At 42.3% G+C, this 144,179-nt stretch overlaps 2 protein-coding genes across 2 annotated transcripts; both read left to right on the top strand.

Annotated features, from left to right (window-relative positions):
- Positions 1 to 53,175: 53,175 nt before the first annotated feature.
- On the top strand, positions 53,176 to 119,440 carry FIGNL2 (fidgetin like 2; the record flags this gene model as incomplete). The annotated part of the gene is made up of 2 exons (XM_081318980.1): positions 53,176 to 53,330; positions 117,267 to 119,440. The coding sequence occupies exon 2, from the start codon at positions 117,278 to 117,280 to the stop codon at positions 119,438 to 119,440; it is 2,163 nt and encodes a 720-aa protein (XP_081175106.1). The 5' UTR covers positions 53,176 to 53,330; positions 117,267 to 117,277.
- A 20,368-nt stretch (positions 119,441 to 139,808) lies between these two features.
- Positions 139,809 to 141,291, top strand: TMDD1 (transmembrane and death domain 1). The gene has a single exon (XM_081319993.1). It carries the CDS (start codon positions 140,282 to 140,284, stop codon positions 141,155 to 141,157), a length of 876 nt encoding a protein of 291 aa, XP_081176119.1. The 5' UTR covers positions 139,809 to 140,281; the 3' UTR covers positions 141,158 to 141,291.
- Positions 141,292 to 144,179: the final 2,888 nt, after the last annotated feature.

Genomic DNA, 144,179 nt, shown 5'->3' with positions numbered 1-144,179 from the left:
ATATTTCGCATGTTCTTCATTCTATGCCTCTGTTTTGTATTAGCTTTTTTGGCAGCTGCTCTGCACACTCCTGGCTCATAGTCAATTGATCGCCCACTAGGACTCCAAGGTCCCTCTCACAGTTACTGTTTTTAAGCCAGGTCTCATCTAATCTGTACTTGTACCTTTGATATTTCCTGCCTAAATGTAAGACTTTGCTTTTCTCCACATTGAAACTCATTTTGTTGGATAAGGCCCATTGTTCAAGTTTGTCAAGATCTTTTTGGATCCTGAGTCTGTCTTCTGGGGTGTTGGCTACTCCTGCCAGTTTGGTGTCATCTGCAAACTTGATGAGTTCCCCTTCAATTCCCTCATCTAAGTCATTGATGAAGATATTGAAGAATACTGGGCCTAAGATGGAACTTTCTGGTACCCTACTGCTTACATATCTCCATGTAGATGTAGTGCAATTGAGGATTACTCGTTGAGTATGGTTTGCCAGCCAGCTACAGATCCATTTGGTGGTAATGTTGTCTATTCCACCTTTTCCTAACTTACCAAGGAGTAGGTTGTGGTCCACTTTATCAAAGGCATTGCTGAAAACTAAGTATACTATGTCCATGGCATTTTGCTGTTCTACTACTTTAGTCACTTTATCAAAGAATGAAATCATATTGGTTTGGCATGATCTGTTTTTAACAAACCCGTTATAACTTTGTTTGCTTCTAGTTGTTCACAGATCTGTTTTTTTGATTGTCTTTTCTAGGATCTTCCCAAGTATTGATGTTAAACTGATTGGTCTGTAGTTTCCTGGGTCCATTCTTTTTTCCTTTTTTGACAATGGGAACCACATCAGCCCTTTTCCAGTCCTCAGGTATTTGCCCAGTGCTCCAGGATTTTTGAAAGATATGGTGCAGTGATTCTGAGATAACATCTGCCAGCTCCTTCACAACTCTGGGGTATAGTCTGTTGGGTCCTGGCGATTTATATTCCTCAAGGTCAGATAGGTGTTCTCTTACCATTTTCCTGCTTATTTTAATTTTTGTTTCTAATTTGTCTTTTGCAGTGGTTTTTTTTTTGGTATGTTGGGCTATAGTTTCTTTTTGTGTGAAGACTGATGCAAAGAATGAGTTAAACAGCTCTGTTTTCTCCCTTTTACCTGTTATTTCCTTGCCATCTTCTCTCTTTGTGGACCTACAGTTTCCTTGACTTTTTTCTTGTTGTTAATTTGTTGGAAGAAACTTTTTTTATTACCTTTGATTTCTGCTGCAAGTCTTTGTTCGTTCTGAGCCTTTGCTTTCCTGACTTCATCTATTGCTTTATCTACATCGGACTGATTGTCCATTTTGGTTTACTTCCCTTCCTCTTCTCCTTAATGATGTTGTCTAAGAATTATAGTTTAAAATGGCTGACAGACACTGACTGGGAAAAGTTGTTTAAGAAGGAATATGATACAAAACAGCTTTATTTTTCTTTAGGAAAGCAGAACTTACAGGCTTATGCTCCTTTTGATAGTCTAAAGCCGAGATATGACACTCTAATGCAGACATGTCAAACACAAGGCCCGGGGGCCGGATCCGGCCCGCGAAGTGGTTTCATGTGGCCCGCGAAGCCATCCTGGAAACTGAGGGAACGGCCCCCACTGCCTTGGCCCTGGCCCAGAGACCCTCCTCCTGCCAGAGACCCTCAGATCTGTCCTGCTCCTGCCCAGCCCCCATAGGCACCCTTGATGCGAACGATGTAGATGTATGGCCCACCCAGTAGGCCATACACACTCTAGCCACGCCCACCCAGTAGGCCACGCCCACCCTGGCCATACCCACCAGGCCCCTTGAGGGCAACCACAATGCTGATGCGGCCCTCAATGAAATTGAGTTTGACACCCCTGCTCTAATGGATTTATTTAAACAATTACCGTATTTAAATATCTTTGCCTCCTGGAAGAATTCTAGAGTGAAATCTACAAGTAACCTGTTATTAAATCTTTCCATTTACCGTACTCTTTTAGCTGCAGTTACTTTTTCATACAAAACAATCTCTCATTCACAAAAGTGAATGATAATAGAAAACTGATGAGCAAAAACAATCCTTTCTTTTTCAGTCACACAAATATGAAGCCAACTTAATTGTCTTATCCCATAGAGCTATTCTATGCAGCCAACATACCTTCTTCAAAATAGACCATGCAAATTTCTGCATGGCTACTTAAAGATGATGATGAAGAAGAGCTGATGGGTGACAGCTGACAAAGCAGTTAAATGCAGTCCTGTGGACGAGGTCTAGGTGTTGGCTACAGTAAGGCAGGTAATTTAATTCCCTACCTCAGTCTCAGCTGCTTACCTGGCTTGCTCTCCCTCAGAATCCTGTCTTTTCTTGAAGAAAAAGGAGTCAAATGCAACAAACAATCATATAAATGTCAACAAATTACAGTGAGTCAAGTAATAATATGTTTTAGTTGTGCATTTAAGTTAGGCTTTTAAACAATATCTTATAGCAAACAGCATGCAGCTACCACAGCTTGCCATGTATGAGTCATCTCTGTTGCTTTCCAACAGAATAGTGATGAGAACTCTGAATCCTAAATGACTTCCCATCAGATTGTGGAAGTCTCAGATAAGACCCCTTCTGGGTTTTTTTTAAAAAACTGTCCCTAAGGAAAGGAAGGAGGGAAGGAAGATGGCACCTGGAGCCACTTCTACAGCAACAAGGTGCAACCTATGATTTTTGTTCCTACCCAACCCAGTTTTTTTTCCATTCTGCTCCTGGATGTCTAATTGCAAAATGTAATTCTGGGTCTTAAATCCCCCTCCTTATAAAAATTCTAAATTGAGTCCCATGGAAATATTGTGAGAAAGAGAAAGATCAAGAGCCTAGCAGAATCTAATTCATGAATCACCTACACCTTGACAATCTATACTGATTACAGGGAGATTCAAACACATACACTGAACAAGTGTTCTTGTTATATTATTCAGTTATGTTTTGCATCCTTTCCTTGCTTGGTCTCTGTTGCGAGTTCTTTGGAGGCAGGAAACGAGATGAGAGGTTTCAAACAGGAACATTGCTTTATTGAGGCAAACAGGAACAGAACAGAATCAGGGGCTTCTGCACAGCTACTTATATGGTTGGCCACTAGGCGGCAGCCAATAGGTTTAAAGGAACCCATTCCTGCCCCAAATCATCCAATGATCTTCTTGGAGACTGCATGTCTGGCTAGTCAGCAACCGTTACACAGACACCTCAATTGAGCAACCTTAAGCAGCATTCAAAAGACACCTGAAAGCAGTTCAAGTAAAATCCCAATACATTACAGTCTCACCTTTCTAATCATATAATCTTGGGGTGCAAGGTATTATTTTCATTTTCATTTTTTTAATTTTTTCTGGATCCTCCTTCAGAGATATTTATCTGGAAAAAATGGATATATTAAGCATTTTAAATGAAAGTTGGGGTGGGGTCATTATTCTTATTCCTTTTTACTTTTTAAATTTTCTGACTGAAACTTATAAATGTTAATTGTCCACAGTGCTTACTTGAACTATGGGCATCACACCCCTAAAAATCTTTTCCTATTTTTTAAAAAAAGGAATAATACATTTCCTTTTGGTTTCTCAGATGCCCCGCCTGGTTTTTCTAGTGGAAAGAGAGATAAAGGGACCCCCCACCATCACCTTTTCTCCCCTTACATATGACAGACTCCAGAATAACATCATCCTTCCATACCAGAAGACGCTACTGAGAAGAGGGCGTCATCCCATCACTAGAAAAGAAAATGGCCTGAGATAGATCCAGCTGTCTGTCCTGTTATTTATGCAAGGGAATAGGGATACACACACGAGAGAGAGAGAGAGAGAGAGAGAGAGAGAGAGAGAGAGAGAGAGAGAGAGAGAGAGAGAGAGAGAGAGAGAGAGAGAGAGAGAGAGAGAGAGAGAGAGAGAGAGAGAGAGAGAGAGAGATGGATCAACTGCCATATTTTGGATGCTGGCTTATTGGTTACTGTTTTAACATTTCCAATAACCAAAATTCCCTTACTCTTAGCTGTTGCTTACTGGAATTTGCTGTGTTCTTCTGTTTATTCCTTGTGCTACTGCTTCAATTTAATGTGACCCATGAATCAGAATCTCCCCAGCCCAGCTTTGCTTTTTGTTACAACTTTTCCCTCCTCCCCTACCCAAACTGCATCAGGGCTTTGCGCTCCCACATCACTTGCTAATGATCTCCACTGAGCCTGTGACAGGATCCCCTGGGGGGCTGCAAGAGAAGGAGGTTCTCAATCTGGCAGCAATTACAGGAGGGAAAGTTAACTCCCTCCCCAGTTGCTTCAAACATCAATGTGTCAAAACAAAGAACTGAAACATTTCAAACGCCAAATTCAAATGTCACCAGCAATAAGGAGCTACACTTTCAAGCACCACCACCAGCAGCAAAAATCCTGGCTGTGGGCTCTTTCATCCCCTACCAGCACCTCGGTTCAAATTTGGCTTCCAGAAGGTCTGTGAGCATTTTTTTTTCCAAAGGATGTGGTCAGGCAAACAAGAGTTGGTTCAGTCAAATGGAAATAAAGGAGGTGACTGCCTCTTCATTCATGAATTCATGTGGTGTCCTCTTCCTTGGAACCCTAAAGAATTTCCAGGACCTTCTTAGGAAAGAAATGGGGAAATAGAAGCTCCTAATATCTTGTGCTAGATAACAGACGGCAATCAACTGCAAATAACGTCTGAAATCCACTTTCAAGATGAAAGCCTGGCTACAAATCATTTCAATATATTAAATCCACCAGAGGCCACTGGTGGTTTTGAAAGGTCTGATGTCTTGATCTGATTTGGTGGGGGAAGGGGGCATATAGGAGATAGTTTTGGGGATGTTGTGATTCAGGGTCAGCCTGTGGGTTCGGCAGTTGGGTCGGACGATTCAGAGGAGGAGGAGGGGGGTGTTGGAGAGCCTGCAGAGGACAGCCCTGAGGCTTCGCAGAGCCCTCAGCCAGGCCCCTCTCATCTGGTCACTACGCAGACCCAGCTGTGTGAGCCTGACAGCATGGATGAAGATGACCCACAGCTGGCCCTGTTCAAGGACGCCCGACGCAGGAGGCAGTCAATCAGGAGTAAACAGAGGAAGGCAATGGGGCACCTCGGAAGGAGGCAGAGAGAAGCCACGCCTTGAACTGTTTAAAAGGGGAATGTGTGGGAGGGCTGGTTTGCTGAAGGCAACCGTTTGAATAGCTCCTGTTTCATGGTTCGTGTTTTGGTTTTCCTCTGTTTGCTCTGTTTTGTGTCAATAAATTTGGCAGGCTTAGTTCCAGCCTCTTGCCTTTTTGTAAAGGGGTTGTCCCTGCCTTTTCTGCAGGGCCGGTAGTAGGCTGGTACAGAACAGCGGAAAGTCATGGGCATGGCACCCAAGTCTGCAGTTTATCAGCAAACTTTAGATTAGACTTGGAGCAGGCAGACAGGATGGATTGACTAGTATTCTACATGTGAGGCAGTTATGATATCATAAAAGGGACTAATCAAATGTAGATTATTAACGTGACATCACAGGGTTGGTTCTTCTAAGGATTCTTCTTCTCTAGCTTGGCCTATTTCTGTAGATGTTCCATCAATTCCTATAGCTTGCCATCTTGAGATTGCCCACTGTGCCAACTGAACCATCTTCTAATCCTACAGGTTTTGTAAATAAGGAGTATCTTCTAAGCTACCTTGGAGGTGGCATATCTTTGGTACAGCATTTCAGCTACTCCTTCCATCTTTGTTTGATCATCTTTCAGTTACTATCTGTCCATTGGCATCCTTAGCATATCAATTCACGGCTGGAACCTCCTTCGGAGTCTGGGATTCTTTTGAAAGCCTTTCCTTGTTTTTCTACATCTGTTTCCATCACCAGTGTTTTTATACATGTCGTTGTAATACTGCTTCTTGTCTCTTTCAAGAGATCTATGAAATTATTATTCCTTCCTGAGTTTTGCTGCTATAACAGTTTTTCTACCTCCTTGTGCCACTAATATAGTCAATACACACACACACACACACACACCCATAATCAGGTACTTGTATGATTACTCCAGGGACCACTGCAAAGAAGTAGCAACCTCTAAGGAGTGTTCCACACACTCTTAAGTAAGTGTGGTATATTTGTTGAGGGGAAGAAAAAAGAAACAAATCTCAAACACCTCATACATTTTCAAAAAAAAATCAACTCCTTCTGCCTTAAATGAAACAGCCGATTTATGTTGAGGCATTTTATTAAAAATCCAAATATAAATCTGCCAGAACAAAAATCTGCCCACAAAGTGGCAATAAAAGGACCAGATTTATATCAGTCTGTGTATCTAAAACCTGGTGCTGGTCTAATGTTTTAGACTACAAGTTCTATAATCCATTGCCATTAATCATGGCAACTAGGGCTTATTGGAGCTGAAATAAAATATATTTGAAGAGCATTAAAGGTCTGCTATATTTTGGTTATCAGTTGATGGTCTTGACTTAGTTCCAAAAGTGAATTATCTTTGTTTTACTCTTAATTGCATAAAGGAGGGCCTGACAGCCTTTCCATATCACTCTGTCCCGAAAGTGGGGTAATCCTCTCTGAAATCTTCTTGGTAAATTTTGGTAAAGCATGCTGTTTGTCCTTCTCTAAAGTGTTTTGGCCAAACTGAAACACCAAATAATACATATGCTAGTTAGAAGGGCTTGTTATATGCATTGTTATTAAGGAAATTCATTATCCAAAAGGAGGGAAATATTTCCATAAAATTCATCCATGCTAATTAATATGTCTAGGTCATGTTTGGAAATACTAAACTCAACTTTATTTCCAAAGTTCAGTTTGCTATAGCTGAAACAGACATGTAAAGCATCATATGAATGACACCCGTTCTTGTTTTCCATAGTCCTGTACAGAATCAGGAAGATAATCTTTATTGTCATTTTTTTTATGGTGGGCATAACGGCATACATTAAAATGAAATTTAGTTGAACTTGATAGAAATATGCAAGAACCATTAACTAGGCCAGGGGTAAGCAACCTCGGCTCTTTTATGACTCATGGACTTCAACTCCCAGAATTCCTGAGCCAGCTATGCTGGCTCAGGAATTCTGGGAGTTGAAGTCCATGAGTCATAAAAGAGCCGAGGTTGCCTACCCCTGAACTAGGCTAAAAGAGTTGAAATATTTTTAAATCCTGAGAAATGAGATAGTATCCAGAAGCAGCTCAGCTAGACATCTCCTGATTCAGGGAGGAGGATGAGGTAGACCTGCAAGACTTTTGTCATTCCTGCTAGGTAAACCAGACCATGAAATCATCCACAGGAAAGCTACAACTATCTTGGTTATAAACGGAATCTTACAAATCTGACTTACTCCCTAAAGTCTAGCCTATTGCCACTAAGATTATCTTCCTTACTCTCTAAAGAGTCAGTGAGCCAATCTAAAGCCTTTATTCTGCCTTTTTTTTCCATTTTCCTTAAACCAGTCTTGGACTGAGTAGCCTTTTTAACAGCTCACAATTAGCTTCCCTTTGCTACCTGGAAATCACACATCCACATGATATGTTTGATAGAGAGGAAGACTACAATGGATAAGGCTATGGTGAAAAATGGGAGTGGTTCCATCATGTGTGTGGGTAGGAGACTCTTTTCCAGTTTGGGGCCATGGAGCTGTAGCTTATCTTTCTTTTGAAACTCGTCAAAGTTCTTGGAAGTGTATTTATTTATTTATTTATTTATTTAATTGGATTTGTATACCGCCCTTTCCCGAAGGACTCAGGGCGGTTTACAGGGAATTAAAACAAGAAATACAAAAATTAAAAACAATTAAAAAGATTATAATAGTCCCTGAGAGAATAAAACCCCCAATTAAAATTAAAATTAAAATTAATTAATTAAAATTATGCGCTTCCCTCTTAAAACAGGAGATGACTATTCCACTGATTTTTGAAATTTCAGGGGTGAATTTTGGAGGGGCCTCAGTAAAAATGGATTTAGAAGTTTTATGCAGTTTTGAGGCCACAACCTGTTTATTCTTGTCCCTTAATAGCTTTTCAAAAAAACAACAACCAAAGAGTTGATCCATGCAGAATTTGGTACTTAAGAGTGGCCCGATAAGGTAACAAATGTGCACAAGTGTTTGGAAGGTAGGTGAACGTATTACTCATGAAAGCAACTGGAGCAGTTTTTCAATCTTAGCAATTCCAACATATATGGACTTCAACCTGTATGACCCATTGTGACTTCCCTATAGCCCTGAATTGTGCAAAATGTGAATTGTGTACTTAGCAAAGTATTTCAAATTGTATGTTTTGCATACTTTATTATTGGTGTGATCAAACAAGTCAGGCCAGGCATCTCTCAAGAGGTAACCAATTGAATGCATTCTTGTAGCTAGTCCCGCCCACTTTACCAGGATATTTCCTTCCTTTTTTTAAAAAAAATGTTTCAAATCAGTGTGTTGATCTGAGCAACTGCCTGGACTAATCACTGCAGTTTTCTTGACAAGGGCTTTCACAAGCGGTTTGCCCTTGCTTCCTTCTCAGGGCTAAAGGAGAGAGACTGGCCAAGAATCACCCAGCTGGCTTTGCCTACAGTAGGACTCAAACTGATATTCTCTGGGTTTCTAGCCTGATGCCTTAACCAGTATACCAAACTGGCTCTCTTTCCTTCTTAAATACTACTCTTAAAAAGCACTACTATTTAAAGGCTAGTACATTACTAGTAGTACTAACTAGTACATTATCAGACTAAAGTACCTACTCCTATTGATAATTTTTCCTTTACTTTTTTTATATTCATAATGAGGCCCAGAACTGTAATGTCTTTGACTTGTGCCAAAGGACATAGGACTAATGGAGGGGAAACTATTGTTAATACATAAGGGAACACTTATCCTATACTGGTTTGAGTAATACTTTTCTTTCTCTGCATGGCACGTACAGGTAGCCAATCAGTGGTCAGTAGCATTAGATTTTCCTGAGACAATAATAGAAAGTGTAAGATTGCTTTAAAACCTGGAAAACAGCTTTGCTACTTCTGTGAGGAAAGGCACCATTTTGGGTTGATGTGTTACATGTTGGGAGGAGGGGGTGGAAATAAAAGATTCAAGTGACGGGGCAAGAAGATGAAGAGTGATGGTAGAAGTGCCTTGTACTTGAGGAACACAGCTAACATGTACCATGCTGAGGATTTCAAGAGGATTTAATGGAATTAACAATAATTGTAGTTGTTTATAAGTTATAACTTACTTAAAACACTGATTGTGTTGGTGAAATATTATGTTTTTTTTTCTTGTGGAAGATGTATAAATTAATGCTAAACCCATCTTCCTTCCTTCTGTATCAGTCTTTCTGTGTTTCATTCTGGTAATGTGCTGGTAATGACCTATAAAGCCCTAAATGGCTTGGGTCCGGACTATCTAAGGGAACACCTGCTGTCGGCATCATCTTCCCATCGTCCTGTGCACCCCCACAGGGAGGGCCTTCTCAGGGTACCGCCGGTTAATGAATGCCGGCGGGTTATTCCCAGGGGAAGGGCGTTCTCTGTGGGTGCGCCTGCCCTATGGAACCAACTACCCACAGAACTTAGGACTGCCCCCGACCTTCACTCATTTCGCCGGGACCTGAAAACTTGGCTCTTCGATCTGTTTGGTCCAGACTGTGGGGTTGTTAATTTAACTGGGTTTTAGATTTACTCTTGGGGCTTGAATTTAATTTAATTGTTTTATTTGTTTTTAATTTTTTGTATTCATGGTTTTAACTGCCCTGTAAACCGCCCTGAGTCCTACGGGAATAGGGCGGTATACAAATCCAATAAAATAAATAAAATAAATAAATTCTAGTTCATCCATAAGTCATAATTATATCTGAGATTAACATTAATGTATGCTTTTTAAAAAATGATTTTACAGACAATATTTAGTAAAGCAGAAGATTAGTGGCTATCTGCAGACTCTCCGTTTAGACATCTGGCAACCATAAACTATCCTCCATTTGGCAGCTAACTGAATGAAGAGAAAAGAAAGAAAGGTTATTAGAAAAAGAAGGGAATGTCAAGGAGACAAGCAGATGTTATTACCCACTTTGGGCCTCTCCTATAGATTAGCACCGATAGAATGGAGCTGTTTTTATAGTAAAAGCGTTCTTCATCTTGTAATAAAAACTCCTGATATTAGCAGTATGGTACATACCACTCATAAATACATTGGTGTTGGTAGGGGACGTAGCAGGTGGCAGTACTTAGCTGACCTTAGCTAATCTTAACCTGAAGATGGTCAATCTCTGGTTAGTACTTACCAGGAAAGCCTAAAGCTAATTGCTGTAGTTGAAGAAAAAACGATCTGGAGGAAAATCATGGCAAACGTTTTTGTATTGCTGCCAGGACTATGAGGAATTGCCCATGTAGTTACCAGTATGGTAGATACCCCTCATAAATACATTAGTCTTGGTAGGAGTGAGTTCAATTCCAAGGAGATTTTAATAGTTCAGAGGACTTATATCTCTCTCTTAACTGCGAAATATACTGAATGCTGAGAAACATATACTTTACAATGCATGTATTTAGAGCATTCCCTGATTGGGCCAAAGTATTCTCATCTCCAACAGGACTTCTTTATTCTTTATTCTTATAATATTGTCCTTATCCTTAAAATATTCCAGAGGTCTCTCAAGACCTGGTTCTGTCATCAGGTCTGGGGAGCCCATGGGGCTACTGAAATCCTGAGATGGCTTCACTACAGTGGTTGATATTCTCTCTTGTGCCATGTGTTTTTAAATTTTTTAAAATAATATTTTTATTGTTTTAATTACTGACTGTAAACTGCCCAGAGTCATTTTTTGTGAGATGGGTAGGCATATACATTTGATCAACAAACAAACAAATACCCTTTATGCTTCTGATTTGAAGAATACTTAAAAAACTAGTTTCTGAATATTCTGGAGTTTGGGAAGCAGAATTTAAGAACAGTTGTATTAACTTCGAACTTGTTTGAAGTTCTATATGTATCTATGATTCCTGGTTGGAATCATTTTGGTTTCTGTCTGCCTTTGCTACTAGAGCATTTTTCTTTATCCTCAAAAAATAAAATAAAATCCAGTACCACACAATGTGTACCAGCTTCATAGGTAATTCTAGAAGCTCAACTAGACAGAAATCAGCTAGGGATTGTCAAGAATTTTTCTCACTCTGATCTCTGAGCATTCTGCCCTAGTTGGCCTTGGCAAGCTTCAGAATAAATTAGTTGGGAAATATATGATCCCCATAACTTACACCAAGTGGTATGTGTAGCAACAAACAATAGGGTCACATTTTACTTTCAGAACAACCAGGTTAGAATGAGAAATAGATACTAGATATGTATCTCTCAAAGGGCCTTCATTTCTGGAGAAACTAACAATAATAGAAGGGGCTAAGTGAGGCTAATGGTGCAAAGAAGTCCATGATCTGAAAACTTTCTTTTTCCTTGCCCCATCAACTGAGCTGTTGCTACATTTTATGACATAAAGCCAGGGCTTTTTTTCTCATAGAACGCTCAGAACGGAGTTCCGGCACCTTTTTTGGATGGAACCTTGTAGGGTAGGTAGGCAAGGCGGGTTGTATGATGTGTGAGTTCCGGCACCTTTTTCTTTTACAAAAAAAGCACTGCATAAAGCAGATTTTACTTGGAGTGTAGATGCAAAGAGCAAGTATACTGATAGGAAGGCGACAGTCCATAAGGTAGCCATTTCCAAATACCCCAAACAAATGGATACAGAGGGTGGCCATGCAGGGCAGAAGCTAATACAATCCCATGGGCAAATATCTACTATCCTTTGAACACTTGCATTTTGAAACAACTGGAATTCTCCAAGAGTCTTCAAAGATAGCCAAATGAGGATCATACTACAGTTAAGACTAATCTAGATAATTATGAAAGGCCTCCTCTTAGGTGCAGGGCAGAGTTAAGTGTTTGGATAGCATTTCCTTTTATAGGCTGTGTTAAGTCTTGGGCTCTTGTGAAGCACGAGACGAGAGAGTGAAAACAGTAACGTTGCTTTATTGAGCTTGCAGGAACAGAACTGAAAAGGGAGGCTTCTGCACAGCTACTTACACGGTTGGCCACTAGGTTGCAGCCAATAGATTTAAAGTAACCCATTTCCCGCACAAATCATCCAATGGTCTTTCTGAAGACACAGAGTCTGGCTGAGTCCTTTAGCTGTTACACGGGCAACCGTTAGCAGCAATTAACAGACACGTGAACAGTGCAAGCAAGAAACCCCAATACATTACAGGCTGCACAGATCCATTCGTTACAGGCAGACAGCAGAAGACCGGTGCCTCTCTTCACTACTAGAAAGGTAGTTAAAAGATTCCTTTGCTTAAGTCATTGCTCAAGATCTAGATAAGAAAGGAAGAAAATGTGGGAATAGATAAAAGAGGAATAGAAGGGAAATTCCTACTACTCAGATTAAATCCTTTTGTACTCTGAGGTCCTAAAACCAGCCTTCCTCAATCTGACAAACTCCAGACATGAACCCCTTTCATCCCCACAACATGACCTGTGATATTATGTGAAATGAAGCCCAACATATCAAAAGGATACCAATGGGGGAAATTTGCTCCAAAACAGAATAAGATAAAATAGGTCTTTGTTCTATAATTCTGGCAAATATTTTTCTGTGCGTATTGAGCTCTGGCTGCTACATTATCTGGTGTGAACATGTCCTGCCTGCTGCTGATTAAAGGGTAAGTGATAATTTCCCCAGTTCACACTCATTTGTATATGATGAATAGCACTTCAGTAGAATTACTCATAGGTTGCTATTAATAGACAATAATGCTTTACTGCCTTCTGCTGCATGATTACTACTTGTTTTAAGTGCCAAAGGAAACTTGGAACTTGGTATGATTTGGCACTATGGGCTTTTGGGCTGCAGGGTTTTTTTTTCTACTCATATGTTTAGCCACTTGGCTAAAGCAAGGCTATAGAATTTACAGCCTTCTGTGTAAAACTGAACTACAACTTTCAGTTGCCCCCCAGCCAAGCACTGTCCAACTGAGGGATTAAATAAGGGATAATTTACCTCATCCTAAAATCAACTGATTCTACAGCAGGGGTTTGGCCACCAGCATTTTACAACAGCCTGCTCTCAAACCAATTCTTTTTAAAGCAAAAACTAAGCCTAACCATTTTATTAAAATAATGAAAAAATGTGGAGAAAGAGGATTTACAATTCTGATTCTGTACTGTCTTGGCACACCAACATACTCTCCTGGCTCCTGGAGTCAAAGCTCAGTAAAATAAACAATATTAAAGAGAAGCGTGGTTCTTGGTCACACACAGCTGGCTTGACCCTGGTCTACAATGTGGTCTGAGTATTACACTATTTTCCACTGAAAACCTTATAGTAGCAGACTGATTTCGAGACAGTCTGCCTCTGTGATCAAGCACGCGGCCCAATCTGTCCAGGATTTTCCTGTTTTTGTGTTCTAGTTTAGGCATCTGGATGGTTTACAAAAAAGGTTAATAGTTAGAAAGGTGTTTCTATTAAAACACCATTCCTAAGTATCTTTGAAAAACTCAGTAATTCACTCAGGCAGTGTATCCAGCATTTGGGCATGCATGCTCACATACAAATCAAAGTGAGGTCCATATGGACAGAAAGAAGCGGTCATTTCTTTAGCCAAGGGTCCTATTTTGTTGCCTTAGTCCTGTGGTGGCGAACCTATGGCACGCGTGGGTTTTATAAAACCTTTTTGCTTTAGGCCTCCGCTGCCGTGTGCAAAAAAAAAATGTTCACTCAATCAATCAATTTCAACTTCTCGTGGGGAAAAAAAGGTCTTGCAAAGTTGGAATTGATTGATTTGAACTTTTAAGTTCCACCCAGTCTCCCGTTACTACCGCAACCATGCCCACCTAATGGGCCATGCCCACCCAATGGGCCACACCCGCCCAATGGGCCACACCCACCTGGCACCCGATGATACATAAGTGGGTTTTGGGTTGCAGTTTGGGCACTTGGTCTCTAAAAGGTTTGCCATCACTGCCCTACTCCCTGGCCTGGCAGAAGGGAAGTGGGACTGGGTGGACATTGGTGAACACCACTTTCTCAGGAAGCAGCCTTTGGAGTGTCTGGCTTTTTGACCTTTGTTCTGGTATGACTGCTTGAAAAATATAGTAAGCTTACTAAAGCTGTTTCCACCACTTGGCAATGAGAATGTCAGAAAAAAACCAAGATTCTGGAACTTTGTATTCAGGAATTCACTCAGAAAACAAGGACATTTTCCTTCCTTCCTTCCTTCCTTCCTTCCTTCCTTCCTTCCTTCCTTCCTTCCTTCCTTCCTTCCTTCCTTCCTTCCTTCCCTCCCTCCCTCCCTCCCTCCCTCCCTCCCTCCCTCCCTCCCTTAAAAAGACTGGGAGAGAAAAAAAAGTTCTCCTAATCACATTATATTTCTTGAATGAGGACTTAAAATCTAGGGAAACGGAGCCACTTTAAAACTATAAAGGTAAAGGTAAAGGTTCCCCCACAGATGCGTGCTAGTCGTTTCCGACTCTAGGGGCTGGTGCTCATCTCAGTTTCAAAGCCGAAGACCCAGCGCTTGTCCGAGGACGTCTCCGTGGTCATGTGGCCGGCATGACTAGACGCCAAAGGCGCACGGAGCGCTGTTACCTTCCCACCGTAGTGTTCCCTATTTTTCTACTTGCATTTTTACGTGCTTTTGAACTGCTAGGTTGGCAGAAGCTGGGACGAGTAACAGGCGCTCACTTTGTTACGTGGCACTCGGGATTCGACCCGCCAAACTGCCAACCATCTGATTGACGAACTCAGCGTCCTAACCCACTGAGCCACCGCATCCCTTTTAAAACTATAGGGAGACAGAATTGTCTGTTCATGAAATGGCTTCAGTGATAAATGGGACCAGCTAGAAAAATGCAGTTGTGGAGGAGAATGTAAGGCTGTTTTCTGAACCACCATTATTCCCCTCAACTCCCTAATCTGTTCTAGTTCCCCTTATGCTTTCTTTCATCCTACCTTATGTGAGAAGGTCTGCAAATAAAGCAATAAGGCTATAGTCACCCACCATGTTTCTTTTTATGAGTGCATTTGGGTGCCATGCGGGTCCCAGAAGCTTTATTAGCAATGAAGATAAATTCAGGAAGCTGAGATATCAGCTAATGTTTTAAATTGAAAGTTTACCAAAAAGTAAAATAAAATAAAATAAGGTGGGGCAGGTAGCCTTGTAGATAATAGAAGAAAATCTATGCCAATAAATCTGTCAGTCTTGACATAGATTCAATACATTCTTCACTACTGTATTCCATCTGAATCTCTGACTACCATCATTATTTTCATTTACAGGTCGTCTTCATATCCTGTTTATATCATTTAATATATTTAATTTGTATAGAAAAGTGCTGTATAGAAAGAGAATAAAATTGGGTTTCTTCAGAAATTTTGGACTATAGCTTCCACTAACTATCTTTGCCCATACCAGTAGATAAAGATTGATGGGAACTTGAGTTCAAAACATCTGGAACTCACCAGGCTGCCGATGTCTACATATAATCTATATTCACCCATAATAGAAAGCCCTATTGCTTTTCATTGGCAAACACAGTAAAAAAGATCACATCATAGCTTGTCAGAGACAGAAACAGAGAATCTGAATTCATTTTACAGCAACATCTAAGTCCAGAATTACATTTTTTCCCCATCTTATTCCCTCTTATGCTCCTGTTTTTCTTCTAGATGTGGACGGTCTTTTGGATTTCTCAAAAGTAGATGGATGACTTGGTTACATTAAATTCAATCATCCATCGCCAAGAAATGGAGGCTTTGGTAGTGAGCATAAGATTAATGAATAGGTGCTGGCTAAAATCTTGTGAACCGGGATGATTGATGGCTAGATTCTGAAGTTGCACCAGCCTCCTTGTCATTAAAGCTCAATTTCTGCAGCAAATTAATAATGCCTATTAAAATGGATTGATTGTTCTTGTCAGAGACTTTTCTCCCTTGCTCCCCTCTGCTCCCTTATCAATGGCCCATTAGGTGAACTTCCCAACACATTTGTGTCAGGGCCAAAGAGTCTGCTTCTCTTTCTGGTCTCGGAAGATCTGTGGTTCAAGGGATTGATAACAACCTTGCTCATCAATAGGTCCCCATGTGAAAGGGTCTATGGGATTTGCAATAATCGACTATCAATAGTTCCTTCCTTATTCCTTTTGGCAATGAACTCTGTGGTAAATTAGTACTGCTCTGCTAAAATTCAAAGGGCTGTGTTAATTTACAATCTACAGGCTTTAAAAATGAATTAATCTAACATTTGCACTTTTATGTTTATTTATTTATTTTATTTATTTAATTAAATTTTTATACCGCCCTATTCCCGAAGGACTCAGGGCGGTTTACAGGGCAGCATAAAATACAATATAAAAATAGTATAAAATTAAAATAGATTAAATTACTTAAGCCCAACAATTAAAACAATATTAAAAGCTAAAACCCCTTCAGTCCGGGCCTGATAGATCAAAAAACCAGGTTTTCAGGTCCCGGCGAAATGAACGCAGATCGGGGGCGGTCTGAAGTTCCACCGGTAAATCATTCCAAAGGGCAGGCGCGCCCACAGAGAATGCCCTCCCCCTGGGGATCACCCGCCGGCACTCCTTAACCGCCGGCACCCTGAGAAGGCCCTCCCTGTGGGAGCGCACAGGACAATGGGAAGTTGATGCCGGCAGCAGGTGTTCCCTTAGATAATCCGGACCCAAGCCATTTAGAGCTTTATAGGTCATTACCAGCACCTTGAATCTCACCCGGAGGGCAACCGGAAGCCAATGCAGCTCACGGAGAAGAGGTGTTATGTGTATGTAAGTGCACACCCACACTCAGAAGAAAGAACTGCTGCTCATTTGTATAATTTTAGCTTAATCTAGCTTGGGTCTGGGTTGAAAATCATGGTTGTGGCCTGGCTTTTTTTTAATTAATAAAACATCCATAGCAGAAGGTGTGAATGAAAGAAACCTTTCAAGTAAAACAGTTTAGGACAGCTGGATTTACCCTCTGCCTGCTAGGAAGCGCTTGCCGATTTTTATGAGAGGAACAAAGATGAAGAGGCAGCATCTGGGATCCAAAATCTTCCCCTCATATCTGTGCTTGTAAAAATGATTAGATTAGACAGAGACTACGACCCCGGTTATTAAAAGCAAATACTGTTCTAAAATAGATGTGAAACTAAAGTCCCTTTTGAGTTTGTTCTTAACTAATTCTGGCAATTAGTTTTCTCCTTCTGTTACGTATTCAAGATGGACAGTGATTAATATTTATATGTTACTTATATGTAAGGGTGTAGGTTTATACATATGTTGTAAATAATATGCTTAAATGTGCATTACGTATGTGTACACTTTGAGAGCAAGCAACTGAATTTCATTTTTTCATTGTGCCATTGTGCTCACAGTAAAAAAAATGACAAAGTTTATATCTATCTATCTATCTATCTATCTATCTATCTATCTATCTATCTATCTATCTATCTATCTATCTATCTATCTATCTATCTATCTATCTATCTTTTAACAATTGGCAGCTCAAAACAACCCCAAAGAAGAATGCAATGCTATCCCCTTTGTGCTCATAGGTATAATATGTCTGTACAAGAATATTAGATTCTTCTTATGACACGATGGTAGATTGGATCTGAGTGTACAGTGCTGAGTTTGTCCAATACATGTTCACAGGATGGCCTTGGGCAAGTCACTCTCTTTTGATCAGTGTTCCCACTTTACTCACATTCATTCTCTTTGGTTTCCTTGTTTTTTCCTTTTGTTCATTGGCACTTTTCCCCCCCTTCCTTTACTATATTGTGTTGAAGTTGAGATTTTTGGGATGCTCTGAACAGGAATTTGCCTGAAGTGGTATAAAGAGGATTGGGATTTCTCCACTTCAAAATGAATGGCTAAACTGCACACTCAAATTGCCTGCATGCATTTGCCCAAATATTAATTGGAGTCACACATTGCATCAATGATTGTGTGTTTTCTTTGGGTGTTGGCTTAGAATTCTGTGAGTATTCAGCTACTCTAATATAGCTTACTGAATTTTGTGAATTCAGCCAACAATAATAAGAAGAAGAAGCAAGAAGAAGATCATCTAGTCTAACCCCATGCTCAGGCAGGAAACCCTATACCAGGGGTGTCAAACTCAATTTCATTGAGGGCCGCATCAGCACTGTGGTTGCCCTCAGGGGGCTGGGGGGGGGTATGGCCAGGGTGGGCGTGGCCTACTGGGTGGGCGTAGCCAGCTCTACATCGTTCGCATCAAGGGTGCCTATGGGGGCCTGGGCAGGAGTGGGACAGATCTGAGGGTCTCTGGCAGAAGGAGGGTCTCTGGGCCAGGGCCAAGGCAGTGGGGGCCGTTCCCATACTGTTTCCAGGATGGCTTTGCGGGCCACATGAAACCACTTTGCGGGCCATATCCGGCCTTGTGTTTGACATGTCTGCCCTATACCATTTCAGACAAATGGCTGTCCAGTCTCTTCTTAAAAGCTTCCAGTGTTGGAGCATTCACCACTTCTGGTTGTTCCATTGGTTAATTGTTCTAACTGTCAGGAAGTTTATCTTTAGTTCTAGGTTTTAGTTTCCATCCGTTGCTTCTTGTCCTGCTTTCAGGTGCTTTGGAGAATAGTTTGACTCCCTCTTCTATGTGGCAGCCCCTGAGATATTGGAACACTGCTATCATGTCACCCCTCACTCTTCTCTTCATTAAACTACACATACCCAATTCCAGCAACCATTCCCTATATGTTTTAGCCTCCAGTCCCCCAATCATCTTTGTTGCTCTTCTCTGTACTCTTTCTAGAGTCTCAACATCTTTTTTACATCGTGGTGATCAAAACTGTTGTGGTGTATTCAACAAATAATAATTAAACCATTAACTTTAGATTAATATGTATAACAACCATTTTCTTAAGTGCATATTTTACTGAAATATTTTTTGATATGATATTTTTTTTTGAAATAGGATAATGAGCCCCTCTATTATTTTTAAAATGAGATTCCTGCTTTTTACAGGAGGATTGATCAAGAAAAAATAGCTTGTGCATTTACTTTATTTCCCCCCTTTAAAGTTTATAAAGGGGAGTTTGGGCTAATGTTCTATTGTCTGCGTTTCTGACATTTTCCCCAGAAAAAGAATATGAAAAATTTCAGATATTTAATTAACATTCCAAATGATCAGATATGCCAGTTTTCAGAATAAAAGAACAAGTGTTTCCTGTTTGGTGATAAGACATATGAGAGTTTGCGTCTGTAACTCTGTAAGACAGAACAGACTATTTCATCTTATTTATCGCTATCCCATTATTCTAAGCCTTAAGATGAGATGGTGCATTCTACATACAACCCTCACTCCTGGTTAATAGCTCTTTATAGATTTTGTATACTTAATGAATTTATATAATTCTCGTGTATGTTGGGAAGACGTAGTTTCTTTGGTCTACTCTAACTAAATCTGTAGGCAAACAATTTCACTGAACAATCCCACTGTGATTAGAGAAATAAAATGGATTATTATTATGTACACAACAATGTGGAATCACAGAAGCCAGCTCTGTAGGTGATGCTGGCCTTCATACATATAGAGTTCTTCCCAGGATCTGAAGTAAACCTATTATCATTATCACCATCATCATCATCATCATCATCATCATCATCATCATCATCCCATATCCTTGGTGGAGCAGTGGGCTAATGCCTCCTTAAGTAACACCAGCTGCCTGCAATTAGTGCAGGTTCGCATCCCACCAGGCTCAAGGTTGACTCAGCCTTCCATCCTTCCAAGGTAGGTAAAATGAGGACCCAGATTGTTGGGGGCAATAAGCTGACTTTGTAATAATGCTGCTTGGGGGTGTGTGAAAGCCCTAATAAGCAGGCATATACACAGAATGAAGGCTACTGCTAAGCTTGTAAGCCGCCCTGAGTCTTCGGAGAAGGGCGGGATATAAATGGAATTAAAATAAATAATAAAAATAAACAAGTCAAAGTAGTGAACATGCCTAATTGACTAATCAATACCTAATTGGTTGATTAACTAGGTAAGATCAGTTAGTTGATCTTATAATTGTATCATCCTTTGGAAAAAGAAGTGAAACTGTTACTTTGCCGCTGCTGCTGCTACCTCTAATCCTTACAGGCCATGATCCGGATCTCACAGCCTCCTGCTGGGTTACTGGGTCCACATCAAAATCTGTGTGTGGCCAGTGCCACTTTCTCTTGCTCCTGTTTAAGATTAGGAGAGGAATAAATGTCCTTCTGGGGCCATAACTGAGCATCTGGTACTGCATGATCATAGCCTCCAACAGCTGACATAACAGGTAAAGAAATTTATTCTACAGCCAACTGGGCATCTGTCTTTTTTACTGGGGAATGCTGGTGACAGGAGTGTTTCTTATTGGCCTCAGCAGGTGGGCAAAAGGAGGGGGGGTGCCTCAAATGCATCAGATAACCTTTAAAAGTCTTGTCCCTTCAAGAAGAATTCACATTAGCTTGTGCTTATAACAAAGGCTTTCCTCCTAAAACTTTAATCTGTTGAAACGTTTTTCAGCTAATCTTAAATAGTCCAGGTAGCTAGCTATCCATGCATAAACTGTTTCAAAGATTGCTAGTTAGTTCATTCATCATCTGTGTTTGACAAGAAACCTAGGGGTACATTTTTTTAAAGGTTGCAAATCAATTTTAAAAGTACCACTCCAGTTGTTTCACTTGATTCTTTTTATGTGCCTGGATAAAGATTTTAGGATTTTAGGATTTTAGGACTCAGAACTGACATTATGTTGTGCTGGTTAAAAGGTAGTTTGTAATAGAACTAATTAAGGGTTGATTAATCAATTGGTTGCTAGAATGTTTCTAAGAAAATCAGAAGGAAAGGCAACATAAGGAAAGGAAAGGAACATTTGGCCATTAGAAATTCAATAACAGATGAATATTTCAAAATAACTAGTTATGAGGATGTTAAATCTGATAACAAGAATATTCCAAGATAAAGACCTTCTTTGATCTGTTTTTAAATAATACTCACTGCTTCACACTCCAGTGATGATACGTTGCCAAGAGAATTTTATAGCACGTGCCAGAGTTCTTTTTCAGAGCCAAAAAGATTGACACTCCAGTTTCTAAACTTCATTTACAAAGCTTATCTGAAATCATTTTTGCTCTCTCTCTGTCTCTTTATGTTCTATGTTTGTTCTCTCTCTCTCTCTCTCTCTCTCTCACACACACACACACACACACATACACACGCATGCACAGAGAGAGAGAGAGAGAGAGAAAAGAAATGTAGACCATCAACTTTTTGGAGGAAGAATATATCAACATGAATTAATAGAATCACGTAAGGGAATACAAGAACAAGCATGGTTTTAGGGTTTGCTTCATTTGTATATTAGGGCACCACACAGGTTATGCCTTTGAATCATTTTCAGTCAGGAAATGAAAGCCTTGCACTTGGAGCCAATTTTGCTGTGAGGAGGAGCCTTGGTGGAGCAGTAGGCTAATGCCTCCTTAAGTAACACCAGCTGCCTGCAATTAGTGCAGGTTCGCATCCCACCAGGCTCAAGGTTGACTCAGCCTTCCATCCTTCTGAGGTAGGTAAAATGAGGACCCAGACTGTTGGGGGCAATAAGCTGACTTTGTAATAATGCCGCTTGGGGTGTGTGTGAAAGCCCCAACAAGCAGGCATATACACAGAATGAAGGCTATTGCTAAGCACATTGATTTGTGCTTTAAATTGTAAGCCGCCCTGAGTCTTCGGAGAAGGGCGGGATATAAATGGGATTAAAATAAAATAAAAATAAAATTTCATTCTTGAATGGAACAGCTCTCACTGAGAGCCGTTCTTTAAGAAGATGAAACCTGGTAGGATTTCTTGTAGTGCACAACCTCTACCTCTCTAATGAACTGGAGCTTACTGTAAATTTGCTTTACTGCACTGTTACTTAATGGTTCTTCATCCCTCTGGTAAGAGCTGGGCAATTGCAAAACTGACGTCCAAGGTTAGCATCACATACTGACAAAAATGCAAAGAACCTGTGTTAGGAGCTTATATGTCCCAAACTAGCCAGAGTTGCAAGTGGATAATAAGAACAGAACCAGGAAGAGTCCATTCACATCATGATCATGAGGTTACCATTTCCCAGTCCAATCTACCCCATTGGTTTGAATGGATAAATGGGATGAGGGAGAACCATGGAGGATACTTTAGCCTCTAGGGAAAAAATAGCACAAAAATGTAATAAATAAACACAATTCTTGGCTTCCCTATTAGCCATATAGGTAGGCTACTACAGTACATCTTTATCTTCCTCTTTAGCTGTGTAAAAATGTGGAGACAATGTACATAAAGTACTTAGAACCACCTGGTGTGCTAGCTGAATGGTAATTAGGCATCCTCTAGATGACTTGGGCAGCACATGAATCTAAATAAATAAATAAATAAAAACAAAGATTAAAAATACAAATAAAACAACACACTGTTGGAATTTGAACATGCACAGAGAATGCTGCCAGTCCTAAGGGCACAACTGGATTTTCTGGTAGTGCTGCCATGCACATTTCCTGGGCCCTGGCAGTCAGGATACTTTCATGCATAGGTGTAGCACTCTTGAAAAATGCACTGGAGCTATGTTCAAAAATAGCCTGACAGATCACAGGTGCCAAACGTCTCTGTACAAGCAGTCTATCTTTCAGGTAGCACGGCACTCTGTTCCAAGTGTCCACCTAGGTTTGCTGAGTCCCACTCTGCTCCACATGAAAGTGATTGTTGTTTGTTTACCTACCAGCAATTGATACTTGGGTGGGGTGTAGGGGGAGGGAAATGAAGTCTGACAAAACCACCAATTACTTTCTTTAACTTTCCCCATGTTCAAACAATAAGGGCAGCACCACTCACTAACCTCACCAGTTTAAAAAGGGACCCGATAATTGGGGCAGCCAATGTAATGCCAGCATATTTTTCTCTTGGCTCAAAATCAGGTGGATGGCACTTTAATATAGCCAGGCTAAGGGCTCAGGTCAGAGGAGTTAAAATTGGGAAAAAAGGAATCTTTGGATGTCTTCCATAATTGCAGAGGCTTGCTTCAGTACTGATATTAGCACATGTTTGGATGGCTCCAGTGAGGAAATATAAGAGAAGCAGTGTACCTTCATAAGAAACATGTATGCTCACTTGGTCCATTATGAGACAAACAGGGTTAGGATTATGTATCAATAAGTAAATTGTAACTACTGTCTTCTACCTAAACCAGGGGTCGGCAACCTCGGCTCTTTTATGACTCGTGGACTTCAACTCCCAGAATTCCTGAGCCAGCATAGCTGGCTCAGGAATTCTGGGAGTTGAAGTCCACGAGTCATAAAAGAGCCGAGGTTGCTGACCCCTGACCTAAACAAAGGATTCCACAACATTCAATTCAAGTATATTCCATCACAATCTGTAAGGGTAAAGGACATTATTATGCATAGTGTAGGTCTACCCCCAGATTGCAATGCTAACAGTCACTCTATTGACAACCCAATAGTTGCAATCCTCTCCCAAGAATATATTCTTTCTTTCCTCCTTTTAAATTTTGTATTGAAAAGACTTTGACCTTCAGCCCAGCTTCCCTTGTGACTTGTAAAAAGGGGCAGCATTGATAGTAAATGTGAGTCTAATCTAGATTTCCTGAAGAAGTAAATGGTTTTTCCCCCCTACACCTGTTCTCTCCTTCCTTCAAGGGTATGGCAGTCTCCTCTCCATGACAGATAGGAACATATGACATAGCATCTGTTCTGGACTCCATGGGCAATCTCCCTAACAATGCCACTTGGATGAATGTTGAATTACTTTATACCAACGTCCCCTACAAGTATGGACTTCAGGCCATCAAGACCACAATCACTTGATGCCAAGATGGCACGCCTTGCCACCAGTGACTTCCTACTTGTGTAAATACTACTCCACTTTTAGCAATAACACATACCTGCAAATCAGTGGAACAAGCATGAGTATATGCATGGCTCCATAATATATCAATATCTTCATGGCTGTCTTAGAATGATACTTCCCCAGTTTTTTTTTTCTGAAGCCCCTTTTTTCGTGAGATTCGTTTATGGCATTTTTATCATCTTGAAAAAAATGACTCATCAAATGTTGTCAGGACATCAACTATTTGCAAAGTAATTTTTTGCAAAAAAAACAACAACCCTCATGAGATATCTACTATTGTCATCTGAAAGAAAATCATCCACTTTTTTTCCCTATTGCCAAGGGTGTACAGTTTACAATCATCCATGCTCTACTTAGTAACTATTCCCCTTCCTTGTACAGATAGTCCTCGACTTACAATTGAGCCCCAAATTTCTGATGCTATGTGAGACAGTTGTTAAGTGAGTTTCGCCCCATTTTACTTGCCACAGTTGTTAAGTGAACCACTGCAATTGTCAAATTAGTAACACAGTTCTTTAGTGATTCTGACTTCCCCATTGACTTGGCTTACCAGAAGGACACACAAGGTGATCACATGACTCTGGGACACTTCACCTGTATAAATATGAACCAGTTGCCAAGCATTTGAATTTTGATCAGGTGACCATGGGGATGCTGCAACTGTTGTAAGTGTGAAAAACGGTCACAAGTCACTTTTTTCAGTGCCCTTGTAACTTTGGTCACTAAATGAAAGGTTGTAAGCTGAGGACTACCTGTAGTCCGTTACTGAATGATAGATGTACAAAATGAGAGTGTCTGTATAAATATTCCTACCAGCTGAGGTATACTTTTTCTGTGTTAACTAAATCCTGATTGTTCAGTTCCTTCAAGAACTACCCAGTTTTCTGAAGAGGCTCAGTTAATGCAAGCTCTAGGAAATTTACTGCAAATATGTGCCAGTCCACTTTCTACTCACTCTCAGTATCAGTAATTGCCTATTGTAGATGTTTAGAGGAGGACTGAAACATGTTCTTAGTTGGACAGTTGGACAGCCTTCAAAGTGAAGATGCCCTGAATATTGGAGCTATACAGACACTTACTTTGTGTCTCAGCACGTGTACCTTTGCTGCCCCTTGGGTCAAACATTGACCTAAGCTTTGACTTGGTTAATATTTACTTCTCTGGTCAATCAATATTGATGTTCTCTTTGACAGATGTCAATACTTGTTTAGTGTTTGTCTATTTTCCCCTGTTGCTAATTTTCTTGAAAGGTTTAATTTCTTCTCTTAAAAGTTGAATTAGCAGAAGACTTCCTTCTTTTTTATTATTTATTTATTTATTTATTTATTTATTTATTTATTTATTTATTTATTTATTTATTTATTTATTTATTTATTTATTAGGCAGGGTCACCTTCTGTTTCTTAAGATTAAGTGGATGCGAATCATTTTGTAGATGAGGGTATATCTTTAAAAGTTTGTTTCTATTCTCTGCTTTCTCTACTTCTCTGTTCTGCCTGTTCTCCTTAAATGTATTTGCCTCTGTAATGTCCCACTGACTTTTAACAAAGCAGTATCTTAAAAACATAACACACTGTAGCAAGTAAAAGAGTATTACTATCTTCTTCAACAGTTTATGGAAAATTAGCAAATGGGAAGCTTGGTATAACCAGTCTACTGGATTTTCTTTTTTAAGACATGGTATGGCAATTGGAACTATATATTGTATTCTGAAACTGAGCATCACAGATTTTTGTAGAGGCGTTTTGATACTGGCAATTATATTTTTCTACCATAAGGATGTTTTGCTCCAATGTGCATAATTTTACATCCTGTTTACTTGTACAGTAGCAAATATACCATTGGATTAGCCTTTTAAACTATACATTTTTAGAAAGCCTTACAGTTCATGTGAGTATGTGTGTGTGCGTTTTAAAACAGTTCCCTTTTAACTGAGCTCAACTCTAGTGAATACACGACCTACTTATGAAGCTTCCTTGGCAGCAGTAGAGATTTGCCTGGTATTCTTGTAGGGTAATTGGATGATATTCCAGTCTAGCCTCTCATTCATGTCCTAACAACTGAACCAATCCTGCTGACATAGCTTTTCAGGCCCAACCAAGTTCATCCCATGTTGCTACCTGCTGGGAAGCCAGTACATTTCAGATGTCACATGTTTCAAAAATGAAAGATGTAGATCTGTTAAAGTTTCTGGAGGTTTTTTTCCCCGAAAGGCATCCTTTATTATAATCTGTTCAGGTGGGGTAAAAGCCAAAACTAGCCAGATGGACAACATTGCACATGTTTTCCAAGGAGGCAGAGCTAGCCATCCTGTTATTCTGTTATCTTGCCAATTCTGACTCACTCTCTTCGTGGATGTCACCATGAGTGGATAAAGGTGGTCAAATCAGACCTATTTAAAAAAGGGACAAAACTAAATAATTAAGCAGAAGTGAAAGAATCTCTGTCCCCCCACTGTACTTTCTTGAGGATTCAGGGGCAGAAAGAACCTGGTCTTTCATATGTCGCCATGCAGAGTAGCAAAGTTCAATGCAACTGGACAGAGTTTTCACGGGCTATCAGACACTTTGACTTGTCTAGCTTCAACTTAACTTTGTTACACCTCACCCAGTCTGCTATGGAGACCAAGAAGAGGCCTATACTATAGAGGCCAAGACACATAAAGAAGTTGGCAAAAAAATAAATAGACGTGTCATCTGCACAAAATGGACAATTAGTTCTACATTCCCTAAAGATGCAGATCCAAGTAGATATTAAAGAGTGTGAGGAAAAGAACATGGCTCCAAAACTGAGATGAAGTCATAATTCCCTAAAACTGCCATCTGAGGCCGGCCCTTGGTATAGCAACAAAACCACAGTAAAGCCAGTGTCAGGAGATCTAGGAATACTTTGATCAATGTTAGAAGCTGCCAAGTGTAGGAGTTTGAGCAGGGACATGCTTCCTTTTTCATACTTCCTCAATAGACCATTCATCTGGCAAGCAGAGTGATCTCCCCAATATACCTGAGCTGAAACCAGTCAAAAAGAACTGGTTAATTCCAATCTTCAAAAGATACCTTGTTGCTCAAGCACCACTTGTTCAACCACTTTGGCCAAGAATGGTAAAGTAGAGACCGAGTATAATTGTCAAAGAAAAAAAGGTCTACAGATTTTGTTTTTTTAACAGGGGCACTTGTTTCCTTCAAGATAGAATTATCAACCTTTACATGATGGAGGCATTAACAGTAAAAGAATATGTCTTCTCAGTACTTTTGTCTAGCTAGTATTAGCCAAAAAGAAGTTGGCTCAGATGAACAATGGATAGCCCAAACTCATCCAAGCATCAGCTCCACATCTTTGCTCAATGACATCCTCCATACTATCTTCACTTATGGTGTCTTCAAAATACATACTTTATTCATGTGTACATATGCTCTTTGCAACAATCTGAATTGGAAGAAACTTTCCATCAGATGCTTCTCCATTTTTTAAAAGATACAGTAATTTATTTATTAAATTTATATTTATTTGCTGAATTTATTTGTTGCCCATCTCACTATCCAAAGCAATTCTTCGTGGCTTGCTGTTCAGAGAAGGTCACCTCAGAACTGAAGACTCACAGTAGAAATCAAAGCTTCCACCGCAGATTCTTAAATATTTTTAAGCTACTGTAACTGGTCTGCATGATTCCTTAAATCTTCATGTTCATTTGCTATTTTCCTATGGTTTAATTTAGAAGTCTATACAATATAGGGACATGGTGCACATATATGCTGGAAAATCTACAATGTTCAATTGTTTATTCAGAATTCCCAACTGCATTTCATGCATATATAATCATTTGTTAATTTTAGAATTGCCCATAAAGATTAGAGTTTCATCCATTTTTGTCATTATTTTGTTTAGCTCTTCAAAATTCTCTCCCTGGAAATTCTAACCTGGGCACAATTATACAAGTTTAGTAAATTAATATATTATTATTATATACACAAATCTGTGAAATCACATCTGCTAGTTTTTTTTGGATTGTTATAATAATTCACTTTTCATTCCTTCCTTGGCTTTTACATTTTATACTGAAGTAGATCTTCAAAATTCCAATAATAGAAACTTTTTGGAGGAATATTTAATTCTCTTGAATGTCTTTTATCTACCTTTCTATTCATTTCTTAATTGGAATTAAGTTTTCTGTTTTGAATTTATATTTGACTTTGGATATTGGACTTTCTTGGTATTTGAAACCATTCTGGTTCCTATTTCCAAACAATTCAATAGTGTTTCAGTCTTACCCTTAGAAGATTAAGGTTAGGATTAACCTTAGATGATATTCTGTCAACTTGGAAAAATCCCAGATTACTTTCTCTCTAGTCGGTTGCATGATTCCAGATCAGAATCACTCACAGATGACTTACCAGTCAATTTTATGCCATCACACTACTTATTTTTAAAAATTCATTTAATTTCAAAAATGTTCAAGAGAAGGTGGCATACAGCAAATCAAAACATCAGCCTCTCTCTTCATGTTTTGTTCCCAAGGATGCTTCTGATCCTTATATACAATTGGCTTTCTTAGAAAATAGTGCTTGGTTGTAGCCAAGGACTTTGTTTGGAAATGTACAGGGTCAAACAAAATGTGAAATGATAAGAGGGCCACCTTGCACGGCAGAGGGAAAGGCTGGGTCTGCAGTAATGATATGTGACCCATAACTGAAACTCTTTTTCCTTGAGAGAGTTCCCTGATTTCATTTCAACCCAAAGAAAATATTTTTTCTGGATCACCTTCATAAAGTACGTAGAGAGGAGGCAAGTCTTCTGCAAGTATACAAGGCTCTCGACTGAAAACTGCGGCACCATTGTGGTCAAATACAACATTGCTGAGTTGAGTTAAACTTAGTTTCTTTGAGCTCCATAAGAATCGCAATGTAATTTCCTCGTTCGATCATATCCTGTGCATATCGGTGAAGAACAGGCTGCAAAGTCCCCAATATATCGCAATATGTGATTTGATTTATGAGTCATTGAATCAATGTCAACTCTTAGATTTTCTTCAGACAATCTACCCCTAACTTTGTCCTTTGGGTCTTCTAACAATGCACCCATGGCTACTGTAACAATCCATTCATCTTCTGCTGGTCCTCGTCTTCTTCTTTCCTTCCACTTTCCCCAGCATTAGGGCTTTCTCTGGAGAGCTGTGTCTTTATATAATGTGTCTCCAGTAGGATAATTTGAGCCTGGTCATTTGTGTCTCGAGTGAGAACTCTATCCCCAAATGTGCTGAGATATAATAAAATGTATCCCCGCATATCACATTTCCTACATTGCAAGAAGGATACATAATGCTTTAAGTCAATATAGAAAGCAATTTCTAAATACTTAAAATTAAAATTCCATTAATAGGATCTAATCTATTCCTGGTCAAGCACATATGCGCACCCATGGACACTATATCCATCCAGATATGCCACCAGCCTCTTCTCCCTCTACAGCATGTTCAATTAATCTCTGTCAGGGGTTAATCAAAAGAAGAGGGAACATGGGTGAATATAGATATGTTGGCAATTAATCTAACTCAGCTTAATGGGGAGGGGGTGGGTGCAGCGAGACCCAGAAGGCACGCTTGGATGGTAAAAGGAGACTGCTTTTATTATGGGGAGAAAAGGCGATTATACAATACAATAAAAGAAACATCCCACTAGAATCTCTGCTTAAAGCCTTCTGAAATTAGGTTATCTTGAAGGGGTGAGTGTGGAGTAGGGAGAAACAAAAAGCGCATTGCATGTATTTCTGTATGCCTGCAGATATTTGAAAATCACAAAACATTTAGCCTTTCATTAGCTTTAATGTCTTCCTTTCATGGCTAATATAGAAATTAAATCCTACAGAACAGCAATTATTTTCATCTTTTCTGCCTTCAAACATAAGAATATTTGAAACATAAATTATTTTTATCTTTTCTGCCTTTAAACACAAGAATATTTGAAGCATAAATTATTTTTATCTTTTCTGCCTACAAACATAAGAATATTTGAAACATAAAAACTGTTGTGTTCCATTTGACCCCAAAAAAGCTTTAAAAATCTTGCACTAATTGCTGTAGTTTACACATTTGTTTTGCCTATATAATTTCCTTACGTATTGCCTAGAATAGATAATTCACATTTATTTATTATATTCACTGTACTTAGAGACGTTTTTGCAAAGAGCTTCTTTGCTCTTGACCAATAGAAATTTTATTTTACTGGTCCATCAGTCCTAATTACTTTAGTAGCAATCAAAGTATGCAAATGGTTGAGGAAAATATAGAAATATAGACCTTAAGGAGAATCACAATACTGTAAGTTGATCCACTTTTGTAGGCCTGTATCTTACCTCACAAAGATGTGGTGTTGGTCGGTTTATTTCTACCGCAAACACTTCTCAATGAAGCTATTTGCTCATTGAAACAAACACCCAATGTTTATTCTGCTAATGTTATCAGTAAGTTCTGGAACAAAGCAGAGACAAGAACTTCCAGAATGTTGATTTGTAACTGACTGAGGCAAGTCAGAGGACATTACTGTCCTTTCGTCAGTTATATGATCTTATAAAGTTATTCCCACATATTGCTACAGAACTGCCCGTATTCAGGCCCAGCTGAGCTTTTGGGCTAAGTAGTGAAAAACAGGCGGGGTTTTTTCTTGTTCGTAAGACACAACACGGGTGTTGCACATTGTCTCCAAATGTGTTCCAAGTAGCTGTGCCAAATGGGCTCTTTGGTCAAGGTCAGGGGTGCAACCAGAACTTTGTTCATAACATCATGGCTGCCCTCTCAGTTTTTTTGACCACACAATGTAGACATCCCTGGTCAAAGAAGGGCAGGGATGGGGCAGGGGAAAATGGGCTCACTTCAGCTTCAGCTTTTACAGTTGTCCTAATGACTTTCCAGTTTTCAATCTCAGAATATTTTGTTTAAATAAATTATCTTTTATACCGTATATTGTTTTTATCAAATTACTCTTTTGGGTGGTTGCTTCCAGGATTTTGAACTACCACTTGTGGTGTGTTTGTGTATGTCCTTTTCTCTCCTTCCTTGGTCCTTCTACTGACATGCAAAATGCTTTTATTTAAAAAGTCGGTGTTTTTAATTTGCTTTAATTTATTTAAAATCTTTTGATGCTATTCTTGGCCATTACAAGCATGATGGCTAAATTATTCATCCTTATATATTATATCAATTACTAGCAAGTTTTATTGCCCGTAAGAGTATTCTGTTATTACTTTTGCCAGACACATTCTTATATTCTTTATTATTTCACATTCTGTATTTACTGTAAATCTGGGGGTTATGTGGTTATTACTTGAATAATGAAATTTGAAAATTGTAATGGTGCGTAAGTCAATGCCTTGCAGCAAAATGTGAGTCTTTTTTTTTGCAGTGCTTTGACCAGAGATCAAAGGACCTTACACAAAGTTTGCTAAACTGTAAAGTCCTCATGATTCACAGCTGCAGATCCAGATGTCATCTCAACTTCTTTTCATGTTTTACAGTAATCTCTTTCTGCCTTAATTTCAAGCTATGCTGATATTTCAACTGCCTAATATATAATCAGCCCAGGTTTGAATCTCAGATAAAGGGTATGACTGACTGCTGAGAACATAATAAGTTCGAAATGATCATCTCAGCCTCCCCAATTCTTTATTAGCAATTTGAATAATTTACACACACACACACACACACACACACACACACACACACACACACATATATAAACAAGTGTAAAGTAATACTAATAGTATCATAGAACAAATACCATAGGATGGTGTTCCAAAAGCAACTGGATACAGCAGAAGAGGAAGAGAGAGAAAGACAGTTGTGACTTTGAAGAGTGAGAGTTAATATGGGACACAAAATCTGATCTTGGATGGGAGACGTTATGCTTCAGGCCAGGGTGTGGTAACAAAACTTAGCTTACCAGATGCTTAGCCTCCTTGTTCTGCAGCTGATTTAACTTAGCATAAGACTTGAGAGAAAAATTGGCTAAATAGGAATCTTTGCTGTAGAATATAAAACTTGAACCCTTAATTCCAACAGTGGATTTACCACAGATAGTCCTTGACTAATAACTATTTAGCAACTGTTCGAAGTTACCATGGCACTGAAAACGGTGACTTACAACTGGTCCTCACACTTATGTCCATTGCAGCATTTCAGTGGTCACATGATCAAAATCCAGGCACTTGACAACCAGCATGCATTTACAACGGTTGCAGCAGCATCCCAGGGTCATGTGATCATCATTTGTACTCTTCCCATCCAACCTCTGACCAGCAAAGTAATGGGGAAAGTCAGATTCAGTTAAATCACATGATTCACTAAACAACTGCAGTGATTTGCTTAACAAAGGAGCCTTGGTGGAGCAGTGGGCTAATGCCTCCTTAAGTAACACCAGCTGCCTGCAATTATTGCAGGTTCGCATCCCACCAGGCTCAAGGCTGACTCAGCCTTCCATCCTTCCGAGGTAGGTAAAATGAGGACCCAGATTGTTGGGGGTAATAAGCTGACTTTGTAATAATGCCGCTTGGGGGGGGGGAAAGCCCTAATAAGCAGGCATATACATAGAATGAAGGCTATTGCTAAGCACATTTGATTAGTGCTTAGATTGTAAGCCGCCCTGAGTCTTCGGAGAAGGGCGGGATATAAATGGGATTAAAATAAAATAAAAATAAAAAACTATGGCAAAAAAGGTAATAATATTGGATGTAACTCATTCAACAGACACCTTGCTTAGCAATGGGAATTCTGGGGCCACATGTGGGGTTGTAAATTGACACTGCCTATATGCAGTGCAAAGGTAGCCTTAACAGCATTTGTCAGGACTGTAGGTATTAAAAGAGGGAAGATGATAGTTGCGGCATCACAATCCAAACCCCATTCCTTTGGTACTTTGCATAGACAATGCTACAAAGATCATCTTCCCCGTTTTGACTTTCAGAGTGGACTCCACTGGCAGAGCTAGTTGATAGAAGCTTTAGGTGTCCAAGAAGCCTTATTTTATATCTTTATTCCATATTTCTGCTACTGAAAGTTTGGGCACCTCAGCTTCACGCCATCATTTCTCAGTTCCTTTTCAGACAAGCAGGCTCCCCCTCTCACCACAGCCAGCCAGATTTAGCTGAAATTGCCAAGAAAACGTAGGAACTGAGGGCAGAAGAGATGTCTGGATGATGCAACCTCTCACTCCCCCCCCTCTTTTTGTGTATGCATGTGTCAGTTCCAGATCTCTTTGGCTCAAGAATGGAAGTAGAAGGACACTTCCAGTTCAAAGCCTACAGATATGTATAGTTTGGAGATGTGAACAGGTGGAGGAGTGGAAGTGTAAGTATTTTCTTATATTAAATGTTTCTCCTCCTTTCCCTCTCATGATTTTCAATACAGATGTGGCGGTAGTGAGGAGGAGGAGTGATTACCTGACCAGACAGCAAAGAGAATTTACAGTAGTAGCATAATTTTCACACGTTTTCAATGTGATGGCCTGCCTTTGTAAAACCATTGCTTCCAGTATCATATTGTGGCCTAACAATATCATTACATGCATACACACAGAAGCGTAGGGGAGGCAGCTGACCAGTGATGGTAATCGTGGATAATTTAAAATAGAAAAGCTGTGCGTAGGTACTGTTGTGTAGTGAGTTCTTTGGAAGCAGGAGGCGAGACGAGAGGTTGAAAACAGGAACATTGCTTTATTCAGGCAAACAGGAACAGAATGGAATCAGAGGCTTCTGCGCAGCTACTTATGCGGTTGGCCACTAGGCGGCGGCCAATAGGTTTAAAGGAACCCATTCCCGCCCCAAATCATCCAATGATCTTCTTGGAGACAAGGAGTCTGGCTCATCAGCGACCGTTACACAGACACACCAATTGAGCAACCTTAAGCAGCATTCAAAAGACACATGAAAGCAATTAAAAGTGAAATCCCAATACATTACAGGTACCGTACATCTAAGCATTCTCTGCCCTTTCCTTGGCTTGAAGCAGATCCTCCCACTTAAAGATGTTTTTATGCATTCAGGAGGCCAAGCAAATGTCTCCCCTTGCAGGCACTTATCTTGGACCCTGGAAAGAAAACTGGAGAAGATCATCTGGAAGGCAAAAGCAGGAGATGCTTGCCTGGGGTGAGGCAATTTATAAATCAAATCCTGCCTTCCACTTGCAGTTTTCCATTCCAAATTCTACCTTCTGAATTTCCTCCCTGCCCCCAAATGGTAGTAGAGTTTTTCTTAGTATGTTTGTGTAATATGCTCTTAATCTACAATCTGCTTCCTTGGTCAATCTCTGTAATGTATCCCACCCTACTGCACCACCAACATTTTGCCATTTTTAAAAAAATTCTGCTTTATTGTGACATCTCTTTGTTTAAAAAAAATAACACTTAGAATGATTTCATTCTGCATTCACCTTCACCAAAAGATTTTACATAGGTTGAGAAACCTCTGGAAGCATCTTTTGCCTTTTAAGACAGACAAAGACAATATCAGAAGACGCTCAACAGGTTGAGACAGGCATCAGAGACAGTTCTTTTTGTTCAAGCATTGGTGAATCTCTTGATCGGATTGGGGCCAAAGTAGAGAAAGAATGGGTTAGCTATAACACAGCCACCCTCTCTCTGACCCAAATTATTCTGCTTTTAAATATGGAGAGGGAGACTTGCAGATTTATATTTCTTGCCACAAATGCAAAACATTTTTATAGATATTATCTTCTCTGACATAAATGATCTCCCTGGAGCAGGAGGGACTGTCTGCTTCTGAAATTCCAGCAAATGTTATCACTTGGCATTGATGATCACCAGTTCTGAATTTAGCTGTTATTAAGGTTAAGGGGACGCGGTGGCTCAGTGGGTTAAGACGCTGAGCTTGTCGATCAGAAGGTCGGCAGTTTGGCGGGTCAAATCCCGAGTGCCGCGTAACAGAGTGAGCGCCTGTTACTCGTCCCAGCTTCTGCCAACCTAGCAGTTCGAAAGCATGTAAAAATGCAAGTAGAAAAATAGGGACCACTCCGGTGGGAAGGTAACAGCGTTCCGTGCGCCTTTGGCATCCAGTCATGCCGGCCACATGACCACGGAGACGTCCTCGGATAAGCGCTGGCTCTTCGGCTTTGAAACGGAGATGAGCACCGGCCCCTAGAGTCGGAAACGACTAGCACGCATGTGCGGGGGAACCTTTACCTTTACCTTTAAGGTTATTGGAAAATCCCACCTCTTTCCCAGTTTGCAGAAGACTTTCCCCCCTCTTTTCTTGCTGCTTTCCAGGAAGGCTGCAATAATCTTGGTTTCTCCCCCCCCTCTCTCTCTCACACACACACAGGGGGGGGAGTTTGCCAAAGAAGTAAGATTTAGCTCCAATCTCTGAGTTTCTGACTTGGACTTTTAATATTTTAATTGAGTGAATTGGTCCAGAGTAGTCTATTGAACTCTACCTGACCCTTTAAATAACAGGTCAAGGATTTAGCTTTTGTGGCTTTGACCCCTTCCCTTATCTGCTAAGGCTGCTCCTCTCTCAATTAGCTGCCTGCCCTGCGCTTGGCAAAAGTTTGAATCTCTTTGCAGGCGCCTGAATGGCTTCCCATCACATGCCACGTGGGCTGCATACAACTGTGACCCTGCCACACCAATAATTTACAGGGCCTGAGTGGTTTGCTGCTGATGCTTCCTAGGCTCTGGTGATGGAAGCACCCGTTTCTAGTCTTACCAACTTTCTAGCTTTGCTGCAGTAATGAGCATTGGAAGAAATAGATGAGGCCAAACATTTTCACTTATTCTGAGCCAATCATGCTTGGTGTGCAACCACCAGGTTCCATGCTCTTACTCAACAGGTTTGTTTAGAATGATTTATTTCATTTATAGCCCATCAACAAATCAAAACAAACTACTTGGTTTGCCCACCCATTTTATTCTTAAAACTTTTTGCCAGGGTAGATTAGTCTAAGAGATAGAAGAGATTAAAAACTGGTCTAAATGATCAAGTTCCTGAAAAGTTGTGGACTTGATGTTGGGTAATTGGTTGAAGTACACTTAGCTGGTTATGAATTCACCAGGGTCCTCTTAAAACTAGTTTTCCATTGTGGCATTTTTTTTGCAACACATCCATCACCTAACACGCAGTAAAAAAATGGCTTTCAACTGTGTGATTCAATAGAGTCCATAGCATTTTATCCAGCTCTGGTTCTCCACCTCAGTTTATAAAACCAGTGACCTTTGGACTAAAAGTAAATATTTTGCTGGAGAATTCATGGGATAGATATCATCACAATGTCTGTAAATAGTGTCTGTTGCAGTTTTAAGTTTGCAAGTGAAGATACGGGGCAGAGAAAATTCCAAGACGATCCAGTTTGGAGCTAGCCTTTGAGCTGAATTGCTTCATCACCCAATTGTTAATGTTAACTCTTAACAAAGAGCAATGCACATCCTCTGCACATGCTCAATCCTTCATAAATATCATTCATTACTTCAATCCATCAATAATACATTTCAAAAATATTTCCAGCAGAGAGGTCCAAGTTATTTAAACCAGATAGAGCAGGGGTTCCCAACCGGGGGTTGCTTGCACCCACTGGGAGTGCGAGACGATATTTCAGGGGGTGCAAAAAGTTGGATTTTCAAAATTATAGTGTACATGCATAACTTGTTGCCACTATTTAAAACTTTTGTAAGGGGTGCGAGAATATATCAGGAGTGCAGGGTATAGAAAAGGTTGGGAGCTGCTGAGATAGAGTTTCAATATCACCATCACAGCCATTGTTCTGATTTTTTTAAATCACCTCTATAGACACCCCTATTATGAAATAAGGTCTAGAATAGTAGAGTTTTATATAGAAAATACATTGATTTAACTTTGTTCATCTGTGAAGTTTAGTTGGTAGCACTGGCAAAGTTGTCATTTTCAGCACTGAGCATCATAAAGAGCGACAGAGAGCATAAGCTCATGATACAGTCTGCAAATCTGTTGTAAGGTTTTTTTGGTGGCTCTTTAAATGGAAGTTCATAAATGGGAAAAAGTAGTATCAAAGCTGTTGTTTCAGGCATTCAGATACTTAAGAAATATTTAGCTGTAGTATGAGAATCCTCTTGATTAGGAAAATAAAATAAAAAATGCACAGGTATGGAATGCAGTACTATATTCCAGAAGAATCATTAGTACCTGTTTCAAGATGGGCCATAGGCTCTTCCACACAGCTGTAGGAATGAACATTTATCCAGTCCCTAAATTGTCAGAGAGTAAACCGAATTACCCCAACGTACTGCCTAATAATGATGAGAGTAGCAATTGGTGCATTGTGCAGCTTTGAGGTGGGATAATTTGAGATCAACCATAGGTAAATTCTTTTGGTTGTGCTTCCCTTCCCAACCAATATCATCTGCTAGTGGGAAAAACAGTTCTCAGTTACAGTCCTTAATGCAGGGGTCTTCAAACCTGGCCCTTTTATGACTTGTGGACTTCAACTTCCAAAATACTTCAGCCAGTGTGCCTGGCTGGGGAGTTCTGGGCGTTGAAGTCCATCCATCTTAAAGTTCCCAAGGTTGAAAAACATTGTTCTATAGCAGGGGTCTTTGAATCTGGCCCTTTTATGACTTGTGGACTTCAACTCCCAGAATTCCTCAGCCAGGCACACTGGCTGAGGAATTCTGGGAGTGGGAGTCCACAAGTCATAAAAGGGCCAAGTTTGAAGGCCCCTGCTCTATAGTATACTGATGCCCTTTCATTCTGGCCAGGGATTCTGGAAGAGCACTCCACTTAGGTTCAAAAATAGCCCGGCTAATAGGTTTGTGGAATGGAGTACTTGAGATCTATCATCTGTATGTTGCTTGTTTTATAACTTATCAGATGAGGTTTTATGCTATTTCTGTCAATGAGGGATCCTGTGTACTTTTTAGGGAGAATGCCATATTGTCACATTTATTTGGGATCCATAACAATCCCATGAATATTTCTGAGTGCTAGCAGCCATCAGGACAGAACTAAACCTGTTGGGGGATGAATCACAGATAAAGCTTGCTCATTATCTCTCACTCCCTCTTGCTTCAGGATCATTAGTGGCATAAATGGAAAGACATTGGAGAGATTAGGGGATCAGCCAATAGAAAGCTGTAACAAGCTCACAGGGGAGGGCTGGCAGAAATATTGGTGGCAGAAGTGAAAGATATTGGGAAGAGCAGGGAAATGCATGCAAGCCAGTGGCTGATTAATTTAAACAGTCTGCTATTATGTCTTCCATTTTTCAACATAGGGTTTCCTGCCTAAGCAGGGGGTTGGACTAGATGACCTCCAAGGTCCCTTCCAACATCATCATCATCATCATCATCATCATCATCATCATCATCATTATTATTATTATTATTATTATTATTATTATTATTATTATTATTATTATTTTGAAGGATTGAAAATGACTCAAAAGAGAGAATTGCCTTCTTGCCGCTGCTAAACAGGTTCTGTTGCAATTTTTGGACATTATTTCAAAAACCTGCCAATCTTTTTGATCCAAAATAAGGATAAAAGAAGAAAACATCTCTTAACCACTCCCCTCAGCATAATCTTTTCTGTACTGGATTTCTCTTTCCTTTTTGTGCATTTTACAATCCTGCAGTGTTACTTAGTCTCCATGCAATGTTCATTTCAAAAGGTAACTCAGCCAGAGGCATGAAAACTACCTTGACCTTTTAATATATCACATCTACAGTTTATAGATCCATTCTTTATTTAAAATAAAAAAGAAGCCAAACAAGCAGTGTAATATCATAAGAGTCAGGGACTATTTGACTTAAGCAATTATTACTACCTTTTTGGTTAACATCTGGAAAAAGTCCTAAGTAAGAAAATAATAATAAAAAGTGGAGAGGGGATACATAAATGTTCTTCTTAGCTGTGGCTTCTATGACAAGCTGTAATAATAAATGCTGTGTGCTGATATCCATGACATCTGGGCACCTCTGTTCATCTAGCGAGACTTTCCATCAAGGCAACAAAAGACCTACTGTGCTGCAAAATAAGCCCCCGTAAGTCTGCTGCAGCAGGAGGATGGGGTGTGTTTGTGTGTGTGTGTGGGGGAGATCTTTCTCTCCTTTGCCTTGGGCTTTCCAGTCATGCTGCAACACTTCCAATTTTGTCTCCATCACATTTCTCATTAGCGGCAGCTGGCCTGTCCATTCAAGTGGTCAGTGAATTTACAGGGATTGTCAGTTCAGCCTTTTACAGGGTATAGGAGAGAAGGGGACAAATGCCAGGATTTGTAAGCTCCATAAACCTCGCCTGTTCCAGTTTTATCTCTGTGTCAAGCCAGTGAGGAGAGCAGCTTTTGGTCACCCAGGGCCTATTAAATTAGCACCGGGCCCTGCATTCCACAGTATAAATATATGCCATTGTAATGCTCAGGAATGCAAGTGTGTTGGAGTCTAAAATTAAAGAGCCAAGAATAACGCTTCTCGAGTTACCAGAAACAAGACTCCATTGTGTCCCCCTTGGGCTCTGCTGGCCTGATACAGGAGCATTGCCTGTTTGAGTTTAGAGACCACTCCAGCTTAGAAACGGGATTCACATCTTTAATTGAAACCCTCTTGACTCCATAGTTGTGCCGCTGCAAGAAAACTGAGTTGCCATTTTGGGGAACTTGCTCTCAAGTCTGCCATTTCTTAAGGTGCATTCATGAATGGCCATGGAAAGGGTGGACGGATGGATGGATGGATGGTTAAATATATAAGGTATTGGTTGTGTTTCTTTTATCTCATGTATCTTATAAGAACCTCAATCTTCCAAGCTTCACATCCAAATAATGAAGACCGCTTAAGAGTCTTTGGCATGTTCTGAAAGTGATGGGCTAATCTATTGTCTTTTGGTCTTTTTCCCCATCCTGATAAATTATCTCTGGTAGAGGTGGGTGCATTTCTTCAGTGTACAAAACTAGCTGGACTCCATGCTATTTCTGTATCTCATGTTGAAATGGCTCTCCTCCTGTGGCAGGTAGCCTGATAAAATTATGTGATAAGTAGAGATCGGTGGCCACTGTGAATAGCAACCAAAAGAGACCAGCTCCAAGGATGAGAAAGGGATGGGTCCATAACAATTCCTCACTGGTCCATACTGTTAGGCTCTGTTGCCCTTGACCTATGCTGTCAAATGACTGTGTCAGTGGACGTGTAACTTTGCAGCTCAGCCCAGTTGCTTCCTGCCTGAGCCCATCCACTGCTTGAAGGATGGCGTAAAGGTAAAAAAATCCTTAATCTATAAATTCTGTTCCTTGACTTTCCATTTTCAACCTATTTGTACTTGTATTTCACCCCAACCCCCATTTTAGCTTTATAAGGACAATAATTCAGAGGACAGGGTGACTGACACAATAGGTTACTGATTCTTCAGTTGCAAATGGTTGAAGATTAAATACCCACTTATAAACAACATGGCACTTGACCCTGCAAGCATCCTTAACTATAAGTGTGTGTGTGTGTGTATCCATGTGTGCACTATGTGGATCACTAATTGTCAAATCCACTCACTTAATAATTGCTTAGGTTAACGAATTAGCTTAAGCAGAATGCTTTTATAGGGGTCAAGGACCACTTCCTTAATTAACACACACTGCCCATTAATGAAGAAAGATTTTTTGTTTGCTTCTCCATAATTTTCTCTGTTAGTTCAGTTTGGGAAAAGGCAGACCGTATGTATTCCTAACTTTCCCCCATGTTGACTATTCAGGACCCACATAAATCCTTATTTACCGTAGTTGCCCATGGGTGTTTCTGCAGCTATCTGGGGAACCATCCTGATTGTCTGGATTTTTGCTGCCCAGAATTATATTCCTAACACTTTGTTAGAAATCCAAAGAGTTTAGTCCTAGAAGCTGCTAGGGGTTCAAGTGCTGCATCCTGAAGATTTATGGCATGCATTCCCAGCACTTTGATAGTCCTAGCTTGTTTCTTTGCACCTCAAGACACCAGGGAACATTGTGGCAGCTTTACTAATGGTGTAAATCAAATGCCATTTGGCTGCAATTCAGTGGAAATGGCTTCTGGACTTGACTCATGCAGGACTTTTTAATACAGGTAGTCCTCAACTTACAACCACAATTGAGCCCCAAATTTTATGTTGCTAAGTGAGAAATTTGTTAAGTGAGTTTTGCCCCATTTTACGACTTTTCTTTGTTAAATGAATCACTGCAGTTGTTAAATTAGTAACATGGCTGTTAAGTGAATCTGGCTTCCCCATTTGCTGGTCAGAAGGTCACAAAAGGGGATCATGCAATCCCGGGACATAAATAAATACGGGTCAGTTGACAGGCATCTGAATTTTGATCACGTGACTTTGGGGATGCTGCAACGGTCATAAGTATGAAAAACAGTCATAACTTACTTTTTTCAGTACCGTTGTAACTTCGAACGGTCACTCAACGAATCGTTGTAAGTTGAGGACTACCTGTAATGGCCCTTAAGGGGTGTGTGTGACAGACATATATGCCCACAGATATATTCATACACATTATAAATATGCACTGTACCGTTAGCAATGTTTTACCAAACTCTGCTTTTGAGCCTTTGGTGAATTCTTTAGGTATTGGAGACAAAATACGTAGGTTTCTGAAGCATACACTAAATGAACCATTTGAAATGCATGAAATCAGATAAAGAGAGCCCACTTCTGCGTGTTTCTTTCTTCTGGCAATTCCATTTTAAGGTGCGCAATGGGACTTCTATTCATAAAGTCATAAAGGCAAGTTGGTCGTGTGCAATGCAAAAAGGTTCTTGGGTTCTACCAACTTCTTCTTTTTTGTCTGTTTTCCCTAAGGTTGCTACATCTTGGGGGGGGGGGTGCATCTGTTCTTCCAGGGCTTCTGGCTTCAGCTTTATTCTGCTTTTATCAGTGTACTGAGAGGTTTATTTCCCTCCTCTCCCCCCACCCCTCCTTATCTGAAAGGCAGCGCATCCTCCCCCATGAGCTACATGCATTTTAAGCACAACCAGATGTCTGAGGTGAGGCCAATGAACCCCACCACTTTCTTGCCTGCTCTTTAAGAAGATTCTTCTGGGAGAGTTACGGTCTCAAAATTTTCTTCTCTTAGGGTTTTTTTTTTGGGGGGGGGAGGGAGGGAGGGAGGTGGAGGTGTTTAAAATCAGAAACTTTATTCATTCCAGAAGGCAATGAAGCCGATGTGTATATATTGCCCTGACAGGAACAGAATTGGTTCAGGATGTTTAAAACGGCTGTGGGAAAAGTGATGGGTTTGGGCAAATGCAATAGATACATTTTTAAACTTGAAAAGCTCAAAAGCAACATACATTTGTTTTATGTATATATTAAAGAGTTGTTCACAGTATACAAAACTAAATCAAATCAAAATAAAAAGTAAGAAAAAGAAAAGGAGTGAAAAGAGAAGAAAACACATAGTCGTGCCTTCTGTCCTTCTTTCTATCAAATCATTATTTTATTCTTTCCCCCCGTCATCTTTGGTCATTTTAAATGCCCAAATCTGGACATCATTAATTCAGAATTACATGCTTTGGTAACCCAAGGGATTTATTCACGACCCTTTGCTTTGCCTCCCCTATTTCAAACTCAACACTGTTTTTATTAATGGAAATTCCTTATAATGCAAGGACTACTGAACTATGAAAGCTAGCATATATTAGTGGAAAGAAATCACATTTGTAAAATCACCCAGTATATAGGGTTATTTTTAATCACTATTACATATTTATATCTTTTTTTCATGTTTTATATTATTCCCTCATTGGATTCACCTAACCATGGCAACCACTAAAAATCCAGATGACCACTAACTAATGCCATCTAGTATTTACGCAGAGTTTTGCCACCCAACACGGCAGGTCTTAATATTATACTTAGTGGATTTTGGCTTGCATGTTGTATAAACTTAGCTACTGTGGTCATATTTATTGCCTCACAGATTATGGCTTATTCAACAAATGGTTAGAATAAATCCTGTTGAATGCTATATTAGGGTGTGCAATGAGTGTATCTACTTCCTGCTTGATTGTTTGGCTTCTCCTCAGGAAGCCAAGTTAGGTTGGCTCTATCTTCTGGTCTCTGGAGATTATGAACGTGTTCCTTCCAAGCTTAATTGAATAATGACTGAAGTATTATTATTTTTTTAAAAAAAGTCCACAACTCTCTCCCTTTCTGAAAACCAAAATGTTATCTCGGGAGCTGTGTCTATGGAAGAAACTGAAATAACAGTGTAGATTGAGTAGTAATGGAGAGATGGATGGGTAAGTCATTTTTTTTGTCATTTTATATATATGAGTTCTTTTCCACTTAGTGGCACTGCATTGGGATAATTGTTAAAAACATGCCAATCTACTTTTGCCTGAGCCTAAAATCCACAGGCAGGTTTATCTATATGAGAGCAGTAAGAAGAACAGAAAGCCAGTTTGGTGTAGTATGGTTAAGGTAGCAGGCTAGAAACCAGGAGACTTGAGTTCTAGTCCTGCCTTAGGAAGAAAGCCAACTGAGTGATCCTGGGCCAGTCCCTTTCTTTCAGCCCTAGGAAGGAGGCAAGGGCAAACCACTTCTGAAAAGGCTTGCCAAGACAACTGGCAGCCACCAGAAGTCAGCACACTGACTTGAAGTGGTGTGTATGTGTGCGCGTGCATGCATGCATGTGCACACACCACAACCACTTCATGTCAGTGTGTTGACTCCTGGCAACTGCCACACAAAAGAACAAGGGAGATTAGTTTCAGTCATCAATACACCTTAAAACAACTGTGCTCTTTAGTATGCTTCAGAAACCAGCCCTGTTGTTTAATGTTGGAATAAAGTAGGAAAATGTTTAATGTATCAATATTATAGTAATAGAATAATTATTAGTGTATTACTTTGTTGTTGTTGTTGTTAGCTGCGAAGTCGTGTCCGACCCATCGCGACCCTATGGACAACATTCCTCCAGGCCTTCCTGTCCTCTACCATCTTCTGGAGTCCATTTAAGCTCACGCCTACTGCTTCAGTGACTCCATCCAGCCACCTCATTCTCTGTCGTCCCCTTCTTCTATTGCCCTCGATCTTTCCCAGCATTAGGCTCTTCTCCAGTGAGTCCTTCCTTCTCATTAGGTGGCCAAAGTATTTGAGTTTTAGTGTATTACTTACATAATGCTAAAGTTATATTTGTCAATTTTATTGTATGGAGGTAAAGGTTTCCCTTGTCCAGTCGTGTCCAACTCTAGGGGGCGCTGTTCATCTCCGTTTCTTAGCTGAGGGAACCAGTGTGGTCTGAAAACATTTCTGGGGTCAAGTGGCCTGCATGAGTGTACACTGAGGGGCATGGAACCCTGTGACCTTCCCACGGAAGTGGTACCTCTTTATCTACTCGCATTAGCATGCTTTTGAACTGCTAGGTGGGCTGGAGCTGGGGCAAGTAACAGGAGCTCACCCTGTTGCGCAATGCTTGGGTCTTAAACCCAGGCTGTCAGCTTTCAGCATCTTAAACCATCACACCTATACTTATGATTATATATCTATTTTAATATTAGCCACAGTATAATTAATTAGGGTCAATTAATACAATACCTTTGCTTCATTTTTCTAATTTAACCATCATCATTTAACCGTCCCCTAATCCAAGGGGAACTTCACTCAAATCTTTGATGAAATGAAGCACCCTTTAAAGATTTGCACAGTTCTATCCGTTTTTTTAAAAATTCCCTGTATTATTTATGCCACTTCAATTCCAGACTCTAAGCAGCCTACCCATGCAGCAATCATAATAGAATAGCAGTTACCTTCCTCTTGTTAGAATATGTTTAATCTTTAGAGGTTGTCCAAAATGTACAGGACAAAATATTTCCAGTTCTAATTTGGGGGCTGCATTTAGTCGTTAAAATTATGTTTAGAATGGTGGGGTTTACACCTCATATACAACAGTGTAATTTATCTGCTTTTGTCTTATCAAGTCCAGCTACTTATGCTTAATTCAATAAAAGATAGCTAAACTCTGCTGTGATGTGCAGTTCAATCCAAATGTGCTGCCCATGTCATTTTACCCTCTGCAGTCAGACTGATCAGATATACAAGTATGGTATCCGCAGTTCACTTATGTGTGCACTTATGCACATTGCAACCTCAGCGTTGAAACAAACTGTTTTTTTCTGCCTCCAAAGGCAAATTATTTTTTCTTGCAATTGTAATGTTGCATTTTACAGGATGCACAACTGATGAATCTCCTTGCATCATTTAAGCACTTTCTGAAACTTGGATATCGTACCAACTTGGCTTTAATCAAGCACAAAAGTTGAGCTTGCTGTCGATTTGCACTGGAATGACAGCTGAGTTTCATTTGATTTACAGAGAAAGGTAACATGAACTTCTTGGCCTGTGAAATGTAGAACAGTATCAAAAAGGGTGAAGGGAAGAGCACATAGTTAGAACCAGTACTTTAATTTCAAACTTTGAAGCAGGAGCTCCGCTTCATTTAAAAAAAATAAATAAATCAGGCCCCTATGTTAAGTATTGCTGGTGTTGTCAAAAACAAAGAAATAAATGCATCAAATCATCTTACCTGAATGGAGGCAAGATTAACTAGGCCTTACACACGCGGTGGCTCAGTGGGTTAGGACGCTGAGCTTGTCGATCAGAAGGTCGGCAGTTTGGCGGGTCGAATCCCGAGTGCCGCGTAGCAGAGTGAGCGCCTGTTACTCGTCCCAGCTTCCGCCAACCTAGCAGTTCGAAAGCAGGTAAAAATGCAAGTAGAAAAATAGGGACCACTCCGGTGGGAAGGTAACAGCGTTCCGTGCGCCTTTGGCGTCTAGTCATGCCGGCCACATGACCACGGAGACGTCCTCGGACAAGCGCTGGCTCTTCGGCTTTGAAACGGAGATGAGCACCGGCCCCTAGAGTCGGAAACGACTAGCACGCATGTGCGGGGGAACCTTTACCTTTACCTTTACCCAACCAACCCACCTTTTCTTCCATTCTTTCCTTTTACAGTCCCATATGCTTGCTGCCACCTCCTTGCCTCTCTAGGTGGATATTTTTTTTTTTACTGCTAAATGATGTGGAAGGTATCGGAGGGAACGTGAAGCTGAGACTGAGGAAAATGGATTTGCTTTCATAACATGTTCCTGCAGGGATAATCCTTTGGCCCTTCAGGATTTATTCCCGTACATTAAGCCCCAAGTGGCATTCCACAGCACCGTTCTTACAGAGGCTGCGGTAGGGGCAACAGCAGTATAATATAATCCCAGCTAGTACAGAAACAACTCCTTTTCATCTTTGCTTTCGGACAGAATTCCAGAATGAAAGACCAAGCCCTCTCTGAGATGATTGCTGGATTTTTTAAAATGGGAGCTTTCCTTAAGGCCTTGTTATGCCGATTAGTAGGACACAGCAGGAATAAAACATGCTGGTTTTAATTTCCTGTTTCAATTGTAAACTATTTTAACTCACACTTCCTTTCCAAACCATCATTTCTCCATCACACAGCATCTATTATGATTTTTGCATTAGTGGCCAAACTGATAGGCACTCTTTTAGCATGTATTAGATCAGGGGTCCCCAACCCCTGGTCCTTGGACCAGTACCGGGCCACAGCATGCCAGCAACTGGTCCGCACAAACAAGCAAAGCTCCATCCATGGGATGCACACAGCGCACACAACCACACACTTTCCGGTCTGTGGAAAAACCTTTCTCCATGGAACCGGTCCCTGATGCCCAAAAGGTTGGGGACCTCTACATTAGATAGTGATGTGGTGGCGAACCTATGGCACGCGTGCCACAGGTGGCACGCAGAGCCCTCTCTGTGGGCACGTGCACTGTTGCCCCAGTCCTAGGCCTTCAGCTGGGTTTTATAAAACCTTTTCGCTTTAGGCCTCCACCGCTGTGTGAAAAAAAAAAAATTCAATCAGTCAATTTCAACTTCTTGCAGGAAAAAAGATCTCGCAAAGTTGGAATTGATTGATTGAACTTTTTAGTCCCACCCAGTCTGCCATGACCACTGCAGCCACGCCCACTCAACGCCACGCCCACCCGGCACCCAACGATACATAAGTGGGTTTTGGATTGCAGTTTGGGCACTCGGTCTCTAAAAGGTTCTACATCACTGAGATAGTGCAATATAGCATCAAACTGGGCTGTTTAACACAGGTACAGAAGGTTGGCAGCCCTCCAAATGTTGGTTATCCTATAGCTTCCAGCATCCATCATTACCAGCCATGCTGGCTTGAGCTACTGAAGACTGGGGAACCCTAATATCTGGACCGTAAAGGAGCTTCCTTTCCCCTACTTTTCTTTTTACTTTTGAAGCATCCAGGAAAATTAAGCATTTGCTGTGAAGTATCTACATCTTTTATAAAAGGGACGCGGTGGCTCAGTGGGTTAGGACGCTGAGCTTGTCGATCAGAAGGTCGGCAGTTTGGCGGGTCGAATCCCGAGTGCCGTGTAACAGAGTGAGCGCCTGTTACTTGTCCCAGCTTCTGCCAACCTAGCAGTTCAAAAGCACGTAAAAATGCAAGTAGAAAAATAGGGACCCCTACGGTGGGAAGGTAACAGCATTCCGTGCGCCTTTGGCATCTAGTCATGCCGGCCACATGACCACGGAGACGTCCTCGGAGAAGCGCTGGCTCTTCGGCTTTGAAACGGAGATGAGCACCGGCCCCTAGAGTCGGAAACGACTAGCACGCATGTGCGGGGGAACCTTTACCTTTACCTTTACCTTATCTACATCTTTTCCCCCTAAGGAAAGGTTTTCTTAAAAATCACATATAATTCTAAAGATCACCAATTCAGCCTGGACAGATCTATTTGTCTTGCAAGGAATACGAGCAAAGTTACCACCTTTTGTTTGTTTATTTGCTTAAAGCAACAGTTTCTAAACTAGATGTCTGACCACTAACTTGATATGAAAAGGTGAGGAAGTCTTGGATAAATAACATCAAGCCTAAAAAGTTAAAAAGGACTAGAACTCACAGACTCCTTGTTTCTAGCCTGGTGCCTTAACCATTAGACCAAACTGGCTCTCTATATGAAGTCTGGTAGAATAACAACAATCTGTGTCCAAAGTAGTTATATTTGGATGGATGAGATTTAAGAACTGCAATGGATAATCCCAAGAGTTTCTGGGTCTTGAACTTTTTATTTTTAAGCCAGAAATTAAGCTTGCTTTAGGATTTACAATGCAGTTTTGGTCTGTTGCCTACCTCAAAATATGGGGAATATGTTAATACATTTTTTCAGCAAGAATGGGTAGAGAGGGGGCTCTTGGGTCAGCAAAATAAGTGGGGTTGGTTGGGGAAGCAGGTAATTCACATGCTTACTCAGACTGTGAGGTGTAGATCAGCCCCCATTGAATCTCCGTGGACAGAGAATTCCAGGATGGAATGGACAGATTTGAGCATATCCAGTTCTTCTTCTAACTGAGAATTCCTGATTCCTCTTAAAGACTGTGATGGAGCATGATGGTGATTGTGATCTCTTTGGCAGGATGCAGATGGTTTAAAATCTTCTGGGACAAATGCTCTTGGTTTTATTGGAATGTGTCTTCTCATTCCCACTTCAGTGTACTGAGCTCAATGTTTTTTTGTAAACTATAAGCAGTGACTCAAGGCCTGCCCTCAAGGCCTGCCCTCAGCTATAAAGCAGGTCTTAATAGGCCCATCAATTAGCAGAAATGAGTGTTAAGTGTGACCGGTCTTTGACCAACATGTTAGGAACCTCCTAGGCTAAAAGCACTAGTGTTTGCAGTTTGAACAGAGGAGTCAGACACTGAGAATCAAAATGATATGTCATCCTCTTTCAAGCCTTTGTTGTCACTGATTCGGTGCCCTCTAATGGAGAAAAAGCACCCATACTTGTACATGATTATGTCCAAGCAAGGAAAAACGGGATTCTTGACAACTGGCCTCATTTTGCAAGGCAGCTTGGGGCTTTTGTCATTTCCCCCTCCCCCCCCCTTAGGAACAAAGCTGCTCTTGCTGTATAGGACAAGTATCCACTGCTTGCAGAAACATAATTTAAGTTGTTGATGGGACAATCCCAGGTAAACCAACATGCAGAAAAAGAACTGGTAGTGAGGGGAGGGAATTATCACGTTTTTCTTTTGCTAAAAAGGGGGGGGGGATGCCATATTTTTAAAACCCTGGCTCCAAGATCATCATAATTTTGTAGTTAAACCATTAATGAGCTTAGAGGAATGTCATCTTCCCCATGGGATACACTGATGGGTACTCTTTAACAGGGAGGTTTCAGCCAGATTTCTGCTGACGGTGTCTATCCCTGTTCCAGTAGAGAGTAATTAACCAGGAGAAACGTTTTGATCATTGTGTTGCTTTTGAAGCGGATCAGGCAGAGGAGAAAGATTTTGCGAATACAGAGACACTTCATCCCCTGTGCTATAATGAATATTTAAGTGAATAGGCCTTATTTTAGTCTTACATTGCCGTAGTTACTGTTACCCTCATTTGCAATCTTAAAAAGGAGAGCAAGATCCCATTCACGTATACCGTAACAGAGGAAAATAATCAATCCAAATAGTAACTTTTGAACCAAACCATACTTTAATGCTGTTCTACTATCTTTATGAAATTTTCTCTCCTGCTCCCTGCAAATGTCACTTTGCAGTCCTTGAGGAGTACCGGATGAGAAATCCATGGGACTCCTGCTGAATTCAAGATCCCAGTATTCTTGGCCATATTTACAGTCAATGCGTTGACTTTTATTTCATCAAATTTCAGAGTGACCAACTTTCCCATCCTGGGAGCTCAGACCAGTGGCTGCCAAGAGCCAGTTCAACTTTTAATTCTTGACACGGGAAGAAGCGCCAGAGTTTTCATTCAACATATAATAGTCAAGTAGTGATTCATGTTTTGATTGTTTGGGAAAGGATTTCAACAGATCATAAAAGGGACTGTGCAAACCTCTGGCTTCTTGAGGAGTTCTTTCTGGGATACCCTGCTTTTGTACTTTGCCCTCCTGCCAGTAATTGCCCATCTTCCACTTCCAGACTATTTGTGTGCTGTGTATTTGTTAAAACACTAGCCAATGTTTGCGAGACAAAATGGGGAATATTTGGCTGCGGGGTGAAGGGCTGGGATTGGGTGAGACTGGAGCCTAAAGATGGTAGGGTTGGCTGCATTAAAGGAGAATGAATGGTTGAGGGACCAGTTTTGGTTTATGCTCTCCTGGATTTTAGGTTTTTTTGTTGTTTTTTTTACTGTTGTGAGCCAGCCAGAATTGTGTTTCTTAAGACGGGAGTAAAATAATAACATAAAATAATTCATTATGCAGATGAAGGTCAGAAAACTCCTGGCGAGACTTTGACTACCACTTAGAAAGAGTCCTTTAGGCTCAGTCCAATTGCTCTATTCTGTAGTTTCTTCCCAAAATGTGAAACTCCTATACTTTCTGATCATTAAAATAATAACAGAAACGCCACCCTCAGGATTATCTTGATTATGGCCCAATCAGAACTCTTTGCAAATTGTTTGGGATTGTAGTTGTATTGCAACTGATCATAAAACCAGCCCCTCTTCTTTCTTATCATCATCTGTGCTGCTTCATGGACTTCTGCCAGTTTTGCAATATTTTGCTGCTTGCTGTTATGATATAGTTATTCTGATGATTTCCCCCTTGGCATAATCCATCCATGCTCTCTCCCCTGCCTTGCCTTCTGGGGATCCACTCCTGTTTCTATGGAGACAACCCATAAATATGAAGTCTTATCCTTCATTCATTGAGGGCAGAGGCAAAGCTGCTTTTAATTTTGACTGCAGCAGCATATTACAATCTTCACTGATATCCTTCCTTAGATATAAAGATGGTTTCCATAAAACACAACACCGATGATTTTCATGAGCATCAGGGACAATTCACAATATAGTAAACACAAATGAAGTCAAAGTGTTGTCCCAGTCTACATACTACCAATTTTTTAATTTCTCTTTTCTAGGATAGTACAGTAATAATATGTTCCTCTTAAATGTATCTATTTTTTTAACACAATTGGTGGACATGCTAAATGAAACCAGGTTTTTTTTTTTAAAAAAAATCCCTTGAGAGATCAGCAGATACCCACTTCTTGTACTGCTCTGAAGGATGGTTAAAAGAGGGATTTGCTCTGTTTCATTGGTTACTTTTTCAATCCTTATTCATTAGACTCCTAAGCATGTGGGTTGTGTGCTGTGCAAGCTATAGCCAGCAATGGGGGAGGGGAACTGGAATTGGGGAAGAGAGGAAATAGCACAAGCTTAAACAGGCATCAGTCGAATACTGTATGCTTTGCAAGCTTATTTGCTATATTACATGATAATCAGCATTTTCATAGAATAAAAAAATGCCATTGGGTTGTTTTTTTTGGTTGGAATACTGAAGATGGGTTTAAAGTTCGTTAGGGAATCATGGCACTGAATATTGACCACCGTGTGTTTTTTTTTTTGTAAAAATATCTGCTAAAGAAAAAGCATTTTACAAAATGAAAATTTAAAACTAGGGATTGGAACAATCAAAGGCAACCCTGGGAATTAGCATAACAAAATGGAGCCAGAGGTAATATTGCAATTAATTTCAACTATGAGTGAGGTATAATTTTATATTCCGATATTCTGTTCCACCAGGGATATTTAATAGAGGTCTTTTCATCTGTCCCAGCAGATGCTCTGCTAAATGCCATCCATGGCAAGGAATTTCGCCTGATGCAAGGGAAAAAAAAGACTCCATTCCTCCATTCTTCCCGCCCCCCCCCCTGCCACACACACACACACAATTCCACTTGATCAGGTATTGTCTGTGATGATAGCTGGCCTGGCTCTCTTCTAGAAGCACAACGCCCGGAATATTAATTGAAGCGGGGTACAGAAACCCTGTAACAGTAACTACCTGAGTAAATATGAGATCACCTTAAGCCCTGTGGCTTTGATCCCTTTTGAAGAGCTTAATCTGTCCATAGTAAACTGTCTTGGTCATGGACTGTCCTGAAGAGGTGGCTTTAAAAAATTAAATGATTAAAAAAAAAGGTTGGATGGACGGATGGATGGACACAGGGAAAAGTGAAGAACAGTTTGCTTATGATACATAGTTTTATTAATAGTCTTTATCCATGGTTCTCAGAGTGGGCCTTTTGAACCCCCAGAGGGCTATGCCATATTTCTAGGGGAACACATTAACTTTCAGAGACTATCCCAGGGGTGTCAAACTGGCGGCCGTGGGCTGGATGCGTCACGTGCAGGCAAAAAAACGTCGCGATACGTCACGCTATGTCACGTGGCGCGATTGAGTTGGACACCTGTGGCCTACTCAAATTTAACTGCCAGGCATAGGATCAATTTGTTGTAATCCTCACATTTCATTCTCTGTGCTAATTTCAGCACCGTAAACATTGAAAATTACTACAGTTCACAATAAACATTAAGGCTCAGAAGGGTGCCATGGGTAAAGAGAGCAAGAACCCTGATCTGTAGGACAGAGCTACAAGATGCAAAAATAAGGCAAGTCTTGAATTGAGGGCTATTTCTGCAGTCAGAAGGAATATTTATTGAAATCGTCTTCAAGTGACAGATTTACAGTAAGCACATCTAAGAAAACAGCATGTCAGGGCTGTGGTCACAGTATGTATGTCAGTCTGCATCTCCAACCTGAAGGAGTACGGTGGTCATTTCTTACTAACGGCTTAAGTATAAACTGAACCCTCCCCCCCACCAAAAAAAACACCAAAAAAACAAAAAACCCAACCCCCTGGAAATGGAAATTTAAGGACAAGAGCCGTTCTTTCTTGGTTCCCCAATGGAGATGTAACAAAATTGAAAGAGTGAAAGAAAATGCCCTTTTCGGTGGATCACACCCCGTTCCCATGTCAGCCTTCCATCCTTCCGAGGTAGGTAAAATGAGGACCCAGATTGTTGGGGGCAATTAAGCTGACTTTGTAATAATGCCGCTTGGGGGTGTGTGTGAAAGCCCTAACAAGCAGGCATATACATAGAATGAAGGCTACTGCTAAGCTTGTAAGCCGCCCTGAGTCTTCGGAGAAGGGCGGGATATAAATGGAATTAAAATAAAAAATAAAAATCAAAGCAGCGGACAGCAATTCCCCCTTTTGGGAGAAGGCGCTCTCTCTGTCTTTAAGAACGATCGTAGAAGGCGGGGAAGCTCAGCGCGGCAGCAAGGAAGACCCGAGAGCAGAGCCGGAGGGAAGGGGAGGGACGTGGGCAGGACGCTGGAGCAACGGGGAGGATCCGGGGCGGAGGGAAGGGGAGGCAGAGAGAAGGGGAGGCGCGCAGCCTGGAAACCGCTGGCTCGACTGGCCGAGGGAGCAGCAATCTCGGGTGCCGCGTCGTCCCAGCCGGGTGGCAAAGAGAATGCGGAGTCCCGCGGCCGCCCACAGCGCCGCAGCGCCCGGCTCCGCAGCTGAAGCCCCCCGGCCACGCGGACCAGGTGGCTGCGCCGGGTTCCGCTAGGGACAGGCAGGGATGAGTAGGTGAGTGGCAGCAGAAGCGCTGTCAGGGGGCCGCGGGGACGAGGAGCGAGGCGGAGTTGCGGACCGGACGCCAGCTCGGAGGCCGGGCGATGCCGGTCGGACGAGGAGGCGCCCTCCGTGGTGGACGGGACCTTAGGCCAGCGTTTCCCAACCTTAGGAACTTGAAGATGCGTGGACTTCAACTCCCAGAATTCCCCAGCCAGCATAGCTGGCTGGGGAATTCTGGGAGTTGAAGTCCACGCATCTTCAAGTTCCTAAGGTTGGGAAACGCTGCCTTAGGCGTTGGGGCAGTTGCCAGGGGGGGGGAGGGAAAGGGGCGGGGGGGTTGGCTTGGACTTGCCAGAATCAACGGGTGGGAGAGGATGGTGGCGACGGCTGGATGTGGGTGGCCGAGATGCTGCTCCCACCATGACCCAACCCCACGGGCAGTGTCGGAGGATTAACCGTAACGGGAACGAGCCGATTGCGGCGGAGGATCGGGGGTGGATGTTCGTTCGGGCGCCGCGTGAGAAAGTGGGGATGGCCACGCGCGAGAGTGGGGGGGGGGAGGAGAGGAGGCGGCGGTCCGGCTGCCAAAGTCCCACGGAGCTGATTGATTCCTTCGGGTCGGGGAGGGGCTGAGATCAGCGTTGAGGAATGCAGGCGGGAGAGAAATAGGAGCGGAGGTATTGTGTGTAGGAAGCTCGTACGTGTCCGTCGCGCAGGGCCGGTGCGTGTCGAAAGCGGGCTGGGCAAACCTCACTCCCCTCCCCCCTCCCCTCCCCTCCCCTCCCCCGGAAAGCACAACCGTTATTTGGTGGGACGGGTGCGCGACGCCAAGCATCCCAAGCCCTCTGGCACCCCGCAGGATCCCCCATTGTGCTCCGTGGAGCCTTATTTTCTTCCCCGAAGGCTCTTCTTCGGCGCCGGCACGGGCGGGCCTGGGGGGGGGGCTCGTTCCTGAAGGGAGGGGCCGGCCTGCCGCTGGGGCGTAAATCCTGCACACAAGAGAGCAAAGGTCGCCGATTAACTTGCCTGCTGGTGTTTTGGAAAGGCAGCGCGTGTACGGGGAGCTTCGGCAAGGCTCCGGGGTTGGGTGCTTGCCTTGGCGTGGGGAAAGTGCGGTGGGAAGTCCATCCCACCCTCGGGGAAAAAAAAAGTTTTATTTACTTGGCGGGGAGTTGCACAGGCAGGCAGCGGCTGCCTGGACGCCACGCGGGGCGGCGGTGAAAGCTGTTGGGCTTGCAGCGTTGCGGGCGGCTCCTTTCGCCCGCTCTTGGAGAAAAAGGGGCTAAATGCGGTTATATATCGGGGGGCAACCAGAAAGCGGTGGCCTTTGTCTGAGGCTGTCTCTTCAGTGACCCCTGGGGCTCGAGGAGCAGCGTCTCTTGAGGAATTTTGATTCGGCGTGGCAATGGCTCTTGCCTTTTCTATGGCCTGCCCGGGGTCTCTGTTTTGCAGGCGCAGGGGAGGGAGGGAGGGAGGGGCGTTTAAAAGTGGGAGCGCCCTCTCTACACATACGTTTCCTATTGATTGCCTTGGACAAAAAAAAATCCCCTCAGGTTGTCGGTTTAGTGAGCTGTCAATTAACCAAACTTGCAGGGAGCAGGCAGAGCGGCTTCCATCCAGCCTTGTCAGTTTGAGGCAGCCTCTGCTTCATCATCCATGGCGTTATTTTGCGTGCAACTCCCGGGCAAGGAGGGGTGTGGAAGGGCCTTGCTGGATACTGCCCAGGAATGGGGCTTCCCATTCATTGGCCATTACTCCTGTCGTGCATAACCCTTTAGAAATTTGATCACGTTTGTAGCCTGCAAGATCAGACACAAAAACACAGAGATGAAGCTCAAGCTTTAGAGCTTGCAAGAAGAATCCCGGAGAAAAGCTTGATTTGTTTCAGTCCCTCAGGATACCCTGGCGCTAAGCAAAAATGTCCCAACTTTGCTGTGAATCAGAGGACAGCCGGTTTCTCAAATTCTTATCCTCTTCTTAACTGCAGATTAACATTATTGGTGTTTCCAAACACACCTGTACTCTTAGCAATTTTCATCTGACACCCGCTGAATGCATTGAACTAGTACTTCCCCCGTCATCTTTTAGTGACATGATGGCCAGAGACAGAGTTGTTGCAGTGCAGCTCAGTGTGGCAGGCAGGCAGGCACTTTGTTGGGGAAAGCAGCTAAATGGTATCCACTCAGATTTCTATTTCCTTTGTTAGTGAGGTGAGAAAAAGAAGCAGTGTGAAAGCCAACCTTGGGCATAAAATATGTCTTCTCAAAACAGTGGCATTGATTGGCCCAAGCTTTTTACCGTGGGTGTTCCCTGCCTCTTGTCTTAGTCAGGCCTTCCTGCTTCTCTCCAAAAAGATGGGGAATGCTGAATAATTGAGGGTGGTTGGTTTTTGTTTTTTTGTTGTTTTTTTTAGCAAATTCAGCCACTTTGTATTTGGTTACAGGTAGTCCTTGACTTACAACCACAGTGGAGCCCAAAATTTCTGTTGCTAAGTGAGACATTTGTTAAGTGAATTTTGCCCTATTTTATGACCTTTCTGGCCACAGTTGTTAAGTGAATCACCACGGTTAAGTTAGTAACACTGTTGTTAAGTGAATCTGGCTTCCCCATTGACTTTACTTGTCAGAAGGTTGCAAAAGGTGATTATCACATGACTCAGGGACACTGCAACCATCATAAATATAAGTCAGTTGCCAAGCATCTGAATTTTTATCATATGACCAAGGGATGCTGTAACAGTTGCAAGTGTGGAAAAACAATCATAACTAACCTTTTTCAGTGCTGTTGTAACTTTGAATGGTCACTAGACGAATTGTTGTAAGTCGAGGACTATATAGTCTGCTCTGAAAATCAAGGAAGATTGGACAGTAGGCTCAATCAGAGATTTATCTCTTTTTGCTGCCAACATCCTGACAGCACATAATTCCAGAGCAGTTCTCCCTTTGTTTCTGGGAAGGATAATTATGACTCCAGTCAACACCAATATCCAGGTTTCCTTTGTGTTTACTGGACATGTATTTCTCTAAAGCAGACATGTCAAACCCGTGATGTCACATGATTTGTAAAGCCGCCCTGAGTCTTCGGAGAAGGGCGGGATATAAATGGAATTAAAATAAAATAAAATAAATAAATGTTGTGTGACGTATTGGAGCTTTTTCCCCATTGCCAGCAATGGGGTGGGCGTGGTCCTGGTGATGCGTCCGGCCCGTGGGCCGGCAGTTTGACACCCCTGCTCTAAAGCAAAGGAAAACTTTTACCCTTTTGGCATCTTGCCCATTTTCTTGAAGTCAGAGCCTAATCCTCAGCAGAATGAATAAAAGTGATACAATAAAGTTATAGTGATATCATCTAAAATAACAGTGATCACGAAGCCAATCAAACAAGATTAATTTTAAAGAAAGTCTAGTATTTGAGCATTGTAAATGCCCAGGTGTACAAAACATCACGATTTGGATCACTATTTGGATTTATTTTCAAAATGGATAATGGATAAAAATTTAGAGGATAACGTCACAACAATGGTTACTTAAGACTTCAGTTTTCAGTGCCTTTCATTCTATTTGGGAATTGGTCCTTTTATAGTTTGTTTGTACAAGTGCTATCTAATATGGTTGTAACAGCTGTAGCAATTTGAATGTGCCTTGGATTGTTAATGTTGGTAAATTATGGAACCGTTCATTTGGCAAGCACACTGGTTCAGATCCCACGAATCTCCTTTGATTGCTTTCTATGTGATTTGTGAATATTGAATATTTAAAATTTAGGCTGCAAGTTTTAATTGGTTTAATTAGCAGATTGATCTATAAAAGTGTTTTAGTTGATTTATTGGTGGGACCAATTGTAATCAGTGTGACTCTGGGTTAAGGTCACAGTTGCCTATTTTTGGAAGTGGCTTGCTTCCGATGCATTACAATGGTGTAAATATAAAAATAGTGAAGATGAATAAAATCATTTACTGTATGCATTAAGTTGAAATGTTTTAAGTATATCCCAGTCCCAAACTTTAAACATATTACAATCATATTTAAAATCAAATTGTTGAAGATAAAATATTCAGCTAAAGTATCTTCAATTGACAGACACTTTTTCATTGAAAACAGAAGCACTCTTACTTGGAAATACATTCCATTGATCTGAGTAGAATTTATGACTGAATAAGCATCCTTAGTAGGGACGCGGTGGCTCAGTGGGTTAGGACTCTGAGCTTGTCGATCGGAAGGTCGGCAGTTTGGCAGGTCGAATCCCGAGCGCCGCATAACAGAGTGAGCGCCTGTTACTCGTCCCAGCTTCTGCCAACCTAGCAGTTCGAAAGCACGTAAAAATGCAAGTAGAAAAATAGGGACCACTCCGGTGGGAAGGTAACAGCGTTCCGTGCGCCTTTGGCATCTAGTCATGCCGGCCACATGACCACGGAGACGTCCTCGGACAAGCGCTGGCTCTTTGGCTTTGAAACGGAGATGAGCACCGGCCCCTAGAGTCGGAAAACGAATGTGCGGGGGAACCTTTACCTTTACCTTAAGCATCCTTAAAATTGTGTTATAAATGGATTTTTTCCCCTTTTTCTTTTAAGGACACTAACATAAAGGTTTTCTGGAGAGAGAAGTGGAAGGAATTGGTCTGTAAGGATTTATATTTTGAAGAACGTATATCCCAAAGTTTTTGCAGAAAGGATTTCCTGTAATTGACCCTTTGTTTCTTCAACCCAAAGCATTTTTGGGAAAGCCTAAATGGGAGCATTTCCCCCATTTTCACATACCAGTAGCTCTGAATTCAGTGGTGATCAGTGTAGTGACACATAGAATGCAGACTACCCTTTAAACTGTATTTAGCTTATATTTTGTTCAGCAACAAAAAAATATTCTTCCTTTTTTGTATGGCTCTTTGATTGCATTGTTGTTGTTGTTAGTTGCAAAGTCGTGTCTGACCCATCGTGATCCCATGGACAACGTTCCTCTTTGATTGTGAGTAGCGACAAATATAGGCTTTGCATCTTTTGAAAAGATGTGTAGGGCCTATCTTTCTCCATAAACATGCAGGTCTGTGTGCATACGGGTGCACATCCTTGAGGGCATATTTTAAAACTGTAGTCCTGCAGTCAAAAGTTGCTCAGTTTGTACTCATTTTTTTGATAAGGGTGTCATTTCATAAAAACTCACTTCAAGATTTCCTGGAAAAAGAAATCTTGCGTTTGGTGATATTTTAATACAGGAAAAATTATTTGTGAGGGGAGTGGATGTTTCATTGAGCCAGGGGGGGGGGCATCTGCTGTTTGTGCAGCTTAAACTGCAAACAAACAGAACAGGGCAGCTCCTTCCGAGTGACTTCTAAGTCCAGAATTTTTTTACTAGCAGTCTTTGTCCTGGCTTCCATTCTCTGTTGGAGACCCCAACCACTGTCCTGCTCCCTCCCCCCTCCTTGCATTTTTCCCTTTTCCCATTATCATTTTGGTTAAACAGAAAGGCAACTTGTGTACCATATGGATCATGTTAACAACGGCTTATCTAGGAGCCCTCGGGTTTTCTGCCCCTCCCCAGCAGCTCCTTACAGCCTGTCCTTTTTTCTGAAGAGCATCTTCGGTTGTTGCCCGAAGAGCCAGTTTGGCCAAAATCCTGGAAGAGACAGAAGGAGTGCACAGGCTTAACTGCTTTCTTCCTGTCTGTGTTTTCTGCCCCTTTCTTGTTGGAAAGATTTGTTTTCTGTTCCTCTGCTTGGCTTTCCACGTGGATCTGGCCAGCGGAGAATTAAGTCTGTTAAAGCGTTACATTTCATCTGGAAGAGAATAGCGAGGCAGCCTAGCTTTTTTCTCTCTCTCTTATGGCTACATTTTCAGTTCAGAAAATAGTGCAGAACTCTAAAAGTGCAAAGCTTAAAAGAAACTTTAGATTTACAAATATCGCCATCACTTCCTGGAAAGAGATAGACTTGGCAGTTCCTGATGCCCTATGCAAGGAAGCAAAACATGCCCCAGTTTTGCAAAAACAAGCAGGGATTATTTAGCGTGATGGGTGCCTCCTAGGAAAAAGGATTTGGAGAAACTCGCTGAAAACACCAGCTCACTCGGCTGTGAGTGTGAAAACACTGAAGAACAAGGCATGAAAACAGAGCATCAGAAGTCACGATTAGACACAACACGACTGCATTTCGAAAATTTTACTGCTTGCATCTCTGCTTGCAAAAAAAAAAAGACAGAACCTTAGAGTTAAAAAGAGAAAAAAATATATATAAAAAATGCAACCACAGTATCACAACCCTAGAGCTAAAGGGAAAGAAACAGCAACAGCGAAAATACAGCTAAAGTGTCAGTTCACCTGCTTGTTTTTCTTCTTTAAGAAGGAATTTGGGAGGGTTGCCTGCCATCTCGCCAAAGAGTGCTTTTGACCGATGACCAGTCCCATGCTTTCCTCTGGCCCACTTCTAGTTTTTTCCAGCTTGCTTTACCCCCAATGATGACCTATGCTTCACATGCTCCATAGGCCAGTCCTTGCAGCCTCTTTCTAAGACCTTCCTCCCATTGTGATGCTGAGCCTATTCCACAGAACATGTGTTCGTTCCTCTCTCCTTCAGCCAAATGATCTGTTGTGCGACTGGGATCTATTCTGCCCAGATGTTTGACAAAAATGGGAATCCTGGAGAATCTTACTGCCCAGCGCAATCAGGAGGGCCGGCGTAAATGTGATACTTGATACAGCAGCAACTGCCTTGAAGTAGGATCTGATTAAGAGATGCTTAAGGATCGTTTGCTTAAACTGTGTAGCTAAAGAGAATGCAAAGGTTTGGTGGCATTTCCGGGCTGACTGAAGACAACACGTCCTCGAATTGCCCCATCCTTCTTGCTATCTTCTATGACTGCAGGACTATATTACCTTCTTGGTTTAACCAGGATGTGGCTTCACTGTTGTGAGTAGGTTAATGAATGGGCAAGCCTTGTTTGCTGCACAGATCATCCTTAAACAGACTGAGCTATGGCCGCAGCTGCAAACGGAGCTTTGTTCTCTCCCTTGCCGTGATGTCTGCAAAGTGTCACCGTCTGATGTTATTCTGGGTGGCAAAGGGCTTGGAAAATCTGGGCTGTCCTCCCCCCTCCCCCAGCCAGTGATAAGTCCTGTCTCCTGTGATGGATTTGCCACCTTCTTAGCAGATGAAGCTGCTCTTTGAGGATGACTCAGTTTAATTGTACAGGTTTTGCTCATGATCTGTGTCTTCACTGGAGGGTTGGGGACTGTAGATACCCCTCCTCGGGTGATGGAGGCTTCAACTTTTCCTAGATGGTAAAAAATCAGTTCAGAAGAACCAGTCCTCTACTTGTGGCAATCAGGGTTCTGAAAGGAAGGGAGGATCCACTGCCTGGATCACTGTGAGGAATGCTGGCTGGGGACTTCTGGGAGTTGGTCCATCCATCTTAAAGTAGTCAAAGTTGAGAAACACCAGTCCAGACAATGGAAGCCCTATGACGTGACCATTTCAAAACAGAGGTATCTTTCTCGTTTTTCTGCTCCCCCCTCCCCACTGAACTTACCTCTTTCTCCCTCTGGCTATTCCCCCTGCTGGCTTTGTTGGGCTCCTCCGTACTTTTTCAGGTAGTGTTCAACTTGCTTCTTTCTAACCATGGTTAGATTTAAAATCCTGGAATTCAGGTGGGGGAAAGCAGGTTGAGCCTTTCTTTTGGTCCTCTCTAAAGCCTCCTGTTCATCTCCCAAAAGCTGCTCCTCATCCGGTGGATGAAAGACGTTGGTCTGTAGGAGGGAATGGTTACTCTTCCCCAGTACCAGGCCCCTGGTGGGATTCTCCTTTCCTGCTTTTAAATTTCAACCTCCGGGCAGGAAATCTGATAGTGGATTTCCTGCCATTGGCCCTGAGTTTGTCCAGTAAAAATGCCTCTTGCACGCAGCTAAAAGCCCCTATCCTACGACTATTCCCATTTTTTTTCCTCTTCTGAACCTGCCATCCTATGGATGATACATTCTACGTTTGTTTCATCTCCATTCTCCCAGCCAACATTTTTTGTTTTTAATGACATCTGATTTACTAGTCTAGAAGTTGCTTTATTTACTTTAATTTTTTTCATGGTGCATATTTTCCCCACTTTATCCAATGACAAACGTCCTTCGAGGGCATTACGAAAGGAGCAAAATGGCAGTAAAATCTGAAGTAAATGCCATGCTGATTTCATCAATGATCAATGGACAATCTGTTTGTGTCAACCCACTTAGTTAGCTAACCTACTTTGGACTGGGCTCTCTTGATCAGGAATTCCAGGACCAATCTGAACGCTCACTCATATTTATTTTCTTTATGATTATTTTTTTAAATTAAAAGAAACAAATGCAGTAGTTATGAAGTTGGAGTGGGTCGATCAGGTGTAAATCAGGTTAGCCATGCAAGGTCATTGGATGACTCTGGCCAACTGTTAGCTCAGCCTACCGCACTGGGTTGTTGAAGGGAAAATAGCAGGGTGTGCTCGCTTTGTCACCATGGGCTCCTTGAAGAAAGGCAGAGTGTAAACTGAATTGTTTTGCAATTTATATAAGACTCTTGGGTTCTTCCAAAATGAAAGGGTGACAGGGGTCTTCTTTTCCTTAAACAAGAGTGTGACTGAGTGCGGTTCTTTCTCTGAGAACTAAATACTTGAACACAGGCAATCACTGTATGCTTGCAGTGGGAGGAAGAGATATGATGCTAAGGTGGGCATAGTCAAAATTACAGAGCTCCTTCCACTTCCCCAAGATGCTCTCTCTCTCCTGATCTGGAAACCACATTCTCAAACAACATCCTGGGCATTGCACAGACCAAGTGTGCTTTCCGAGAGTGCCTCTGTGCCTAGAGAATACCCTGGTAGAAAGAAGTCTGATGCTTGGTCACTGCTCTGTGGCTGTCTCTAAAACCAAGGGTCTGTTCAGTTCATCGACCCCTTCATGAAGTTTTAGATTATTCATTGACCCCCTAACATTTATTGTATGAAAATAATTTGATAACTACTATCTTAACTAATAGTACTACAAATAACAATGAAAACAACAACCCTAGCCCATCAACCCTTGAAGTCAATATTGACCACTTTGGAGAACCCTGCTCCAAAAGGACATTTGAAGTCAAGAGGGATACCAAGGGATCTTCTTGGCTATAGACTCTCACCTATGTCTGATGGAAAGAAACATAGGTGTGGCCTCACTGCAGCTTGGAGGGTCAGGGTGTTGGAGCTGAGGACCACCTCTCTGCTTCAGAGGTTATTGGACGATTGGATGTAGTCAAGTTGCTGGTTTCAGAGCAGGCTCCTTCCTACAGTGCTGTGTGAAATTTCGCTATGGGTTTCTTCTTTCAAGTCGGCATGAACAGAACCTGCCCTCATATAGAAACCCATCGACCAGGGGTCTTCAAACTTGGCCCTTTTATGACTTGTGGACTTCAACTCCCAGAATTCCTCAGCCAGGCACACTGGCTGAGGAATTCTGGGAGTTGAAGTCCACAAGTCGTAAAAGGGCCAAGTTTGAAGACCCCTGCCATAGACAAACAAGTGTGTGCCTTTGCCTTTGAGTCAGAATGTTGATGACTCCTGATGACTGCCTGGACAAGTCCCTACAAGTTTCTTGACAAAATTTTGAAAGTGGTTTGCCATTACCTGTTTCCTGGGGCTGAGAGAGAGCGAGAGTAATGGATCCAAGGTCACCCAGCTGGCTTTCATGGCTGAAGTGGGACTAGAACTCACAGTCTCCCGGATTCTAGCCTAGAGTCTCATAAGCACTACACTATGCTGGCTTGTCCCTCCAATTAAGCCTGCCAAATTCCCAAGCAGCTAAAGCAGAGCAAAGGTCATAATTAGAGACTTTGCACAGGTAAAACATAGGGTTGTGGATTTTAGTGCTTCCGGTGCAAGCCAAAGGAAAGCAAATTTTGACAGATTGCTAAATCTGGTCTCCCTTAAGCAAAGGGAGAGCATGTAGGTTTAGCCACTGAACAAAATTTGCTCCCTACTTGGCCTATGCAAGCTACGTTTTGTAGACTTTTGCTACGTGCTCAAAGCTTTTTAGTTTAGTTTCTGCAAAGGAGGAATGCAAAAATCAAATGGATGAGCAAAGTAAATGAGATGAGAAAGTGCCCCAGTGGATAAATGAAATCTTGGAGTTTTCCAATGCAGCACAGTGACATTTGATCATCAAATAAAAAGACCCCCTGAAGTATCTTTCTGGGTTGGTTACTGGATATGCTGGGCTGCAGAGAGGCAGAAGCTAAGCAACATGACATTTGGAATCACACTGAGGTGAGCGTGTGTGCTGAGTATTTCTCTCTCGTTTGAAGATAACCCAATAACAATATCTTATTTTCTTGCTTACTTTCAAGGATAGAGAATGTTCCATGCTATTTTATTATTTACACCCTTAGCCTTCTCTTAGATACCTGAATTATTCAAGGCTTGACTTAAGATGGTCATTCTGATTTTCATGTATTAGATTAGTGAGAAGCTGTGTAATTTCACTGAGAATGCCAGAATGCTTTGCTGGATCAAATTTCCAGGTCCCAAAATCCAACATTTGGTTTCTGACTGTGGCCAGCTAGACACCACTGAGAATCGGACAATCATGACGTGAAGGTGATAACTCTCGCCTGTTGTATATCCTCAGCACCTGTCATTTTAGTGGAAGACTGCAGCTGAATATGGTGATTGATTGGATTTTGCTATTGTACTTAATAGCTATTTGTCCTATTCCGCTACACCACCACCACCTTTAGTTCCCAGTTGCTCTTTTGTTTCTAAGTGACTTACAAAGCTTGGGACTAAACCTCTAAAACCAATGTGCAATAAACCTAACTGTTGAAAGAACTAAATAAGCTCATAGCTGCTGTCAAACAGGTCTAAATGCTTCTTTAAAGAAGATTGTTTTCATCTGGGGCAGTCAGGATGAGTTACATGAGGCATGTTTCTGGATTGACTTCCCTCAAACAGCAAAAAAAAACCCTGGTTTCCTCTTATCAGGAGACACTGATCTTTATTGTTGGGCTTATCCTTCTCTCCTTTGCTTAGACATGGGCTGAATGCTTTTTTTTCAGTACCCAAATAGAAAATGTTGCCTTTCCTCTTCTTTAAAAAGGCAGCTGTTAACTCATGCAGACTGGCCCACTTTTAATCCAGTTCATCTTCCCTTTTTTAACATGTTTTCCTTTCCTTCTTCGGGAGGCCAATCTGCCCAATTTTGTGCCAGCCCATGGAGTTTTGTTTTGTTTTGTATATAAGCATTGCTTCTTTCCTTTACTGCATTTTGACCCAAAGTCAACTGAACGACACTAAAATCCTCAGCATTATTTATTCCAAAGTAAGGCATGGTAGGTTCAGCAAGAGCTTACTGCTTAATAACTACCGCAGAAACATCCAAGCACTTGCAAGGTCCGTGTAAAGGAAGCGAGTCTTACACCTGAGTAAATGTGCATCTCTGCCTCAACAGGACATATATACAGTGAATAAGCCTGGTCCATTCTGCAGTGGGTCTTGGTCTATGTTTCTCTCATCTCCCTCCACGTGTCTCTGTTTTTTCTCTCTCTCTCTTCCCCCATAAGGGAAAACTTACTTTTCAGACTTTTCTTTAGTCCCACTGACAATTTTCACTAGGGCTGTTCTTGATGTTTGATCAATCCCAGAACATGCGTGTCTCTTTTTTTCCCCCTGTAAAGGCCATTTTCTTTTCTTTTCTTTTTACTGTGTTTACATGCTTAGCAGAAGGAAAGCAAACATTAAACGGCCTTCTGGGCTGTTGGGGTAGTGTGAGGAACTCTTTAACCGTGCCCCTCCCCCTCTCTCTTGGGACAAAGGCCGTTTTCTGCAAAGATCATTGCGCCAGTAATCTGGCTGGCTAAATCTAAAAGGCCTGGCAATGAAAGACCTGCCCGTGCTTTGGATCGGGAAAGGAATTGCTGAGACAAAATTCTCCATTGAAAAATAGTGGGATGACAACATTTTTCCCCCCTCCATAAGCCTTTGCTCTTTCTAATAATGCAGCATAAGAAACAAACTGAAGGAAAACCACATTTGTGCCCAATCAAGCTGAATAAGTCATGTCTCTTTCTCTTTAAAGTGGAAATAGGTCAGAGCCCCCTCATGTTTCATTATCTCTCCATGAATTGAATCTATAGATGCTGTTTGATATTTTGAAATAGGTATTATTTTTCGTCAACAGGGAAATGAAGCGGCAGCTATTGTGAGTACTCTAAACACACACAGTATAGTTGTTAAAAGTGTCAAGAATGATTCTGCCCAAGTGTTTTTTTTCCTCCCTTATGAGTCATGAAAGCTAGGAATGGTCCTATTTCAATTAAAAAGAATGGAATTGTCTGGATATGCTGTTCAAATATTTATTCGATTTGTATAGCTGCTCATCTCAGTGACTGGGTGGCTTACAATTCAAAAATATGCTACTGAAAAGTCAAGTCCAAAATAAATATAGAAATAATACAGCACTAGGAAGTATTCTCAGATCTTCAAGGTTTGTGGCAGAGTCATTTTGCTGTGCGACAGAACAAGGGTTCAATTCGCAATCCCAGGACTTCATTTCCACAAACTCTGGGGAAACACCTAGAGCCACCAGCCTCTCCCACTTTGCTGAAGGATTGTAATTGTGGTGGTTGAGTTGGAAGAAAAACATTTATGGAGTATTTCTCTTAATAGCAGTTATCTCAAATGAATTCCTGTTTTTTTCCACCTAGATCAAACCAATCTCTTGGGAAGAAAAGTTTTTTTATTGGGATGTTTAAAAAATTCATACCTAAAAATCTCAGCTAAAAACAGTGGCATGAAACAGATCTTTAAAATATTTTTGGAAAATATATCAAAGTAATGTATTAATGGAAGAGAAAAAAGTTAATGTGCTGAAATAGTAGGAGAGTAATCATGGAATGAGCCAATGTTAGCATATGCCTCTGGGAGATTCTAGGTCCCGTTATCTTCAGTAGCCACATAGGGTGAGGATCTGCCTGTTGGTCTTCAATTGACAGGTAAAGGAGAGAATGCTTAAGTGCCTTTCTTACTAGCCTCCTAAAGCCTTTTATTTTTTGTGCTCTCTCTCTCTGTCCCTCTTTAAGGGAATGGGATAAAGCTCCAGTAATTGATGGCAGCAGGATTAATGGTTGCAAAGATGTGTAATTAAAGGGCCAGGGGTGATGCACTGCTAACCCGATCAGTGCAAAGGAGGTTAGGGAGGTTGAGTGTTTCAAGGGTGATGTGTCTTCTCTAGAGTCGTAGCTTCAACTCTACGGGGCTTGTTTCAATTGCCTGCTTCTGTTCAGCGCTGGATAATGTGCTTAAATATACAACTACAAAATAGCCAAGTTGAAAAAGTGAGATAACTGATTCTCTATGGTGCTTTTGTAAATGCAGGCTTTATTATGCCAAGGTTTTTTTTTTTAAATCATTACATAAAAGCCAGCTCCTAGTTTTCTTGTTGAGTTACCATATTTGGGAGATGGAATTTAGAAGTGAGTGTTCTTATCACAATGGCTTTGGAGGGTCTGGGTGTGTGTTAGTTTTTGTATAAGGAGAAGAATCTTCAGAGTCGATGTATGGATTGTGTGTTAACAGGTCTCCTGTCACGCGGATTAGGCTTCCAGATAGAACAGAAAGAGGGGAACCTGTGCAGTATTTAGAGCTCAAGGCATTTTTCTAAGATAACATTACAGCATATGGATTCTCACCTAGTAGCATTGATGGTTTTCCTATGTAAACTGCTCTGGATTTTTTAAATTATCCTTTTAGTCTGCGCTGCATGTGTATACTTTTTCTCTGGAAGCTGAAGGTGGCCTATGTCGGGTGCTTCGCTGATTTAGTCTTCACAGAAGCATCCTTGTAAGGAGGTTGGCCTGAAACTGACTGGCCCCATACTTTAGTGAGCTCAGTGGGTTAATTGAATTGTGGTCGTCTTGATCCAGATCCAACACTGCTAAACTACATTGTTTTAAAATAGATGTAATAAATAAACCTAGCCTGCCTCTACTTTTGCTCTGCGCTGTTATACTATTTTATTAATTTCTTAGAATGATACCTCACTTGTCCTTCAAGAATTGAAGGCCGTCTACTCCCTCCTCCAAGTATTCTCCACAACGAAGTTCAAGTAGGCAGGTCTAAGCAATAGTTATTGGCAAAAGTCAGCCAGTGAATTCCCATAGCTAAATGGGTGGCTATGAGCTTGTTTCTTTCTGGCCTCAGGAGTAAAAAGACTATCCCCCCCCCCAATTTTTCTGTTACCTATTCTCAGCAGCATTTGCAGAATCATACAATTGGAATACATCAGAAAACCATCTGGCCAAGATCTCTGTTAGTGCTGGATCTTCTACCCTATGTCTTTATAATGCACACAAATGAACAGGCACAGATCAGTTTCATAAAGAAATAATACTGTTTCTAAATAAGAATAACCTCATTGGCGGTGGAATCCTTGGCACTCAAAATTGTACTTTAGCACAGAATCTGCAGCAAGTGAATTCCTAACAATTCACCACCTTCAATTTTCAGGGCAGATCCAACTTATCTGATTAGTGTGGGCAATGATCCAATGTTTTTCTTCTGCCTAATTAATTTACTTTCTACTTATCAGTAGCCTGGCATAGATCTTACATAGAAGTAGGGAAAACAGTTCAGATATAGCTATTTCTTGACAGATTGCATACAAGAGGACACTTATTTGCATGCATATTCTAAACCACTGTCATGTATTCAACCACACATAGTTTCATTTATCCTGCACTTGAGTACATATAGAAGCAAAAGATGCCTCATAAGCAAGCAAAACAGTCATTATTTTGTTTCAACCGCTGGCCTTTTCATAATGACCTTTGATTCCGATGGTTAGACATCAAGGCAAGCGGCAACACTGATTTGAAGCTTGGGGCAACCACTAATATTATTGTGTAAAATCTCTATGAGCACATGAGCCTACTGTTATAATGCTTATGAATATGTGTAAAAAAAACACCACTGCTTTTTCAGAGAAAACTAATTGAGGAAGCCTTATGTATAGAAGTTCTTCAGAATAAGAATCACAAAGCATGTTAACTTCTCCATGGATATTTAAGAACACAGGAAGCAAAACAGAAAACTTCAGAGTGTTGCAGAAGGATGTTATCAGAATGGAGAAACGAGGCTTAAGTTCAGTCTTTAAAATACTTGCTATATTGAACATATCTCTGATTCGCTAATAATATAACTTAAAAAGTGATTATGAAGATCTCGATAGCATAGTTTCTATAAAATGCTACTATGTTTGTCTAACAGATGATTTTATTAATCAGAATCCCATTTTATTCAGCTAAAAATCTGATTTTTTGAAAGCGTATTTATTTTAGATTGTTAGTTTTATAACCTACTCTTCCCCAAGCTGTTGTCTTCCGGGTATGTTGTACTACAACTTTCATAATCTCAAGTCAGTATAGAATAAGGAAAATATAGTCTGGGTTTAGAGGAAAATAGGATGGGGAAGGTAATGATAGCCAAAATATGCAGAGTGGTGTACACAAAAAAATAATAAAATAGGATACAGTCAATAACATACAGTTGAATAACAGCAATAAAGTGCTGCTTATTAAATAGAGAATAATAGTAAAAGATGACAACTACAAAATGTTTATAAAGTGGCTACTGAAAAAGGGCAATTCTAAAACAAAATTAGAAGAATAACTAGGCTCATCAGATCTGAGCTGCAAGTTCAGACAACCCTTAGATGCTAACAAAGAGATGAAGAAAACTAGTGGTCCTCTGGATTTCTGCAGCCCAGATCTGGTAGCTCTAATAGAAGTGAGCACTAAAACACTGAAGAAGTTAAGAGCTGTGGGAGAATTAAAAAAGGTCCCATTCTGGTCCTGAAAGGTCACAATGAAGAATCCAATTGGCCTTTATAAGGAGGGTGTATACAGTTGAAAAGTCAGTGGAGAGAGTGGTAAATAATTAAAAACAAAGCCTGCAGAATCTGAAGCCTATTGACATCATAAAGGCTCTTGGCTGAAATGATACCAGTGAACCACTTTAGGCAAATTAAATCTTGCTAGGTGGCAGCTCTTTAATGAGCAGCTACTGAAATAAATGAAATGCATGTAAATATATTAGTTCTAGAGAGTTTAAGCACCTTGGGAGGGAGGGAGGGAGGGAAGGAGGAAGGAAGGAAGGAAGAAAAAATTGAAGGGAAGCTGAATTTTGCAACCGGTACTTCATTCTGGAAACCTTTTATGATTCTTTAAAATTAAAATTGTGTGCAGAGTTCTTCCTATGAAAGAATAACAGTTTATTGACTACTATACATACATACATACATACATACATACATACATACATTGTGTGTGTGTGTGTAAATTATTCAAATTGCTAATAAATTGCTAATACACATATACATATATACACACACATATACATATACATACATACATATATATATATATATATATATATATATATATATATATATATATATATATATATATATATATATATATATATATATATATATATATATATATATATATATATATATATATATGTAAATTTTTGGCTTGCTAAAAAAATGTGGCCTAGGGGTTAAAACAACTGCTTAAGATGCAGTCGGCCCAGGTTCGAATCTCAGAAGGGTATGGCTGACTGATGAGAACAAATAAGTTTGAAATGATCATATCTGTCTCCCTTTATTCTTTGTTAGCAAGCCAAAAAATTTACACAAATATGAGCTGCCACTAGTGTGGCTACTGCCTGTGGATGGCCTTGGGTTAGGCTGAAACAGGAAATAAGATTTGTCCCGTGTTTGGACCTAAGCAAGTGCATTCTAAATACTTAACAAACATTTAACATGTGTGTGTGTGTGTATTGCCACAAATATAAATGTATGTGGTATGCCATCTTCTGAATGATGTTAGTGTTAGTTGGAAATAGAATGAAATAAACAGTAGGTTCTGTGCAGTACATTGGATTTAGGCTCCAAAAAGTGCTCTGGAGTATACAGGATCAAGAATGTAGCACGTGTCTGTAATACATGAAGCTGCTTTAAGGCAGTGCAGATAGATGTTCAATTTGTGCTCCAAAATGTTGTTCAGAGATTGAATCCAAAGCATTGCACTGCATCTACCAGACAGACCTGGCTAAATCAGATTAAATTGCAACCTAAATAAACTAAGTGATTATAATAAAGCATACATTATAGTAAGTTTGCAATTATTTTGGACAGTGGCTATAAGGGCTTGTGGTGTCAGATAATGAGCAGAGGACTGGATAAGTCAGCCAGTATTCAAAACCACATTGACTGACTGACTGATTGATTGTGTTTACATGTCACTGCAATCAATTTGACTCTTTTATTTGTAACAAAGTATATTATTCTGCCTTTCTCTGAAACATAGACACAATGTGGCAAACACTTAACACAATAAAACAGTGTATCAACAAGATAATTGCAAATGCAATTAACATTTAGTCAAAGATTATATAGTGAGGCAATAAAGAGAAGTACTATACCTCTTTGGCTAAAAATGCCTGGGCAAGAACATCCACTGAAATACTATCTTAAACACATGCTTAAAAGCATGAAATTGGACCATCTTTGGGGTGGTCAGTAATCTGGATAACACACACACAAAGGATCCCTCTTTTGTTCCCACTAAGCAAACCTCTGTAGCAGCCATGAACTATAAAGCTCAAACTCAAATTCTGCTAACCAGGGATGATGGGATCTCGGCTGCCAAAATCTGGATGATCAAGAGAGATGTCTTGTGTTTGTGTTTTTGCTACCACCTAGTGGCTCTCTGGGTTTTTGCAGCCCAATGAATTTGCCCTACCTAATACCTAAAATAAAAACAAGGTGAAAATGCATCCAGCTTAACATATATTGGTGCAAGAGAGGAAATAAGTGCAACTCATTGGAAGAAGGGAAGTTGGGGAAAGGACATCCTGCCAAATACTTTTTTAATATCTTAAGCCGGTTCTACGTTGGACCAATGGAAGACAGCAGGCGCAGAAAGTAAGAACGGCCTGCTAAAAGGAGCTAAGAAAGAAAAAGTCAGGGCTTCTCTGGAAAAACTATCAACAAATGGAGCAGATCGGCGCTGAAGGCCTTTCAGCTCATAGAGGTGGCATTTAGAAAAGAGCTGTCAGTCAGGGAACAAAGGCAGCCTGGCGAGGCCTAAACAGCCCTAACATGAGCCAGATTGAACACGCTATGCTGGGAGGCACTCTGAAGGGGTGGCGACACTGCAGGCTGAAAGCCTCCCCCTCTTCAAGGGGAAGGCCTGGAGCTTTGGGAATATGAGATTGCTTTTGAACTCCTTCTTATGCGGAAACACTGATCTGGTGTGTGTGTTTGTGTGTGTGTGTGCCATCATGGGCAAGTCCCTGAGGCAGTCAGTATCCCAAAGTAGAGGGCTTTGTGGAGGATCCAGAGCAGAACTTCTTTGGGCCACCATCAGCTACGGCCATTTTGGGCTGGCTCTTCTTACGAGCATGGTAGAACTAAGATGGCAAAGTTGATCAATCCTATTGCAACAGTAGGGAGATCCTGCATCTGCTTTGTTCATGAATGAGAGCACTCCTGAGGTTGGTCTTTCGCTCCGGGGGGAAAGAAGCGCTTTCATATCATGTTTTAATCATACCAATATTTTTATATTAAGACAGCATTTTTAAGGTGCACCTTTTGAATTTATTTTGTAATGAAGTTACTAATCCCAACTCCTGTGAAATTATAGGAGGCCAACTAAAAAACCCCAATTGATTTAATTATAGTTACTTATGGGAGAGGATGAGAAGGACTGAGGAGACCGTGCAATCCTAAAAGGAACAATTAAATTTAGGAGTCAGGAGGCAAAACTGTGTCTGGGCCAGATCACTAGAGAAATACATTGTTCTTTCCTTATGTCAATAAATGGATAAGGGTAGCTTAACACAATTATTCCAGGCTTTTCCCTTGCAGATGATTATTTCAAAGCCAAGTAAGACATACCACAAACAAATGCACATCACCTTCGTAGAGTTTTCAAACAGATGGTGGCTTAAAATGTTATGCCCCCCACGTGCAAGCTTGCAATCCTTCTAACTGTAATGTAAGCTCCCAAAACGCAACAATTTGCATGTTTCTTCTTGATGCTGGTTTCTCTTGTCTGCCCATTCCCATTAAACCATTGGTATGACCATCTCCATAGCTTTTGATTTATAGGCTGCTGCTGCTGTTTTCCTTTGATAAAATGTGATGCTGTAGCAAAACTGGGGAGAGGGACAATTTGTGATGATTTAAGTCTGGGGTCCCCACCCCATGGTCCGTGGACCAGCACCAGTCTGCGGGATGCCAGAAACTGTTCTGCGCAAAAAAGCGAAGCCCCATCCACAGGGTGCAGACAGTACACAAAACCACACCCCCTCCGGTCCACAGAAAAACCTCTCTCCATGGAACCGGTCCCTGGTGCCCAAAAGGTTGGGGACCTCTGACCTAAGCGGACAGACAGACATTTGCAACGGCTCTTCCTCTCAATCACTGTTATAGAGAGGGAAAGAGGTGCTGCACAGTGCCACAGTCCTCTCTGTGAATACTTACCTACTTTGCACAGCCTCTCAAGTCTCCTCCTGTAGAGGAAGCCCATTTTTGTCTCTTAATGACTACTAGAACTCAGTAGCCTTTCCCATATATTGCTTGTAGGCAAGTTAACCACTCGTGCCCAAGGAGCAGGATCCTGTTATTTCAGATGATCAGATGTGCCCTTGGTTAGGCTCCCTTCTTGTACCATCCATGTGTCAGCATGTATTGTTCTTCTCTCTTAACTTCTGTACTGCAGTTTACTAGTCTCAATGCTGTCTCGGTTGAATTGGCAAATTCCTTAGGGCAAAGGTCTCATTTTCTTCTTCGGTGCAACTGTTCTCAGAGAGAGTTTAAAAAAAGGGAAAAAGAAACCTTCAGAAGAAGTCAGTGGAAAATAGCTTCTGTCCTATTGCCAAGAAAATTACACATGCCCATCTTCTCACCAGCATGGACAGTATCAAGCTCAACTCCGGAGCGTCTCTACCTTTTCTGCCCCACCTCCTCAGCTGCTGAATCTCAGGCAGAGTTCTGCCGTGGGCTCTTTGTGCCACTTTGTGAACGGTAGCGGTAGCAGCCAAAGCTTTGTGGTTTTCCCTTTTGCATCCCAGTCTCCTATATGGAGCCCCAGCGGATGAGAAGAAGTGACTGATACTTTTCTGAGGTTAGTCTGTGGCCACAAGTGAAGAATTAATTCCGTTCGTCTGCACACTAGGGAGAAGAGAGTAGAAGACCTCGTCACTCAGGGCAGCTGTAGTTCAAAGCTGCTTGGGAAAATTGCTTCAGAATAATGAAGCCCTTCCAGCAAATTGTATTGGTTGAGTTCCAGCATCAGTTCCTTAATTTGGCACCCCCCCCCCCCCAGTGCTGTTTGGACAGCATCCTCTGACTTTCAGCCTGCCAGAAACCTGCTGGTGGTGATTTCTATAAGTTGTAGTCCCAACACACCTGTACAGCATCAAATTGGGGAAGATTATTTGATGCCACTACTTTAGATGGCATAGTAAACTCCCTTAAAAGTACTGTATATAATAAAAGTGGTCTTGGTATCTGCTTCGATATATACTGATTTCCTCTGGCCTGGTTCACACATTGTATTAAACTGGGTTGCTAAACTGGACTGGTGGCTGAGTTCACACTAGACAGTAACCTATGGTGTATAAAATATAGTGATTGAAGCCAAAATCAATTAAACCAAATTATTACCTGGTTCCACTTCTGATTCTAGCTCTTTTCCCCCTCCTTTTTTTCCAAACACATGTAAACCCATTGTCTGTGTTCCAGCATATGTTTGTATCTGAAGGTCCTGTTGGAGAATACATGCACATGAAATATGGTTGTGCGTTCAAGACACTTGGAGCTTCATCACAAGTATATCTCCCCACCCCACCCCCTTTTTCTTTTGGTTTCTTTAATTTTGTTTTCTTAACTCCATTGGACTTCATTGTTCCAGGTTTGGTGCTAAAATGAATTACTCATCTCTTAGAATCAATGTAGTATGCAGTAAATTTTCTAAAGCCCAGCTGTTGTGCTATTTGTGTGTATGTGTATGTGCGTGCGTGCATCTGCACTGAACACAAAGAGCCGCTTTACTTCTTAGAGAACATATCCACTGTGGGTTGTTAATTCATTTCAGTCAACTGAACATCTACCGAGGTATTTTCTTTGATCCACTTGAATATTCCTGGATTAATTTACTCCCTATCAGCTGCTGTTGGGAAATAAGTTGTCAATACTTGATGTGATTTGTGATTTTCTGCTGGAATTTTACTCAGACCCAGGGAGTTAGACAGAAGATAAATTTCAGTATTGGTATTTGCCTTTCATTGTTTTTTGAGCAATGCTATATGCCATCATTGGTTGTAGTTTTGTTTTCCCCCCCTCAATTTTCCCAAGTTGATTGACTTCATATTGCTTTTAAATCTTGCCTTTTGTCTTGGGAATTCAGTGCCATTCATGGAGGGAGTGGTCTTCCATAATTTCATTCTCACAATATTCCTATAAAATAGTTAGTTGTGTGTGAGAGAGAGTGACTGGCTCAGAGACACCTGGTGAATTCTGGTCAGGTGCTTGTCATTCATATGTTTCAGGAGGATCTGTATGCCTCCTTGGTTGGAATTGTGTTGTTTCCTCATTTTCAAGCTGAAATTCTCTGTGGCAGAGGTTTTGTTTCTTCTTCTTCTAGCGTATCAATTGTGAGAGTGCACAGTGGGGTGTAAAAGAGACATCTGCTTAATGAAAAATGCCCATTGTAGCATTAGCAATGGATGGGTGTAGAAGGGGACTAGATAAACCATAGAATTGTGATAGGTATGTTAACCATGCCCTTTGGAGAATGGTTAGATTTGAAAGAATTACTGGAAAGCTGGGTGTTCCAATGTAATGGGATGAAAGCATGGAATTATATATGTTTGCACTGGCTGGAAGCACTTTCTTTTTCAATCAATTGATTGGCTTAATAATATTTATAGGCCTCCCCAATCTATACAGATTCTGAGCAGCAAACAGCAATAGACAATACATTAACACAATAATATTAACAATAATAAGCTACTGATAATAGCCCCACAAATATCGCTCAGGTTGTTACAGAAATCATTTTACTTATTTCCAGAAAGCAAGGAGGGTGGAGTTTCCCATACCCCCATGTGTTGCATTGAGTGGGAGCTTGTCACAACTTCATAAAGAAGGGGGATTTCTCAGTAGGTGCTTTCAAGAAATCTGGCCAGAATAAGCAGATTCTGCATTGACAAAGTGTTACCCAATATAATCCAGTGCTTGGTTTGATGCCTCTGACTTGTTCTGCATTAAACCGTTATTTCTTTCAATCTTAGCTGGTTGAATAACCCCAGTTGGAAGATTTCTGCATTTATTTTTTCCTAAATAATGTTTATGTAATACCTTTATGTAAATAATCATGTAATCCGTAAACCAAGGGTTAACATTCACAGTACCTAAGTTCTTACAGCCTCCTGGTCCAAAACAAACTAATCACATTATAGATTAGCGCAGTGTATGAATCTAGCTATAATGATTTAGCATCAATTTATTTATGGAGGACCAAGTAGTGCTGAAGGGATACGGTGGCTCAGTGGGTTAGGACGCTGAGCTTGTTGATCAGAAGATCGGCAGTTTGGCGGGTCGAATCCCGAGTGCCGCGTAGCAGAGTGAGCGCCTGTTACTCGTCCCAGCTTCTGCCAACCTAGCAGTTCGAAAGCACCTAAAAATGCAAGTAGAAAAATAGGGACCACTACGGTGGGAAGGTAACAGCGTTCTGTGCGCCTTTGGCGTCTAGTCATGCCGGCCACATGACCACGGAGACATCCTCGGACAAGCACTGGCTCTTCGGCTTTGAAACGGAGATGAGCACCGGCCCCTAGAGTCGGAAACACCTAGCACGCATGTGCGGGGGAACCTTTACCTTTAAGTAGTGCTGAGTTGGGAATCAAGACGGGGAACATGACCAAATCTTGGGAATAGCTTTTAATTAAAAAGAGCTTTCAACTGCAACCTACGATGAAGACATTTGTTGAAATGTTTGAAATTTTTGCATGATAAATTCGTCAGGTTCGCTTGAGGTTTTTAGATTTATGCTTCAAAAATATAACGGTGATACAGAACAAAAAGTACATAGTAGAATAATAGGTTGAGATGTATAACTTGTGCTAGATGATACAAGACACAAAACAAATATTGCTCACTGCCCAAACTGTTCCTTCTTAGTTTGTTGGTCCAGAGTGACTGATAGCTTCAGTGAGGTTGATTTAAAAGTATTCCTTACATATCCATCTAGATTCAGGAGAGAAAAGGTTAATTCTTATTGAAAGCTAGCACAACCTGCAAGTCAGGTTTTACAGGTAGGATGGATCTGTCAAATTATCCACCCTTTCTTCAAAAGGAGTTGCCAATGCCCTGGGGTAGAGTTGCCAGATGTCCTTGTTTTTAAATGTGGTCAATTATTTTAGATTTTTTTTTAACTCCAGAGTACAAACCCTTCATAGAAACCTGTTTCAATGTTTATAGCAAGTTGCTTCTCATTTGTGAAGCTTTGAGCTTCCTATTGGCTGGGACTATCATCATAACATGTTCTGATTCGAAGGGCCAAGTGGCATTCCAAGAATTGGAGCCTTTTACGAGTTCTGACAGTTACGAAGAACTTTTAGAGGTGCTACACCGAGGGATTTATTCACTCTAGTGGCGAGGGACGCGGAGTGTATGGAGCCTCAGATAAAATTAGTTGAAAATGATAGTAGAAATGATGAATTACGAAAATTGCCTTGCTACTTGTGTATTGTTTTAAAAGACTCACATTTTTAAGATTCAGAGAGCTATACATTTTAGAGGCATCCCACTCTGCTTTCTGTAAAATCCACATCTATTTCTTTTCTATTGTATATGTATTTTGTCATGACTTACAAAGCTGTTTTAGAAGAGCGGTGCAGGTATGGGTCAGACACTGTGAAGGAGTAACCACATACCCGGACCAGAAGATCTGAATGGCTTAGGACCCAAATATTTATACCCATGTTATAAATTTGCCTGTGCATCAAGGTCCATAGAAGAAGTCTTTCTTAGGATACCTTAGGATACCTAATATATGAAGATCCCTCCAGCAAGAGAATAAGGTACACAATGAAGGATTTGGATAGAATAGAGCTGGAAGGGACCTTGGAGGTCTTAGTCCAACCCCCTGCTCAAGTAGGAGAACCTATACGATTTCAGAGACAAGTGACTGTCTAGTAGTCTCTTCTTAAAAATCTTCATTGATGTAGCACCCACCATCTCTGAAGGCAAGCTGTTCCACTGTTAGGAAGTTTCTTCTTAATTCCAGGTTGCTTCTCTCTTTGGTTAGTTTCCAACCATTGTTTCTTGTCTTGCCTTCTGGTGCTTTGGGGAATAGTTTGACACCCTCTTTTTTGTGGCAGCCCCTCAAATACTGGAATACTGCTCTCATGTCGCCTCTGTTTCTTTTCTTTAGACACTAGCCCACGGGTCGGCAACCCGCGGCTCCGGAGCCGCATGCGGCTCTTTGAGCCGTCTCCTGCGGCTCCCAGCCGCCCGGTGCGCGCGCACCTCTTCGAACGGGCAGTGGTGCGCGCGCACCTCTCCAAATGGAGAGTGGCACCGCCCGTTTGGAGAGGTGCGCGCGCACCTCCCCGAATGGGCGGAGGTGCGCGCGCACCTCCCCAAACCTTTGGAGAGGTGCGCGCGCACCTCCCCAAACCTTTGGAGAGGTGCGCGCGTACCTCCGCGCGAATGGGCCGCGGCGTCGTTCTTTGAGGAAGCTGCCGCGGCCCGTCTGCAAAGCTGCCGAAAGCGGCAGCTTTGCAGATGGGCCACGGCAGCTTCCTGAAAGAGCGACGCCGCGGCCCGTTCCGAGAGGTGCGTGCGCACCTCCCCGAATGGGCGGAGCTGCGTGCGCACCTCCCCAAACCTTTGGAGAGGTGCGCGCGTACCTCCGCGCGAACGGGCCGCGGCGTCGTTCTTTGAGGAAGCTGCCGCGGCCCGTCTGCAAAGCTGCCGAAAGCGGCAGCTTTGCAGACGGGCCATCGCCGTCGGGCAACCGGGAACCGGTTCCATCTCACTTTTTTAAAAAATGGCAACCGTGTGCGTCCGCGCATGCGCAAAAAACCGTTTTGCGCATGCGCAAAACGTTTTTTGCGCATGCGCGTGCATGGACACACGCACGCGGCTCCCAGTTTTTTTAATTTGTGATGGAACCAGTTCCCGGTGGCTCTTTTCCTTTTTTAGGTTGCCGACCCCTGCACTAGCCAAACCTAAGTCCTGCAGTCGTTCTTCATATATTTTAGTCTGCAGGCCTTTGTTCATTTTAGTTGCTCTTCTCTGAACTTTTTCCAAGGTCTCAACATCTTTTGTGTAGCATGGTGACCAAAATTGGTTGCAGTATTCCAGGTATGGTCTTACTAGGTCCTAGAATTTTATAAAGCGCTACTAATACTTCATGTGATCTTGATTCTATGCCTCTGTTTATAAAACCAGCTGGCTCAAAGTCAAATGATCGTCCACTAGGAATCCAAGGTTCCTCTCACAGTTACTGTTTTTGAGCCAGGTCTCGCCTAATCTGTACTTAAACTTTTGATTTTTCCTGCCTAAACGTAAAACTTTGCTTTTCTCCACATTAAAACTCATTCTGTTGGATAGGGCCATTGTTCAAGTTTCTCAAAATCTTTTTGGATCCTGAGCTTGTCTTCTGGGGTGTTGGCTATTCCTGTCAGTTTAGTGTCATCTGCAAATTTGATGAGTTCCCCTTCTGTTCCCTCATCTAAGTCATTAATGAAGATACTGAAGAGTACTGGGCCTAAGACGGAGCCTTGTGGTACCCCACTGTTTACTTCTCTCCATGTGGATGTAGTGCCATGGAGGATTTACCTGAGTGGCCCCCAGTTTCAGAGACTGAAATTAAATCTCTCATTGGCCAACTCAGGACTGGGAAGGCTCCATAGCTGACGTCATTTCTTCTGAACTATTAAATAACAATATGGAATGATGGATACCAGTCCTGGCAGCGCTATTCACCTATATCAACTCTATGTCCAACTATGTCCCAGAGGATTGGGGCTTGGCAATTGTTGTCCCAATTTTTAAAAAAGGAAAGAGAGACAAACCTGCCAATTACAGACTAATAAGTCTGCTAAATATAATCAGCAAACTACACCAAATACTTCCAAGATAAATTAAAGGAGTGGCTGGATTCTGAGAACTTGATTGCTGAAGAGCAAGTCGGGTTTAGAGAAGGGAGATCATAGTGCTTAGTTCTCCATCATTTGATTGAAAAGTATGTATCAAATAGATCTGTATCACTATATACCACCTTTACAGATCTCAAGGCAGCTTTGGTATGGTTACCAGGACTATGCTATGGGAAAAGCTGGAAGCTGCTTCAATTGATCACAGGCTTTTCCATCTGTTGCATGCCCTACATACTAAAATGTCCCTTAAGGTGAGGTATAATATGCAAGGATCCCTCTCGAGGTCGGTTAAAATTCAAAAGGGGGTTAAACAGGGGTACATTTTGCCCCCCTTGCTTTTTAACTTTTATATAAATGACATGGTAAAATGGTTAAATAAACCAAATTACTAGCCCCCCAAAATAGGTGACTGAAGTATCACCCTGCTGCTCTATGGAGATGACGCTCTGATTCTCTCCAGGACACCGGTAGGCCTTACAAGAGCCTTGTGAGCCCTCGTCCAGTATTGCAATTACAATAAACTGGACATAAATTATGAGAAAACAAAGGTTACAGCCTTTGCAAAAAGGCCAAAACTCTACTCATGGCATCTTAATGGTCATAATATAGAGCAGATAACCACCTTTAAGTACCTAGGGGTGGTCATCCATGCCATTGGCTCAAGAAAAGCACATGGCAAATATGCAGTTGCCTCTGGCCAAAGGTCAGTGAATGCCATCCTCAAATTTTTTCGCACAAAGGGAGGACACTATGTTCCTGCTGCCATTAAGCTCTTTCTGGGCAAGATGCTAGCACAGCTTCACTATGGGACCTTGCTTGGACCCTCACCTTCGTGTTTCACACCATTGGAAAGGGTTCAATCAAAATTCATTAGAGCAATTTTCCAGATGTCACATTGTGTATCACATGCACTTCTGGAGACAGGATTGATAAAAGTTGAAGCAAGAATCTGTACAGCTTCTTTAAATCTGTGGCTAAAGTTTAATTTCTTTCCGCAAGGCTTTGCTCCATTAACCCTCAAAGGCAATTTCTCCTCATCATGGATCAAGGCTGTTGAGTCCAACCTTGCCAAAGTAGGCTTCTCTCCAGCCTTAATACTCAAGTTGGACTACAACTAATCAAAAAAACCTTGCGACAAAGGGTAGAGGACATCGAGAAGCAAGCAGACTTAGCGAAAGCTCCGCTGTTTCTGGCTGTAGACCAGGGGTAGGAAACCTTGGCTCTTTTACGACTCGTGGATTTCAACTCCCAGAATTCCTGAGCTCAGGAATTCTGAGAGTTGAAGTCCATGAGTCACAAAAGAGTCAAGGTTGCCTACCCCTGCTGTAGTCTATTAGATATGTTGTTACTCCTGCCAGTTATCTTAGCTAGTTGGAGTCGGCAAACCACCGGAAAGCATTTTTGCTCACACAGTGTAATGTGCTTCCATCGACCATCCTGTACAGCAAGTATAAAAAGATACCATTGACTGCAAGACTCTACTCCTGTGGCTCAGGGGAGGAGGAACCCATTGAAGGAGACCATACTCCTTCAATGCTCTTTCTATAGAGATATTTGGGGGAAAAAACATATCCTCCCAATAATTGCTAAGCAGTGTCAGAATGTCCAGGATATCTATCTCCACTGGCTGCTTAAGGATGAACAGACTGTGATTAAAGGCGCAGGTGGCTAGATTCTGTGCAGCAGCATTTGTGATTCGTCGGAAACATGGGATTAATCCACCATAAGAATTTTACACAACTAATGTAGCAAACTCTTTTGCATTACTATTTTTTTTTGCATTTTAGCATTCAATGACCAAGGCCCCCACAGTTAAAGGATTGATATTATACGTAGTTTAGTTAGGCCATGTGAAACTGACAGACCAAATGCCAAATTGTGATTTTAATATTAATAAAAGGCTGCTTACCAGACTTGGAGAGAAGAATAATTTTATCCCTACATCTTACTCTCCCCTTCTCCCACACTTGTCATATATTTGTAATTTAAGAATAAACCTCATTCTTTTGATACATAAATGCGATCATAAAGTGGGAAACATCAGAGATCACAGAATAATGGAAAAATGATTCATTATGAAGAATTCTCTTTGACTCACAATGAGATTATTCCAAATATGATGAGGACAGGTGGGGGGAAAATGGCAAAAGAAGATTGGGGAAAGTCACATATCCCAAGAACAGGGTGAGACTAGGTCACCCTGCATTGGTGAGATTGTTTTTTCTTCTCTTGGAATTAATGCAAGGGAAATTTTAAGAAAATGTAGTCAGGTAACCACAGCTTTTGGAAATATGGCAGTACTGTATTTGGAAGGCTTTAATAAATACATAGAACCGGAGCACTGATTTATCCTCCGTTCTTTACTTACCTTTCCCCCCCCCCTCTGGTCATTTCTACTTATTTTCAAAATGAGAAATAATGACAATGATGATGACGACGATGATACTATTGAGAATGAACATGTCATTCTAGTAAACTGGAAGTCAGGAATAAAACACCTAAGAATCAGAAGGACTCTGTTGCTTAGACAGGATCTCAGTTCAACCAGGAAGGCTTTGACATCCATGGAACATCTGAATAAGTGAGGTCAGTCAAATCCTGAGAAGAGGAAGCTGTCCCTGCCACAATTTGAACTGATTACTTGAGGTGCAGAGTTTCACATTTTTATCTCCTGGTCCTTGTTTAATATTTGAAAGAAGAGATGATGGGATACATGATGTCTGGCTCTGTCTTACTTACCTTCAGGCCTTTTGAATGTCCACTTCACTCACCAGCAAACGTATCTATGTAATGCTGCCCAGGAGTGAGTAGGTGGGAATAGGATCTACTACTTCGTGATGCTATGGTTGTTATATACTTGGTTTTACTGTATCAGGAAATAAGCAGCAATGGGTATTTGCTGCTTGATCAGCAGTAGGATCCTAAAACAAAGTAGGGGAGGACAATTGATTTCAGTCATCTGATTGCCAATAAGACAGTGCTTTCCAGATGTTGGGAATTAAATCTTGAAATGGCTTCCATTTCTAATTCTGCCTTTCACTGTGCAGTATCCTTTTGACCAACTAAACCACAGGTCTGCAACCCGCGGCTCCGGAGCCGCACGCGGCTCTTTCAGCTGTCTCCTGCGGCTCCCAGTCCTCTGCCATGTGCAGTCCAAAAAAAAAAGGTGGGACTAAAAAAGTTCAACCAATCAATTCAAATACGCAGGGTAGGTGCATATCTCGCCTTGGCTCCACTCTTCAGTCAAACCCTGTTCTGCACATGCGTGCACGTATGCGCATGTGCACACATTTTTTGCGGCTCCCAGTTTTTCCTTTTGTGAGGGAACCAGTTCCGAGTGGCTCTTTCACTGTTTCAGGTTGCTGACCCCTGAACTAAACCAATGGAAATCTATTCCGACAGCCCATTAAATGCAATGGAGCTCCCTCCCAAGTGATTGTTATGGATTGATACTGAAAGTCAGGTCCATAAATGCAGCTGGATGGGACCATAAAATTCTGTGTTACTACCATTTTAGTCTGCACTGTTGGTGAGTTGTATAAATGTTATTTACTATTTTAAAAACGTTCATGTGAGAACCAGATACTTCCCTCTATTTCATACTACTATAGCATTCTAGTATATGGTATTTTAGGTAGCTGAGATTTTTTAGAGATAGTGTATTCTGGGGTATCGTGCTTACCACCAAGGATACCCACTCAACTCTCTGCCGTGGGTCCCAACCCTTGAACCTTACAGTGGGATGAAGAAAAAGAAAGTACTCAAACTTCTTCCCTGTCACCAGAAATCCAATTGTCAACACATAGTTGTACTTTGACAATAAAGGTTCATTTCATTTCAAGGTAGGCCGGTCTCAGAGAGAGTGACTGGTCCAAAGTCACCCAGAGAGTTTTTCTGGCTGAAGGTTGGCATGAATGTGTATCTCCACAGTTCTAGCTGTATACCTTTACCATTATATCACAATCAAAAAGATTCACTTTCATCTGTTCATAGTATCCCACTGTAACTATAGTGGAACCTGGGTTACTGGAGTTAGATATAATAGACCACATTTCTGTGGTGCTCTGTGTTATTTGAATAATGATATTGTTGTGCAAATGATGTAAACCACTGTAGTGATGTATTTTCCAATTTAACAGACAATTAGGAATAAGGAACGGCCCTTCCTTCAATTGACTAATTAAATCAAATTTTCATGATACCCATGCATAGGGAACTTCTATGCCCTGGGATATATTTAAGGGTTTTTCATTTATTTTGTTGAAATAAATGAAATGTTGGACAAATTCAACATTTATTTTTTCTACAACTGGAGCTTATTTCTAAGCATTTTGCTTGCCCATGTTTCAACATTTTCCTTCTGTTTTTCCCCTTGGACAAATGCCTACAATTCCTAAAATTCAAATCCTTATTTTCAAAAGCGTAGCACAATTTCCTGGCATCCTGCAGTTCCACAAGCATAGTTTTGTTACTTAAATACCAGATGAGAATGCAATCTTGTATCTCGTAAAACTATACCTGTTCGGAGACAAGTCAAAGGAACTTTCATGGCTGCATGGAATTTTTTTTAAAAAACTTGCACATAGGAAAAATGTATATGCAAGAATGTGAAAATTGGTGTCCAAGGGATGTTGTCCTGAAATAGATTTGCTATTTTTCTGTTGTTAGAGATCTAGACCCTGTTTAATCAGCAAGTTTTCTTCCTCAGATCAACTAACCAGAGGTTACTGATTCTGTTACTCATCTATACAGATGGCCCCTATTACTTTTTTTAAGTAGTGCAAAGCCTTGCACTGGGCTGAGACTGGTCAGCTACAGGAATTCTTGATGATGCATTTTCAACTCTCATTCTCAGCTTTGGAGATCTTGGAAATTTAGTATGGGATGCCTGATTTTTGTTTTGCTAGTGTATCTCACTAAACTAGATTTATGTTTGTGTTGGATTGGATTTTTTTTCTTTCTGCCTACGAGATGTTTGACATTATCTGCTACGGTCAGAGAACAATCTGCGGATTTGTTTTTTCCCTGAACAATTGTGGCTTTGAAATGAATTAGGGTGTCTGAGGCATCTTGGGGAAGGATAGGATTTTTAGCAGAAGATAATTCCCATAAAATGAAAAGTACTATCATAAATAAAATGTAAAGGGATGGCCAATATGAAAACCAGGAGCTCTGAACAGCGAGGTGTGTGTATGTGGGTTCCTTCTTGCTTTAAGTACCTTCTAAGGAGATCTCAAGACAGCTGTACAATGCCAGGTCTTCCTGGTCACGCCAGAATTTTTCTCACAGTAAAAAGCCAGTTCTCCTCTTTATAGATCCATGCAATCTCCCAAGTGCAGTATTCATTGATAAAACAGAAGAGGGAATCTTGAGTTGTGGGGGTGGCTTTTCTCTCCCCCTTGATCTGTCCCTTGTTTGACAGGGATTCCCTCCCAAAGCCTTCATTTTCTAAATAGTTGCTTGTCATCTGAGCTCTGGCAGGCAAAGCTTTAAGCTTTCATCCAAGTCACAGATTATCTGCATATCAGGATTTACATTTAGTTACGTTCTGCTTGCAAAGAGCCAAAAATTGGCTTTAACTGTTTGCAGAGTTATGGTGTACCCTGAAAGCAGAAATTGCTGCTGCTGCTGAGGTTGTTTGAAAGGGCTAGCCTGTTTTCTACTAGGGACTTCTTCCATGTGCTAATGGATAAGATTAAGCTTTTTTTTAATCAGTCTTGATAAAAGAAAAGTTTCTCTTAGATCTTCCTGACCCCAAACAATTTTCAGCTACTTTATTGTAAGAAACGATGCTTGACTTTTTCTCTTCTTTCTTCCCTATTACTTTTTCTGATTGTAATTCATCTTTTTTATTATGAATGTTCCAATAAAATGTATTCAAAGGCCATTATTTTATTTATTATTGCTGTCTTATTGTCAGGGATGTAAACCATTCTGGGATATCTTGTGGCCCTCCAATAACAGGTGGGGAACTCTGGCTACAACCCTGTTATGTACCGTATTTTCCGGCGTATAAGACGACCCCCTACATTTCCTGTTAAATTATAGGGTTTGGGCTATACTCGCCATATAAGACTACCCCTCTTCCAACGCACACTAAATAAAAATTAAAAAACATCAGATTTGATTTTAATATGGTAATTTTAAATTCAAATGCTTATGACATGCAGGTGCTTAGTAGGAAAACTGTCACTTATAAACATAAGGCTGTTTGTCATCAAACATGTAAACATAAAACAGTGCAAGTGGATTAAATAATAATAATAATAATAATAATAATAATAATAATAATAATAATAATAATAATAATAATAATAAGTTGGAGGGGACCTTGGAGGTCATCTAGTCCAACCCCCTGCTAAGGCAGGAAACCCTATAAACCCTGTAAAAAATCACAGACTGCAGTTTCTTCTCCAATTGGTCCTGCTTTCCCTGCGCAGACTAAATGGGAGATCCGCTCCAGGTTTTCCAGCCAGCCCTGTCCCTAAATTTTCAGCACCCGGCGTATAAGACGACCCCTGACTTTTGAGAAGATTTTCATGGGTTAAAAAGTAGTCTTATACGCCAGAAAATACAGTATATAGCCTGGTAGAAGGAAAAAATAATTAAGAACATAGGAGTTGCTGATTATATTTTTAATTAAAATAAACAAACAAACATAGCGTTGTCTTGGTCCTGTTCTTCAAATCAAATCTTTTTTATGATCATAGACCAGGATTAGAAGGGTGGAATACAATTAATAATTTTAAAAGCTAAAAAAATATAAAATGGACAAAGTTAAAAATATTTTTTAAAAACCAAAATACATATATAAAAAGAAAAATCTTTTTAAAAAGCCCTGTTCTTTGGCTTAAGTTAAGACCTAGTATGCTGCGAAAATTACATCCAACAACCCCCCTGAAATGGCGTGTACACCTGATTAATCTGAAGAGAAGCATAAAGAGGTTATAAAGATTGCCAAATGTGCCATTTTAGCAGTGTCTGCAGTCTGTACATTTATGCATATGTGTCAAAAAAAAGATACTGTAGTAACTGCAATGTCACAATTTAAGCCCGCTCCGCATGAATGTACAAAGGAGCGTCCACTCTTGTTCATGCATATGATGTCAGAATAACAGAATACAGAGTTGGAAGGGACCTTGGAGGTCTTCTATCTAGTAGGAGCCTTAGTGTAGTAGGAGTAAGGAGCCTTAGTGGAGCAGTGGGCTGATGCCTCCTTAAGTAACACCAGCTGCCTGCAATTAGTGCAGGTTCGCATCCCACCAGGCTCAAGGTTGACTCAGCCTTCCATCCTTCTGAGGTAGGTAAAATGAGGACCCAGATTGTTGGGGGCAATAAGCTGACTGTAATAATGCCGCTTGGGGGGGGCGAAAGCCCTAATAAGCAGGCATATACATAGAATGAAGGCTATTGCTAAGCACATTGGTTTGTGCTTAAATTGTAAGCCACTCTGAGTCTTCGGAGAAGGGCGGGATATAAATGGGATTAAAATAATAAAAAATAAAAAATAGTAGTCCAACTCCCTGCTCAAGCAGGAAACTGTACCATTTCAGATAAATGGTTGTCCAATCTCTTTTTAAAAACCTCCAGTGCTGGAACATCCACAACTTCTGGAGACAAGTCATTCCACTGAATAATTGTTCTGTCAGGAAATTTCTCCTTAGTTCTATCCTTAGTTCTAGGTTGGTTCTCTCCTTGATTAGTTTCCATTCATTGCTTCTTGTCCTGCCTACACAAAAGGAGTAGAGCTTGGATCACTATGCTGTGTCTACCATCTTGTAGATATTTGGGGGGCCACTTACAGCACAGGCAATTCTTAATGATGGCTATTGTGTATCGGGTTCTGAAGTGTAGAGAAGACGTCAGGCAGATGAGTACAAGTGAACTATTGCTTTATTGGCAATCATGTCTGTACTGGGGAGTTAGGGCGTACATGCAAGCTTATATACTTTCATACATCCAATCAGATTGAACCTAACAGTCCCGCCACTAGGACTCCTGCCAGAACTGTTAGAGTTCAACCATGTGAATAGTTGCTTTCCCAAAACCTAATACACAATACCCCTTCCCCCTTTCAAGGAACAGTGTACCTTTATAACATTCCAGCTTTACATCTTCCACTTCAACTTCTAATACAATAATTGAATGATTGACCCCATTCAAGGCTATATATATTCCTATAATCCTTATTCAAGGACTATAAACTCACTCCCAACCACCAACATTAATTCTGAGTGATTGACCCCACTCAAGGTAATATCTTTATCACCCATTTTCAGGGATTATGTGCTTCCTCCAATATTTAGTTAAGTGATTGACCTCACTCAAGGTAGTAGTTGTCCAACGCGACCTTCTTGGACGTGCACTTATGGGTTGCTGCCATTAAGATCACAGACAGACCCTTCTGCTGTTTTGCCAGTATCCCTGTACTAACAAGTAGTACACAATGACCCAGTATGTGACTATGAATAGACTTCTCCTGTAAGTTCCCTTACAAAAAATGATATACACAGATAAATTACGGTAACAAAATCCAAAAAACAAGAGGCATGCCTCCCCACTTGGTGATTCAATACATACTTCTTTCTCTTAATTTACCACATAATCAGCGAGACGTGCAGGTGGCCTATGAGGCCGTGAGGAACGTCTCTGTGGTTCCCTCACTTTGTAGTCTACCAACTTATTAGGCATGCCCTGTGAACCTGTGTCCATCTCAGCTGGAGACTCCAAAGAATTGCTCTGGCTGGCCCTGTCCGGTAGGCCCACCCCAGAGTCAGATCTTGAAACAGGATTCGCACTATGGTCACTGATGATTGCCTGGTCCGACTGATCAAGGGTTTCCTGTTGCAACTCTGTGCCCTCTGGATCCTCCTCAGACTGGAACTCAACTGAATGCTGAAAATGCTGGTAGGGTGAATAAGAGCTAACCTGTGTATCAGCTTGAGAACTATCGGAGGAATTATCACCCTCACTTGCACTTAGTGACCGTTCTGGAAACCTTTTCCTTAATTGATCTATGTGCTGTCTCACTAGACGCCCTCCCTCCACCCCTACTGTGTAAGATAGGGGCCTTGATTTGTCAACCACTTTCCCAGGCACCCACAAGTGTCCTGGTCCATAGTTCCTGGCCCAGACCATGTCACCAGGTTGTAGCCCCCTAGGGGGTTTGGATTGAGCAGCATCAGATGCCACTCTGTCAGGGTGAAGTCTGTCCAGTTTGGTGATGCGTTTGCCCTAGCGCAGCTCCGCAGGGCTTTTCCCTGTGGAAGTACAAGGTGTGGAGTGCTGACAAAGTAAGAAGTCTGCAAGTCTGTGATGCCAGTCACCTGTGATGATGCGCTTGAGTGTGTCTTTGGTTGTTCTCACCATCCGTTCTGCTTGTCCATTCGACGACGGGTGGAAGGGCGCAGATGTGGCGTGTCTGATCATGTTTGCTCTCAGGAAGGTCTGAAACTCGGCAGCGGTAAATTGAGCCCCATTATCAGAAACTATGACATCAGGAAGCCCATAAGTGGCAAAAAGTTTCCTCAGCACCTGGATTGTCTTGGCTGAAGTCATACTAGAGACTGGAACAACTTCCAGCCATTTGAATGACTATCTACTACAATTAGAAAGAGCTGTCCTTGAAATGGACCAGCGTAATCAACATGGACCCTGGACCAGGGCGTGTGAGTTGGCTCCCATCTGTGAACAGGTACCTGAGGCATTTCGGGTCCAGACCTTTGACAAATATAACAACCATGTACCTGCTCTTCAACAGCCTTCTCTAGCCCAGGCCACCACAAGTAGCTCCTGGTTAGCGCTTTCATGCGCACTATGCCAGGGTGTCCCTCATGTAGAGACTGTAGTACCCTATCTCTCAAGACAAAAGGTATGATGACCCTATTACCCCATAATAAACACCCTTTGTGAGCTGATAACTCATGCCTTCTTAAAAAATAACTTGGAACTCAGGACCTGGACTTTTGTCTTGCCATCCTGTGAATACCCATGATAGAACTCTGCTCAGAATCTTATCTGACGCAGTTTCAGCCGCTATGTCCCCTACGTGGAGGGGGAATTCAGGTAACTCTTGAATGGACAGTATTTGTGTAGCAGGGGCTGGATCTGGATCGATAAATGGTAAGGGAAGCCTACTTAGGCCATCAGCATGGCCCATTTCTTTTCTAGGTTTGTGAATCATTTTGAAACAATAGGCAGATAAGAATATGGACCACCTAAGCATCCTTGGTGAAAGTATATGAGGGGTTTGCTTGTCAGTTGTGAATAAGCCTAAGAGAGGCTTATGGTCAGTAAACACAGTGAAATTCCTACCAAAAAGATAATCATGGAATTTTTTAACCCCATCAACAATAGCCAAAGCTTCCTTGTCTATCTGTGCATAATTCCTCTCAGCCTTCGATAGAGTTCTTGAGTAATAGGCGATGGGGACTTGCTCCCCATTCCTTCCCAAATGGCTTAAAACAGCTCCCACTCCATAGGGGGAAGCATCACAAGCGATGCAGACAGGCTTGGATTCGATATAGTGGGTGACAGTGGATTTGTCAGATAATAGGTTCTTAAGTTTTTTGAAACTTTCCTCATGAAAACTAGTCCACTTCCATACAACTTTTTTATCTAGCAACCTGTGAAGTGGCTCAGCTATGGCAGCCTTGTTAGTCAAAAATGAGTGGTAGAAATTTAATAACCCTAAAAATGCCTGAAGCTCTGCCTTATTTTTAGGGCTGGGGGCCATTTTAATAGCCTTTACCTTGGACTCTGCAGGGTGGATTCCACTGGCATCAATTCGGAATCCTAGAAACTCTGTAGAAGTGACCCCAATGTTACATTTGTCTCTTTTCAGCTTGAGACCAGCAGAGCGAAACCTATTTAACACAGCTCTGAGTCTATTTGCTAAGACTTCCTCAGTTTCCCCCGTGATTAAAACATCAAAATATGGGCAAACGCCCGGAATGCCCTTTAAAGTATGTTCCATTACCTCTTGAAAAATCCCCGGTGCCACACTTATGCCGAATTGTAGATGGTTGACTCTGAATGCTCCTTTGTGTGTTACTATGGTCTGGGCTGCTGCTGTAGCCTTGCTAACAGGCAGCTGCTGGTACGCCTGCGCTAGATCGAGTTTCGCGAAAATGGCGCCGCCTTGCAGGGAAGCAAGCACATGGCTGACCATGGGGACCGGGTAAGCATGCTGATTCAGGGCTTTATTCAGGGTACACTTATAATCTGCACAGATGCAGATTTCCCCATTTTATTTGAGTGGGGTGACTATAGGGGTCTCCCATTCCCCCCGTTCGATGGGCTGCAGCACCCCCTGTTCTACTAATTTGTCCAACTCAGCCTCAATCTTATGTTTTAGTGCAAATGGGACTCTTCTGGGTTTGACTCTAATTGGCAAGACGTTCGGGTCTAACTTAAATGAGATGGGGGGCCCAGTGTACTTTCCAAGCTTGGAATCGAATACGTCTGTGAATTCTTTACAGACAGATTCAATGTTAACCGCCTGAGTTCGGTTTATGCCGGTAATTGCAATTCCTAACGCTTCAAAACAGTCCAATCCTATTAAGCTAGTTCTTTGGCTTTTGACCACAACAACATTCAGGTGCCCATGAAACTTTTTGAATTTAACAGATAGGGTGGCCTCCCCGTTGGTTTTAACCTGGGTGTTCTGAAAATCTGTCAGCAAAATGCTAGAGGGTCTCAATTTAGCCCACTGCTTACTGCAGCCACAAACAAATTTAAAAGTTTCGTATGAAATAATTGAAACCGCAGAACCAGAATCTAACTCCATCTTACAAGGAATACCTTGAAGATGGATTTCCAGTTTTAACTTAGGTGTTAAAGGGCGGCGGGCCCCGGTTCGGCAAATAGCCCTTCGGCTTTCACAAAACCCCACACTGGTCGGGCTCTGAGGCCCGGTACCTCTCCTTGGCGAATTTCCCAGTTGTTTGTGTTGGCCGTCTCTGAAACGGCTTCGGCATACTGTCGTGATGTGCCCCGTTTGACCGCAGGCCTGACACATGGCCAACTGGAACTTGCAGTTCATTCTTGCATGGTTGCCGCCGCAACCCCCGCATCTAGAGAACAAAACGACTTTCTGGTTGCCTTCTCTGTTCTCGAGTCCTCGTTCTCGTGGCTCTGTTCTTTTCCGAATCTTGTCCACCTCTGTTTCCTCTTCGACTGCGTTCTCGTTGTAAGAAACGGCCTCGTGGTGTATTGTTTCTTCCGGCTTGCTGGTTTTGGACGTCTGGACCACCTGGACTGCGCCTCCGGCTGCTTCGTCAGCCATAATTCTGTCTTGCACGTCCTGAAGGGTTAGATTGGGCCTAGCGAATAGTCTTTGTTGCAACACCTTGTCTCTAAGGCCACATACGAACTGGTCTCGAAGACGCTTATTTAGGTTGGAAAACCTACATAGGCGAGCGGCCTGGCGTAAGGCCGCGATGAATTCTGATGCAGTTTCCCCAGGGCGTTGCACTCGTTGATCAAATCTGAACCGCCAGGCCATCTCCGACATCCTGGGCTTGAAGTGAGCGTTCAGCTTTTGTTTAAGATCAGCGAACGAGACAGTCTCAATTGGTGTTGGGGCGAATAGGCTTTCGGCCAGGTCGAATGTTGCAGGCCCGCTTATGCAGAGTAGTGTCGCCGCTTTCATGCCGTCCTCCGCGATCTGGTTCGCCCGTAATTTTCTATTTGTCCGAGGTGCGATGGCCACTGTTCGGGCTGGCGGATGTCGAATTCACGAGGCTGGCCAACTTTTGGCATCTTCTTTCTTCTGGTCTTGGATCCTGCTCTGCAAACTCAGATGGGTGCTTCTGAGCACGAGGCCGCTAGCGTGCTGATCTATCCGGCCGATAGAGAGGGGGGGGGGAAAGATGCCTCTTTCCTCCAGCACGTGAAGCTGTCCCCTCGTGACTTCAGCTCTATGGCGAAGCAGGATCCCACCTTCGTCGCCACTATTGTGTATCGGGTTCTGAAGTGTAGAGAAGACGCCAGGCAGATGAGTACAAGTGAACTATTGCTTTATTGGCAATCATGTCTGTACTGGGGAGTTAGGACGTACATGCAAGCTTATATACTTTCATACATCCAATCAGATTGAACCTAACAATCCCGCCACTAGGACTCCCGCCAGAACTGTTAGACTTCAACCATGTGAATAGTTGCTTTCCCAAAACCTAATACACAACAATGGCCATTGCTAAATTTTATTTCAGTGCACAATATTAATGTTTGTTGTATTGACCTGTGCTACTGCTAAGAATTTCAGATTTTCTACTTATAGTAATTGCTTTCCACATTCCTTCATCTGCCCTGCATTTTTGTAGATTCCATAAGTGAAGTAGCTTGTGCAGATGTTTGGGAGTTACTTTGCACTAAAAAAATAAAACATTTAAACACAGGAAGATTTCTCTCTGTCCATCTGTTGCTGGGAGGTGGCTCAGTACTGTGTGCCAGCCAATCCTGATCTCAGTGAAGGACAACTCTGATCAAACCTCCAAGGGATGTCAGAGCTTTGTGAAATTCATTACAAACGATTTTCTGTTCGCCATATTGTAAAGGAATAAGAAGGTTACAGAAACACAGTGTACTTTAACAGACAAGTAGCCTGAATGGGGCCTGTAGAACCTGTCCAGTTGGTTTGTGGGGCTCTGTCCCTTCACCCCCTGCCCTCATGTGCTTATTATTTCTAGGCTTTGATATTTATCGCAGTTTCTAGAGCCCTCTGCTAGACCACAGTGACCTTAGTATTATGCATTTATAATAAAAAAAACAGATGTATGGGACAAGGTGTTGACTGGACTGAGCCCCCCTATAGCATGTATTCTAATGCTAATTAAAAAATCATGGTCCTCTCTTGCATACAGCAGAAAGATTCTTTGGAAACTGTGATAGGGAATGTGATATAGACAGGAACATAAGGGAAGGTACTATGGTGGTGGTGGAGGAGCGATCTCATTTTATAGTGAAATATATTGTGTAACTTGTGAATTGGGATGAAAACTAAGATAATTTTCTCTCTCCCACTTTTCTTTCTCCTTCTCTTTCATAAACACCCACAGAATCATTTGTTCCTGGCCTCTGCTTGAAAGTTGGATCTCCTTAATTATGTATGGTCATCATTGTAGTTAGATAGCAGAGACAAAACAGAAAAAAAGATATTTGCTTTGAGGTTATTCATATCATGAATGGTTCATGAACCAAACATCACTTAACATACAAAGAATTTTGCATTGATTAAATCTATATATCTAAGCCCCCAATGTGGCACCTTTCAGTATTCTTACAGATACCATCCTAGGATCCTGCCAGGCTCTTTCCTTTTCCCTTTTAACAGGGAAATTTTTTTAAAAAGGGAAGTTGACATAGTCACAGTGTAAAACAAAGCACCAGCCCCTCCTCCCCCCTGATTTGTCTCTGTGCCCTAAATGAGTCCAGGACTTTTTCTCAAAAAATGCAAAGTATACCCCAATGTTTGTTCAAAAATGGATCGTTCTGTTCAGAAAAAGGACATTGCAGAAGAAGACGACAACTATCAGTGTGGTAAACCACTATTACAGCTTTTGAAGCGGCCATTTTGAGAATAAGTGTGCCCCAGCAGCCATTTTGCAAGAATTGCTCGAATACATTTTAAAAATTTGAAGTGTGCTCCCACAAAGGGACCTCTGTTACTCTATTTTAGATATGTTGTGGTTATGTTTTTAAATTGTATTGCAAGCTCAAAATGTCTTCTTTTTGATAGTGCATTTGTCCCTTCAGTGAAAAGAGTTCCATGACCAATTCATCAGCCTTCTCTTATGTGCCCTTTGTAAAAATTCTCTTTCCATTTCATCCAGAAATTTCAGAAGAATGAAGCAATTTGATTTTCTCTGTGAGATAATGGTAGAATTTACATGCAAATGATGCAGCAAGGATTTTTAAGTTGTTTTTGTTTTTAAGGAAGAGAATATTTGTAGCTCAGGGTTGAACTGTGAAATCCTTGGTACCCTCTAAGCTTGATTGTTTTCTTGTAGATGTTTAATTACCAAACAAGGTAACATTATCAGAGCACTGATGATGTTGCCTAGTTTGGTAATGATATATCTGCAAGAAAACAAACTCAGAGAACCAAGAGTCCCCACAAGGATTTTTCCCCCCAGAGATTGGCCCTGGATGTGGCAGGGTAGTGTTTCATGCAACAATTTTCAGAATGGAAATTGACAGCAGGATCAGCTTAATAACAGTAGGATTGTAACTGTTTCCTTTCTTCATGCATGTTTGAAAAGTGTACAATCCCCACTTTTCTCTCCATGGGTTCCTACTTTCATGTCCATATTGTCTCTTAGGTCAGCAGTGACGGACAAGTGTCTCTGAAGCACAGCTAACTTTCTCATCATGTGCTGCTACCAGGACTGGTTCTCATTTCATGTTGAATGCCAAGTGGCCGTAGTTTATTACAGCCCTTAGAATTGTAGGAGTTCAGAATTTGATATTTCATGAGCACACACAAACACTCACCCACCAAGCATGCTGAGTCCTGCCAAATCTATTCTCCTGCAATGCAGCCTTGTGCTTAGTCGGGGACTGTTAAAACTTGAATTCATGACCATCCACAAACTATGCAATCTTATCCAGCGTTTTCTACCCCAAGATTTGTTAGAAAAGGTGCATTTTTAGATAAGCCATTTTACTTTAGAATAGAGATTTCTTTGGGCTAGCATAGTTGGACCCCATTGGCTGTCAGAAGTTACTGCAGATGGGAAGAATGGGATGGCTGTCTAAAACCTTGAGCCCTCATTTGCCCTCAATGTCCCACATAACTCTTAGGATTTATAGATTTCCTTCAGAAAATTTATATGGCCTCGAATGGGAATCATTGACTGGATTTCTGGATTTCACACATCAGGTTGAGCTACCGTACAGTTTATTTAGTTTTTGTTCATGCAGTGTGCAAACCAAGACCCTGAAGTTTTTAAACTATGCTTTATGGCTTAGTCATGCATACATCTAGCCAATTTCAGTTCCTCCAAGGGATAAGCCAAAGTAAATGTTTGGTGTGGAGTGTGATTTTTTTTTGTTGTAATGTGCTACATTGGGAGTGTCCAGGTTGACCCCGCAAGGCAAATATTTTGCTCAGCTTCGTCTTTCTCCTGCTCACTCTCTCTTGCTTGTGTTTGGCCAAGATTATCTGCTGTCAGGCTGACAGATGGGTAATGCTCAGCTGCTGGCCACGTATAAATGGATACATATTAATTTTTTAGTTGCCGGACAGATACAAAAACGACACAGATGGGGAATGGCCTACTGGACACTCAAGTGCCCAGCTGCTGTGCCCTTGTTATATGAGTGGACAGGGAGTGGACACGAGAGAGTCACTGGGCTCACAGAAGCAAACAGACAAAAAGAAAAGAGTTGAAACTTGATTCCAGGTAGGGATGGCTCCAGTGGGTGGACATGGAATATAGGCTCCATTGAAGTTAGCCTCAATCCTTTGAGCATATGTACATTGACCCTGTTTTGATTGCAAAACCATCCTTCCTTTTGTCAACAAGAATCACGAGGATGTGCGTTGCGCGGTGCACCATTTGGGCAAAGCAAGCACCGTTTGTTTGTTTTTCGCCTCCATCTCCTATGGTATGAGCCTTGGGAAGTTTTATTTTTAAAATTTCACCTTCCTGCCCAGCAATAATCACCATGACCTGGGGGATGGAAAAACTGAAGAAGATAAACATGCATGTGCTTGTGTGTTCCTGATTCAATCTGGTGAGGTGGTGGAGAGGGACCGTCTGGGGATTTTAGGGCATGTCTACAGTTGCCTGTGCTGGTGTTTGGACAATAGAGTGCACAGCTAAAAGTGGAGAAAATTTCCTTGGAAAGGCAAGTATTTTTCCCCCCCTCCTGGAATGTCCTCATTCTGAGAGCAGAAAGATGATTTTCTAAGATCCAGGATGGTCAGTGATGTGCCCAGCCCTTATTTCTGATATTCTTTATCTATAAGAATAGAACAAACTTGTTTGAATGCAAAACATACTGCATTCAAAACACCTGGTTTGTTTTGAACGCAGTATATAGATGCATCCACCTTTATAAGAATAATGTTAGATGTAATATAATTCTTAGCAGAGCTGGGCCAAGTGTCAAATTCACAGAGTGCAAGCATTCTGTATGCCCCAAAGTTCTGAAAATATTATTTGTTGCGCTGTTCTGTATTTCAAACAAGGCTGTATGATTAAATAAGTAAAAAAGAGATTGGCAGCTGAAAGCAGAGTGGCTACTTAAATACAGGTAGTCCTCAAGTTATGACCTGCCAGTTTCTCACTAGGCAAAATTACTCCCTGGTCTTGAAACTCAGTAAGACTTGCTCCAGGAATGAGTTAGGGGAAAGGATGAAACTCATGAAGACAAGTATAAATAAAGAGAGCAGTCTTGCACATGAAAAATGCAATTAACTTGATGGAAAATTTATTGCTGAAACTGAGTAAGGTTCATTGTTAAATCCCGACATGCTACTTGACATCTCTTTTCCAGTTATAATATTATCTCAGTGGACTTTCTGAAGATTCATAGTTTCAAACGCATCAAATTCTTGAAATCTGATTTAAAATATGAGGCTAAGGCTTACATTTGAACTGCCTCTGTTTTTTTAAAATTATAAATGAACACACACAACTTTAAAATGACAAGTAGACAACTTTGACATCAAATATATTGGATAGAATTTCTAATATCCCTATTTGCTATAGAAGAAGGGAGACCCCTTTTAAACATGGAAAGATCTCTAGGTGGCACACGTGGCCTAGGGTCTAGTGCCGTGGTGCCGAAACTATGGCACGCGTGCCACAGGTGGCATGCAGAGCCCTCTCTGTGGGCACGTGTGCCGTCGCCCCAATCCTAGGCCTTCAGCTGGGTTTTATAAACCCTTTTTGCTTTAGGCCTTCACTGCCGTGTGCCAAAAAAAAAAAGTTCAATCAATCAATTTCAACTTCTCGCAGGAAAAAAAAAGATCTCGCAAAGTTGGAAGTGATTGAACTTTTTAGTCCCACCCAGTCTGCCGTTACCACTGCAGCCACGCCCACCCACCCAGTGGGCCATGCCCACCCACTGGGTCATGCCCACCTGGCACCCGACGATACATAAGTGTGTTTTGGGTTGCAGTTTGGGCACTTGGTCTCTAAAAGTTTCTCCATCACTGGTCTAGCGTCTTGAGGGATTGCCTGCCTGGCAGAATTGGCATGCTCTGGGTTTCTTTATTAAATAATGCCCAGAAATGCATCTTCTCTGCAGCAGCACCTGCTCTCTGGAATGAGGTTTCCCCTCAGATCCAAACAGCCCCAGTCCTGTTGATATTTCGTAGGGCATACCCAAAGAAAAATTGTCACATTCCTAAAATGACACTGATGATTTTTACCCAGATACAGATAACATGGAGATAGTGGGATATTTTTACCTACTGATAGAACTGAAAAACTGACTCAGTGCTTCAAACAGGAGTATTGCGAGGTGAGCTATTTGTTTCAAATACCAGCAGATGTTTTCTGATGATGATGCAGAATTAATGTCCAGACAAGTGATCAAAGAAATGGCTGATGAACTTGTTGAAATGTTTCTCTTCATTACCTGATTGTCTTTCCTCTGTATGATCTGAAAAGTATAATACAAGAATACATATCATTTATGGATAGATATGAATTGCTAAACTGGATGAAAATTGACATGATATCCCATGTTTTCTCAGAGATGCTTTAGGGAAACATAAGAAACAAAATGAGAATAGTTGTCATTAGAATATAGTAAACTCTGGAGAACCCCAACTTTCATATTCAAATACTGCATTGTCTATAAGAGCTAGTAAATAGACCCAATCCTTTCATGTATTTACAAAATATTTGAACGCTAAACTTACAAGGTAAGCTGAAATTTCATGTCATCATAGCTGGGTCTAGTGGTTAAGGCACCAGGCTAGAAGGCAGGAGATTGTGAGTTTTGCCCTGCCTTAGCTATGAAAACCAGCTGGGTGGCTTTGGGCCAGTTATTTTCTCTCAGGCCAGCCCACCTCACAGGGTTGCTGTTGTGGGAAAAATAAGGGGAGGAAGTAGTATATTGTGTGTTCACCACCTTACATTATTTATACAAACAATACATGTGGGGTATAAATAAATAAATAAATAAAAATAATCATCATCCTTCCATATGGACCATAGTATCCTTCCTTGCTAGGAATTGTAGTTAGCTGCTTCTATTACTTCATTTTAAACTCTGCTCCTGTTTAAAAGTGGGGGTCGGGAGACATTCAGTTTTGAAAAACGGTATTTTGTTGAGGCTGGCATGCCCCTCAAATGAAGGAACAAGGTCCCCCTGAACTCAGACTGAAGCTCACTTCAGTTTTTCCTCCAAATGTTATTCATTTAAGCAGCCTGATTTAGGTGATGCAATGACGGAGAAGAAAATCTTATTACTGATGTTATTAAAGTTTTGCTCTTCCATTGCTGATCATGCAGACCTCTATCTAGACTCTATTTTTTGCTCCCACGTGCTGCCTTTTGATACAGCAGGCGATAAGAGAGAAAACTTTCCAGGCTGGGCATTTATAGCTAATGTCCAGATTCAGCTTCATCCTTACCTGATCTCCTGCTATGCTCCATGTTTGGGAACTTTGTCACTTATTTCCAGCTCAGCTGTTTGCAACAGAGCTCTGAGGCTTTGTGGAGTTTCTAATTTAGGGCATCCTCCCATCTCCTGGGTTCAGGCCAGCATTCTCAACTTCCCGACAGAGGTTCAACAAACACAGGAGAGTGAAAGTACCTTGACTGTTTTTTATCTCCCCCTCTAGCAACCATTCACTTTTGGAAAGTTGGAGGAGGATGTTCATTGAGTGCTTCTAATGTTGCCTCCTATTGGACGGTTGGATAAAAGAACTGATAAGCTCATGTTGTTTAGAATTCAAGACTCCTTATCTTGGTGAAATGGGCAGCAAACAAATTAATTAATTAATTAATCTATCTATCTATCTATCTATCTATCTATCTATCTATCTATCTATCTATCTATCTATCTATCTATCTTGGCATTCTGGATACTCCATACCGACAGACTTACAACATCTGAAGCATCACTTCAACACCATTGGCACTGAGAAAATCACCATTGGTCAATTGCAAAAGGCAGCTTTACTTAGAGCAGCTTACTTGCAACTATATTTTTAACACCATCAAACAACAACATCTGCTTAGCCCAGGTCCTTGGGAAGGATGCAGTAGGTGGATAAAAATGCCAAATGTAGTCTAAACATCTGGCTGACTGTATGACCAACTGTAATAATATATTAATACATTTATGTGCCACAAGACAAAGGAGCAATTATAAGCAAAAAGAAACAAGCCCAGAAAGGAAGAATGGGGCATCAGTCATTACAAAATATGGCATATAGTTGAGTTTATTATGCCACTTGGGTTACAATTTATGGAATACGTTTTCTTATTTTTTGACTTTAACTACTGTACATATTAGTGTTTCCATTTCCATATTGTGTGTGGTTCATCTTCTAATGGGGATTAAATGGTAAACCAACCTGTGAAATAAATAAAACAATTATCACTTTTAATCTCAGCGTTTTAAAATTAATGGCTGGAGGGGTTTCACACTGGGACATAAATGAAGAGGCTTATGAGTCTTCAGGTGGCCCCAAAATAAACAATAACACATATATGTTGTACGCTATATCACTTAACAAGAAAAAAGTATTCTTTAAAAAAATATATGGGAGGGGGGAAAATAACATTGAGGCTATGAGGAGGAGCATTTTTAGCCCATTAACAGCAATAAAAAAGCACATGCTTTATACTGAACTAAAGGGGATGTCAGATGAACCAGCTAGAGATTTCATGCATTTGTACAGCTTTCCCTTTTTTCCTAGTCAGTGGTAATTCTGGGTCAGCCTTAACCCAGAATGTTTTTAGGAAGATAAGCTAGTCTCCTAACTGCAAGTGAGATGCCCCTTTGTTAAACAGCGGAGCAGCAAAAGAGGCTATAGGCGTCAACATTTTGTATCCCCACCCCCCACTGCTAGGCACATCTGACTTCCTGGGGTATCTTCCTCATTCCATGAGTATGTTTGTTGTAGGTTAACATACTGATCTTCCTATGTATCTTCCTCCAGAGCACAGTGCAAGGGCATCTTAACATTTATGCACGCAGATTTAAGGGGGACAATAGACACATGCCTGTGTGGTGCTTACGAACACAGAATGTGGGTTGTCTGCAGAACACACCGGCCCTGGGTGGTGTCCATAATGGCTAACCGCTGACATCAGAGGATGTTAAAGGCAGCTGATGACTCGGTTTGGAATTGACCACCAGGTCTTGTTTTTAAAAAAGGTGGCAGGAGGAATAAGAGAAAAGATCCTTTTTACTGTGGAAGAAGAAACAGCCAGGATCTGGGGAACAGCAGGGGTGTGGGCTGGGGGAGAGGGCATCTGCTTAAAACTCTGAATAGTTGGAAACCTTTTCTGCAAGCTTTGGCCAAAAGAGTCCCCACCACCAACCACCACTCCCCGGCAGCAAGCCCAGTCCAGTCCATAGATGCTCCTGAATAGATTAACCAGATTTCCATAATTAGAGTGCAAGGGGACAATGGGATTCTCTCCTCAGTGGCCCTCCCTCCTTCCTTTTGTCTTGGGCTTTAGATAATGGGCCAGCCGAGAGGGTGGGAAACTGACAGGCTATTTGGTCACTGGGCAGTAATTCTCTCACACTGCCAAGGGAGCACATTGAAACATCTGCCTTCTTTGGGAATGCTTATTCACGTTCCATTTCAAATGCCTGACAACACTCTCTCTCTCTCTTTCTCTCTCCCTCTCTCTTCCTACCCCCCCCCCATTTTTCTCCTTTCCCCTTTTTTAAAATGAAAGGTAAGAGGTTAGTTTAGATATGTTGCCTTTTGTCCCTAGCGTTCATCCACCATAAATATGGCTAGGTGTGTTTCCTTTCTTGGAGATAGGGCTCCCTTTCCTAAAATTTAATACAATGGAGACCCAGATACATGCGTTTACAGCCTGACCGTCTTGTAAAGACCCTATCGGTAAATCAAAAATCAGCTCCAAAGATTTGTGTTTAAACTAAAAGCATAGCTTTTAGAAGAATAAGCCATACTGTATGTGACAGAGTGCAGATGATTCAGAATTTACCCTGCAGGGACCTTGATTAATAACTCTCACTGTTAAATATTGATATTTGAGTTCCTGCTTTGATTATTCTCTTTGCTATTTAAGTGCTTCTCTTAAATTTGCTTTTTGGGGGAGACTTTTTCAAAAGTCCTGCTCAGTTCAGTGCATGTGGATATGGCATATACAGTGGAATGCATTCTCTGATAATGTCCATAAGATTGAACTCTGCTTTAATATTCATTGCTGTCTAGGGAATTCTAGGAGTTGAAGTCCATACATCTTAAAGTTGCCAAGGTTAAGAAACACTGGGCTACTAAGTAATTTCCCCATTTAAAATAACTTAAGCTGTGAGGGTACAATAGACCGTCCCAAAGCCTTAGCCATAACCCCTGGAGCAGGGCCATTTGCAGTAAAAGAAGGTAAAAGAAGTCAAGATGGTGGCCTTTGCTGTGCAATGTAGCCCCTCCCCCTTTCATGTGCATCTTATGATGGATGCACAAAGGGGTGTGCTTTCGATCCTTTTCTCACAATGTCCACTTTGAGCATTTTGTCCCTCATCCCAGATAGCCCTGCTGCAGAGCCCTTCCAAAACTCCCATGAAATTGAAGCAAAAGGAGAAAATTATGAAATACATTGTGAAACGATTTGATTCTCTAAGCACTGAATTTAATTGAAATCCATTTTTCTCTTGACCACACTGAAATTTTTCATCCCAACAAAGCTGCTGAGGGGTTTTGGAATTTAGTATTTAACTGAGTGGAATGTGCACAAGCAGGATTCAGTTTGTTAGATGTCGTAATTTCTTTCTTCCTTAATATTTTTAGTTTTATAAGTCCGTTTTTCAAGATCTGGCTTAGAAACTCTAGAATTTATTTAGAAAAACTGGAGAATCAGGCCTTAATCTATTTAAATGAAATTCTCATGGTTGGTTCTTACTAAATTCATCAAAAAGTTAAATGTAAATTTTGCCTTACTTTCAATGGAACTGACCACAGTTAAGTTTTTCTGGTTTAAGGCCTCTGTGTTGGGAATTAGAATTTTTCTGTGGAATCTTTTGCAGCTGAGAGTGCAACTGAGCTACATTTTGTTAAACCCACAAGATACTAGTCATTGGCAATATACCAAGATAAATAAATAACAAAGTCAATTATAATTTTCCAAAACACTTGTGCCACATCCTTCCATTGGAGACTATGTTCCTAGCTGATTTTTTAAAATAATTCTTTTAAAATCTTAAACTTTAAAGTCATAGAGCAAAAAATTATGCTTTGGGCAGTTACTTAAATTGTATTGCAATAGTTGCTCTTGTAGAAGTTAGGATGTATTTATTTGATTCATATTCTGCCTTTCATTTAATTCTGTGAGCTGTCAAGAAATTTCACTCACTAAACTTCCAGCAAACTAAAATCAGTCAAAAGGTTTTTTTTTTTAAAAAAATATAAATAAAAGTGGTAGAGTATAATTGTTAAAAATTAGCTTAGACATTTATGGTGGGGAAGATACATGCGCATGTCTGGTGTTGTTTTCAGAACATTTGGATGGACACAAATATCAGGTATTTATTCTATTTCACCATTTTAGAATGATTTAATTTGTGCTTTTCTTCATAATGCCCTATAAGAAGAAAGTAGCTGTAGCTTGTTAAAAAATTGTTCAGGCAATATTTGGACAGTGGCAGCACAAAACACAAAAGATCTGTTTTCTTCCCACCCACCCGTCCCTTTCATATATATTTATTTTCCTTTGGTATCTCTCATGTTTTCTCCATGATCTCCCCTCCTCCCCACATCATTTGATAAAGTGCTGAGGTAATCGCTCTAAGAATCATCAGTTGTTTGACAGCCTAATAGGTATAGGAAAAATATCATCTGCATAATTTATGTTTGTGTGCTCTGTGGCCTCAAAGCTTTAGGGTAAAATTTAGCTAGATGCAGAGGTGACTGGAAGGAGATTGCAATTTCTAGATAGATCTCCAGGTAAAATACATTGCAGTTGTTTAACAGAAAAAGCAAAACAGCTCCCCAGCTAAACAAATAAAATAAAAAATACTGAAATATGAAGGACAGAAATGGAATTTTGCCTATGTCACTGTGGGAACATAATTCAGTTTGGCAACCCAGAAAATATTCCCAATTTTAGAATTTGTTCATTATAAGTGGTATTTTTTTTAAATGTGGCTTTAGTTTAAGCACACACAAAATATACCCCAAAGCTAAAAGTTTCTCCTCCTCTGAAAAAGAATGATGATTTCAGTTAAGATGCTGTGACTATGCTCCAAGTATAAAATGAGTTCACTCTAGGACTGGAAAATTCAAATAATTAAAATTTACTGAGCACAACTTGGCAAGTGGGTGGTCCGTATAAATTGAATAAAGAAAATTTAAGAAAAAAATAAGCTTCAGATTGATAAAAAATTAACGTTTGTCTTGTTAGTGATTAAAAATACGTTTTCAGAAATTTCCTTCCTTCCTTCCTTCCTTCCTTCCTTCCTTCCTTCCTTCCTTCCTTCCTTCCTTCCTTCCTTCCTTCCTTTCCTTCCTTCCTAGCACAGTTTTTGGGAAAAGGCAGAGAAGGGAGCAGTCTCTTCTTTTTACCTCATCTCATTCTTTGAATTTGCGAAAGAAAACTACTTGATACCTTTCTTCTGCTAAAATAAGTGTGCCAAGGGAAGGAAGGAAGGAAATCTCTGAAAACATATTTTTAGTCATTAACAAGACAAACGTTAAATTTTTTTTATCAACCTGAAGCTTATTTTTTCTTAAATTTTGTTTATTCTGTTTATACGGACACCCACTTGCCAAGTTGTGTCCAGTAAATTTTAGTTATTTGAATTTTCCAGTCCCAGAGTGAACTCATTAATACTTGGGGCACAGCCACCATGAACCGAAGCATCTTATGCTGGGTTCCCTTTAGTGATTTAAAACAACAACCACATTTTTCCTGATACTCCTGAGATGCCTTTTCCTTTAATAATTTACCGCTGCAAGGCAGAAGTCTCTGCTGCTATTTCAGCACATGACATCATTCTCTCCCCCTCCCCAAAAATATCCCACCTCACATATTGCAGGGAACCTAGTGTTTCTTGGGAGGTTTCTCTTCTTTTGTCTTCCAAAGGTCTCCCTGCAGACTGCCTTCTTTTAATTCTCTATCATTCCTTTATTTATTTATTTATTTATTTGGCTGGGGTTTATAGATGGGATTTTGGCGACAGAGGTATTGGTGGCAAGAATGCCCCTCCATGGACTTTGCCTTCTTGTGCCTTTTAATATAATAGTGAGCAAATGCAGGCAGGATGCTGAAGAAAGCCCAGTTAAACCTGCCGTTTAAATCCTCTTGTGTAAGTTTGATATCCAAAGTGGAAGGACAAATGCCATATAAGTCAATTAAAGCATTAGGTAATCTAATTGTGCTGTGGTCACCAAGTGGCTTAAAGGCTGCATGGAGGCTGCGCTTCCCCGCCACCCCTTCCCCACCTCAGCCTTCCCCTGAGGCCCTTGCAAATAAGGAGAGGAGGAGAAGGGGGAGCAAGAACACACACACACACACACACACACACACATACACACACACACACACACACACACACACAGAGTGCCATGGACCAACAATAGAAATGAAAGACCCAGCGCTGGAAAGCTAGGGTTGCAACCACAAAGCCACCCCAGAGGGTTGGGATAGGTTATAAATATTACAAAATGCATCTGTAAAGAGAGAGTGGCAGGAAAGGTGGTATTTGCCTGGAGAATGTGGAAAGTGTTGGGGGCCTCAGCCCCTCAGCCCAGTGTTCTTTTTCCCCCCACCTTCTGGAGCCTGGAAGGTTTTTGGAATTTGCTTAGCCCCTCAGCAAGGCTTCTGAAATGTCTTTGCTCATTAGGGCAGGAGGATGAGAAACCCACAGGCCTGGGGTTTAAAACAAAAAACGGCCGAGTTGGGGTGGGTGGGAGAAAAAAACGCCAAAACCAGCCCAAAGCAATTAAAGTTACTTAAGTCAGGACGAATGATGTGCTGCTAGCATTCCTCCAGCTTGGCGCTTGATTGCTTCATTGTGTGCATTCCTCTGCCGAGTTGTGATGGAGCAGCTGAGCCCAGAGGAGGAGGGAAGGGCTGGGGTGGGCTTCTTGGTGTCACCCTGCCAGGTTAAAAGAGCTCTGGCTGGCTTGCCTGCAGACTTCCTCAACCAGGAAGCTTCCAGATGGATCGGACTCTATCTCCCATTATTCCCAACCGATGGTGTGCTAGATGATGAAATAGGAATCCAATCCAATTAGTAGCCATGTGCTTAAGAAAAGGCTGCCCAGTGATAAAAAAAATAGTATAAAAAAGCAACTCCTTTAAGCAGGGACAATATTGTTAAGTGGGCCAGGCTATGCCTCTATTTTTGTCATAATTTAAGGTAGGCATGCATGCTTCAGGAAATATATACCGGTAGTCATCAGCTTACAACCACAGTTGAGACCTGAACTTTCATTGCTAAGTGATGTGGTCATTAAGTAAGTCACTTCCAATTTTATTATCTTTTTTGCATGGTAGTTAGCCAAATTTGACTTTGCCTGCCAGAAGCCCCCTGGGAAGGTCATAAAAGGCGATCACGTGACCCTGGGATGCTGCTACCCTTGTAAATGTATGCTGGGTTGCCAAGAATTTGGATTTTGATCATGTCGCTATGGGAATATTGTAAATGTAAGGACCAGTTGTGAGTCATTTTTTCCCCATCGTATCTCCAAACTTTGATAGTTAAACAAATAGTCAAAAATTGGGGACTATCTATACATACATCTATATCGCGGGTGTCAAACTCGATCGTGTTACCTGACATATCGTGACGTGTCATGACTTTTTTTGCCTTTGCAGAACCAGGGTGGGCGTGATGCATCAGGCCCGCGGGCCACCAGTTTGACACCCTTAATCTACTTTCATACACCACCTTTATCTATAAAGGAGAAAAGAGAGTAAATAATAATTAATGGTGCTCCTCCCTTGCTGATGTACCTTAATCTGAATCACTTTTGGATGGAAATAGTGCCACAGCTCTCCTCGGAATCAGTTCAGGAACTACCCCGAGTACTTATTGCTGCCTCAAGCTAATTCTGAAACAACTTGGCCTCTGAATGTGTCTGAATTAGTTCAAGTTGCTGTATGCAACAAAATTTCATTTTAATGTATGCCGATTAGTGTACATTCAAAGTGACAAAGTTATTATTCTAAGTTATTATTCTAAAGATGCTGAATTTTTACATTAAAAAATACAATAATTTAACCTTCCAAATGACTCCAGCTTCCATATCAACCCCCCATTCTTTAAATCAGAGTTCCCCAACGTTTTCGGCTTTGCAAACCAGTGGAGGGGGAAGAAGGCATGGTTCTGCATACGACGGGCAAGCGTGTGTGCATGCAGCTTGTCCGCTGCTCGTGCAAGTAAGGATGTGTGTGTTCACCTGCCAGTTCTGTGCCCGGTTCCTAAAGGCTCAAGGCCCAGTAAGCGGGCCACAGCCCGGGGGTTGGGGACCCCTGCTTTAAATGACTCTCCAAGGCCAGTTTTCCTTTTGTGTGCATATATTTTCTAACAGACAACAGTTGTTTAGCAAGAAGGCTTTCTTAGCAGTGGGAATTTAGTTACAAATGCCCTTCCCATAACATTTTGCATGGGAACTAACGTTACTCTAATGTACAGCATTTTAATTTACTCAAACACTTAGTAGTTGCTGTAATTTTAATAGGCAAATGGTAGTTGCTGTTGGGTTTTATGCTTTTGGTTGCCTTTGCTAGCCTTGTACTGCACCCTCAAGCAGATGTTTTTGAATTCTCACTGCCAGGACTCTGGCCAGCATTGTCAAAGATATTGGAAGTTGGAATTTAGCAAAGGCAATCAATCAATCAGAATAGAGCTGAAAGAAATATTGGAGGTCCAACCCCTTGCTGAAGCAGGAGACCCTATATCATTTCAGACAAGTGACTGTCCAGTCTCTCCTTAAAACCTCCAGTGATGAAGCACCCACAACTAAGAGCCCTGGTGGTGCCGTGGTTAGTACGCAATACTGCAGGCTACGTCTGCTAACTCCCTGCTCAAGGTTGACTCAGTCTTCCATCCTTCTGAGGTCAGTAAAAATGAGGATCCAGATTGTTGGGGACAATAGCCTAACTCTGTAAACCGTTTAGACAGGGCTGTAAAACACTATGAAGCGGTATATAAATCTAAGTGCTATTGCTATTCTGATGGCAAGCCATTCCACTAATTAATTGTCTTCACTATTAGGAACTCCTTAATTCCAGGTTGCTTCTCTCCTTGATTAGTTTCCATCCATTGTTTCCTGCCCTGTCCTCTGGTGCTTTGGAAGCCCAAAGTGCTGTGAATTTCTCTCCACATACCTGAGGTAGTATAGTATAGATCTTGATATGGTGGAAAGGGATACATAAAGTTTATGTTTAAAGTTTAAACTGAAATAGATAACTTTTGTTGAGGATTTATAAATTATGCTGTATTCTTGTTAATTAATTAATGATTTATAAGCTATGGCTTTATGAATATGAACGCTGTGAATTAATGACAATTCATTGTATAACAAAACCTCTCATATATATTTAGATCATTCTGTCTTTATGTAAATCTTTAAAGCAAGAATCCTGGGTTGCAAGCTATTAGGGATTGGAAACATCTTTAGGTACAAGGTGCCATCACCTGATCGTGTATATGGCATAGGAATCAAGATTCCCTATAAAAACAACGCCAAAAATTTGGATGACGATGATCACTACAAATATCTGGGCATCCTTCGGGCTGACAACATCAAGTGCACTAAAGTCAAAAGAAGATTAGAAGTGAATACATCATAAGAGTGAAGATCAGGGGTCTTCAAACGTGGCCCTTTTATGACTTATGGATTTCAACTCCCAGAAGTTGAAGTTGAAGTCCACAAGTCATAAAAGGGCCAAGTTTGAAGACCCCTGGTGAAGATCCTACTATCCTAACTCAGTGGAGAAAATACCACCAAGACAATTAACACTTCGGCAATTCCAGTCGTTAGACACATAGCTGCAATAGTGGCCTGGACTCAAGCAGAACTCCAAGCCCTGGATAGGAAGCCAGAAAAATTGGCAGTGATAAATCATGCCCTTCATCCACACACCAATGTTGACAGACTATTAACCAAGGAGCATGGTGTTATTTCCATAGAACATCTTGATTTCTTCACCACTTTTCTCCTGTAAGGGTGGCTTGTTTGTCCAGTGCAAAGTCCATGGAAGTATCTTGGCTGTATATAAGGACAGTGTTGAGCAATGGTTCTATTTCAAATGACATTTTCCTGCACAACTTCAGATCATCCACATAAAGGAGGCGGGATAGCCTGGTAGATGTTTTTGATGTGTGATAAGCCATGGCCTGAATTATTTAGCAGTGTTGATAGAGGAATCAGTGCAAAGACAAACAGGAGTGGTGATAGTTTCCTTGAAAGATAGAACATAGATTCCTGTCTTGATATTAACTTCTCCTAGTCTATCACTATTGATCAACAATTGTCTCTTTATAGCGTCATTAATCATGGCAAAAAGTTTCTGACTTCTGTTATTTCTAGGCATGTGATTATCCAATCAGGTGACAGAGAGTTGAATGCCTTTTTGTAGTCAATCCATGCTACATTCAAGTTGGTCTTCTTTCTCTTGCAGCTTTCCAAAATCTTGTCAATTAGGGGTTGATCTTTTGTTTGTCTGCTGTTTTGGCGGTTTCTTTTCTGCTCAGGTGGAGAGCTCGTTTTCAACTAGATGCTATTGGACTACCACATCAGTTAGCAATTTGAAAGTGGTTGGTAGGCAGGTAATTGGCCTGTAGTTGCCGGATGCTGCCTCTTTTGTTGGATCTTTCATTATCAGGTAGGTTTTGCCAGATGGTAACCAATCTTCAGTTTTGCCTTCTGGTTGTTAAACTGTTTGGCAATGAGTGGATGTAGCCTCTGTCGTGTAGTGGGTTCTGGAGAGCAGGAAGGACGCCGGGATGATGAGTACAACATAACAGCTCTTTATTAGGTGGAAGTGACTGTACTGGGGAATAGGGGTTACTTGCACTCTATATACCTGGCCAGGTATACAGCCACCCAATCGGATTGAACCTCTGTTTCCCGCCGAAGCTGATTCCCGCCAAAACAGTTACAGTTCAACGCCTCCTGCTGGTGACTGTTGTGCAAGTGCTTTAGGTGTTCCTTTAAACCTAATACATAACAGCCTCTGTTCTGTTATTTCAGATTCTGGATGTTGTTCTTTCTACAACTGGTGCATTCTTTCCAGATATCCTCTTCTCATTGGGCTTGAAGGTTAGGGCTTCTTCTCTTCTGAAGAGAAGAGAAATTCTCCCTGCTGGCCCATCTTCAGGAAACTTCTCCCTGCTAGCCTACCTTCAGAGAGAAGTTCCCTAAAGATGGGCTCTAGCATGAGTCCAAACGCTGAGAAGACAAAACCTGGTGACCGGCTCAGATTGGATCTTGCAACCTGATGTATCCTTTGGGAATGTCATCACATTGTTCACATAGTATAATTTTAACCTGATGGCAAAGAGCTTCAAAAAGAACCTTTCACGGGAGGAGGAGCAAATAAGATTTTGTGAAATTAGAGTAAAATCGCCTATAACCTATCAGCCAGCCTAACTACATGTTTTGGATGATGTAATCTTGAGTGGGCTACAACAATTATTTATGAAAATGGTTTCTGTTAGGCATATGGTGTTAGCCTACAATGTTGGGTTGAAAATATATTAACCATGATGTTATGTCTTTACGTTGTTAATTGGCCAATGGGTGTGTAAGTGTTCTCATGGTCATAAGAGGAAGCTAGGAACGTAGCTTCTCTCTCTCTGAATTCACTGCTCTCTACTATTACTGTTTTTGCTCTGTTACCTGAACTGTGTATTGACCTCTGGACTACTAAGAAGACTTTGTATTTTGGATTGCTACTTGGACTGTTTATTTTTGACTGTGCATTTTTGTTTTTACACCACCTCAAAAGTATACTACTTTTTGCTTTTACAACTCAGTGTACTCTTGTGTGACTCTTACTGCTCTCAGTACCCTTCCTTGTCTGTGCAACTCTTTGGTAGCACAAGGAGACCTCTGCACAACAAATTCCTTAACAGTTTCAGCGTCATGGTAGATAGCTCGGTGAAATGTTTTCACCAAAGACAGTCCTAGGAATAAAAATAAGAAAGAAACTAAAAAATGAGAGTATCCTAATGCCAAAGATGAGGGCTTTTCATTGATCTGTGGTTTGGATTGCTTCAAGGAAGAACCTCTGAGTGGGATACTTGTTGACAGTAGGGAGAACCAGAGCTTGCCCCACAGAGTCAGTCTTCTGATGTTGGAGGCATGGAGCTTATCCCTTCTTTCACCAGCAGGCCAATTCTGTTGAGCACAGGGAGGCACAGAGCCACCTGGATGGTTGGAGGAAAAAGTCTTGCCTCATTGACACACTGAGGTATGACATTCAGAACAGGGATAGTGCTACTTCACAGGCTGGAAATCTCCCAAAATCTGAGGTATAGTCACACTTGGAATAATGCGCATAGTTTGAGTTGTTGCACACGAGACAAGGTCACAAGATTAGAAGCAGCAGAAAGAAACTAGCAATCAATATTATATTTATAAAAACCAAACTGTAGGTGTAAACTGAATTATAGATTTCCTAGTAGATTACATACTATAGATGGCTTTAGCTTTATACTAAAGGCTACTGCATTTAATAGGTAGATAAGATATTAGATACTTCTCTGGCAGAATTTTGGAAATTTCTTAATTTTCTAATTATATTTTCTGGCTTTTACTACTATTTAGATGCTCCCCACTTCAAACTGGCAAAAAAAAGTCACGTGTTGTGTTTTTTTTAGCAACTGGGGGCAAAGGGGCCTCTTAGGGCTATGAAAGGGGAATTGTGGGCTGCATTCAGCCTGTAGATTGTCCACACTTGTACTACAGAAGTGACCATTAATGCCGTCTATTTAAAAAGAACCCATTAATTCCCTTGCTAAAATCTTATTAACGATATTAATACATGTAGTCCTAGATTTATGACAGTTCATTTAGTGACTGTTCAAAGTTACAACAACATTGAAAAAAGTGGCTTATGACTGTTTTTCACACGACCCTCGTAGCATCTGCACGGTCATGTGATCAAAATTCAGACACTTGGCAACTGACTCATATATATGACAGTTGCAGTGTCGCCTTTTGTGACCTTCTGATAAGCAAAGTCAGTGGGGAAGCCAGATTCACTTAACAATCCTGTTACTAACTTAACAACTGCAGTGATTCACTTAACAACTGTGGCAAGAAAGGTCGTAAATTGGGGCAAAAATCAGTTAGTAAATGTTTTGCTTAGCAACAGAAATTTTGGGCTCAATTGTGGTTGTAAATTGAGGACTACCTGTATTAAACTGATATGCAACAACCAGATGACATGCCCTAGTCATATATGTTAATGTGCCTTCAGATTTATTGTAGAAAGAAAGGCAGTTACACAACTCTTTTATCTAGTAGTAAAAGTAAACTTCACATTGAGCACTGTTCCTTGGGATTATAGGATTTTTATATAATATTTCCGGGCAATTATATAGATTTAAGATTTAAGATTTATTGAGATTTTTATACCGCCCTTCTCCCAAAGGGACTCAGGGCGGTTCACAGGGCATAAATATAAACAACAGTACAAACATTAAAAGATAATTAAATTAATGCCCAAGTTAAAACCAGAATAATAAAACAAACCTATAAAAAACCCAAGTACCCCCATCAGGCCAGACCCGCTAGTTCGAATAAATGGGTCTTCAACCCGCGACGGAAGGATCGGAGGTCTGATGCCATCCGGAGCTCAACCGGCAGTTGGTTCCATAACGCCGGAGCACCCACAGAGAAGGCCCTCCCCCTGGGGGCCACCAGTCGACATTCCCTGACAGGAGGCACCCTGAGGAGGCCCTCTCTGTGGGCGCGCACAGGGCGGAGGGGAGTCGACGCCGGCAGCAGGTGGTCCTCGAGGTATCGCGGACCCATGCCATGTAGGGACTTAAAGATCATAACCAAAACCTTGAACCTTACCCGGAAGACAACTGGTAACCAATGCAGCTCACGGAGCAAAGGTGTAACATGGGAGTACCGGGAAACTCCCAAGACAACTCTCGCGGCCGCATTCTGTACCAGTTGGAGCCTCCGAGTAGTCTTCAAGGGAAGTCCCATGTAGAGAGCGTTACAGTAGTCTAGGCGAGAGGTCACGAGCGCATGAGTGACCGTACACAAGGCCTCCCGGTCCAGATAGGGCCGCAACTGGCGCACCAGGCGAACCTGGGCAAAAGCCCCCCTAGTCACGGCCACTATGTGATCCTCCAAAGTGAGTCGTGAATCTAGGAGGACTCCCAAGTTGCGAGCCCTATCCACAGGGGGTAAAAGCTCACCCCCCATAGAAAGAGGTGGAACATCCCAGGTGTCTCGGGAAGCCGGAATGTACAGCCACTCAGTCTTGTCAGGGTTGAGTTGAAGTCTGTTCCTCCCCATCCAGACCCGAACCGCCTCCAGGCAACGGGACATCACAGCGAGGGCATCACTGGGGTGGTTTGGGGTCGAAATAAAAAGTTGGGTATCATCAGCATATTGATGATACCCAACTCCAAAACCACGAATGATCTCACCCAGCGGTTTCATATAGATGTTGAACAGGAGAGGCGAGAGGACCGACCCCTGAGGAACTCCACAAGCGAGAGTCCTAGGGGTCGACCTCTGCCCCCCTGCCAACACCGACTGCGAGCGTCCCAGGAGATAGGAGGAGAACCACTGAAAAACCGTGCCTCCCACTCCCAATCCCCTGAGACGCTGCAGCAGGATACCATGGTCGATGGTATCGAAAGCCGCCGAGAGGTCTAATAGGACTAGGACAGAGGAATACCCCCTATCCCGAGCCCTCCAGAGATCATTCACCAGAGCGACCAATGCCGTCTCCGTGCTGTGCCCGGGCCTGAAACCCGATTGGTAAGGGTCCAGATAATCCGCTTCATCCAGGACCAGAGGGAGCTGATGCGCCACCACACTCTCAACAACCTTCGCAAGAAAGCGAAGGTTGGAGACTGGACGAAAGTTGTTCAATACAGCTGGGTCCAAGGCAGGCTTCTTGAGGAGAGGTCTCACCACCGCCTCCTTCAAGATGGTGGGGAAACAACCCTCACTCAAAGAAGCAGATATAACCGCCTGGAGCCAGCCTCGTGTCCTCTCCCTAGCTGCATAAACCAGCCAAGAAGGGCACGGGTCCAATAAACATGTGGTGGAACTCAGCTTCCCCATAATCCTGTCCACTTCATCAGGGGTCACAGAATCAAACTCCTCCCAGATAACATTGACAAGACCGCCCGTGTCCTGATCGTCAGACTCTGCCCAGCTGGAGTCCAAACCGGTCCGAATCCGAGCGATTTTATCCGACAGATGTTGACCAAACTCCTCGGCACGACCCTGCAAGGGATCCTCCCTCACCTCCTGATTAAGAAGGGAGCGAGTCACCCTAAACAAGGCGGCCGGGCGATTATCTGCGGACGCGATGAGGGTGGAGAAGTAATTACACCTCGCCTCCCTCATCGCTGCGAGATAAGACCTAATGTAGGTTCTTAACCGCAATCGGTCGGGTTCAGATCGGCTGGACCTCCAGCAGCTCTCTAGGCCCCGTTTCCGACGCTTCATCTCCCGGAGCTCCGCGGAGAACCATGGAGCTCGCTGGGATCTGCGCCGGGTCAGGGGCCGCAAGGGTACAACCCGGTCGAGTGCCTCAGTGGCTGCCCTTTCCCAGGCTTCCACTAAGGCATCCGCCGAGCTGTGAGCAATGGAGGCAGGTGGAGACCCCAGCGCCGCTTGGAATCTCTCAGGATCCATTAGGCGTCTGGGGCGGTACCATCTAGTTGGCTCCGTACCTCCACGGCGGGGGGTGGCAAAATGGAAGACCAGCCGCAGGAGGTGATGATCGGTCCATGACAGGGGCATAATAAATGGAAAGCCCCCACCAAGATCATCCAACCACCGTCCAGATAAGAAAATCAGGTCAAGGGTGTGGCCTCCCCCATGAGTTGGCTCAGAAATTACCTGCGTCAGGTCCATGGCCGTCATGGAAGCCATGAACTCCCGAGCAAGCTCAGATGAACCTCCCAGGGATGGTAGGTTGACGTCTCCCAAAACTATAAGTTTGGGGAACTCAACCACCAACCCTGAGAGGACATCGAGCAGCTCGGGCAGGGCTGCCGCTACGCGACTAGGCGAGATGTACACGAGCAGCAAGCCCAACTGCGCCCCAGAGCCAAATCTCATGAAGAGAGACTCACACCCGACTATCTGAGGAACGGTGGTCTCCCGCGGACATAAGGTCTCCCTAACGATCACCGCCACACCCCCACCCCTACCCTGAGCTCGAGGCTGGTGCAGCACCCGGAAGCCTGGTGGGCAAAGATCAACCAAAGGGACCCCACCCTCTGGGCCCAACCAAGTCTCCGTGATGCAAGCCAGGTCCGCATGCTCACCCTCAACTAAATCCCTAATAAGGGGAGCCTTGTTGACCACGGACCTGGCATTCAAGTACACCAGCCGGAGCTCAGGAGGCTGCACATCATCGCTCCCGGAACCTCGGGAAAGAGGCAGAGGGTCGGAGCGCCCCACCGCTTGCAAATAGCGGAGCCGGCGCTCCCGGTAACGATATGGCCCCCTGTCTATCCGCCTGCTGCCATTCCCCGTCGTGGGAATTGGTAATCCCACGACCCGCTCATGAGCCCCGGAGACAACGACCCCTCGTTCTCCCCCCGCGCGGTCAGACCCAAGTCTGGCCTGAACTATGGTTGATTGGCCGCCCCCCAAAGCCAGACAACCCCTATCTCCCACCCCCCTCCCCAACCCCGTAAAAAATTTTGATAAAAACAAAATCAGGGGCCTCTTATTACATTTATGTTGACGGCCCCTACCCCTGCCCAGCCATCTCTCAGAGACCCAAAACTCGGGCCCTTCATCGAGGTTAGAATTTAAAGAGGCGGGTCGCACCCAGGCGAGGGGGGCACCCCTGAGGGCGAGCAAGTCCGTGCTGGTATATTGTCGCATGTTAGTCCAGCAAGTCCAGAATAGGTAGTCCTGGAGATGATCAAGTCCATAGGAGGGTCGAAGGCCGGAAAAGAAAATATCTGGATCCACACCCAGCTGCACTGCCACTTAGCTGGGTGCCCCAGTAAACAGGTCCCCCCCGCCCTCTCACGGCAAGTTGCAACTCTGTACCTGGGGATGGTCAAAGATATACTCTGGGTAGGCATGCCCCATAGAGCTCCCACCTCTATGGGGCTGCAGATGTAAAAGTCAGCCACTCTCCCACCATGGCTGATACCCAGGACCGACCAAATCCAAAGGGGAGAGGGGGAGGCAGACAAAGTTATATATTCAGGCAAAAGAGTAGACGGGCCAAAATGGGCGAAATGGTCTAAAAGCGTCACCGCCGTTAGAACGGTCCAAAGGTGGTATAAAGACCGCCTGTTGCTCCATTGAAGCGGTCCAAAGACGCCGTTGCCAACACAAGCAGTCCGAGGCAGCACAGGAAACATCATCGCCGCTAGGATAACTCTCAGTCGCCCTCTCCACCGCCAGAACGGCCCGAGGACGATAGCGTCACTAAAAGCAGCCTGATGCAGTCTGGGGTAAGATGGAAGCACCACCGCCGGCGAGAGGGGCCAAGAGCCCGAGAAACATCGCAGCCAGTCACTGGCCTCCACAAGCGGCCCAAATAGGCCAGAAAACACTGATGCCGCCGAAGTGGCCCAAAAACAGGTCAAGTGTTGCCACTCGGGCCAGGAGGCCCCAGGAATGCCACCGCTTAGTGCTGGTCGCTGAGAACGGCCAGAGCCCACTGCTGCCGTCGTCGTCGTCGCCGGATGCAGGCCATCTCTGCCGTCGAATGCGGCCCCAGGAGACGCCGCTACCAGCGGCAACGCCAACGCCCACGCCGTCGCCACCATCGCCGCCGCCAAGCCGGACCCGCAGGCGTCTCTCTCGGCAACCAGAGGCAGCCCGAAGATGTTAAGGGCGGCCCGAAACGGCTCGGGGAAGCAAGAAACGCCGCCACCGAGCGCAGCCCGAGAAACTGCCGCCGCCAGCGCCTAGGCCGCCGCCCACGCCGCCGCCGCCATCACTGCCGCCCCAAACGAACCCACAAGCTGTAGATGTGATTGCTTTCTTGCAGTATGCTTTTTCAACTTTGTCTAGTCTCCATTCTTAGTATTTCCAGTAGTTACTTATCCATAGGTATTTTGCTGTCTAAGAATAGCCAAGGTTGACCGGCTGTTGACACACTGCAGGGCTGATCCAGGCCTTCACATAGGAAGCTCAGAGTACATTCTTGGTTTAGATACTCCCAGCTTTTTCATTGTTTTCCAATTTTATTTATCCAGCTTATTCTACTTTGCATGGTTGTTATGAATATATATATAAATATCTCTGTATTTTGTGCAGTAATAATCGCAGGTAATTCTCAAATGAGCCACTGGGTTTCTTTCAGGGTGCATTTCCTTTTCAATCTAAAGCTAATTGTGGTTCCTTTGTTCTTTCCTTCTAGCTCTGTCAAAGATGCACTGGACACCAGAGCATGCCCAGCCCCTGAATCAGTGGCCAGAGCAGCACCTTGATGTCTCCTCCACCACCTCCTCACCTGCCCACAAATCTGATCTCTACCATAGCAGTCGGCAGCGCTTCAACTATGCCTGGGCCAATGATGACATCTCTGCTCTGACTGCTTCCAACCTGCTGAAGAGGTATGCGGAGAAGTACTCAGGAGTCCTCGACTCCCCTTATGACCGGCCATCAGCACTCAACACCTATGGGGATGGCGCCTTTGGACCCCTCAATGGACAGAAGGGGGAGGTGGAGCCTTGGTCAATGGCCCACAGCGCCGAAGGAGTTTACCCTCTGACCCCAATGCATGATGGACTGTCTAGCTCCAAGGGGATTGTCCCTCCGCCTGTCACACCGGGTAACGGTCTTGGTACATCCCCCGTGGTTTCCACTAACCTGTCTGACTCAATTTATCCCAGTAACACTTGTGGTGGACCCACCACATCTGGCAGCCTCGGGGCATCTCAGGAGTATCCTTCGGGCTACAGTGGAGCCTACCTGCCCTCAGGCTATTGCAGCCAGCCCACTTCAGCACTTCCCCCTCCACACCCATCCACCCACCTGCATAGCTCTGGCCTCTTGCAGCCCAGCCATCCTTCCACCACCCTTGTCCCTGGATATACTTCTTCAGGACCCATGTACAATTACGCTTCAGGGAGCTACCCATCCCAGCCCAGTTATGGTGCCATCCACCCTCCCCATCCTTCAGCTTCATATTTACCCTCAGGCATTGCTGCCCCCACACCCATCCCCCCTTCCTCTCGTCCGCCTGTGGTCCCTGGTTACAGCTATCAGAGTCCTCTCTCTGTAGCACCCTTGAGTGGTGAATCAGGGAGCTCTTTGAAAAGAAAGGCCTTTGATATCACTGGTGGGGAGGATGATGGCGAGGGCAGGTATCGCAAATACAGCTATGAGCAACCAAAGTCTCCGTATCAGATGTCCGACAATGGTGAATGTAGAGGGAATGGATTCAACCGGAGCTCAGAGGTGCCTTTCAAAGGTGGGAAAAGGCCAAGTGGAGCAGGAGTGGTGGCAACCACAGTGGCTTCCGAGGAGCCCATTGGAAAGTTCAACAACCAGGCTATGAAAGGAATGGTCTCTCCAGCTTACAGTGTTAGTGAAGCCCCGCTGAGGGCTAGTGAGAGCTTTGAGAAATTCACTCCTCCGGCTGCCAATGGGGAGCATGAGGGGGACTCCTTTGCTCTAAGGATGCAGCCCAAAACAACAGCATTCAGTGGTGACAACAGCAGCCAGCCAGTAGAAGAACAGCTGAAAACCATGGACCCTTTCATTCTGGAATTGGTGAACAACAAAGTAATTGACTGTGGCCCTCCAGTCCAGTGGACGGACATTGCAGGACAAGTCTCTGTCAAAGCTGCCATTGAAGAAGAGCTTGTATGGCCCATCCTGAGGCCTGGCGCATATACTGGTGCAAACCAACCGCCCAGAACCATCCTGCTTTTTGGGCCTCGTGGTGTAGGGAAGACCTTGCTGAGCAGGTGCATTTCTACCCAGCTGGGATCTACCCTGTTGAAGCTCAGTGGGACAGCCTTAGTCTCCAAGTGGAAGGCTGAGGCTGAGAAAATCCTACAGACCACTTTCTTTATATCCAACTGTCGGCAGCCTGCTGTTATTCTCCTCACCGACTTGGAATCTGTCCTAGAAGACGCTGCCATCTTGAAGTCCCAGTTGCTCACCTACCTGGACAAGCTGGCTACCTCAGCTGAGCAGAATGTGGTTGTCATAGCAACCACCACCAGGCCTGGTACTCTGGATGAAGCCACCCAAAGAAGGTTTGCCAAACGATTTTACATCTCCCCGCCAGACAGCATTGCAAGGCGGCAGATTCTGCACCATGCTTTAGCTCAGCAAAACTACTGTCTCAGCGAGAGGGAGATGGCCTCCATTGTCCAACTTACTGAAAGCTACTCCGGCAGTGAGCTCCTCCAGCTTTGTCAGCAGGCAGGGACCAACAAACTGCACAGCCTGCCTGGCCAAATCCAACCCACCTCCTACAAGGATTTCGAAAGTGTTTTCTGCAAGATCCACCCTGCTGTCTCTCAGAAGGAGCTGGACTTGTATGTGGAATGGGATAAAATGTATGGGTCTCGCAATTAGCGGGGAAGCGCCTGTTCTTCTTTCCAAATAATGTTTAATCTTTTTGAGAGGAAGCTACTGGAAACAAAGGTCTTGGGGCGCTGTGGGTTCTCATATCTTCTTCCCTATAAATGTGGGAAAGGGTGAGAAGTAGTTTTCATCTCTTTAAAAGCAAAAAGCCACACCAATTGGATGCAAGTCCTCCTCTAGACGGACTGACATGCAGCTTGTTTTTTTTTAAAAAAAATGTCTGAAAGTTTGTGTGGTGGTTGTCAGATTTCTATGTTAATGAAAAGTAGTTGCTCAATGAACTCAGGATAACCTATTTATTATTGATCTGTTTTTCTAATCAACCCTTTCCAGCCAGCATTGTAAAATATTCTGCCAAGTATTACCCCTTTCCCAGCTCCTTTTTACTGCTGCACACCTCAAACACTTCTGTCTGACTCTTCACATTTCAGTTGCAGCCTCTCTCTTATCTTTTTACCCTGGAGAAACCCTTGAAATAATGTTCAGGTCTCAGGGAAGCCCTGCATAAAAATAGCAAAAAAAAAAGAAGAAGAAGATACAAATACCTCACAATTCAATTCACTTCTAACCTACACCATCCACATTTTATAATATGTACAACAGCAAAATGGCAGGTTGGCAGCAACATCGTGGTGTATAAAAATTCCCACCACTGTCAATGCTGGTGTTGCCTGGCTTGCAAAGTTCCCCCAAAACAATATTTTTTCCCCGAGCATGATGTCTGGCAGAATCCCATGGTTTTGTCAAACTCTAATTAGGGAAGGTTGTCCTATAGGTAACAACCTATGGGACATTCACTTATTATTTCTCAACAGACTCATTTTCAGAGGCATATCTTACCATAAAGCAGATGGCATCAATACGTTTTGAGAGAAGGGGGTTGGGTTTTTAAAAAAATGTAGATTGTTGAATAAGCTAGGCTCTTTTTTATTTTTCTAATGTATGTGGTAGTGGTTTTTTCCCTTTTTTTAACTACTCAGGAAAAATAATTTACCTCAAAAAATAAAGAATGTTTGCATTTTTTTTTAACTCAAGGAAAATAAAAATGATTTGGAGGGATTACAAATGTGCTTTATAAGGTGCACAAGAGAAAAAAGCAAGAGTAAACTTGAAGTTGTTACAAAGATGAAAGTTGAATGTATTTCAGGGGCGTTTCATAATATATAATGCCATAACTTACTTTCTTTTTGTTTAAAGAAAGCATTTTTGCCATAGCATTTAGGTGGAGTAATGTGTCTTCAAAGAATAAGAAGTATTAGTATTGTAGTTTCAAAGCCATGGCTAGTACCACTTTTTAAAGGAATCTTTTTATTACATTTCCAAATTCCAAACGGCCAAGTCATGTTTCCTTTTCCTATGCTTTTTATAGGACCTCATATAGTAAGACTTCCATAATAAAAGAAAATGTCCATTTGAACTTCCCAAAATATATTGAGGCAAAGCAAAGCAAAACGTGGACCTGTGGTCCCTGTCAAATTATCCCAAGGGCCATGGCATTTTCCCTAACTTGGTTGCCCTCGAATTCCTGGTTGAATCTCCCAGAATTCTCCAGCTAACATGGGCATTTCTGAGAATTCTAGGAGCCAGACTGGGGAAACGTGGCCTATGGGATTCAATGAGTGTCTGCATGTGGAGAAGGAATAATGGGGCCCTTTTAGGTTTCTTCATTCAAGGTTGAGAAGCTTCTACTAAATCTAATCCTCTGATCCAGGGGTCTTCAAACGTGGCCCTTTTATGACTTGTGGACTTCAACTCCCAGAATTCCTCAGCCAGGCATGCTGGCTGAGGAATTCTGGGAGTTGAAGTCCACAAGTCATAAAAGGGCCACGTTTAAAGACCCCTGCTCTGATCCATCCCAGAGCGGGGGGGGGGGGGAGGTACGTCAGCCATGGAGCTAGAACATTTATTTCCAACCATCCCTGTACAATTCGTTTTTTCTGCCTCTTGCATTTTTGTCCCCTGACCTGGGAGTCACAATTTAAGAGGTAAATCTATATAGATTTATACTCTGTACTGTTCCATTTATAGGTTCGTGTGTAAGTAAATGGAGGGCATGTCTTGTAAATGTTTCTGTAAGTGAATAATGTGACCCTCTGTGTAAGCATATAAGAAATCCTGCCTTTATGAAAATACAGTTGAAAATGGAATCATGTGACTTAGGAGAGACTTGTACCCTCTCAAGCAGGAGACTTTCATGTGCCTACTTTGCATTGTCATTTTGTTGTTATTGTTGTTGCAGTATGTTGCCATACTGAATAATTCTAATAGAGTGGTGTGTTTCTCAACTTTAGCAGCTGTAAGATGTGTAGACTTCAACTCCCAGAATTCCCCAGCATGCATGCAACTAAAGGTGCTTGAGGTTGAGAAACACTGAGATAGAACTTGCTAGTTTAATATGTGTATCCCAGACTGAGCATAATATGAGGCCTCAATCTATACAGCTGCAGAGTTGAGTAATTTTTGTCCCCATTTCCCCTCAAAATCCTTCAAACCCCAAGGTTAGTTTTGGAGAAGAAACTGACAATTCTTCTAAATATTTCCATTTTGCAAAGGTTTACAAAAAAAACCAAACCCACTTCTTGGAATATGGACAGAAATTGATCAAAGGTAAATCTCCAAATATTAAAATTACTATAGTAGATAGGAACCGTCTGACTATATGGGATAATAAGTTATTAAAATGTTTATAAAGTATTTCATTTGCATATTCATAGTGCAGTAGGTCAAACCTAAGTTCCCTATTCAGAAGTAGGCTGGATTTTAATGGCACCCAGACTCTTTCTATGATCCCTGAAATTCTGCCTTCCCCTCAAAACTGCCCTGCCAAAATCTGATAGCAAACCAGTAACTTGTTTTCCTTTTCCACAAATAGAGAGTAAAAATACAATAAAGTTGTTAAATTCCATCAGATAGATGGAAGATGTTTAACCAGGAGGACTGAAGTTCTCCAAAAGGAGGAGGCTTCTCAGGTGAGATATACTTCTTTTGCCAAAGGACTGGTCTATAAACCACAATGCCTTTGGAGCAGTACCAAACATTATGGCTTAGTGCAAATTCTGATGCCAGCAGGAGTCTTGTTTGGGATACATCAATATCTACTCTATTTTAAATATAGCTAAATCTGGATCCAACCCAAATCCATGTGGACAGAACCAGAGAAATGTAATTGGCTTAAGAACTATTAGGGGATGAATGACATCTTTAAATAGGTACTTTTGAGATACTTCCATATTCTACAGTTATAAGAATATCTCAATAAGGTCAACATAATTTGCATGTAAAGCACAGCATTAAAGTAGGAGACAGAACAAGCACTCGCATTTGCATTTAGCACTCAATGACAGGCCCCCTTGCAATGTCACACTGGTGTCTTCACACCTCTTCCTTATTACTGCAAATTAATTAGCCAAAGTAAATAATAATCCCATATGGTTTAGAACAGGTGGGGAACTATGGCCTTTTTATGACTTACGGACTTCAACTCCCAGAATTCTAGAAATTGGTCATAGTTCCCTACCCCTGGTTTAGAACAAGCCAGAAATTCTGCTTAACATCTCTAAAGATCATCTCTTCTTTAATCAAGAGAGATGGACTCCTTTGCAAGTCTAGTCATCAGATTAGGAGTTTAAATTATATAAGGGATCTGGATTTTATTAGCTGCTTAAGGATCACAGTTGAGACGATGCAGAGACAAAACCAAAGCAAAGATTAACTACATGATTCCATTTAGGATTTTTTCCCCTGTACATTTTGAAATGAAAACAAACATTGCTGAGTTAAAAAGCTGGCTGAAAGTTGTAAACCCTACAGTTGTGGCTTAAGCAGTCAATTGTCATTTACCGGTATGTTTCTGTTAAACCAAAGCACTTAATATCAGAAAAACAGAGCTGATTCAGAAGACTCCCAGTTCAGATGTGGATTTAATGGGTGTCTTTGTATAAGTCACAATCTTCCAACCTCATTTTTCCCATTTTGTAATGGAGACCTGTCTCTCACAGACTTTAAGAGGATTTCATTAGGCACTTTGCATACAATAAGTACTATATTTAAAAAAGACCAACCTCTTCATCCATCAATTACTGAATGGAACCACTCAATAAAAATCCTCTCTAAATGTTGACTTAAGAGCTGATACTCACCCTTCCATCTAGGTCAGCCCTTGATGCTACATAACTGGACAGCTTGGAAAATATTGCATTTGGGAGAATTTGCATAATAGAAATGTGAGGGTTAAACTTCCGGTCTTCCCATTTGTTTCCCCCCCCCCCCAGCTTTTAGTCCCTTGGCTCCTTCCTGTGAAAACCAAAAATGTGGAGAAGAAAGAGGATCACAGAGGTGATCCTTGATCCTTTTATTAGGTTAAGACCTTTCATTAGGTTTGTGTGTATCAATGGTCTATCATACAGTTATTTAGCTTGCAAATCTGAAACTGTAAAACCTACAAAGAGATAAATTGTATAATAAATTTAGGACAATCAAGCCCATGGCACCCATTCTGTTTAAATTTGATATTTTAACAAATATCTTTACTGCTTCTATGGGTCCTGATGATTCATAGCCATCTTTTGCCCTAAGTTCTCTAACCCTAACCCTAACCCTAACCCTAACCCTAACCCAAATAATAAATGAAAAAAATCAATTACCATCAATGTTAAAACTTGCTGTAGGTTAAATAGTAATGGAAGATGGTTGATTTTCTCAGTAAGAAAATTCAGTTTGATCAGTTAGCACTTTATTTTGGAATTAATAGAACATTATTCTGATCGAGGTTTATTTTTTTCTTATATTTATATTTTCCTGCCATTATTATTGCTTTGTGAAAACCTCTCTCTATTTTGTATATTCCATCTCTTTTTTTATTCATTATAATGTCTGTTGATTTTTCCTCTCTAATTCACATGCTCCTATTTTCTGTTGTATTCTCAAGATCACCTGGCAATTTATAAGTCATTGTGAGCCTAGTGATTGATAAACTTTTGTAGGGAATTTTCTGATTCTTTTTCTAACTGAGGAAGCAACCTGAAATGTTGTACTTCCCCAAATCAGAGGTCAGCTGCACATTCACTTAACAGTCGTTTTTCCTGAACATTTTTTTAAAATGAAGGATGGGAAGAACAGATAAGGGAAGCTGTTCTTCCTCCTCTCTGTCCCAGCTAGACCCTGGAATTACTTCCACAAGCTGAATCATATGACTGGAATGGGGGGGAAAAAGAAAAGCTGCCAGAAAATTAGAGGAAATAGCTGGAATGGAAGGTTTCCAGGTAATAATAAACTGGAAGAAGAGTTAAGTAATTCTGTGGTTTTCTGCAGTCCTCAAGTAGTCTTCAACTTACAACCATTCATTTAGCGACTATTCAAAATTACAATCACACTTATAACCAGTGGTGGGATTCAAATATGTGAACAACTGGTTCTCTGTGTGGATGCCACTTCTGGAAATCCATTCTGGGCCTGGGCAACAAAAAAATAGCTACTGGTTCTGGCAAACTGGTGCAAACCAGCTGAATCCCACTACTGCTTAGGACCATTGCAGCACCCCCATGGTCATGTGATTACAATTTGGGCACTTGGCAGCCGGCATGGTTTATAAAGGTTGCAGCATCCCGGGGATCCTGTGATCACCATTTGCGACCTTCCCAGCCAGCTTCCAACAAGCAAATCAATGGAGGGGGGCTGATTTGCTTAATGACTGCATGACTCGCTTAACATGGCAAAAAAGCCCATTTAATTGCCTTGCTTAGCCATGGAAATTCTGGTCCCAGATTCTGGTCATAAGTTGAGGACTACCTGAACATCCACAGGATAGTAGGTATTTGCCTCCTTGTTTCTTATTCTGTTGAAAGGCCACTGACTTCTGAATGATTGTGAAGGAAATTGTCATGTTCCCATCGAAGGGTTGTGGTTTTTATTATCTGCTTTCCTTAAGATTGTATATTCCTGTATATATACAGACCCCTCTTTGTCCTCCTTTAGAGAAATGGAGAGAGATTTCAGCCTAGGCCATTCCATGTTTATTATGGTCAAATGATCTCCTCCCCATGTGGAACATCTCAAATTCTCCTTTCTTCTCTGCCTTTTTTTCTTTGGTTTCTCTGTCCACCTTTAGCCCTCATTAAGCAAAATTGTGTTTTTTCTCTGTTCCCGGTCACTTTTGCTTCTCCTGTCTGGGATGATCATTTGGAGGTGTGATATCAGCTATTTTTCAAAATTTTTGATAGGAGCTGAAGGGTTAGGGGAAAACTAGTCAAGATCTCAGCATTAGAAAGCATAGGTTGTTTTTTCCCCTGCATTTCATTTGCCTGATGATGATCTTTTCCTATCTGGGAACAAACAACAATAAAAAGTATCATCTGAGATCAGAAATTAAACTAGCACTTTCTTGAGGCTTGAATGGAAGCTTCCAACAAAGCAGTATTCATCGCACAGGCAACCATACATAGACATCAATAAACATCAGAAAAGAATCACACACATACAAGACCAGACCTTGTTTGGAGATGAAGGTCCTCCCAATGTAACACTTTCCAAGACCTGCACTGTTAACATTGAATATTGTGAAGGCAAAATACAATTTTTTTTGTTTCAGTCATATAATGAACAATTGCCAATTGCAGCCTATATTACAAAATTCAGCAACTTTTCTCCCTCAGCTAAAGTTTGCTGCAATGTACAATTCTGCAACACCAAATATAGTACATACTATGGTACACTTTTCTTAAAATGATAACATTTTGAAGGCAGCAGCCATATATCCTTGTAATAGTCCATTTTGCTTTCTGACAATTCCCTTGATAACATTTTGTGATAAAAGAAAATTCTTACTCTTCACGGTTGTGTGTTTGGAGATGAAACGGAAATACTTTTCCTGATGGCCTCAATAAAGTAGAATTAGCCTGCTTTTATTTTGCTGATGCATAGTGGGTTCCCTCCCTTTTCTTTTTCTCTCTTCACACTAGATGAGTCTGTTTCAAAGTAAATCGTGGCAAAATGCATTTAGGAAACCATGCAACTGCACATTTGAGCACTGGATTCAAATTTCTTTGCACGAAATACAGATTGTGTAAATAGCGTGTGGATCCACTATAGAATGTTCTCTATTAGACCTTCAATGGAATTTCTGCTAGAAATATAATGTGTGACAGTGATTCTGTTCAGGCTCAAGGGCTACTCAGGCACCAAAGATTTAATAACCTCCTTGACCTTTGACTGTCCAGTGTGAGGCAAGTAATTCACAGGCGTCCTCCTCTTGAAGATGTTTTGTGGTGGTAGATTGTACAGTATTAAGATAAGATGCAGGGGGGGGGGAGACTTTTCACCTGGTGCAGTGTACATTGTTCTCATAAGAGTGTTGTACTATTCTTTTTGTCAATAAATTAACTCTTAAGGTGAGAATCACATGAGATTTGTAGGAGCTGCACCTAGTCTGGTCCTAGCTATTGGGCTGGAGTGTTGTGTGAATGTGTATACTTTGGGGGCATGTATCAAGGAAGACTGAAGGAGGCTGGCTTATATTTGGCAAGCATTGGCTAGCTTTCCAGATTATTCTCTTTTGAAGCAAAGCCAGTTTTCTTTGGCTTTAAGAAACTTGGGAAAACAAGCAAGGTATGAGATTAGGTCCTAGGAAGTAAAGCTGATCTAGTCTGCTTCATTAGCATGAAAGAGGGGGAAAAATCATGTTTATTTTTTGCCTTTTCTGAGGTGAAGCAGGAAACCCTTAATAGTAGAGCGTTTTTTGGGGAAAAAAACACCCACTTCGATGGGTGTCTAGCTTTTGGTCTTGGAGATGTTACCTTTGTGTTAATCTTGCTGGTTTGCCTTCCAAGAAAGTAAGCACTGGGTTTCAAATGTGCAAATAAATCAGATGTCTAGTTTGGAGTTTGAAATTAAGATACCAGATTTGAGTTTATACACAGGTTCTAGTTCTATCCAATTATTCATCTATATGTAATTCTTTACTCAATCAGTGACAATATCCAGCTATACATCTTCAGGAACTAGATACATATACAGCATCCTTTCCTGGTTGTTTCTTGTCAGCACACTGGTATACAGAGATATGCTGCCTCTGAAGTTTAGTCTTCGTTTAGCTGCTCCCACTGATACCATTGTGCCAATTTAAAATCAGAACCAGTGAAATTGAAATAAAGTGCAAGTGTGGCAGTGATTCATCAGATTGAGTGGGTTTATTCCCCAAGGAGAGAAGCATTTGCTGTGTAATTTTGCATGTGCTTATGAGGAAGAGGAAAAAAAATATTATGTTGCTTCCATTTCCCCCCCCCAATTCATATTGAATGATATTTGTTTCCCTTTTGCTTCAGTTACCATTAATATCATCAATTCTATTTATCTAAGTCCTGATCTAGCTAGATGAAATTACTGAAAGCTGGAGGGTGCCTATGCAGACTCCAGTGGCAACACCTCTTTGCTCATTGCAACTACATACTTTTAATGATCCCCCATTGTGTTTGCACACATATGTACATATACATGTATGGGCTGCAATTTACCAGACACTGTAAACATAACAGCTCCCCTAGCTTTAGACAGTTACGGAATCTGTCGGGGACCCAGTGAAAGTAATTCATGCTTGCTGAACAGAGTTTGGCTTTAAATGTTAGCCTTTAAAAATTTTTGAAGCAGTGTCTTTTTCTCATTTTCATCCCCTTTCCTTTCCTTCCACCCATGGATAAAATTTGATCAGGTTTATCAAACCACCTCTTCGTAAGCAGCGTGCATTTGGGAATCAGTTCGCAAACTGTGATTCGGTCATGAATCGTAAACCTGCTATCAAAAGATGCCCCTTCAAATGTATACTTTTGTATAGCTGGTAGAGAGCACAAAACATCAGAAAGGCACAATGCAACACCCGTCCAGTGTTAGATCAGGGTTCCTGATCTCGCAGAACATTCCCTGAGCAGACTGGAGGAGGTTCATCAACCCTCTCCTTTCGGCTTCTGGAGAATCACTTTCTGGCAAGAGGTGGTGGCAATGGGGTCTGCGGTGGGAAAGCCACTCCCCCCCCTGCCCTTGTTAGCTTTTGAATGGGATTCTGATTGGGGGATTAAATTCAGCATATTAGCTTCGTGTATGAGGACTCTGTTAATTCTGCTAGATTATATGTCTTTAACCTACTTTATAAGGTACAAGATTTTTTCTTCCATTAGACCACTGGCTTTCCAAATGCTTGGGAGGAACACGGTAGACTATAAAACTTAACTGATCTCCTCTTAAAAGTCAAAGCTCAGGCTTTGCTGTACGGGTAGTCCTCGACTTACAACAGTTCATTTAGTGACCATTCAAAGTTTGAACTGAACAATGTGACTTAATGACCGTTTTTCACAGTTATGACCTTTGCAGCATCCCCATGGTCACGTGATCAAAATTCAGATGCTTGGCAACTGGCTCATATCTATGACGGTCACGGCGTCCCTGGGGTCACATGATCACCCTTGGCAACCGTCGGACCAGCAAAGTCAAGGGGGAAGCCAGATTCAGTTAACAACCGGGTTGCTAACTTATCTGCTGCAGTGATTTACTAAACCATTGTGGCAAGAGAAGTTGTAAAATGGGGTAAAACTCACTTAACAAATGTCTCACTGAACAACAGAAATTTTTGGCTCAAGTGCGGTCATAGGTCGAGGGCTACCTGTAATGTAAAACGATAGCTCGTCCGCCATTTTCCATGTTCCTAGGCAAAACCTAGCTACAGAGAAACCTCAGCTGTATCCTTAGATTGTTTCCCCCCCCCACACACACACACACAAACACACACACTCTTTAATGCAGGATAGCAAGGAAGCCCAACAGGATTGGGCGGAATTCTGTGTGCATGAAGGATGTGGTCTTAAAACTTGGATTCTCCCAATCCAGAAGGGTCTTCCGTTAAATGCAGCGCTAGAAATAGAATCGGGTGGCAATAGTCTATAAAAGCCAATGCAGGAGATAAGGGAAGCTGCTAGTTAGCAAATCCAGATAAATGTCCAGACGGGCATCATCAAACTGCAACTTCTAATGGCCCTGGATATATGAAGCGCTACAGTAAAGATTGTTCAGTTTTTTTTATAACAAGAACTGGTCATAGCAGCAGGCACAGTCTCTTCATATCATTTTAGTGCCTTCACTGCAAACTTGTCTCCTAGATAGCAATGTAATATACCTCAGGAAGATTGCTTATTTTGTCCTTTTTTGTTGTTGTTGTTTCCTCCAAAAAGTGGTACTGGAATTTTGAAGAGGGCTTTTTTTTTTCCTTTTCTAAATCGTCTTTGACTTTGTACATCCTCTGTAACCATTTCTACCTCATTTTGCAACATATTGTACATGAAAGTATTTAATTCATGTCTTATTAATGTCTGAAAAGAAATGCGTTTGAACTGTAATGGTCTACCTCAGAAAATACTGTATTTTAAAAAAGAAAAGTATTTCACAGTATTAAAGAGATTACAAGGAATGAAAAGGTGTTGATTATTTGTGTTTTTAATGAGAATCATTCTGGGGCCCATTATCTTCTCGGTAATAGAGCTGAGAAAGGTTATAGGAGACTTTGTCATTTTCTTGCGTAAAGAAATACTTCAAAACAACCTGAATATCACAGCAGTTATGAGTAAATGAGTTTTGCATATCGCCCATTTATTTTGTTATACTTTAGCCTTTTCTTCAGGATTTTTTTTCTTCCATTATATGGACACATGCACATACTTTTGTAGCATTATAGGTTGTACGTTTGTATAAAAGACCTTATCAGCCAGCAGAAAAATCAACATAGAAACTGTCTGATTGTCCAGGGATTGCTGTTAGAATGGGAAAAATAAGTCATATAAAATCTGCAATATGGAAGAATACTGTATTATCTTTCTATCTCTTGTGCCACGGGGGCAGAGAGTATGGGCCTTGGGGGCGGGGGTGGGTGGGGGTGGGGATGGGAAATCTATTCTATCACTGGGCTGAAGGAAGGGTATTACAAAAGCAACAGTGGTTGGGGCTGAGAAACAGTGACTGGCCGAAAGTCACTCAGCCAGCTTTCTAAGCCAGGTCTACAACTCATAATCTCAATTCCATACACAGCATTGGCAGGGATCCTCAGCCAGTCCTGCAGCCTGGTGATCCTAGATTCTTTACAGTTAAGCCCATTTATTTCTAGCTTAGGCAGGATGTATGAAGAAGAATCACAGCAGGGTTAGCTTTCTAAGAGAAGTGCTGGACAATGGGAAACTTGGGAATGGGCCTTTTCCCGCTGACAGAAACTCTTCCTTACCTGCCCTTGCACTGTCTCCCGTCTTCCCATAGAGGCTAAGTTGTCTTCATGCAGTCTTAAAGCTCCCTCTCACTTCAAATACTCGTATGCTTTCCCTTTTCTGAGGCTGTCATAACTTAAAATGGTTGTTAAATGACTGGTCGTAAGTTGAGGACTACCTGTAAGTAACTCTAGTGAATAATTAGATCTGAAGGGCAGATAACTTTGGTGAATTTCACTGTCAATACTCTACTTAGGCATGAATCCATTTAGAAGAATAAAAACACAGGTTGTAATGTTCTTACAAGGGCTGTTCAACTCTGTTTTGATATTTTTCAATCCACTAAGAAATCACCTAGCCTAGGCAGAAACTCCTTTCACGTGGCCTTTCTCACACTTTGGCTGGTCTCAGCCTAGAAACTTGATCTGGCCAACAGTTACTCAAAATTGAGCTGCGGTATGCAGGTAGTCCTTGACTTACAACCACAACTGGGAGGGGAAAATTCGTAATTAAGCAGTGTAATCATTTAAGTGAGGCATCACTTAAGTGAGGCACCTGACTCTGTGAACTTTTTTGTTCCAGTTGTTATAAACCAGGGGTCTTCAAACTTGGCCCTTTTATGACTTGTGGACTTCAACTCCCAGAATTCCTCAGCCAGCAAAGCTGGCTGAGGAATTCTGGGAGTTGAAGTCCACAAGTCATAAAAGGGCCAAGTTTGAAGACCCCTGTTATAAACGAATCATTTCAGTGAAGCCAGACATCATATGATGGCTATGTGGACCTTCCCTGCTGCTTCTTCATTGACTTGGCTTGCCAGAAAGTCATGTGATTCTGGGACACTGCAACCATTGTGTATGGCCAAGCGTTAAGATTCTAATCACATGGGTTGTGGGGATACTGCAAAGACATAAGTGTGAAGACCAGTCATAAGTGACTTTTTTTCAATGCTAACTTCAAATAGCGGCTAAACAAATGGTTGTAAGTCGAGGTCTACTCATAATTTGAACTGACTGCCCAGCCTTTTTGTTACCAAAGCCAATTACTGAAAGTTTCTTATATTTACTCGCTGACCTACTCAAAACTTTTGAGTAGGCTTTTGTAATACCCTTCCTTCATCCCAGTGATAGAGTAGATTTCCCAACCCAACCCCCCCACACACACACAATTGTGGTCGTAAGTTGAAGACTCACGGTATATACTGCTTTGGTAAGATAATACTTGAAATATTACATAAAGTTTTGGTCACCACAATACAAAAAAGATGTTGAGACTCTAGAAAGAGTGCAGAGGAGAGCAACAAAGGTGATCAGTGATCTGAAAGCTAAGATACAATGAATGGTTGCAGGAACTGGATATGTCTAGTCCAGGGGTGTCAAACTGCAGGCCTGCAGGCCGGATGCGTCATGCAGAAGCAGCACCCACCCCACTGCCGGCAATGGCAAAACCATCCTGATACATTCGTGAGTTTGACATCTCTGGTCTAGTCTAATGAAGACAAGGACTAGGGGTGACATAACAGCAGTCTTCCAATATTTGAGAGGCTGTCCCTTAAGTAACATATGAAAATGTATTAAAGAGAGATCCAACCTAAAACTAAGGAGAAATTTCCTGACAATAAGAACCATTAATGGTTTGCTTTCAAAAGTTGTGGGTGCTGCATCACTGGACGTTTTTAAGAAGAGATTGGACAGCTGTTTATCTTGAATGGTATAGGTTTTCCTGCTTGAGCAGAGGGTTTGACTAGCTGACCTCCAAGGTCCCTTCCAACTCTGTTATTCTGTTCTGTTGTTCCGTTCTTTTTTATAGCCTTTTCAGATGTATTCTGACCTGATGGGGCAAAGAAGGCCTTGGCATTCACTGCAGTGCTCACTGTGAATAGAGAGGAGGTGGAAGGATGCTGCTAATGCTGCCCCCTGGTGGCATTACCTCTCAAGGTGATTTAAACAAACCTCCCTGAATTCAAGGATTGGGTCAGTGAGACCATTGGAAATGCTTGTTTTCCTTGAAAATGTTGTGCAGTCCTTATCATAACCTCACGAAGAAAAAGTAGCATTTGATCAGGATTGGTGAATTTGTATCTCCAAGCACTGAGATCATGAGGCTCCTAGGCCCACCTGCTTTGAGTGCTTCATTTATCCTCGTCCCTTGACAATAACCTCCAGTGGATTGGCACGAGGGCAAGAAAATGTCATTTAATCAGGTGTTATGGTAGAGACATTGCTCTTTGAAGGCAGCAGCCATATATCCTTGTAATAGTCCATTTTGCTTTCTGGCAATTCCCTTGATTTTTGTGGTAAGATTGTTTGAACCCAGCTGCTACAGTTTATAAACCATGAGCAGCCTCAGTTCAGCCAGATGCTAAAAGTAACCTTGATTACACAGAAGGAGATGACGGAATTCTGAACCAACACAACTGCAACAGCAGGCAGAATAGGGGAGCAATTCTGAGTCTCTGGTAGGCGAGCCACGTTTTATGTGAAGAGTGTTTAAAACCACATCATCCCTACCTGCAATCTGAAGCAGTGTAGCTTTCACTTGGCTGCTGCCTTGGGCCTAGAGTAGTGAATAGCTGTTTCTGCTTTCCTCCCATGACATGCGTCTCTATGCCATCCAGATACCTAGTCCTGTAGGAATACATTCTCTTGGCTCACAAAATATATTCCCATTTCTGAAAGCTGTGCATCTCCTAGCATGGGCATTAAGAGAATTCAAAACGTGGATCCTTCGAGAGCTTTCAACAACTAAAAACTATTTGCCAACTTGAGGAGATCTGCAAAGTCTGGATCCAACTGCTAATGACAAAACCTGTTGTCAATTTGCCACACTATTTATCCGTCCTTTGAGGAAAGAGTCTCACTGTGAAAGAACACAGCTGGAATGAAGGTTTACACTGTTCCCTAAGGTTTCTATTCTCAATACTACCACACATTACTCAGTTTTCCAATACACAAATCTCTGTTTTGCATTCAAGAACTGTTTTAATGGCATCTATCAACAGGCGATGATTATGTACTTCTTGCACATCTTTCATTCTTTTGTATTCCCTGCACTATTTGCTATTTGTCTATCCCAGCTCTCTCTCTCTCTCTCTCTCTCTCTCTCTCTCTCTCTCTCTCTCTCTCTCTCTCTCTCTCTCTCTCTCTCTGTGTGTGTGTGTGTGTGTGTGTGTATTCCAGTGTATCTGACAAGCAGACTATAAATCCCAAAAGCCTACTGTCTTAATACATGCATTTGCCTTCAAGATTCGACCCTCAATTGTCCCTCTGGAAATTATCCACATTGTTTGCAGGAGGAGAAGCCATTTCCAAAAGTGGGTACGTCCAAAAGAAGGATCTCCTCCTCTAACTGCAGTTAAGGACAGAGCATGTTTTCTTGGTCCAGAAAGTCAAGAGAAGCAGCTTTGAAAATGGTATTTTCAGCCCCCTGGAATCAATGAATGTAAGAATGAGGAACGCCCTTTGTGGGCCTCCTGCTCAGTCGCCAACTGTGGATGATTTGTTTTCATTCCACAGCTAGGCAGTAGCTTTTTTTTTTAAGGGGGAGTTGGGGAGGGGCGGTGGGTTAGGGGTATTCCTAATGGGGAACAATGAAACCACTGTGCATTTCTAATGGGCCTGTGGGAGGTTTTAGGGAAAAAGGTGTTTTCTTCTAGTTATTCGCCAGACTTTTCCAGAAGCGAGTTGTCCCAAGGCACAATTAGGGAAAGGAGGCAAATCTGAATTTTCAAAAACTGCAGGACAGAGATGAAAATCCAAGTATTTTAGGAGCAGGCTGCGTGCTTATGTGCAAATGCAGGAATCCTAGGGGAGCTTATTCCAATCTGTAGCAAGCACGTAGTGAGAGCTAGTCTCTTATGTGCTGGCCTTTCCGAACCTGCTGCCCTGCACCACTCCAGTGACTATAATGCCCATCATCCCCAGAAAACAAATCCATGTTGCCTGATTGATGAGGGGAACTGTAATCCAACACATCTGGAAGGCTCCAATTTGAAGAAGGCCACTGTGCACCTATATACATTAAAGGGGACGGTCATAACCCAGAAGCAAAGAAGACCAGTGGGGTGGATAGAGACTGTAAGAATTCCTTTTCATCTTATCTCACATGATTATTTATATTTCAGAGGCATAAGTCCCTTACTCTAAAGAGCCCCTTGTCATGTAATACCATCAGGAATATATATCTCCTGGCACACATATTAGGCAACCCATCTGGATGACCTTACATTAGTGAAAGTTGTTTTAAAAATTGAAAATATTGTTAAAACCACTGAGCTGGACTTGTGTTGCCAGCACAAATCTCTTTGTTTAAAAAAAATGGACTGTGACAGTTTCTCCTATAACTTACTCTTTTATTAGGTAACAGTAAAAAGCAGTGGCTTTTAGCCACCCCTTAAATACTGTGTTTAAAAATAGTAATAGGCAATTGACAGATTTCTAATTTTAAGACAGCACTTAAACATGTCCATAGGAAATCCTAGCAACTTGCCAAAAGGCAAGCTACAAGGGGACCAAATAAAACTTTTTTATTGGAAAGATCAGTCCATCCTTACAACAGCAAGTCCATAATTTAGCCTTGATGACTGTCAAAAATAACACACATAACAGAAAAAAAGTCTTATGAGATAGTCAACACTTTATACTTTACTTTAAAACAATCCCATTTCTGTGCTTTTCATAACAACCTGACATACAGCAGTTCAGCCAATAAAAAAACAACTCATTTTTCTGCTTTTGTCTCTTAAACAGTCTGGTTGAATAATGCTAATTTTAAAAGGAGGGAGCTGGTAATTTTAACCTACCTTTTGAGCTAGTATGATGAAAGCACGGAATTGCCACTTGTCACCTATTAAGGCTTGCTCTGAAGACCATCATATTCCAGTTCTGTATTAAAAGGGGGATATCTTTTACAAAGAGCACTAATTCAGGGCCAGAAGCCAAGTTTTTGGATGTCCTTGAGTGAAAGTGAAGGCAATTGATCAATCTCTTTCAAGTTTTAATCCTTGGAGTTATGCTGCCATCTGCTGATCCAGAGCTACAAGATGCAAAAATAGCTGGCTTTCCTCACTTGCACTTTGCCACATTATGAACAAGCCTTAGCAACCTCCTTTTTTCCTGCCATGTCCTCATGAGGCTGCCTTCCTCTTTTCCCCAACCCATCCCTGAGGCATCTTAAAGTCAGCCTTAGCCATTTAGCTGTTAACACAGTCAGATGATCCACAGAGGATGAGACCCTATTGGCTAATTTAGACTGCAGTCTTGAACATAGAGACTAATTTGGGCTCCATCTTGTTTTGCAGGGCCATTCCGCTTTGGGCCCTGGAAAAACAGTGTTCCTTCAAACTCCGTTCCTCTTATGCCTACCACACATTTCTGAACAAGGGCAGTTGTGGTGAGGATAGCTGGTAAAGTGGGGGGGGCAGGTGGCTGTGGCTCTTTCTGGAACAAGCTTCCATCTGTGGCATCCGTCTGCTGTTGCTGATTCCTTTGGGAGAGTCCACAGCTTGAAGCAATGGCCAATAGGAAGGGAAGATGGTTGTGACAGAAAATGGGAAGGAACTCTCAGGGCAAATGGTTAGTCAACCTGGTTCCGATGATCTCAGCAGCTACCTGAGCTGGTTAATATTATTTTAGCTTTTTAAAAATAAAAGTTTTTTAAAACATATATTTTGAAGTCTTTTTTTTAGTTCAGCAATATTTCAAAGTATCCTGGAAAACAGCTAATGGTTGGTGGGTGTGTAAAATTCTCCTTACCACACAATTCCTCCCTGTACTTGATACCTGGCTGTTTCCCCTTCTTCCTCCCTCCCCCCCCCCGAAGCAGGTAAGAGAAGGGGACAGACTTTACTACCCCATAGCAATAAGGATTGCTCAATGGAGCAGGGACCATCTTCTGTTTCAACCAGTGGCTATCTCATAGATCCCTGCTATCTCATAGATCCCCTATGTTGGGGGAAAGCTGATCAGTGAATCTGGAGAGTTGCTTCATACACATCAGACATGTCAAACACAAGGCCCAGGGGCCAGATCCGGCCCGCAAAGCCATCCTGGAAACAGTGAGGGAACGGCCCCCACTGCCTTGGCCCTGGCCCAGAGACCCTCCTTCTGCCAGAGACCCTCAGATCTGTCCCACTCCTGCCCAGGCCTGTTCTGTACCAGCCTGCTACCGGCCCTGCAGAAAAGGCAGGGACAACCCCTTTTACAATAAGGCAAGAGGCTGGAATTACGCCTGCCAAATTTATAGCTACAAAAACAAACAAGACACGAACCAAGAAACAGGAGCTTTAAGAAACACGAACTATCCAAGCAGTTGCCTTCAGCAAACCAGCCCTCCCCACACATTCCCCTTATATAGAGTTCAGGGCGTGGCTTCTCTCTGCCTCCTTCTGAGAAGCCCCATTGCCTTCCTCTGTTTACTCCTAATTGACTGCCTCCTGCGTCGGGCGTCCTTGAACAGGGCCAGCTGTGGGTCATCTTCATCCATGCTGTCAGGCTCACACAGCTGGGTCTCCGTGGTGACCAAGTGGGAGGGGCCTGGCTGAGGGCTCTCATCAGCAAGATCTTCAACCCCCTCAGCAAGGTCTTCAACACCCCCCTCCTCCTCCTCTGAGTCATCCGACCCAACTGCCGAACCCACAGGCTGACCCTGAATCACAACAAGGCCCTCATAGGCACCCTTGATGCGAACGATGTAGAGCTGGCCACGCCCACCCAGTAGGCCACGCCCATCCAGGCCATACCCACCCGGCCCCTTGAGGGCAACCGCAGTGCTGATGTGGCCCTCAATGAAATTGAGTTTGACACCCCTGATACACATGATTACAGGATCCCATGAACCAGACCTTCTCCAGAGAGGGGGAATGGAAGCAGAACCTTTTGCTGGCTCTTTCTATGACATCATACACTCAAGGTTTTAAGATTCCAACAGAAAAAAGCTCTAAACTAGTTCAAGAAATGCCTCTTGTTCTGGAAGTCAGTTCAGGTAACTGTCAATATTTGTTCCTACATGTAGGGCAGCTTTTCCCAACCTGAAGTCCTCCTAATGTTTTGGAACTGAACTCCCTTCAAATCATGCAGACTGGGTTAGATCTAGGGTGTCAAACTGCTGGCCCATAGGCTGGATGCGTCATGGCGAAACTGCGCCCACCCCATTGCCAGCAATGGAAAAAAGTCATGATATGTTGTGACATGTGACGTGACGTTGAGAGTTTGACACCCCTGGGTTTAGATTATTATTTTAATTTCTGGTATTTTTGTTGCTTTGGAGCCTCAACTTGATCATTTCCCGTGATCTAAACAGATTGTAAAATCTGTACATTATTGAATTGGTGGACATCTCAGGGAGTTATTTTAGGGAATGCTAGAAAATTGAGGAGACACATTAGTTGTAGTTCACATCCTCTATAGTTAACTGCACTATGATTTCTTCAATTAAATCCATTACAGGCAGTCCTCAACTTACAAAAGTTCATTTAGTGACCGTTCAAAGTTACAATGGCACTGAAAAAAGTGACTTACAAGCATTCTTCACACTTACGACCATTGCAGCAACCCTATGGTCACAGGATCAAAATTCAGATGCTTGGCAACTGGTTCATATTTATGATGGTTGCCGTGCCCTGGGGCCACGTGATCTGTTTTTGCGACCTTCTGACAAGCGAATGTGGAATCCAGATTCACTTAAATGTTACTAACTTAACAAATGCAATGCTTAACAGCTGTGGCAAGAAAGGTCGTAAACTGGGGCAAACATACTTAACAAATATTTCACTTAGCAACATAAGTTTTGGGCTCAGTTGAGGTCGTAACTCAAGAACTACCTGTATCTGGATTAGCACAATACATCAAACCGTTAACTAACTGCAGACTAGGTTTGTACGACACATGGCTCTCAAATTAGGCTCAGCACATTTTATTTATTTATTTATTTATTTATTTATTTATTTATTACATTTATATACCGCCCTTTCCCGAAGGACTCAGGGCGGTTTACAGGGTAATTAAAACCAAGATACAAAAGTTAAAAACAAGTTTAAAAAAATTATATGTGTCCCTGTCTAAATAAAACCCCAGTTAAAATAAGATTAATCCTCAGCCTGGGCCAGAGAGCTCGAAGAGCCAGGTCTTCAGGCCCCGGCGGAATGAACGGAGGTCGGGGGCAGTCCTCAGCTCCACTGGCAGCTGGTTCCAAAGGGCAGGCGCCCCCACTGAGAAGGCCCTATCCCTGGGTGTCGTCCGCCGGCAATCTCTTACCGGTGGCACCCTGAGAAGACCCTCCCTGTGGGAGCGCACTGGACGAAGGGAACTTGATGCCGGCAGCAGGTGTTCCCTCAGATATCCCGGACCCAAGCCATTTAGGGCTTTATAGGTCATCACCAGCACCTTGAATCTCACCCGGAGGGCAACCGGAAGCCAACGCAGCTCGCGGAGTAGAGGTGTTACATGGGAGTATCGGGAGACCCCCATCACAACTCGCGCGGCCGCATTCTGCACCAGCTGAAGCCTCCGAGTGGTCCTCAAGGGCAGCCCCATGTAGAGAGCGTTGCAGTAGTCTAAACGGGAGGTCACGAGCGCCTTTTGAGGGGTGAGAATACAGCCAGGGCATCTGAGGAAGGTTACAAGCAAAGGAGGATATTGCAGACCAAACAAGGGTTCCTGTTTAGTCACGTTTCCTCATAGTTTAGGACATTTCTTTCCTTTGGCCATGAACAGAGTGCCATTCTTTTGTCACCAAACTACCCTAAGTTATTCCACACTTGTAGGACAACACTGGATAGTGTTACGTTTCCAGATAGGTTTGGGCACATTTGTATTTTTCCCACTTTGTGTTAATGCATACATTCGAACTAGCGAGGATAGGAAATAGATTCCCTGAGCTAACATATTCAATCCGGCTTTCATAGGCAGAGATAGTATAGTTGCAACTTTCCAACAAGTTTAACCAAGTTCAGCTAGATGCTGCCCCCTGCCAGTAACCTGTATTCTTATGTCAGGGGTCTGCAACCTTGACAACTTTAAGATTTGTGGATTTCAGCTCCCAGAATTCCTCAGCCAGCATAGGAATTCTAGGAGCTGAAATCCACAAGTCTTAAAGTTGTCAAGGTTGCAGACCCCTGTCCTATGTAAATATGCTGGGGGTGGGGGGAGGGAGTCTCATTAAATGTAACCGGATTTCTGAAAGATTATGCCCAAAACAGAGAAGCAAATTAATGTTATCCTCTCCTCATTACATTAAATACACATGTAGCCAATCAGGAATAATTCTGTCATTGAAAAAGAAAAGTCAGATAAATGGCTGCGCATGTTGAGAGAACTTTATAAATGCTCTCTTCATTCTGCATGACATGTATTGCATTATATGACAGATAGCTGGATATCTGTCAAATATCAACTCAAGCCACCTTTTAACACGCAAGCTAGAAATGGCAGTCTGTGTAGACTCAGAGGTACTCTTCTCTCTTGCTGCTTGAAGCACGTTGGGGTTCTGGTGCCATGAGAGCTAATGCCAGAGGGTCAGGCTGGGAGGAAGGCCAGGCAGCTGTCCGTGCGGGCAAACTTAAGGCTGTACTTCCATTCTCAACCTCCCGCTTTTCAGAGCCTTCTGAATGTGGCCTCCGCTCGGTCTAGCTCTTTCCTTGCTAGCCCTGCCCGCCTTATGCGATGACACGGTGGCCGACGACATTGGGGCCCACATGATGGCTCGCATCTCGGAGCTCTTGTCCCCGGAGGAATGCCAGGCCTTCCACCTCAAACTCCTGGGCCCCGAGGAGAACGTGAAGGACGAGCTGGAGCGCCTCTCCGAGAAGAACAACCCCCTGGGCCGGCGACGAAGGCGCCGGGACATCATCACCACCACCGCCCAGTGCCAAGAGACCCTGCAGCGCTGGCTGGAGACGGAGGGCGACGCCATGTACTGGGATCGCTTGTCCCGGGCGCTCCAGCTGATCGGCCGCGCCGACGTCTCGCTAGAGCTGGGCAAGAACCTCAATCAGGACAAGAACTTGGAGATCAAGAAGAACGTGGAGGAGTACCACGAGACGGTGAAGCACCTGACCTCCTCGCTGCTCCTGGACGAGAGTCCGGAAGGGAGCGCGCAAGGCCGGCAGAGGCGCGAGGGCCGGGCCTCCGCCGCGCCGCTCGAGCAGGGCGAGTGGGAGGGCCTGGAGCTGCTCGTCGAGCGGAAAAGGCGGCCGCCCTACAACCGGAGCCTCTTTGAATGGGCCACGCCTCTGGCGACGGGGGTCCTCAGCGGCTTCCTGACGTCCTTCGTCCTGGTGGCGCTGGCGCTCTACTCTTTCGTCTGGATCCTGAACGAAGGCAGCCCCGGCTCCGCGCCGTCTACCAACGCGCCTCCGCCGGCGATGATCTTACGGCCGCCTCCCACCGGCCGCGGAGGCGTCTACTACTCGGTTCAGCACCTTGAAAGCTATGGCGGGGAGACGGGGGACGAGGCAGAGGAAGCCGAAGACACCTTCCGTTAAAGCGCAGCCAGGCAAAGCCGGCGGCGTCTCTTCTGAAGAGTGGAGACAATAAAGGCGGCTCGTTTATTTTGCATAAATTTTGAGTTCTCTTCGCGTCGGCGTACGATTCCCAGGTTGAGGCACGCCATCGGCCCTCCTTGGGCGCCAGGTGTGGGCAGTTCCTTCCTCCGCTTGAGGGATTTCCCCCTTCTCCTTTCAGGGGGGGGGGCTTCCTCACCACTGCAGCATGGAGAGCAGAGGGGTGAAAGGCTCCTTGGCTTTGATCCTATCTTGCCTGTATCAGTCGCTTACCAGTCTCCGGTTTTCGCCTCAGATGCAAAGGTGGGCAGGACGCCGGTAGACCTAGAACAGGGGTAGGCAACCTCGGCTCTTTTATGACTCATGGACTTCAACTCCCAGAATTCCTGAGTCAGCTATGCTGAGTCAGGAATTCTGGGAGTTGAAGTCCATGAGTCATAAAAGAGCCGAGGTTGCCTACCCCTGACCTAGAAGCTTTAGACTGGGGGATTTTAGCATATGCAACTGTAATCCTTTTTTAGGGGTGCATCAGCGAACATCCCCCCGCTGGTCGCTCCATTAAAGCCAAAACTGCTCTCTCTCTCTCTCACTCTTCCATATCAGCGATTCTCGACCTTAGCAACGTTAAAATCTGTGGACTTCTATTCCCAGAATTCCCCAGCCAGCTGAGGATTTGAAATTGAAGATCTGGGAATTGAAGTCCAGGCATTTTAAAGTTGCTAAGGATGAAAAGCAGCATTCTATACATAGTAGTTACTGCAAGTGGCTGATACTCTGCCCCCACTCCATCACCAAGTTGCTATGAAAAGCAAACACTACAAATGTGCAGTGAAGAGATTTCCCAGTACATTGCAATCCTGCTAGTGTCTCTAAGTACATTAGTCAAATATTTATGTAAGATCTGTGTGAAAAAAATTCTATCAAGCAGATTCCACCGCCCCTCCCAGGAAGATACTCATAGTAGAAGCAAAAACCCTGACATAATTGTATTTCGTTGGTTCTCATGCTGCCATATTGGTCAATGAGGCTGCCATATTGGTCAATGAGGGCTCCATTTGTCCCTCTAAGAAGCTTGTTCTGCTACAATAATTGTGTTTCTTATGCAATCCTCTTTGAAGTGCAAAAACTATTGGCTGAACTTCAGGGAGGCTCCTAAGCATATATCATTTTGGTAGGCTTGCTCAACCCCAACCTAATCTTTAATTTCCTCTCTTGAATACCTTCTACTACCCTGTGGCCTTTAACAGGCAGTTAAGATTTCTTTGCAATTCCCTCATTTTTTGAGCCAGCAGATTTGAAATTTTAAAAACAGGTTGTGGGCATGCTCACAAAATGGTCAGTTGGCAGTTACATACTGGAAGATACAGTGGAGAGATAACTCTTCCTCCTCCTCCCCCCTCTCCCCCCCAATTTTAATCCCCTGGCTTTTTTGTGGACCTTTGGGATCACTTCCCAATCAAACACTTGTAGGCTGCTAACTTCTAGTTTTATTTTCTAAGCATGCTTGCTTTTTAGGTCTACGTGGAGTAAGTGCCACTGTTGGAAACTCATCAAAGAGTGCCACTTCGCTTTGTAGGCATGCTTCCTTCTCATTTAATGGCTGTTAATTAAGATAATTTTAAAAATAGTTAAACAAATGTGGCATGGACAACAAAGGCAAAGAAAACAAACCCAAAGAAGAAAGAAAAAAAAGAGAAAGAAAGAAAGAAAGAAAGAAAAAGAAAGAAAGAAAGAAAGAAAGAAAGAAAGAAAGAAAGAAAGAAAGAAAGAAAGAAAGAAAGAAAGAAAGAGAAAGAGGCATCAGTTCTTCTTGCCAAAGGCCTGGGTGAAGAGCCAGGTCTTTAGGGTCCTTTGAAATACCAGTAGGGTAGGAGCAGTTTGAATTTTGTGAAAAACCTCATTCCAGAGGGCAGACACTGCTCCAGAGAAGGCATACTTCTGGGACCTCTACAGATGGCAATTTTTAATCAATTGAATTATCCTTCACTGGTGTATTCAGGGTCAGTTGAAGCTTCAGAGATGGTCTTCAAGGGCAGCCCATGTAGAGTGTGTTCCAGTAGTTAAATCAGGTCCCTAGGGCTTGAATGACTATCTGAAGGGCACCTGTTCTTGGAAGGGGGCAATTAGTACCACATGAAGCTGGGCAAAAGCCTGTCTGACCACAGTTGCTACCTGCTCATCAAGCAACAGATGTAAGTCCAGGAAGATTCCCAAATTACACATCATCTTTGAATGGGGAAGTGCAACCTCATCCAAAGTCCAAGCTGGAATATCTTCAGATCTGGGCAGTCTAAACACCCACAGCCACTCATTCTTGGTAGAATCGGGATGGAGCTTCTCCCCATCCAAACCTGCACAGCCTCCAGGCACCTGGCCAGAATTTCCAGAGCCTCACTTGGCAGCCCAGAGTCAAAATATATAATTGGGTTTTATCAGGATGCTGATTATACAGAATCCCAAGCTGGTGGAGGACCACTCTCCCGGGTCTAGGACAACCTGCTGCAGCCAACTCTGTTGCCCCATTCTGCTCTCTCCCGCCTGCCAATGAACACTGAATGGAGCTGGCCCTGGAGAAAAGGAGGAGACCATCATAAAACGGTGTCCTCAATCTCCCAACTCATAGAACCAGTTCTGGAGGACACATTGGTCAATGGTATCAAAAGCTGCCGAGAGGTCAAGAAGCACAAGGATGGGTGGACTACTACCGTCCACAAGCACAAACAGAACTTTCTCAGCACTAAATCCTAGCCCGAATCTTGACTGAAATAGGTCTAGGTCAGGGGTAGGCAACCTTGGCTCTTTTATGACTCGTGGACTTCAACTCCCAGAATTCCTGAGCCAGCAATTCTGGGAGTTGAAGTCCACGAGTCATAAAAGAGCCAAGGTTGCCTACCCCTGGTCTAGATAATCTGCTTCCTCCAGGATTCTCATCAGCTGCAGACTGGCCCCCTTCTCACCAACCTTCACCCCCAAAGTACTAGTTAGTAGCACATCTAAAATGGTT

The sequence above is a fragment of the Vipera berus genome, assembly GCF_964194415.1.
Source record: "Vipera berus genome assembly, chromosome: 2".
NCBI lineage: Eukaryota > Metazoa > Chordata > Lepidosauria > Squamata > Viperidae > Vipera > Vipera berus.
The sequence above is the reverse complement of the archived record's forward strand: the minus strand, read 5'-3'. Positions and strand labels throughout refer to the sequence as shown.

Coding starts and splice junctions, on each gene's coding strand:
- TMDD1 (XM_081319993.1), top strand. CDS start 140,282: ATGTGGCCTCCGCTCGGTCTAGCTCTTTCCTTGCTAGCCCTGCCCGCC.